At 42.4% G+C, this 144,179-nt stretch overlaps 1 long non-coding RNA gene across 1 annotated transcript in view; it reads right to left on the reverse strand.

Annotated features, from left to right (window-relative positions):
* Positions 1-3,043, reverse strand: part of LOC117075995 — a 17,824-nt gene extending 14,781 nt beyond the window's left edge. Inside the window, exons 1-2 of the long non-coding RNA XR_004434196.1 lie at positions 2,955-3,043; positions 2,627-2,628 (exon numbers count right to left, since the gene is read on the reverse strand). This is a non-coding gene — a long non-coding RNA (uncharacterized LOC117075995). The remainder of the gene's footprint in view (positions 1-2,626; positions 2,629-2,954) is intronic.
* Between the last annotated feature and the right edge of the window lie 141,136 nt (positions 3,044-144,179).

Genomic DNA, 144,179 nt, shown 5'->3' on the forward strand with positions numbered 1-144,179 from the left:
CCCAAATCATAAGCCAAAGCCACATTAATAAAAGCATAGCCCAAAAGATAATTTTATTTGAGATTTTGAAAAAATATTTTCTTACTGAGACATGATCAGACTCAAAATAGGCCCAATACTTACAAGACTCTTATACATGTATGTTGCATTCTAGGCTTAGTATTTTCCTCTCTCTTCTTATAACTCATCTTCATATATGGTCATATTGGATGGTCAGACATGTGTGAAACACTAAGAAGAAATACTTAAAATGAGAAAAATACAGAGTACAAAAACATCACAATGCAATTCACTTGGGTCCTATAAGATTCATGGGTTTATAATGTTTACAACAACAGCATAGCAATAGGGAGGTAAATGAGCACATAAAAATTCCTTCTTAAAATGAAAATTTTCCAGGGAATTGCTTTCACCCCAGGAGGGCTCATTTGCTCAGGTACAGTGGTTGGGGGAAGGGTAAGTCTGCAGAATGTCATTCAGGAGGGAGAGGCTGAGGCCAGCAGACTCTCATTTTCTCAGTGCAATACAGCACTCACCAATTATCAACAGTGCCATACCCTGAGAATGGATTCATTCAAATGGACTTGATCCTACTGCACACTACCACATGGGGCTGAAAGACCTTTAATGAAACTGCAAACTGGGCTGCTCTGTCACGATCCATCACTGTGAGTGCTAGCATTGGCTTACATGATCAGATTTTAAAAGTGATGCTTCTTTTTGTTTAATCAAGATATAAAACCTGCAACAACAGCACTAGAAGTCCATGGAACCCCACTTGAGAAACCCTGCTCTAAGAGTTACTATGAGGGTTAAATGGGTTAATGATATATTCAAAGCTCTCAGAAGATTATTTGGGCTGGGTCTAGCAGCTCATGCCTGTAATTCCAGCACTTCAGGAGGCTGAGGCAGAAGGATAGCTTGAGCCCAGGAGATTGAGATCTACCTGGACAATATAGCTGTCAGGCCTCTGAGCCCAAGTCTGCACGTATACATCCAGATGGAGTGAAGCAACTGAAGAATCACAAAAGAAATTAAAATGACCGGTTCCTCCCTTAACTGATAACATTTCTCCACTGTGATTCATTCCTGCCCCATCTTAACTGATCTATTGACTTTGTGAAATTCCTTCTCCTGGACAATAAGTCTCAGACGCTCCCTGACCCAGTACCCTGTGACCCCTGCCCCTGCCTGCGAGAGAAAAACCCCCTTTCTCTGTAATTTTCCACTCCCCACCAAATCCTATAAAACTGCCCCACCCCTATCTCCCTTGCTGACTCTCTTTTTGGACTCAGCCCACCTGCACCCAGGTGATTAAAAAGCTTTATTGCTCACGCAAAGCCTGTTTGGTGGTCTCTTCACATGGACACATGTGACATTTGGTGGTGAAGACCCAGGAAAGGGGGACTCCTTCAGGAGTCCTCACCATCACTCTGTGAGGAGATCCACCTATAACCTTGGGTCCTCAGACCAGCCAAGGAACATCTCACCAATTTCAAATCAGGTAAGCGGTCTTTTCACTCTCTTCTCCAGCCTCTTTCACCACCCTTCAATCTCTCTGTCCTTCCAATTCCAGTTCTTTCTCCTCTCTAGTAGAGAGAAAGGAGACACATTTTATCCATGTACCCAAAACTCTGGCGCCGTTCACGGACTCGGGAAAACAGTCTTCCCTTGGTGTTTAATCACTGTGGGGATGCCTGCCTGATTATTCACCCACATTTCATTGGTATCTGATCACTGCAGGGACACCTACCTTGGTCATTCACCCACATTCCCTTGGTGGCAAGTCAATTGCGGGAATGCCTGCTTTGGCTGCTCACCCACATTGCAGCCCAGGACTACTCATCCCCTGCCCCCACTTCTCCATGTCTCCACCTTTCTATGGGCAACCTTCTGCCTTCCATTCCCACTTCTCCCTTAGCCTGTGTTCTCAAGAACTTAAAACCTCTTCAACTCATGCCTGACCAAAAAATCTAAATGCCTTATTTTCTTCTGCAATACTGCTTGGCCCCAATACAAACTTGACAATGGTTCTAAATGGCCAGAAAATGGCACTTTCAATATCTCTATCCTAGAAGACCTAGATAATTTTTGTTGAAAATTGGGCAAATGGTCTGAGGTGCCTTACATCCAGGCCTTTTTTACACTTCACTCCCTCCCTAGTCTCTGCTCCCAATGTGCCTTGTCCCAGATTTTCCTTCTTTCTCTCTCGTCCCCTCCTTTGGTCTCCACTCCAAGCTCAGAGTCCTCTGAATCCTCCTTTTCCACTGACCCCTCTGACCTCTCCCTCCTCCCCTGGCCGCCCCTCGCCGGGTCCCAATTCTTCCGCAGCCTCTGTTCCCCAACCCTATAATGCTTCCATTACCTCCCCTCCTCACACCCAGTCTGGCTTACAGTATCATTCTGTGACTAGCTCTCCTCCACCTGCCCAACAATTTCCTCTTAGAGAGGTGGCTGGAGCTGAAGGCATAATCAGGGTGCATGTGCCTTTTTCTCTATTGGACCTCTCCCAGATCAGTCAGTGTTTAGGATCTTTCTCATCAGACCCCACTAAATATATACAGGAATTCCAATATCTAACTCTGTCCTACAATTTTACCTGGAGTGACTTAAATGCCATCCTAACTTCTACCCTCTCCCTAGATGAACGGGAAAGAGTTTTTTCTCTAGCCCAGTCTCACTCTTACAGCTGCTGGCTTCATGAGCCAGACCTCCAGGAAGGCATTAGAGCGGTTCCCCAAGAGGATCCCCAATGGAACTATCAGGCAGTTTCCCCAAGTATGGCTAGGTGAGATTACATGATTTCCTACCTAGTTGAAGGGCTTAAAAAGTCAGCTTACAAAGCTGTTAATATGACAAACTTAAAGAAACTACCCAAGGTAAAGACGAAAACCCAGTCCAGTTCATGGCTCATTTGGCGGCAACCCTGAGCTACTTATACCTCCCTCCACAACCCCTCCACAACCCCTTATTCTGTTCTGGATCTCAAACATTCATTCTTTGCTATTCCTTTTCGCACCCTTCATCCCAGCCTCTCTTTGCTTTCACCTGGACTGACCCTGACACCCATCAGTCCCAGCAGCTTTCCTGGGCTGTACTGCCACAAGGCTTCAGGGACAGCCCCAATTACTTCAGTCAAGCCCTGTCTCATGATTTACTTCTTTTCCATCCATCTGCTTCTCACCTTATTCAATATTTTGATAACCTTCTAGTTATCAAAACCCTGAGATGCTTTACAGCCCTAGACCCTGAAGGGTCAGAAGACTGTCTCATTCTAAATATGCATTTTATCACCCAGTCAGCTCCTGACATTAGAAAAAAGCTTCAAAAACTGGCATCCGGCCCTCAAACCACACAACACGAATTAATCAATCTCGCCTTCAAGGTGTACAATAATAGAGAGGAGGCAGCCAAATGACAACGCATCTCTGAGTTACAGCTACTTGCCTCTGCTGTAAGACAACCCTCAACCACATCTTCAGCATACAAAAACTTCAGAACATCCAAGCCACAGCTCCCAGGGGCTCCTTCAAAACCACCTCGTGTACCTTGCTTCAAATGCCAAAAGCCTGGCCACTGGACCTTGGAATGCCCACAGCCTGGGATTCCTCCTAGACTGTGCCCTGTGTGTGTGGGCCCCCACTGAATATCAGACTGTCTGACTCACATCGCCGCCACTCCTAAAGCTCCTGGAGCTCAAACCCAATGTTCCTTGGCTGACTCCTTCTCAGATCTCCTTGGCTTAGCAACTGAAGACTGATGCTGCCTGATCTCCTCAGAAGCTCCCTGGGCCACCACAGACACCGAGCTTTGGGTAACTCTTACAGCGGAGGGTAAGTCCATCCCCTTCTTAATCTATATGGAGGCTACCCACTCCACATTACCTTCTTTTCAAGGACCTGTTTCCCTTGCCTACATAACTGTTGTGGGTATTGGTGGCCAAGCTTCTAAACCTCTTAAAACTCCCCAACTCTGGTGTCAATGTGGACAACATCCTTTTATGCACTCTTTTTTAGTTATCCCCACCTGCCTAGTTCCCTTATTAGACCAAGATATTTTAACCAAGTTATCTGCTTCCCTGACTATTCCTGGACTATAGTCACAGCTCATTGCCACCTTTTTCCCCAGTTTAAAACCTCCTTCACATCTTCCCCTTGTATCTCCCCACCTTAATCCATGGTATGGGACAGCCCTATTCCCTCCTTGGTGACTGATCATGCACCCCTAATCATCCTATTAAAACCTAATCATGCTTACCCTGCTCAACCCCAATATCCCATTCCACAGCAGGCTTTAAAAGGAATAAAGCCTGTTGTCATTTGCCTGTTACAGCATGGTCTTTTAAAGCCTATTTAAATTCCCCCTTTTTTACCTTACAATTCCCCCATTTTACCTATCCCAAAACTGAACAAGTCTTACAGGTTAGTTCAAGATCTGTGCCTTATCAACCAAATTGTCTTGCCTATCCACCCCATGATGCCAAACCCATATACTCTCCTATCCTCAATACCTCCCTCCACAACCCCTCCACAACCCCTTATTCTGTTCTGGATCTCAAACATTCATTCTTTGCTATTCCTTTTCGCATCCTTCATCCCAGCCTCTCTTTGCTTTCACTTGGACTGACCCTGACACCCATCAGTCCCAGCAGCTTACCTGGGCTGTACTGCCGCAAGGCTTCAGGGACAGCCCCAATTACTTCAGTCAAGCCCTGTCTCATGATTTACTTCCTTTCCATCCATCTGCTTCTCACCTTATTCAATATTTTGATAACCTTCTAGTTTATAGCCCCTCCTACAAATCTTCCCAATAGGACATGCTCCTCCTCCTCCAACATTTGTTCTCAAAAGTACATCATACATCCCCCTCCAAAGCCCAAATTTCTTCCTCATCTGTTACCTATCTTGACATAATTCTTCATAAAAACACACATGCTCTCCCTGCTGATCGTGTCTGGCTAATCTCCCAAACCCCAGTCCCTTCTACAAAACAACTCCTTTCCTTCCTGTGCATGGTTGGATACTTCCACCTTTGGATACCTGGTTTTGCCATCCTAAATAAACTATTATATAAATTCACAAAAGGAAACCTATCTGACCCCATAGATCCTAAATCCTTTTCCCACTCCTTTTTCCGTTCCTTGAAGATAGCTCTAGAGACTGCTCCTAGACTAGCTCTCCCTAACTCATCTCAACCCTTTTCATTACATACAGCTGAAGTATAGGGCTGTGCAGTTAGAATTCTTACACAAGGACTGGGACTGTGCCCTATAGCCTTTTTGTCCAAACAACTTGACCTTACTGTTTTAGGCTGGCCATCATGCCTCTGTGCAGCAGCTGCTGCCACCCTAATACTTTTAGAGGCCCTCAAAATCACAAACTATGCTCAACTCACTCTCTACAGTTCTCATAACTTCCAAAATCTATTTTCTTCCTCACACCTGACACATATACTTTCTGCTCCCCGGCTCCTTCAGCTATAATCACTCTTTGTTGAGTCTCCCACAATTACCATTATCCCTGGCCTGGACTTCAATCCAGCCTCCCACATTATTCCTGATACCACACCTGACCCCCATGACTGTATCTCTCTGATCCACCTGACATTCATTCCATTTCCCCACATTTCTTTCTTTCCTGTTCCTCACCTTGATCACACTTGGTTTATTGATGGCAGTTCCACCAGGCCTAATCGCCACTCACCAGTAAAGGCAGGCTATGCTATAGTATCTTCCACATCTATCATTGAGGCTACCACTCTGTCCGCCTCCACTACCTCTCAGCAAGCTGAACTCATTGCCTTAACTTGGGCCCTCACTCTTGCAAAGGGACTACGCATCAATATTTATACCGACTGTAAATATGCTTTTCATATCCTGCACCACCATGCTGTTATATGGGCTGAAAGAGGTTTCCTCACTATGCAAGGGTCCTCCACCATTAATGCTTCTTTAATAAAAACTCTTCTCAAGGCTTCCTTACTTCCAAAAGAAGCTGGAGTCATTCACTGCAAGGGCCATCAAAAGGCATCAGATCCCATCGCTCAGGGCAGTGCTTATGCTGATAATGTAGCTACAAAAGCAGCTAGCGTTCCAACTTCTGCCCCCATGGCCAGTTTTTCTCCTTCTCATGGGTCACTCCCTCCTACTCTCCCACTGAAACTTCCACCTATCAATCTCTTCCCACACAAAGCAAATGGTTCTTGGACCAAGGAAAATATCTCCTTCCAGCCTCACAGGCCTGTTCTATTCTGTCATCATTTCATAACCTCTTCCATGTAGATTACAAGCTGCTAGCCTGCCTCTTAGAACCTCTCATTTCCTTTCCATTGTGGAAATCTATCCTTAAGGAAATCACTTCTCAGTGTTCCATCTGCTATTCTACTACTCCTCAGGAATTATTCAGGCCCCCTCCCTTCCCTACACATCAAGCTCGGGAATTCGCCTCTGCCCAGGACTGGCAAATTGACTTTACTTATATGCCCCAAGTCAGGAAACTGAAATACCTCTTGGTTTGGGAAGACACTTTCACTGGATATGTAGAGGCCTTTCCCACAGGATCTGAGAAGGCCTCTGTGGTCATTTCTTCCCTTCTGTCAGACATAATTCACTTTCTTCCTCAGCCCTAACCTCATTCCAGACACCAGCCCTCTAGGCAACTATCTTCTAGTCCTCCAGCAGGCTAGACAGGAAATTTTCCAGGCTGCTAATCTTCTCTTGCCTTCTCCAGATTCCCAGCCATATAAAGACACCCTAGCTAGATGATCAGTTCTTATTAAGAACCTGACCCCTCAAACTCTACAACCTCAATGGACCAGACCCTAGTTAGTCATCTATAGTACCCCAACTGCTGTCTGCCTGCAGGACCCTCCCCATTGGGTTCACTGTTCCAGAATAAATCTGTGTCCGTCAGACAGGCAGCCTGATCTCTCCTCTTCCTCCTGGAATTCGCAAGTACTCTCCCCTACTTCCCTTAAACTCACTTGCATTTCTGAAGAGCAGTAATAATCCTTATGAGCCTAACACATCCCTTCATCCTATTAGTTCTATTCGTCCTTGCCCTACTTTTTGCAGCAGGGCTTTACGTAGTCACCCTACTACTTGGACTGCACTGCAAAAACTTGTCATCCCTACTATCTTCTGTCTAGTCATACGCCTATTCACCATTCTCAACTACTCGTAAATGCCCTGCCCTTGTTTACACTGCCAGTTTACCCTTTTCCTCAAAATCATCATAACTGGTATCTCCTGGTTTTACCTCAAACCACCACCCTTAAGTCTTTCTTAAAGTGGATAGAAGATCTTCAGTGGCAAGGTACACTCCAATACTTTCACCCTGATAGACTCCTATTCTTTACTTTCATACTCACTCTTGTTCTTGTTTCTGCTCTTATGATACCCTCTACCTCTCCCCAGCTATCTCCACCACACTATCAATCTCACTCACTCTCTCCTAGCCATTTCTAATCCTTCTTTAACAAACAATTGCTGGCTTTGCATTTCTTTCCTCCAAAATTGCTGAGGCCTCGACTTACTCACTGATGAAAAATGGGGATCCTGTATATTTTTAAATTAACAGTGTTGTTTTTAATTAAATCAATCTGGCCTGGTATATGACAACATAAAAAAACTCAAGGACAGAGCCCAAAAACTCACCAACCAAGCAAATAACCATACTGAACCCCCTTGGGCACTCTTTAATTAGATGTCCTGGGTCCTCCCAATTCTTAGTCCTTTAATACCTGTTTTTCTCCTTCTCTTATTTGAACCTTGTGTCTTCCATGTAGTTTCTCAATTCATACAAAACTGCATCCAGGCCATCACCAATCATTCTATATAACAAATGCTCCTTCTAACAACCCCACAGTATCACCCCTTATCACAAAATCTTCCTTCAGCTTAATCTCTTCCACTCTAGCTTCCCAAGCCACCCCTAATCCTGCTCAAAGCAGTCCTGAGAAACATCACCCATTATCTCTCCATACCAACTCCCAAAACTTTTGCTGCCCCAACACTTCACCACTATCTTGTTTTTTCTTATTAATAAAAAAAGAAATGTCAGGCCTCTGAGCCCAAGTCTGCACATATACATCCAGATGTGTGAAGCAACTGAAGAATCACAAAAGAAGTGAAAATGATCAGTCCCTGCCTTAACTGCTGACATTTCTCCATTGTGATTCATTCCTGCCCCACCTTAACTGATCGATTAAATTTGTGAAATTCCTTCTCCTGGACAATAAGTCTCAGAAGCTCCCGCACCCAGTACCTTGTGACCCCCACCCCTGCCTGCAAGAGAAAAACCTCCTTTGACTGTAATTTTCCACTACCCATCCAATTCCTATAAAACTGCCCCACCCCTGTCTCCCTTGCTGACTCTCTTTTTGGACTCAGCCCACCTGCACCCAGGTGATTAAAAAGCTTTATTGCTCACACAAAGCCTGTTTGGTGGTCTCTTCACATGGACGTGCATGACAATAGCAAGAACCTATCTTTACAAAAAAAAAAAAAATTGCTAGTTATGGTGATGGCACACACCCGTAATCCCAGCTACTTGGGAGTCTGAGGTGGGAAGATCACTTCAACCCAAGAGTTGAGGTTGCAGTGAGCTATGATCATGCAACTGCACTCCAGCTTGGGTGACAGAGCAAGATCCTGTCTCAAAAAAAAAAAAAAAGTATTTTGTGCAGATTGGTAGCTATTACTATACCAGGAACAAAGGAATTTAAAATGGAAATGAGATTAGCATTACTACCAAAAATTATAATATAGCAAAGTCATTGTTTTAATCAAGGCATATACAAAGCTCTCTGGACACACTGAGAAGCAGCGCCTAAGTACTCTAGGTAGTTAGCTTTATTGGGTAGATGGCATTTGGCTTAAATGTAAAGAATGATGAGGCCCTTTCCAGGCAGACATTGGAGAGAGAGGGTGCTCTAGACAGAGAAATTGTCCTGGTGAGTAGTTTCATTATACGTACAACAGATGATCATTAGCAAAGGAAAAATAAGAAAATGTATACATTGTGTTTCTATTTAGTTTTCAGTTGACACAGGTAATTATTTCCACATACATTTTTGCCTTGATCAGAATTGTTGAAGTTTTAAAATATTTGCTAAGTCTTACTCCCTGATGTAAACTAGACAATTTGTAAAATCCAAACAAATTTTAGTTTACTAATGGCCACCTTCAGAGCAAAAGTATGTACTTAGTAACATTCGATTGGGGAAAAGACAAACAGAAACACAATAAAGTGGCACTTAAACTGGCATTTAATAATTTGCAGGGAACATGCAAACTGTATGGAAGTGATGCATTCTAATAATGTTTCAGGAAATTCATTACTGTATTACAATGTTCCTACTGAATTTTCAAAAACACTTTATAGCAAACAGACTTGATGCTATTTCAAGCACAACTTGTTGGGATTTGAAAGCAAATCTTCGTTCTTAAGAAGAATGAGAGAGATTTAAGGAGGTGTGGAAAGAATGTTGAACTGAATCCAAAATCTCTTTGTAAATGTATTTTGAAAGAAATAATTCCACATTGTTTTAAAATCACAGTTTCTAAAATGGGGAATAAGAATTGGCAAGTCTCAGTCTCATAAGATGCAGACTTGGCCAAAATAGTCTTTCCCTCTTTGAGGGTTTGGTTTTTTTTTAAAGAAACATTTTAAGTGAAAACTCTGCTGCTGGCTTTAGCTTGTGAGTTCTTTGGGTAGAATCCTTACTCCAGTTGAAGAACAAGAAAAGATTCACAGTAGAATTCACATCACAGAAGGTGGACCCCTAGGATGTGAGCTGAAACCAGAGTGTCCTCCTTCACTGCCATCTTCTCACCACCTGCAGTGGTAACACCCAGCCCTGCATCCGTAGCACCATGATGACCCTCATCCAAGACCAGAGACAGCACAGTCTCAGCAAGTCAAATTTCTCGTGCCATCCAAAGGACATCAGTGACATGGAGCACAGGAGGAAGGGCTAGTGATGCTTGAGTATAGTAATTATTTGACTTCTCACAGATTATTTTGTCCAAAACTCTAAGGACCCCATTGCAAAAAAAATACTGCACCAGGAAGAGTAGATAGAGGAAGAAAAGGGAATAAGTGTTGAGTGAGAAAGGACATGCCATGGAAGAGAAGGGAGCAGAGGCAAGAAGAGGGCTGAGGGGAAGGGGGAAAAGGGGACTGGGAATTCCGCTGGGTCAGAGGACCTTGCCAAGACCACCATTTGTTCGAAGCATGCTCTGCCCCTAGATGGTGCTGTGTAGTTAGCAAGTTCAGGAAATAACCTCACTTAGCACAGAATCCAAACTTTCCCTGTGGTGCCTTTATGTATCAGGGCTTGTTTGCATCAGTTCCTCACACAGCCCCAAATCAACTTGTGCATACTCCTGGCTGCTGTCCTGTGTCCTTTTTCTTCCCCTCCATTCTCCATGCTCTTTTTCATCTACTGCGTGCTATGCTAGGTGCTCCTTGTATCTTACCTCCTGCATGCTCACGAGAAACCTGTGGGATAGGCAGCCTTATCTACTTCAAAGATGAAAATAATGAGACCCAGATATATAGTGTGAGAAGCCCCAGCTCTCTGAATCTTAAATTCAACAGCTGGAGCCAAGGTTTGAATCTCGATAAGTGGGACTTGCAAAGTCCATGAGCCTGAGAGTGGGAAATCTGGTGCCTAACTCTCCATGGCCATCCCTGTGTGTCTTGGAGCCCGGTTGCCGTCATCTTTACTGGGCTCTAGTCAACGACCAGCCTGTTGACCTTCTGACCCCTCAGTCAATCAACAGTCTTGATTCATTGTGTGAAGACCACGTTGTGTACAGAGCCTTGCTTGAGCCCTGTGGCAGTGAAAGTCACAGGTGGCTTTCCTGAAGGGAGACAGGCTGCTGTGGGTTATTACTCCCCCAGGAGGAACCCAAGGTGAGTGTTTGGCTCACTGGTCATTGTAGTGACACAGCTGGGTGTGAGTAACCAGAGACAGGGAGGGAAGGGAGAAGGGAAAAAAGGAAGAACCAAAATAACTAAAATCATCATGACTGTCTTCTGTTCTGACCATGAAGATATTTTATTTTCCATGTAAAGTTACACCTCTCAGAGCATGTGGAAGCAACAGGCTAAGAATCCAAAAAATAAATCCTGTTCTCAAATAATTAGTTATCAGTAACTAAATTGTACAATACTCAAAATAAAAATTACCAGTCAATGTTATTTAGCTGGTAATAATAGTTTTTGAAAAATAAAACATGACATTTTGATTCTATGTTATAATTTATTTTAAATGGAGAGAAACTGAAAAGAAGAGTGGGAGAGATAAGGAGGACACAGAAGCAGAGGAATGACAGAGGAGAAGGAAAACAAAAAGGAACAAAAACAGGTTCCCTGCACCACCTGGGCACCTGTGTCTTTCCTCATGACCCTGTGGCCTTTATTCCTGCTTATTTTCCCTTGTGCCTCCCTGACTCTTCTCTCTATACATATATTTGAAAATAAATATAGAAATAAAATAGAATTCAAAGATGATTCCCTTCCCCTCCCACAGCATATTTCCAGCAATTTAATGATGTAGTAATTTTCACTGCATTGAAAAAAAAAGGATTAATCCATCAATTATCAATTCAGGCAACAAAATAAAATTGAGATAATTGTAGTCTGGATTAACCACTTTAAAAAAATTACAAAGCTGTCAAGTGAGCTTTCTGTAGTTGAGTAGATACAGAAAAGAGGAAAGAGTGTTGTGAAGCTGATAGTAGCGATAACAAGAAGATGCCTTTTTTTAAAAAAAGTCTTAATGTACCTGGCACTGCGTTTGGCAACTGGCAAGAATTAAGGGAAAAAGCAGAAAAGGATAATATATTATGAATATGTTTTCTTACCTTTAAGTCCTTCAGGACTCATCAAAACAAAGGACAACCTCATCTTCCACGAGAACAAGAAGAACCGCTTCTGTTACATCTGGTAAGTTCATCTGTTATGGGAGTAGGTACAGCGAAGTGTTCAGAGAAATAACCTTCTCTAGGCCTTTCTGTAAACTGGATTTTATTAATGGTCTTCACTTCATAAAGTAGAGCAGTGTGAGAGGCAGGCATCCAAGTGAGTTAGTATCTGACTGTCAGGACATGCATAGGCAAAAATCCTTGAGTCAAGCAGCTGTGACCCATGAAGAGGAGGCCCTCAAAATCCATTTGGTTAGAATGCTAAGACCAAGCAAGAAAACAGTTAACTTTACATGTCAGTGCTATTGCAATCTCAATGAGATTTTATCTGTGGAGTGAATGATTAGGGGAGACCAAATTTATTGTCATTCAGAGGAAGTATTTATAAACTTGGCAGAGCCACATGTGAGAGTAGAACAAAGGCTGCCAAAGAGGTTCATAAATTGAGATGAATGATCTGCAAGTATTTTCCATTGCCTACATATGGTTATATATACACTGTGTGGCTCAAGCTCAGGATTGAATTGCCTCGCACAAATGCTGATGCTGTCTTCTTTGTGGATATGGGATGGGGTGGGGAGCTTGAATCAGTGTCAGAGTTAGAATTGGGATGGAGAAGAAAGGGTGCCTTGAGGAAGAAGCTGCATAGTTGGGGAGGAATGGAAAAAAGTGGAAGACTGCAATGAGGAGAGGTTGCTGTGGGGGCTGAAGATCCTTCATGGTAAGTTGTACGAAGGGGAAGAAAAGCCACAAGGGTTAGATTAGAGGTAAAGATACAAGAGGAGATAGAATTGATGTGAGGAATGACACCAAGGAAATAAGAAGAGCAAAAGAAAAGGGAAAGAATTTAGTAGAGTGAAGAATACTCTTCGCCAATAAGGTAAGTGGGCCAAACCTGGCCCACAGCCTGATTTTGCTAATAAAGTTTTATTGGAACAGTGATGCTCATTTGTTTAGTAATTGTTTATAATTGTTTTCATGCAGCAGTGGCAGAGTTGTGCTAATTATAACAGAGACCATATCTCACAAAGCCTAAAATATTTACTATCTGGCCCTTTATGAGAAAACTTTGCTGAGCCCTGGTCTTGATTATGGAATGTACGCTCCTCTCTGCCACTCAAATGCTACTGCTCGGGTTTATTTGTATTAATGGCAAAGCCTGATTCTACTCTACATGGCATTTATTTGTATTTATTTTCTATAGGCTTTAAAGTTTCACCAGGTTACTCTTGGGAAAATGAAGTTACAAGGTATGCTATTATTTTAGTACATTCTCATGTTGCTATGAAGAAATACCTGAGACTGGGTAACTTATAAGGAAAGAGGTTTAATTGACTCACAGTTCCATATGGCTGAGGAGGCCTCAGAAAACTTACAATCATGGTGGAAGGTACCTTTCCACAGGGTGGCAGGGAAGAGAATGTGTGTCCAGTGAAGGGGGAAACACCTTATAAAACAATCAGATCTCATGAAAACTAACTACCACAAGAGTAGGATGAGGGAAACTGCCGCCATGATTCAATTATCTCCACCTGATGCCTCCCACAACATGTGATGATTATGGAAACTACAAGATGATTTGGGTGGGGAAACATCCAAACCATATCATTCCGCCCCTGGCCCCTCCTAAATCTCATGTCATCACAACTCAAAACATAATCATGCCCCTCTAACAGTCCCCCATAGTCTTAACTCATTCCAGCATTAACTGAAAAGTCCAACTTCAAAGTCTCATCTGAGACAAGGCAAGTCCCTTCAACCTACGAGCCTGTAAAATAAAAAAGTTAGTTACTTCCTAGATACAATGGGGGTACAGGCATTGGGTAAATATGCCCATTCCAAAGGGGAGAAATTGGTCAAAACAAAGGGACTACAGGCCCCATGCAAGTCTGAAATCCAATAGGGCAGTCATTAAATCTTAAAGTTCCAAAATGATCTCTTCTGATTCCATGTCTCACATCCAGGGCACACTGATGCAAGAGGTGGGCTCCCACAACCTTAGGCAGCTCTGCCACTGTGGCTTTGCAGGGTACAGTCCCCTGCCTGGCTGCTTTCACAGGCTGGCATTGAATGTCTGCGGCTTTTCTAGGCACATGATACAAGCTGTCAGTGGATCTACAATTCTGGGGTCTGGAGGATGGTGGCCCTCTTCTCACAGCTCCACTAGGCAGTGCCCCAGTGGGGACTTTGTATGGGGGCTCCAACTCCACATTTCCCTTCCACACTGCCCTAGCAGAAGCTCTCCATGAGGACTCCACCCATGCAGCAAACTTCTGCCTGGACATCTAGGCCTCTCCATACCTCCTCTGAAATCTAGGTGGAGGTTCCCAAACCTCAATTCTTGATTTCTGCACACCTGCAGGCCCAACACCACATTGAAGCTGCCAAGGCTTGGGGCTTGCACCCTCTGAAGCAATGGCTTGAGCTGTACGTTGGCCCTTTTTTAGCCATGGCTGGAGTGGCTGGGATGCAGGGCACCAAGTCCCAACACTGCACACAGCAGGGGGTCCTGGACTCAGCCCAGGAAACCATTTTTCCTTCCTAGGCCTTGGGGCCTGTAATGGGGGAGGCTGTCATGAAAGTCTCTGAAATGCCTTGGAGACATTTTCCCCATTGTCTTAGTGATTAACATCTGGTTCCTCATCACTTACACAAATTTCTGCAGCCAGCTTGCATTTCTCCCCAGAAAATGTGTTTTTCTCTTCTATCACATTGTCAGGCTGCAAATTTTCCAAATTTTTATGCCTTGCTTCCTCTCGAATGCTTTGCTGCTTAGAAATTTCTTTCACCAGATGCCCTAAATCATCTATCTCAAGTTCAAAGTCCTGCAGATCTCTGGGGAAGGGGCAAAATGCCACCAGTCTCTTTGCATAGCAAGAGTGACCTTTAATCCAGTTCCCAACAAGTTCCTCATCTCCATCTGAGACTGCCTCAGCCTGGACTTCATTGTCCATATCACTGTCAACATTTTGGTCAAAGGCATTCAACAAGTCTCTAGGAAGTTCCAAACTTTCCCACATCTTTCTGTCTTCTTCTGAGCCCTCCAAACTGTTCCAACTTCTGCCTGTTACCCAGTTCTAAAGTTGCTTCCATATTTTCAGGTATCTTTACAGCAGTACCCCACTACCCAGTAGCAATTTACTGTATTAGTCTGTTCTCATGCTGCTGTGAAGAAATACCTGAGACTGGGTAATTTGTAAAGGAAGGAGGCTTAATTGGCTTACAGTTCTGCATGACTGAGGAGGCCTCAGGAAACTTACAATCATGGCAGAAGGCACCTCTTCACAGTGTAGAAGGGGAGAGAATGAGTGTCTGGCAAAGGGGGAAGCCCCTTATAAAACCATCAGATCTTGTGAGAACTAAGTGACTATCATAAAAACAGGGTGGGGGAAACTGCCCCCATGATTCAATTAACTTCAGCTGGTCCCTCCCACGATACATGGAGATTATGGGAACTACAATTCAAGATGAGATTTGGGTGGGGACATGGAGAAACCATATCAGCCATAAATGACAGGAGCTGCACACGCACAGGGAGAATGCCATGTGGAGACTGGTGATGCTTTTAGAAGGCAAGGAACACTGAAGGTTAACAGTGTTCCAACAGTAACCATCAGAAGCTAAGGGAAAGGCATGGAACAGGTTCTTTGCCTCAGAGCCCTCAGAAGGAACCAACCCTGACACCACCCTGGACTCATACTTCTGGCCTTCAGACTTTGAGGCAATACATCTCTGTTGTTTAATCCACTCCATTTCTGATACTTTGTTACAGCAGCCCCAGGAAACTAACAAACACAGACACATAGTCCCAGGTAGAGTTTCTTTGCTGGCACTGACCATCTCACAATGGACCACCTTCTTTCCCATGTGGACACTTATATCCTTGACGTGTTCTTCAGCCCAGACATCACAAGCTCACAGATGTCTACAGAGCTTTGCCTTCTTCCTCTCAGAAAACCTCAACTTGACTGGCAAGCCTTCTAGTGCCTGGTCTTCAGCTCTGGGATTGCCTGTTTCCAACAGTTCTTCCTTCCACCAAACCCCAGAACAGTCACAAGTTTCCTTTTCTATGCTATCAAGCAGAACAAACAAACCATAAATGCTTTATCATTTTTCTACAAACTAATCTTTAGTTATTAGCCTACTCTGCAAATGCCCTATTGTACAGAGGCATGGTTGCCAACATGAGGGTCCTGGGTCCCCAGTGGGCTGGGAATTATAGCCACTGACCTACAGAACTGTATGCGCATCAAACTTTGTTTGACTTAGTGCATTTTTTAAAAGTCCTGTATTTCTACTACCATCAGATCATGATTTTTATCCTCAAATATTACAAATTCAGGTAATAGTTTACATATTGGTTTATGTAGCTGTTTGACATTTAAAAAGGAGGTCCTTATATGTAAGTGAAGCCTGTATTTTAATAAATTTTCCCCTTTAAAATTATTGATCCTCCCATATTTGTGGGATTAACATTCTAAACATGTATAGGGTATACTCTACTGGGTCCTAGGACAAGAAAGGAACAGACACACCCTGTGTTCTCAGTAGTTCTCAGTCTAGTGGGAAAGGCAGAGAAGAAAAGCAAGGATGAACTACAGAGAAGCCAGTACCATAGTAGAAGCATGTGGGTGAGAGAACAGCGGTGGATGCTTAGCACAAAATGGTGATGTGAGTAAAAAGAGTTGGAACAAGCTCTTAGAGTCATGTATGTTTGAGTTGTGAATGAATGAAAGCTAGTCTGGTAGTAGAGCAAGGGCTTTCCAGAAAGAAGAGTTCACATTTTGTGAACACCTGCTATATTCTGGAATCATGCTAAATGTATTCTGTACATTTGTGCCTTCACTGTGACCTTCTAAGACAGGTACTTTACCTTCTCAGACAAGTTATTTACAATTTTTAGTGTGCTAAAATATGCATAGCATAACATTTACAATTTTAATCACTTTTAAGTGTATGGTTCAGTGGCATTAAGTATATTGCCATTGTTGTACAAATAGTTCTACCATCTACCTCCAGAACTTTTTCATCTCCCCAACTGAAACAATGTTCCCATTAAACAATAACTCTGCATTTCTCGCTTCCCCCAGCCCTGACAACAACTTTTCTACTTTTGGTCTTTATGAATTTTACTACTCTAGGTGCCTTATTTACTTGGAATCACATAATAGTTGCCCTTTTGTGACTGGCTTCTTTAACTTTGCATAATATCTTCAAGGTTCATCTATGTTCTAGCATATGTTATAATTTCATTTTTTTTTTAAGGCAACTTGTGTTTGAATCATCCTGAAACCACCCACCCCCACCTGTCCCTGGCCCATGAAAAAATTGTCTTCCATTAGACCTGTCCCTGGTGCCTAAAGGGTTGGGGACCACTGCACTAATCCATCCATTGATGATCATTTGGTTGCTTCTACCTTTTGGCTATCATGAGTAATGCTTCTCTAAACATGAATGTACAAATATCCTTTCAAGTCTCTACTTTCAGTTCTTTTTTTGTTTATATCCAGAAGTGACATTATTGGATCATATAATAATTCTGATATTACTTAGGAAAATCTGAGCACAACTTTTTAATTCTTTGAGGAACCGCTATATTGTTGTTTACAGTAGCTTGCCATGTACATTCATACCAGCAACACACAAAAGTTTCTATTTCTCCACATCCTCGCAAACATCTGTTCTTTTCTTTTCTTTACTTTTTTTAAATAACAGCCATCCTAATGTGTGTGAAGAGGTATCTCATTATGGTGAGATAGGTACTGTTATCTGCACTTTTTTCAGATGAGGAAACAACAGTTTGGAAACTTGCCAAAAATTCTATGGCCAACTAAAGGCAGAATCAGGATTTAAACCAGAGTCCATCCTATCCAGCGCTGTGTTCTGAAGCACTACTGAGGCTGCCCATTAAGGAACTTGGGGAAAGTAGAGGGATGGATAGGCGGGGGTGTGAATAAAGATGGGGCTGTAAGAGTATGCACAGGCCAAATCATAAAGACCTTTGTGTTTTTTTCCTAGAGAAAGTTTCAGTTCTTATAAATAGTTTGCAAGCATAAAATGTATATAGTAATTATATTAATCCAAGGATAAAGAAAAGGAAACATGAGATGAGTCCCTAAAAACTCCATTTCTCAGAAATGTAATCAGAATAGCTGTAGGTTAAGGTCTAATGTAAGAAATAACTTATTTTTCCATCAAAGCACAACTGAAAATAACCAAGAATAATATGATGTTGGCTTCACATTTTTCCGTTTGTATTGAGCAAGGATATTTTGGGGCATCTTATGGAAAATATAACTTCAAGGGTTAAGAGAGCATTCATCAGGCATCTCAGCAAATTGTGAGCCAACATAGGAGGAATCTGTGCGTGTGCAAGGCTAAGTCTCCAGAACACAGTCCTGGCTGAGTGACCCAGAGGAAGGAAAGACCACACTGTGCAGTCTTGGGGTTCAGACTGTCCAGGCATGTCCAGACAGTGAGCATTGAGGGGTGAGGGAGGAAAAAGGGATCTCTACTTTTCAGGGGCTGAGGCAGAATCTTAGAGGATGGAACACATGGAAAGAAGATGCTGAGGTCCTGGAGCCCAAGGACAAGGAGGCTTCAACAGAGTGAGGCTGCTCCTGAGAACAGCAAGGGTGTGTGCTCTCACACTGACCTCCAACTGGCCACCCACTCCTGTCTCTGCCCAATGTCCCAGGGACTTTACCAGAGCCTGGAGGAGTGACCATGAGGAGGTTGTGCTTTATGGCCTAGTAATGGAAGATAACCAGGCTGGGCAGAGATCTGTTCACAAGTATAGCCCAGCAGTGGTGGTCAGAGACATACCAACAATGACATGGGAGACCATGGATGGTCAAGCTAAGCAGTACAGAGGCCTGCCATGCCCCAGGTGCTGATATACTAGTCCAGAAGGAGCAGTGGACATCACTGCCTATGAAAACCTGGGTTAAAAGTAGTACCTCTTCCCCACCAGGGACACAGCTGCTTTGGGTTTAGAGCCCTTACAGAGCTTGCCCTATATGTCTCTGCCTTTGGTCGGCTCTCATTTGTATTCTTTTCCTACAATAAAACTGTAACTGTAAGTAGAACTCCTGAGTTCAGTGAGTTGTTCTAGCAAATTATCAGACCTGAGAGGGTAGTGGGAACCCCTTAGTTTGAAACCAGCTGGTCAGAAGAGAGGGTGGTCTCGGGACCCCAGAGCCTGTGACTGGTGGACTGAGGAAGACCACTTCCTAGACCAGTATTGCTGCCAGTAATCTAGACCAGCACAGTGGCCGAACCCAATGTCCCTCACCAAGGTGGAAACCTTTGGCTGTAAGTGGAGAGAAGAAGTAGATGGGGGTAAAGAAATAAATAGGTTATATAATGAGGGAAATCTAATATTACATTAATATATTGAGAATGCTAGAGCAAGAGGCGGTACTGTCTCTTAGGTCAGTTATTCCAGGTGCCTGAAAAGGTGAAGCCATGTACTTGTGGAGACCACTCCTTTTTGTGGAGTCTGATGAGGCTGAATGGAAGCCTGCAAACCTGAGTGGCCTTGTTATGGGAGACATTTGGGTCATATGATATGATGATAGACTGGACTAGTTATTAATGACTGAATGAAACTCTAGTAATGTGTTCATATCTAGACTCTTATTTTTTAGGTGACACCCACCATACTGCAATACGGTAGAACACCAGCATTGTTATGAAGATTCTATTGGCTGATATTAATGGCCAAACGTATTGGGAAATTGAGTTAAGTCTCCTGTCCCTCCCCTACACTGGCTCCTCCAAATCTTAGGCATATATAAGAATCATGTCCAAAGGCTGGGAGTGCCCTGTATAGAGCAGAATTAACTTTACCGGCCTCTGTCCAGTTCCTGGGAGGTAACTAAATCCTTGGAATTTCCTGGGTGATTGGAGTGTCTGCCCATCCCCTTGAGTCTGAGTCACTTGTTATGCTTCAGTGACTGAAATTTATCTTTATCTGGATCTAGATGTTTTTTTGAGGGGGGGCAGTGCTGAAGGTGAAACTCTATTTCCAACCAACATGTCTAATGACTGATTAGGAGAGGAAGGAGCTGATGATTTGTTTTGGGTAGAAACAGGCACAGTGGATGTGCTCCTGTGGATGGGTGGGTGCATGGGGTCAGAGGGCCTGGGAGAGGGTTGGTTGGGGGAGGTGGAAAGGGAGAGGGCCAGCACCACAGTCTTTGTCATGTAAGAGTCAGCATCACTGGCCCTCTATGGAGGGCAGCCTCCTCTCTCTACATTGTCTTAGGCACTGGATTTAGGGCATCCCAGGGCCTCAAAGACTCAGGACCCTGTGGACGCAACCAGACATCAAATCAAGGATGAAGATGGTCAGAGCCCTTCCCCTTAGGGGCCTTCACCTCTTACTGAGGTCCAGGTGAGATAAGGCCAAGAAGAAAGCAGAGAGATAGAGGGTCTGTGAGATGGGTTCAAGCAGTAAGGGAGGGCAGAGCTGGCGGGAGGGCCTCCAGGCTGTTCTGTTCCCAACTGGTTGAGGCCTCCATCTCTCCACTCCTGAAGCAGCACTGCCAAAACTAGTCCCATGAACTTGATATCTGTGGGTCTCAGTTTCTCAGTTTATAAAAGGAGTGAGGTTGGTCTGTTTTGGCTCTAAGATTGTCTGATTTGGTCTCATACAACTCTAGCCACTCTGCCTTAAGAGTGGGGACCAGACTGAGCAGGTGGGGGCATAGGAGCACTTCCAATAAGCTGCAGGTGGGCTGGGGTGTCCTGTGGGCTTGTGGCCCCTGGACAGAACCAGGAGCATCAGACTAGGTTGGGAACTAGGGGAGCCCAATAACACATCTCCTGTGGGCTGAAGGCCCTTTGGTTTCTGGACACCTGGGGAGAGGGGAGCTTATGGCTACTGATCTTAAAACCTCTGGAGAAACCACAGGGTAACTGAAGAAGCATGGGACATGTTTTGTAAGGAAGGAATAAAATAGTTTGAGAAGTTTTTAATCTCTGGAAAGAAAGAGACTTAGGGAGGACCTCAATGGGGGTCTTTAAGCCCCCAAAGTGTAAAAACTGCTCCTCATCTGTCCCAGGGCAAAAATGAAAGGAAGTGGGCTAGCTTTGCTACTGGGGGGATTTGGGTCACCCATAGGAAGAGCTTAGATGCAAGGAAGAGGCAGTCGAGGAGAACTGATTGTGGGAGGTAAGGGTGTGGAAATAATTCTCAGAGAGCAGCACCTTTGTAATAATGGCAATAATAGCAGCCATCACTGACTGCACCCAGGTCTGTCTTGTGCTATGCTGCTGAATTATATGCTACTCTCTTGGTCCATGAGCACCTACTATGCTCCAGGAACTGTGCTAGACTCTGGGGTTATAATGATGAGCAAAACAGATCTACTTCCACAGTGCCGTGGGTGGAGTGGGGTGGGAGCTCAGGCTAATGGGTGAGTCAGAATAAATTATGCATGTAAATGTGTGCAAGAATGTACAAACACTATGAGAATGTGAAACAGGTGCATCTGATAGGCTCTGGGATGTTAGGAAGACTCATTTGCTACATATTAGGTTTTCTTATTCCTATTTCACTGAGGAGGAAATTGGGGCTCAGAGAAGTTAAGTCATTTGCCCAAGATTGTGTTAATGGGCAGAGGGAGCATTCATAGGTCTGTCTGATCCCAGAGACTTTTCTTCCAACCACCTGACTCTAGAGACCCAGTTCAGAGGCTATGGAAAGAATAAGACAGTCTGTTTTATCTTGGCGTGATTTGCAAGCCTTCCAGTCTTGACACTTTACTTTTCCTGCCCTGTCTTGGAGCAAAGACCTGTAAGCCCTCTCTCTGTGTTTCCTCAGACCATCAGCTCTCTCCCAGCCTGTCCCTTCCACACCTACAACACCCTGCCAGGAGCACACAGCCCCTTTCCCAGGCCCTGCGAGGACCAGCACACCTGGGGGCAGCTCTTCAGATAAAACTGGGACCAGCATACCCGGTCAACTCTCCAAGGGCCCAGTGTAGCCTGCAACCTTGCTGGTGCCAGGTCTGCTAAGGGCACAGCATGGCTTTGTGTGTGTGTTTGCACACATGTGTGTATAACCCACCTAAAGTGCTGTGTCATGAGAAAACCTGTGAATGCTGATGTGCATACATGTAAAGGTGCACATATATTCAAGCATTTTGTGGTCATCCACATTTGCGGCATGAGCATGTATTTGTGAGCAGGAGACTGAGCCCTCAGTCTGTGGGTCTGTGATGAGGGGATACAGGCAGGAGACTTGGGAGCCCATGGAAAGCAACATGAAGAGGGCAAATGGATCCTGTGGGGGAGAGAAGACCCTACCTCTCTTATGTGGGGCCTCAGGCTGTGCTTTGGGGTGTGCTTGGAGGGTTGGCTGTGAAATGGAGAGCCACCCTGGGAGTGTGAGCCATCATCATTGTGATGTTGGAGAACCCTGGAGGGTGCCCTTCCCAGGCCAAGTGAGAGCCCAGGACATAGGCCAGCCCTGATCTGCTGTTCTTTAGTTCCCAGGACTCTTAGGGCAGCTACTTATTGGATGCTGACCCTTTGTTATTTAATCCTAGGGACACCTGTGAGTTACAGGTTATTGTGCCAGCTGTACAGATGAGGAGACAGAGGCTCAGACAGGTTAATTAACTTGCCCAAGATCACACACATTAGTCAGTGACAAGGCAGGAATTTGAACCCAAATTTGTTGGTCCTAAAAGCCTGTGAATTTTCCAAATTCTGCTCCGTCGACATGCCAATACTCCTCGTTTTACAGCCAAAGCTGCAGAGGTGAAGGAAGTGTGCAGGGGCACCTGACTGCCCAGTGACACAGCAGGGGCTGCAAAACAGCCCCCTACTCTCCCCCTGCTTCCCCTTTTCCTTTTATTTCGTTCATCACATGTGGCTTCTGCTTCCTGCTCTGGGACGGACAACTGGGATGCCAGGGTTCTAAGCCTGGTGTTGACATGCTTGGCAGAGAGACCCCCATCCAAGTGAGCTATGGCAAGCTGGAACCTTGGCTCCCTCAAGGCTGTGAAGGGCACGGACAGGGGCAGGAGCTGATCTCTCAAACAGGCCTATGCTTAGGGAGCGGAAGAGGGAGGCACAGATGTACCCCAGGACCCTTGCCCCTACTCTGGAAGGGACCCTCGTACCTGAACTGTTACCTCTCCAGCAACAAGTAGGCCTAGAGAAGATGCCCGTAGTTGAGTCAAATGCCTGTGAGACTGGACGGGCCCTGTCTGGCCAGCAGGCCCTAGCAGGGTTATCTGGTGGGCATTAGGCCCTGGTGAACCAAGTGACACCTCCCATCCAGCTTGGCTGGTCACCAGGAGTCATTTTCTTTGCTAATTGGCACAGACCTGGAGCCTAGGATGAGCCTTTGGGGGCCTCAGGAGGCATGCTCCCCAAGAAAGTTAAGTCCCAGTGCCCAGCAGGAGGTACTGCTAGGGGATGAGTGTGGGTAGAAATGGCCGGCAAAGCTCAAAGGGAGATGTTCTAGTGCCACATCGTCCCACAGACATATAATGCAAACCACATGTGTGGTTTTAAATCTTTCATTAAAAAAAATATAGTCATATTAAAAAGTTAAAAAAAACCAGTAAGATTAATTCTACTTTTTAAACATTTATTTATTTAGAGATAAGGTCTCACTCTGTCACCCAGGCTGGAGTGCAGTGGCACGATCTCAACTCATTGCAACCTCCGCCTCCAGGGTTCAAGCAATTCTCCTGCCTCAGCCTCCCGAGTAGCTGAGTCTACAGGTGCACACACCACCATATCCAGCTAAGTTTTGTATTTTTTGGTAGAGATGGGGTTTCACCCTATTGGTCAGGCTGGTCTCGAACTCCTGGCCTCAACCAATCCGCCCCCTTCAGTCTCCCAAAGTGCTGGGATTACAGGCATGAGTCACCATGCCAGGTCTGGTTCCTACTGGACTTGCAGCATATTTCTGCTTGGACTGACTGTGTTTCAGGTGCTGAGTAGCCACATGTGGCAGTGGCTACAGTGCTGGGCAGTGCAGGCCCGGAGTGAGTCAGAACAGATAATCACCTCCCCTGCCTCCGCAGTCAGCTCCCAGGTGGACATTTGCTGTTTTGGCCTGGGAGGGTAGCAGCCCAGTCCTTGCTGATCTGCCCATGCTCCCTGTGGCTGCTGCAGGGATCTCTGGACTGCATGGGGGAAAAAGGTGGTTGAAGTGGGAGCTGGAAGGCCATAAAGTAGGGACAGGATGGAAAAGAAGCCAGATTGAGTCCCAAGTCTGGAGCAAGGAGGCCACTGGTGACATGATTATGCTCACAGCCAGTGGGAGAGTGGGTGTGGAACAGGGGTGTAGGACAGAGGAGGTCAAGACACTTGGGATCAGAGGCCCACAGGCCCATAGTGTCCCTCAGCACAATTTCTTTGGTCTTACTGATTTTGTCTAACCCCTGAGTGTCTGGCTTCCTTTCGCCCCCACTTTCAGTGTTGCTTTCATTTTGCAGCCAGCCTGGTTGTTTTCATTCCTTGTGTCTGAAGCTCCTGAAGGGAAGGTTTTCTTTTCAAAGTTTTGATTAATTCACAGCTTGAGCCCCGAGTTTGTTTGTTAGGAAACTATTGGCCTAACTTCGGGATAATACCTTCCCCGTACCTCTCCCCGAACCCTACCTTTGGGAGCTCTGGTGTGCTCCTCCCTGTCCTTGTCCAGGAATGAATGGGCTGAGCCTCCTGCTTTTTCCGAAGCTGTCCAGGCTCCTGGGAAGTGGAAAGAAGACCTGGGAGATAGACTCCAAAGCCCCAGGGCCAACTGGACTGGAGTCCCTTCTTTTCTCCTTATCTAGGTGGGAAGGGACTGATGTTCTTAGAGTCACGTGTGCGCCTCTCTCCTTGTCCTGCTATACCCTGTCCTGGGTTCCATGCCAACCCCCAGGGCACCCTGCCGTTTGAAAGTGATGGGCTGGAGAGTCTGGTCTGGCCTGACCTGTAGGGTGGAATCATATCACACACACACACTATACTAAACTATAATTATCTTCAGTTATTTACTTACAAATACTGTGCTCTCATATATGGCTCTGTAACTACACCTGATTTTTGCCTTACATCTCTTCCAAACAAGTATTTCCCATGTAAAAATGTTTTTAACAGTGCTTCTGAAGCTAACGTGTATCAGAAGCACCTGCAAGGCTTGCTACAACAGATTGCTGGGCCCACCTCAGAGATTCTGATTTGTAGGTGGGACCCATGACTTTGGCTTTCTGAGGCCCTGGGCCATGCCAAGGCAGCAGGTCCTTTCATCATACAGTGGACAGCAGCGCTTCAAAAAACACCACTGCCCTTACAAGAGCCATGATCTGTTCTAAACACTGAGAATAACAACTTCCAATCCTTATGAGAGTCCTATGAGGTAGGGATCCATATCATCCCTGTTTTATAGATGAGGAAATTGAGGGGGCAGAGAGACTAAGTAACTTGTCCAAGGCCACTCAGCTGGTTGAGCAGCAGAGCCAGGACTCATGTGTACCCGTAAGTTGCTATGTGTCCGCATTGGAATTCAGGCCTCCCTGGATCACATCTTTGCATGCTTGCCCAGGCAGACAGGTGAGCTATGAGCATCTGCTGCTCCAGCTCTGAGTCTGGCATGACCATAGGAAGCTATTCCCCAGGATCCTGTTCTGGCTCAACTTCTCTACACGTCCCAGCCAGTGCAATGGTAGGACGGGAGGCAGCCATGGGGCGCAGCCCAGGCAGAGCCAGCCGGGTGTATCAGCTGCTCAGCCAGGGAGCACACATTCAGAGGCTCACAGGGGCCAGACGAGATGAGAGGCTCTAGCTAGTATGAGGAAATCTGCCCCTTAAAATCACTCATCCTTTCAGCCCATTATTTGTTTTTCATATTTTGACAGATATGTGGATATATAAAATATTTCTCTTTTAACTCTACTGTTAAAAAAACAAAACATAGGCCGGGCGCGGTGGCTCAAGCCTGTAATCCCAGCACTTTGGGAGGCCGAGACGGGCGGATCACGAGGTCAGGAGATCGAGACCATCCTGCCTAATACGGTGAAACCCCGTTTCTACTAAAAAATACAAAAAACTAGCCGGGCGACGAGGCGGGCGCCTGTAGTCCCAGCTACTCGGGAGGCTGAGACAGGAGAATGGCGTGAACCCGGGAGGCGGAGCTTGCAGTGAGCTGAGAGCCGGCCACTGCACTCCAGCCTGGGCGGCAGAGCAAGACTCCGTCTCAAAAAAAAAAAAAAAAAAAAAAAAAACAAAACAAAACATAAAAGCATATTGTATAGGGCAGTCAATACTTCATCTCCATTTGAGACAGTATTAGGGAATGTAAAATAAAGAAAATGGAACCTACCAGAGTGAACTGTTTTAGGATTTAAGACTATAATCTATGTAAGATATAGATACACACACACTTATTTCCCCTAGGAACACTGGTGCAATATTCACTAATTCAGTGTTCACTGCAGCTTTATAGAACAAAACTACTGCAAATAATGAGAACTGACTGTATATAATCTTTGGCTCCATTGGGCTCAGAAATAGCCGACTAACAACATCTGGTTTCCTTAGATGGACCCATCAGCTCAATAGTCACAAAATTGCCACACTCTGGGAATGCCAAATGTTGAGCCCAGGCTTCTCTAGACTTTTCTATTAAAAATAAAAAACAGAATAAGCTTTTCTAATTTTTTAAAAGGATAGACCTTTAAAATAATTATAGATTCATAACAAAATTGAGGGGAAAGTACAGAGTTACCACACATCCCTTCATCCTCCCTCATACACAGCCTCCCCCCTACCATTAACAACATCCCACATCAGAGTTGTACATTTGTTACAATTGATGGCCTTATATGGACATAATTATTACCCCAAAGTCCATAGTTTGCATTAGGGTTAGTTCTTTGTGTTGTACATTCTATGAGTTTTGGCAAATGTGTAATGACATATATACACATTTACAGTTTCACATAGAATAGTTTCATGGCCCCAAAAATTTCCTGTGCTCCCTTCTAAACACCTAGCAACCGTGGATCTTTTTACTTTCTTCATAGTTTTGCCTTTTCCAAAATGTTGTATAATCAGAAGCATATGTGACCTTTTCAGACTGGCTTCTTTCATTTAGCAGTATACACTTAGGGTTCCTCCATTTTATGGCTTGATAGCTCATTCCTTTTTAGTGCTGAATAATATTCCATTGTATGGATGTACCACAGTTTGCTTATCCATTTGCCTACTGAAGGACATCTTAGTTGTTTTAAGAGTTCTTTGTATATTTTGAACAACAGTGCTTTATCACATATGTGTTTTGCAAAGATTTTCTCCCAGTCTGTAGTTTGTCTTTTTATTATCTTAACAATGTCTTTCACAGAGAAATGCTAATAAAGTCTAATTTATCAACTTTTTCTTTCATGGATACTGCTTTTTGAGATGCCAAACCCAACGTCACCTAAACTTTTTTCTGTGTTCATTTCTGGGAGGTTTATACTTTTACGTTTTACATGTAGGTCTATAGTCCATTTTGAGATGCTTTTTGTGAAAGACATAGAGTCTATGCCTAGATTCTTTTTTTTTTTTTTTTTGGCATGTGGATGCCCAGTTGTTCCAGCATTATTTGTTGACTTTTTCCCATTTAATTGCCTTTCCTCCTTTGTCAAAGATCAGTTGACTACATTGTATGGGTCTGCTTCTGGGAGCACTATTCTGTTCTGTTGACCTGTTTGTCTATTATTTCACCATTGCCATACTCAATTACCGTAGCTTTACAGGAAGTATTGAAGTTGGGTAGGGTCATCCTCTGACTTCATTCTTCTCCTTCAATATTGTGCTGGCTATTCTGGGTCTTTTCCCTCTCAGATAAACTTTCAAATGTTTGTTAATATTCATAACTAACATACTGGGATTTTTATTTGGATTGTGTTGAATCTATAGCTCTAGCTGGGAAGAACTGACATTTTAACAATATTGAGTCTTTGTGTGTGTGTGTGTGTGTGTGTTTTGAGATGGAGTCTCGCTCTGTCGCCCAGGCTGGAGTGCAGTGGCACCATCTCGGCTCACTGCAAGCTCCGCCTCCTGGGTTCACGCCATTCTCCTGCCTCAGTCTCCCGAGTAGCTGTGACTACAGGCGCCCACCACCACACCTGGCTAATTTTTTGTATTTTTAGTAGAGAAAGTGTTTCACTGTGTTAGCCAGGATGCTCTCGATCTCCTGATTTCGTGATCCCCCCACCTCGGCATGTGCTGGGATTATAGACATGAGCCACCACGCCTGGCCTAATATTGAGTCTTTCTATTCATGAACCTGTAATGTCTCTGCACTTACTTAGATGTTCAGTTTATTTCATCTGACTTTTGTGGTTTTCCTCATACAGATCTAACATATGTTGTTAGATTTGCACCTAAATATTTCTCTTTTTTGGTGTTAATATCAATGGTATTATGTTTTTAATTTCAAATTGTGATTGTTCACTATTGGTATATAAGAAAGCAGTGAACTTTTGAACATTAATCTTGTATCCTGCAACCTTGCTATAATCACTTATTAGTTCCACAGGTTTTTAAAATTTGTGATCTGCAACTAAAGACAGTTTTGTTTCTTTTTTCTCCTTATTATCTGTATGCCATGTATTTCCTTTTTTTTTTTTTTGTCTTATTACGTTAGCTAGAATTTCAATACAATGTTGAATAGGAGTTGTGATAGAGGATATCCTTGCCTTATTCCTGATCTTAGCAGGAAAGCATATTTTTTTTGTTTGTTTTTTGAGACTGAGTCTCACTCAGGCATATAGTTTCTTATCATTAAATATGATGTTAGCTGTAGGATTTTTATAGATTTTCTCCATCTAGTTGAGGAAGTTTCCCCCATTCCTAATTTGCTGAGAGGTTTTATTAGAATGGGTGTTGGATTTTGTCATAAGCTTGTCTGTATCTGTTGATATGATCATGCAATTTTTCTTGTTTACCTTTTAGATGTGACAGATTACATTAATCCATCCTTATGTCAGTTTTTGAATTGTGAACTAGCCTTGCACACTTGGACTAAAACTCACTTGGTTATGGTGTATAACTTTTTAATGCATTGTTGGATTCAACTTCCTAATATTTTGTTGATTTTTGCATCTGTGTGTTCATGAGAGATATTGGTCTGTAGTTTTTTCTTTCTTTTATATCTTTGTTTGTTTTTGGTATTAGGGTAATGTTGTCCTCATACAATTAGTTAGAAAGTATTCCCTCTACTTCTATTTGCCAGAAGAAATTGTAGAGAATTCGTATTTTTTTTCCTTGAATGATTGTGGTTGCATTCACCAATGAATTCATCTGGACCTGGGGCTTTCTGTTTTGAAACATTATCAGTTACTATTATCAGTTATCCATTCAATTTTTAAAATAAGTATAGACTTGTTTTAATTATTACAATAAATACAGACCTGTTGGATAATCTGTTTCTTCTTGTGTGAGTTTTGATAGATTGTGTCTTTCAAGGAACTGATCCATTTCATGTAGGTTGTCAAATTTGTGGGCATAAAGGTGTTCATAATATTTCTTTATTATCCTTAAAATCTCCATGGGCTCCATAGTGATGGCCTCTCTTTCATTTCCAGTATTAGTATATCAGTTTTACTTATCTTTTCAAAGAATGGCTTTTGGTTTTGTTGATCATTTCTATTAATTTGCTGTCTTAATTATTTTCTGCTCTAATTTTTACTGTTTTTTTTTTTTTTAATTCTGCTTACTTTAGATTTAATTTGCTCTTCTTTTTCTGGTTTCCTAAGGTGAATGCTTAGCTTAGACTATTGATTTTAGGTCTTCCTTCTTTTCTACTACGTGCATTCAATGCTATAAGTTTCCCTTTAAGCACTGTTTTCACTGTATGCTACAAATTTTAATAAATTAGATTTTTATTTTCATTTAGTTCAAAATATTTTCAAAATTTCTCTTGAGACTTATTCTTTGACCCATATGTTATTTAGAGTTGTGTTATTTAATCTTCAAATATTTTGAGGAGATGTTCTAGCTATCTTTCTGTTGTTTATTTCTAGTTTAATCCCATTATAATCTGAGATAATCTTCTATATGATTTCTAGGCTTCTAAACTTGTTATGGTGAATTTTATGGCACATAATAATTTGATCTTCCTTGTGAATGTTCCATGTGAACTCGAGAAGAATGTGTATTTTAGTGTTGTGGGATACAGTAATCTATAAGTGTTGATTAGACCCAGTTGGTTGATGGTGCTGTTTAGTTCAACTATGTTCTTATTGATTTTCTGCCTGCTGGTTCTGTCAAGTACTGATAGAGGAGTGTTGGAAGTCCCCAACTATAATAACAGATTCATTTATTTCTCCTTGCAGTTCTATCAATTTTTGCCACACATATTTTGGTGCTTTTTATTAATTGCTTGCTTACATATTAAATATTGTTATGACTTCTTGGAGAACTGACCCCACTACCTGCCCCCTCCCAATTCATATGTTGAACCCCTAATGTGACTATATGTGGAAATAGAGTCTTTAGACTCTATAATCGGGTTAAATCAGGTCATAAGAGTAGGGTCCCTGTTTCACTAGGATTAGTATTCTTCGAAGAAGAGACACTAGGGATTGATCTCTCCTCCCCCCACACTTCCCCCAACAACCCCACATAAGCACATAGAAAAAGTCCATGTGTGAGTACAGCAAGAAGGTGGCTGTCTACAAGCCAGGAAGAGTCTTCACTGGGAACCAAATTACCTAGAAACATAATCTTGGATGTTACAGGAAAAAGAACTGTGAGAAAAAAATTTGTGTTATTTAAGTCACCCAGTTTATCTTATATTGTTATGGCAGCCCAAGCAGATTAATATCCCTTTATACCTACATAATGCCCCTCTTTATTCTTGATAATTATCTTTGCTCTAAAGTATGCTGTGTGTAAAATCAATGTAACTATTCCATTTTTCTTTTTGATTATTGCTAGCCTGTTATACTATTCTCCATTCCTTTATTTTTATTTTATCTGTGTCTTTATATTCAAAATGGGTTTCTTGTGGAGATATTACTGTATCTTGTTTTCTTGTTTATTCTGACAGTCTCTGTCTTTTAATTGGTGTATCTATACCATTAATATTTAAAATGATTATTGATATGGTTGAATTACTATTTACCACATTTGTTACTGTTTTTTATTATTGCTCTTGTTCTTCATTTCATTTTTTGTCCTCACTCTTTTTCTGCCTTCTCTCTTTTTAACTGAGGACTTTATATGATTCCATATTTTCTCCTCTCTTAGTATCAAGTACATATTTTTAAGCTTTTTTCAGTGGTTGCTCCAGAGTGTACAGTATAATCCATGTCCATGTCCAAATAACACTATAACACCTCATGGGTAGTGCAAGTATTAGGTTGGTGCAAAAGTGATTGCAGTTTTTGCATTACTTTTAATGGCAAAAACTGCAATCACTTTTGCATCAACCTAACATCGTAGAGTATCTTTCCAGTCTCATATAATATTACTGTCATTTATTTCACTTATATACCAGGTATAATCACTGAAAGCATTGTTACTATTGTTCTTTGGAACAAAGGATTATCTGTTAAATCAATTAAGAATGAAAAATGAAAGCTTTTATTTTACTTTAATTTATTCCCTCTCTAATACTTTTTCCTTTTTAAATATAGATTTGAGTTTATGACTTATTATTTTCCTTCTCTCTGAAGAACTTTATTTAGCATTTTTTGCAAGGCAGGTGTATGGTGACAAATTTTTTCACTTTTTGTTTGTCTGAGAAAATCTTTATTTCTCCCTGCCTTTTTTTTCAAAACAGAGTGCAGTGGCAGGACCTCAGCTCACTGCAACCTCTGCCTCTTGGGTTCAAGCAATTCTCATGCCTCAGCTTCCCTAGTAGCTGGCATTACAGGTGTGTGTCACCACATTTGGCTACTTTTTTGCATTTTTAGTTGAGATGGGGTTTTGCAATGTTGGCCAGGCTGATCTCAAACTCCTGGCCTCAAGTGATCTGCCCACCTTGGCCTCCCAAAGTGCTGAGATTATAAGCCTGAGCCACTGTGCCTGGCCTCTTCCTGACTGTTGAGAGATAATTTATCTGGACACAGAATTCTTGTTTTGGGGTGGATTTCTTTCAACACTTAAAGTTTTTCACTTCACTCTCTTCTTGTTGCACAGTTTCTGAGGAGAAGTTCAGTGTATTCTCATCCATGCACCTCTATAGGCAATGAAACTTTTCTCCCTCTGGCTTCTTTAAAAACTTTTTCTTTGCCTTTGGTTTTTCTTCTGTTTAATATGACATCCCTAGGTGTAGATTTTTTGGGGCATTTATACTTTTAGGTTTTCTCTGCGCTTTCTGTATCTGTGATTTGGTGTCTGACATTAACCTTGAGAAATTCTGTCATTATTGCTTTAAATATTTCCTCTGTTCTTTTCTCTCTTTTTTCTCCTTCTTGCATTCCCATGATGTGCATCTTTTGTAATTGCCACATATTTCTTGAATATTGTATTTTTTCATTAACTTTTCTTTTTGCATTTCCATGTTGGAAATTTCTATTGACATTTCTTCAGGTTCATTGATTCTTTACTTGGCCATGTCTAGTCTACGAATGAGCCCAACAAAAACATTCTGCATTTCTTTTTTTTTTTTTTTTTGAGACAGAATTTCACTCTTGTTGCCCAGGCTGGAGTGCAATGGCGTGATCTCAGCTCACCACAACCTCCACCTCCTGGGTTCAAGTGATTCTCCTGCCTCAGCCTCTTGAGTAGCTGGGATTACAGGCATGTGCCACCACGTCCAGCTAATTTTGTATTTTTAATAGAGACAGGGTTTCTCCATGTTGGTCAGGTTGGTCTCAAACTCACAACCTCAGGTGATCCGCCCACCTTGGCCTCCCAAAATGCTGGGAGGCATTCTTCATTTCTGTTACAGTGTTTTTCAGCTAGTTTAAATTGTCTCTTAGAATTTCCATCCCTGCTTATATAACCCATCTGTTCTTGAATGCTGTCTACTTTTTTCATTACTGCCCTTTGCATATTACTCATCATTATTTAAAACTGTAGTCCGATAATTCTAACATCCTTGTCGTATCTGAGTCTAGTTCTGATGCTCACCTTATCTCTCCAAACTGTGTCTTTTAGTATGCCTTGTACTTTTCTGTTGAAAGCTGGACATAATGTACCGGGAAAAGGAAATGAGGTAAATAGGGAGATGGTGGTGAGGTATGAGCGGAAGGGAAGCATCCTATAGTCATATGATTAAGTCGCAGTCTCTAAATGAGCCCGTCTGCCTGGGCTATCAACTTCACAGTGTTTTTGAGTCCTACTTTCTACCCACTCCCATCCTTTAGGAGAGACAGGAAGGCTAGATGGTGCTGGAACTGGATAATTTCCTTCCCCAAGTCCATTACACTCTGATAAAACATCATTAAGTTAGGCTCTGGTGAAATAGTTTGTTTTTGTTTTTTGTTTTAGTTTTGAGGGCAGACCTTGCTAAGACATAGTTTTCTGGGAGTGTTTCAAAATGGCTACTTCTTCTTATCTTCCTCCCCATCTCACAGAAGTACAAGGGGATTCTTCTTCTTTGATCTTCACTGTGAGAATATGGTAGAGCTTCTGGAGATAAAACTCACAAAAGTATGCCCCATCCCTATTATGACTAGGTATCCCTGGAGTTTTGTTTTTGTTTTTGTTTTTTGTCTCACCCTTATGCCCAGGCTAGAGTGCAGTGGTGTGATCTTGACTTACTGCAACCCCTGCCTCCCCGGTTTAAGAGATTCTCTTGCCTCAGTCTCCTGAGTAGCTAGCATTACAGGTGTGTACCACCACGCCTATCTAATTTTTTGTACTTTTAGTAGAGGTGGGGTTTCACCATGTTGACCAGGTTGGTCTCGAACTCCTGACCTCAGGTGATCCACCCACCTCCCAAAGTGCTGGGATTACAGGCATGAGCCACCACACCCAGTCCCCTGGAGGTTTTAACTCTAAATTTGTTCACACTGAAACTCCAGCAATTGGTTAATTACAGTTTAGGTTATTCTATCCCAGTACTGGTTCCCATGTAGGCTTCTACTCAGGATTTTCTGCTCTGGTAAGTTGTGATTGTCTCTGTCTGCCTGTCTGGCTTTCCAATTTTGGGGGTGGTGGTTTACCCTGTGACCCCAGTTTTCTGGTGGATCTAAAAAAAAAGTTGTTGGTTTCTAGTTTGTTCAGCTTTTTTCTTGTGTAAACCTAAGTGACAACGTCCAAGCTCCTCAAATGCTGGACTGGAAACCAGAAGTTCCAGCATTCTATTTTCAGGTTTTCCTGTGGACTTTCTCCAAAGTCCTCTGCATTTAGGACAAGGTCAAAACCTGAGATAGGTAAAGGAATCAGGGGGTTCTTTGATGATTTTACTGTGATAGGCAATTATCTTTCTGGGGTGAAAGTGTATGTCTGAGATCAAGTCAAGGAAGAGAAGGCCTCTGAGAACCACCCTCCACTTCCTTGTGAAGAAGGCCTCTTCACTCCACCTCCAACGTCCACCTGCTGAGGCTTTGCAGGATAAAAATGGTGAGTGTTGAGGTTACTTTCATTGCTATTCCAGGCAACAAGCCATATTGATATTCAAGGAAATGCTCAGTTCATGCTCTGTTCAGAATCCTCCAAAGCAAAGAAGCTTCTTGGTCTATACCTAAGTATGCAGAGTGCTTCCCCTTGAGTCAGACAAGAGATCCGAATGATTTTAGGAAGAACCCTGTGCTGCTGTCCCTGCTGTAAGGAGCAAACTTCAAACTGTCTTGGGCCTCACTATAGTCTGAGTCCCCTCTACATGAGGTGTGGCATTGCAATGAAGAATACAGCCTAATATCCCTGTCCTGGCACAGTCAGAGGAGGAAGATTGTATTACAGGCTTTTTCATTCTCCCTTTCTGGACTCCATGGAGGCATCCATAGGACTTGAAGGCTAAGTCTAGTTCCTGGGACCTACACACCTAGGCACTCAGTAGAAGGATTTCCCTGGGATTATGAGTTCCTATGAGCCTTTGAAAGGAAGCCTCAGCAGCTTTCCAAAACTAGGCTCTTGCCTTGTCAGGGAGCTCAGAAGGAGCTCAGAATGGGAAGAGGAATGGCATCTCTCTGGTTGAAACATGTTCACCCTAGATGGAACCTATTTTCCCTGAAAAGGTAAGTTTTTATCAGAAGGAGAAGAGGGGCAAGGGCCCTGAGTCTGCTAGGGATTTGGCTCAGATTTCACTTTCAGGGCTCCAGGATGTTTCCAGGTCACATGTAGGGTAGGCAGAGGGTTGAGACCTGGGGCCAGGAAGCAGATGCCTTCTGTGCATCCCTAGAGAGCAAGATCCTTTAGTCCCAGGCTCAGCAAAATTCTCACTTTCTCCCTCCAGATCTCATTTTCCCAGCAGACCCCACTGACAATTTATAGAAAGCTATAGCCTCTCTCTGCAGAGCAAAGTGCATGAACACATTTTTCATGCAGTTTCAAGGAACTCACAGACCTTATCACTCTTATCCATGGACCTTGCTCTATACCAAGGAAGCTGGCCCAGGATTTTGAAGCTCAAGGCCTGAGGCATAATGGAGATGGATAGTCCCCTGGGCACTTTGTCACCTGAAGAGCTAGGGCTCATGGATGCGCTTCAAGCTCCATCGCCATGCCCTAGATGTACTCATAGCCCAGTCCCTTCTAAAAACTGCAGTAGAGTTTGGAGGCGCAGCCATGTGCTTGCAGCAGCTGAAAAGTCCTGGCTTAATTCTCTCAGTCCATCAGCAACTCAGTCCACTCCCCATATGCCAGGACATAGTCACACACATAGCAAGCCACCAGCATGTTGGTGCCAGCATCCATCAGTAAAGCACTAGCATGGAGCAGAGCATGTGTGGGTGGCACAGGGTCTCTCTGGTTTTTGCCTATGGCTCCCTGGGCCCAAAAGAGGGTGCTCATTTGAATGTTAAGCACAACCACACAGAATCCCACTTAAAAAAGATCTCAGCACTGATCTTAATGCCCTACTCTGTCCCCAACACTTGGGGAAGACTAGAGAGTCCAAGGAAAACAATGGTACTTAGCTCAGCCCAGGCACACTTACTTCTTCTAGGTCTGCCCATAGTGAGTAGGATTTGGCAGTAAAGTAAGTTCTGTATCACTTGATGGAGCAAAGTGTCTACGTGCTCCTCACTCTCCCAATCCTGCCCTGAAAGAAAAAAATCCCATGAATTAAAAAGTGGCCAGGGGGCCGGGCGCGGTGGCTCAAGCCTGTAATCCCAGCACTTTGGGAGGCCGAGACGGGCGGATCACGAGGTCAAGAGATCGAGACCATCCTGGCTAACACAGTGAAACCCCGTCTCTACTAAAAATACAAAAACTAGCCGGGCGAGGTGGCGGGCGCCTGTAGTCCCAGCTACTCGGGAGGCTGAGGCAGGAGAATGGCGTGAAACCCGGGAGGCGGAGCTTGCAGTGAGCTGAGATCCGGCCACTGCACTCCAGTCCGGGCGACAGAGCGAGACTCTGCCTCAAAAAAAAAAAAAAAAAAAGTGGCCAGGGAGGAGCAGGAGTGGCCGAGGACAAGTACATCCCAACTAGCATCCTCTCTTCCTGCCAGGCAGAGTGCTCTTTGCTCTACCTCTTGCCCTGCTTATCCAGCATCAGCAGCACAAGCAGGGTACCAAGGCTGGCACCCACCCCAGAGCTTTAGTGGTTAGAGGTATTTCAGGGCTCTGAGTTCCACTCCAGAAGAGACACAAGGTGCTGGAATGGGAGAGTGGCTCTCTGGGCAGGGTGACAAGGAAGAAGGAACCATGGAATGTATGGGGCACAGTGTGACAGAGCTGAAGGGGCCTTAGAGAGGGCATGTGAACCAATTCCAAGTGGGGAAACTGAGGCTCAGAGGGGATGGACTGGTAGATGGCATGTTAGGTGAGTGCTAGGGTTAACCTTATGTCTACTTGAAACTTTGACAGTCTTACTAATGATGTGAGCTTTTTATTTTGTAAATGCTACCTCCTTTTCTCACCCTATCCCTGTCCCCTAAGGAAGAGTAGGTCTGTCAGCCTGCACACTTGGTCCTGAATCTCCTGAGAACTTGGCCTTCTACCACCCAGAAGACCCATCAGCATGGGGCCCCTATTACTCTCCAGCACAAGCTGCACGCCCCAGTGAATTTACACCTGCCCTTGCTCACTTTCCTCACAAGCAGCCTCCAGAGGGGATTGGGGTGGGTGGGCAGTGAAGGCTGCTTTTCAGAGAAGGCAGGTGATAGGGTTTGACTCTGTGTCCCCATCCAAATCTCATCTCGAATTGTAATCCCCATGTGTCAAGAGAGGGGCCTGGTGAAGGTGATTGGAGCATGGGGGCGGTTTCCCCCATGCTGTTCTTGTGATGGTGAGTGAGTTCTTTCATGGTTTAAAAGCTCTTCCCTCCCTTCCCCCACATCCTGTAAAGAAGGTGCTTGTTTTTCTTTTACCTTCCACCATGATTGTAAGTTTCTGAGGCCTCCCCAGCCACACAGAACTGTAAGTCAATTAAACCTTTTCCCTTTATAAATTACCCAGTTTGAGATAGTTCTTTATAGAAGTGTGAAAACGGACTATAATACAGCATTCAGCTGGGGCATCAGCCTGGAGGCTCTGCCCACATCTGTGTCCAGGAAAATGCATTCAGCTAGGGGTGGGGAAGGCTCCCTGTGTGGGTCTGCAGTGATGGTGAGCGCTTCCATCCAGCGCAGGGAATTCCAAACGGGCCAGGCTGGGGTAGCTCTGAGCCTGGAGGCTTTGCTGCCACCATGGGTAGAGAAGGGACAGCGGTGTATATGTGAATATGGAGGTCCCTCAAAGGTTCCTGTCTCCTGAAGGTTCAAGGCTGGCTTCTGCACAGCGAGGGGCACTGGCACGTACGCACCTGTGGGACTCACAACTGGAAAAATGCATGAACAGATGTACACCGCGTCCCGGTTCCAGCCCTGCAGGGCTCCATCCTTCCTGGTGCCTGCTTTGCTACCTTGCTGCCAATTTGTTCCGGCTTCCAGTGTGGCTGCAGCTCCTGGATAACGTCATCCAGATCCATGGATTGCCAAGCCTGGCCGGCAGCCGCGGGAACGCCTCCTACCAGCCCTCCCCTGGCCCACAGGCCGCTTGGGAGTGCGGGCTGCCACTGCCGCCAGCTACCTGGAACGCCCGGAGAGAGTGACGGCGCGCGGAAACCCGGGATGCCGCACCCGCACCCGCACCCGTCCAGGTCCCTGCCGGGCCGCTCCTGGAGCAGGGAGGTGGCTTCTCCCTTCTCATCCAGTCCCTTCGCACCCAGACTGGGTCGCTCCCCCCTCCACCCCGGCAGCCTGGGACGCAGGCAGTGGCGGGCTCTTCCTGCATATTCTTGCTCCCTGCTTCCAGTCCCTGGACCCCTGGGAAAGGCTCTGTAGGAGAGGGTCCTGCTGCATCTCAAAGGCCCTCCCTCCTGGGAGCCTGACAAGCACCCCTCTCCGACTCCAACACGCACTTGATGGAGAGATGACATTTGATGATGATGTGTGTGTGAGTGTGTGAAAAGTGTGCGTGCCCGTGTGCGTAGGTGGGTGGGTGGGGGGTATTGTGCCTGACAGGTCACTGAATATTTCCAGGCATGGGAGTATTTAAACACCCTTTAGGCCAGGATTTTGAGCAGGACAGAGTTTGAGTCACTAAATAATTCTTAAAGCCTCCCCCTCCCCTAACCCATCCTGAGAGCCTGACTGACGGCAGGTCCTAGGCAAGCAGGTTTCCCTGAGCCTCACACTTTGCTGGGCATTAGAGGCAAGGAGGTAGGGCAGCCCCTGTGCTTGCCCTTGTGGAGGGGAGATAAAGGCCTGGCATAACTATAGGGCCAAAGTACAATGAGCTGGTGATGGTGGTGGTGGTGGTGGGATGTGTGTGTGTGTGCATGCACATGCATGCATGTTAGAGGTTGGGAGAATAGGTGTCCTGAGGAAGAGTTTCTGTGGGGAGAGGAGACATGAAGAGAGGCCAGGCCAAGTTAGGGGGACTTTCTTTGCTAGCTGGACTCTCTGATCACTCTGTCACCTCCTAAGCAGGGCTCTGTAGGCTGTCAGCCTTCTTGGCCACAGCCAGCCTCAGTTGTCCACTCTCTTGTCTGCCTCAAGGACCTCATTGGTCACCACCTCCTTAGAGGGAAGCCTTCTTAAGAGACCAGATCTCTCACTGCTCCAACCAGAAAAGTACCTTCAGAGAAGAGGCCCTTTTCTGTTTCCCCAAGTTGTCCCTTTGGTGTATTTGGGAACCACTCAAACTCAAGAGTCCTTTCGTTATTGCTGTCCAGAATCCAGATCTGTCCAACAGAACTTCTGTGATGATGCTGTGTATCTTATAGGTATGGGATGAGGCCTAGGTATTGGGAATTTTAAAAGCTCCCCAGATGACTCTAATGTGCAGCCGGGTTTGAGAACCACTAGCTTGACATGTAACCTGTGCATAATGACTCATTCCTCTTAGAGGGCCCTGCCCAGCCTTCCTCCCTGCCACACACTTGAGCCTTGCCTGTTGTAGGTCATCTGCACTGGTGAGAGGGCAGTCCCTGCCTTCGAGGTGGAAAGAGACGTTGTGCAGTGTGGACACCTGCTTCCAGTCTATGACACACAGGAGGAGGTGGGCAAGGGAGCCCAGTTGAGCCTGCAGGCCCTCTGGGCAGACACAGAACCTGAGCTTGTGGCCTGACCCCTCCCCTGGAGAGGGCTGAGTGCAGTGCTCTATCGCCCTCGGGGACCAAGCCACACATGTGAAGGGTGTGTAGGAGATAAGGAGGCAAGGATCTGAAGTGGTCTCATTTGGGACCTGATGCTATGCAGGGTGATTCTGTGGCCCGGACCAGGTGGCTCCCTGCTAGCCTGAGCACCATGCCTTCAGCTTCGATGTGGGTATCTTACCTCATCTGTGCTAAGCTCCTCGGTGCCCAAGTTCTCCATGAGCAGCCTTGGGGAGGCGGAAGGACCTAAAATACAAGACAAACCATTCCCGTCACTGTTGTGCGACGCTCCTCACAGAGCAAGGGGACAGACCCCACAGACACGCTGGGAAAGGGCACAGGCACACAGGCAGACAGAGGCCAATGGGGCACAACCGGGCTGCAAGTATTTTTTGAGTGAGTCTGAGGGGTTGGAGGCCATACTGGTGGTTGTCATGGATGCATTGGCAAAGGAGTTAAGGAGGAGAAGTGATGCCATCCCCGACCCTCAGTATGTGGCTTGGTGACACTTTCCTGCCTCTCATTAGTTCCCACCACCACCCTTCACATTCCTCATATCTCCATGTTTCCCATCCCTGGACAAAACAGGCAGAGAGCAAACACTGGCTGTGCCTTGAGAAATGGCTGCATTTGGGGACAGGGCAGGATATTGACCTACCCAAACCCCAGTGACAGCAACCTTTTGCAGTGTGGGGAGAGTTTAGGATTCCGCACCCCTCCCTGTGTTCTACCAGGAGCCGGTCTTGCTGATGCTCGGGTAGTGGACATTCCCTTGGTAACACTGAGGGTTGCTGCCTCCCAGCCCAATCTCTCCCCCAGCAAGTGGAAATTTCTAAAGGAAAGATCAGAAACTCTTGGAGACCTGTAACCTCAGAGACCCAGTGATCCAAACAACCAGGGAATGTGGACAAGGGTGCGGGGCAGGGCAGAGGGCTCTGGGGTTGGAGGAAGGTGGGACAGGTGGTAAGGCTCAGAAGCTGTCCGTAGCATGTGCTCCACCTTTCTTTGCCTTTGCCAAGCCTGACTAGAGATTTTTCCAGGATAGTCTAGGTGTACCCAACAAAGCATCCTCAGAGAGGTCACAGAAGAGAAACAACGCCAGTGGTGAAATGCAAACAAGGCACAAACTGGCACCACTGCCACCTGGGTTTGGGTTGCTGCTGGTTGAGTAGGTGCTAGGGAGGGGACTCTGGGAAGGCTTTTGGGTGAGGGGTGGGTGGGGGCATGAAGACAGCAGGAAGAGACTGAGAACTTTGGCATCAGCAGAACCTGGACCTATTGCAATAAGTTTTGGGTGAATGCTGTGGGTCATGTGGTCAGGAGTATTAGAGTGTGTAGGGCCTCCTGGGTGCTCATCTCCTTACTGGGAATTTCGCAGAGGAAGAGACAGAAGGAAGGAAGCTTTTCTTTCAGGTGTGTCTCACTAGCCCTGTTTTGGGCAAGGTGGGTATGATTCACCCTCATTCAGCCTTCAGACAACAAAGTCACCAGAAGTGAAGTCGTTTCCCTGAAGTCAGCCAGGCTGTGTGTGGAAAAGTGAAAGCCTGGAGCCGTGGCTCCTGGTGCCGGGTCTGAAACGGATTCTCCTGGCTTTCCTCCCCTCCACACTGCAAGATGCCTCCCACAGCTCAGGGGCTACCTCAGGCCTGGTTTCCAGGGTGTGCGTGTGTGTGTGATGTGATTTCCCAGCATTTGTGATAGGCGGCATGCATACATGCACCCATATGTGCATGTGTGTGTAGGTGACCCATGTTATTTTGTGCAAGTATGACTGCAAGTGTGCAACTTCAATACATATGTGCATGTGTTAGCACAAGTTTCTCCCATTCCCTCTTCATAACTCAGGATCTCACATTCATTCCTTTTCCTTGGGATAAAGAGGCAAGTCCCCTCCTCAAGGAAGCCTGTGTTCCTCCTGCTTGTTGGCTCTGCATCCCTCCCAGAGCCTCCAGGTTCCTCTCCTCTTATCTCCTCTTTTTTCCTTATTTTCAGTCTTTCTTTTTCCACTGGCTTCTTCTCCCACCTATAAGCATACTCAGGCTCTCCTAGCATTTAAAAACACTCACCCTTCCTTACCCTGCTTCTCTCTGGATCTCACTCCCAACCTCCTACCCACCACATTCCCTTTCCCGTTGACTTTCTCAGGGCAGCCTATATTTGAAACCTCTACTTCCCGACACCAACATCTATCTCTTAGCTGCTTGCCATCTGCCCTTACTCCACATCCCCATCCTTTAAAATGGATTTTCCCAAGACCATACTGGACTGCAGAGCTGCCAGCTGCTGGTGGTGGCTTTTTCTCACTGCCTCCCTTCCTCTCACCACCGAGAGACTTCTCTCCGTTTTACCTATGAGATTTCCCCAACTCTGACCCTATCTGTCTTTATCCTCTCTGCTACTGGCTTCACCTTCTTACCCTTGTATACCTTGTCTCCAACTCATACCATCTTTCTAAACCCAGCAGCCTGGAGCAGGTCACAAACCTTCTTAAAAGCTGACAACAGTGCCCTCAAGTCACCCAGCATACAAGCTCTGCCTAGAATTGGAAAGCATCTATGGTTTTAATCCCTGTGCTCCTAGTATGCCTGTAACACTTAGCTCATCGTAATGGTTCATGTCTTCCTTATTAGAAAGTAATTCTATGAGGGTAGCAACTCTATCTTGTTCGCTGAGTTCATTGCTGTACCCCCAAGAGCCTAGCACTACAATGCTTGGCACATAAGCACCCAATATTTATTGACTCCATGAATGAACAAGCAAACAAATGAAGAAATGAATGAATGAATGAACGAATGAATGAATGAATGAAGTTGGCCATCTCTGTGTGAGGAGTTATTGCTCTTCACGGGGGTGGTCTCCGTGTCACTTTCCCTACTCGCAAGTGAGAGGCAAACCCCTTTTTAGCCCCCCAGCTTTTAGCTAATAGCTCTTGTTTGCTCCATCACAGACTCTGCTTCTTTGCAGCTCCAGCAGAGCAGGGTGTTCCTCAATGCTGAAGGCTCTAGGGTGGGCCAGAGTGCACCTTCCCCCAGGCATGAGCCTGAAAGGGAAGAGGAGCCCTGGGACAAGAAGAGCAGAGGTCAGATGGCCTGGGGTGGCCCCATTCACAGTCACCATGTCCTGGCTCAGGAAGCTTTTGACTTTCCCCTTAACTGTAGTGGATAGCAAATTCTGTCCCATTCCCCATGTAGCTGGTGGATCCCAAGGAGTCCTAGTTGTTCTGAGTCTCTGGCAGAGAGGCAGAGGCTCAGGTCTATTCAGGTGAGGCCCTGGCAGTGGGGCTCTGAGGCAGGCTGTGTGTAGGTCTGGCCAATATGGTTGCAGACTTAGCTTAGGTATAAGGATAGGTTGGTCCTGGGGTCAGGCACTTGGACAAACTATTTCACCAATCAAAGACTGTGTTTTTCAGCTCCTATTTATGTGACTACACCTCTGACAATTTTGTCTCAAATCATACTTTTAAAATAATTGCTACCACCAGAATGGGAAGAGGATTCTGCACACAGACTGAGCACTCATGAGATTGTTGACTAAGGACGGGAATGGAGGTGCCAGCTTGCGGTGGGTTTGAAAATTCAATCCTGTCTCAATCTCAGAAAGACTGAGATATGGCCTCCTGGGTGGAACCAGGGGCTCCTGGAATGGTTTTGACTTTGGTGGCCATATTTAGAAATTAGGAGACACCTTTCTCTTTCCTCTCAGGGCCAGTGGGAGCAGAGGCAGGGAGGAGGAAATTGCAATGGTAGCGGGAGGAATTTAGCTGGGTATGAGGCAGCACTGCCCAACCATGGCAGGGCAGGAGACTTAGGGAGAGACACCAAAGGTCCTGTGGCTCAGCACAAACAGTGTAAGGGCTGCACTGGGTGGAGGACACCCAGAGGTTGGCTGAACCCATGACAAAGGCAGCTTTGAAGGTCTGGAGTGGGATGCTGTCTTAGTCTGTTTGGGCTGCTGTAACAAAATACATTAGACTGGGTGAACAACAGAAACTTACTGCTCATAGTTCTGAAGGCTGGGAAGTCCAAGATCAAGGTGCTGGTAGATTCAGTATCTGGTGAGGGTGCTCTATTTTCATCTTGCTGTGGTGTGCCCACATGACTGAAGAGGCCAGGGAGCTTGCTTGAGCCTCTTTGATAAGGGCACTAATCCCATTCTTGATGGTGGGGCTCTCATGACCTAACCATTTCCTGAAAGCCTGACTTTGTAATGCCATCACACTGTTTGTTAGGTCCCAACACATGAATTTTGGGAGACATTAACATTCAGACCATAGTAGATGCCAGTGCCTCTCCTGCCATAGGGCCGGGTTTGTCGGGGTAAAAGGAAGAGGGCTGCTCAAGGGAGTGCAGAAGCCTCTGGCTTTGGGGTCTTACCTGGCTTCACCGTTGGCTCTCAGGGTGGGATTCAGCAGATCATATAGGTGCTCTGGGTTTCCATTTTCCAGCAAGGACTGGGGTGGAGGCTTAGCCCTGTCTTATGACTTCCTAGAAAGTGGGAGCCTTGGTGAGACAAGGGGGCAAAATAAAGACATTGAAAAGGAAACTGAAAGGTGTCCAGACCCTTAAGTAGCCACTAGTGTGTAAGAGGCCAAGGTGTGCTCAGCCAGTCACAGAAAACCCTGCCTGAGATCTCGTTCCCCTCCCCATCCATCAGTGACACTTGGGCTTGAGGCCCAGATCCTGGATGCCTGATTATAAACCTGATCCTGACTCTGGTTTCTGAGATCCTTCTTGCCTTATGTGTCTCAGGCTTTCCAGCTGTAAAATGGGAATTTTCTAGGGTGTTCATATGCTTCTCAGCTCCTCAGTCAAAGACAGTGGAGAACATAAAAAAATTGCAGCACTATTCACAATAGCAAAGATACGGAAGCAGCCTACATGTCCATCAATGAATGACTGGATAAAGAAAACATGACGCGTTGTGTGTGTGTGTGTGTGTGTGTGTACACCGTAGAATACTACTCAGCCATAAAAAGAAAGAAATCATGTCTTTCACAGCAACATAGAGGTACTGGAGGCCATTATTTTAAGTGGAACAACTCAGAAACAGAAAGTCAAATATCACGTGTTCTCACTTGTAAGTGGGAGCTGAATAAATTGTACACCTGGACGTAGAGAATAGAGTAGTCAACACTGGAGACTTGGAAGGGTGGGAGGTGGGTGAGAGATGAGAAATTGCTTAATGGGTACAATGTACACCATCTATTCAGGTGATAGCTAAGCTAAAAGCCCACACTTTGCAACTACACAATATATCCATGTAACAAAACTGCACTTTTACCCCCTAAATCTGTTTTCATAAAGACAATTGAGAAAGAGCGGGCCTTACAGGCAAAGAAAGCCTTGGGTCCAAGAAGGAAAAGAGATAGGGAGGAAGGAGGGGCCGAGTCAGGCACTCACATCTGGGTCGTTGGTAAGGGCCACGGTGTGGTTGCCAAAGGAGAGCCTCATTGAACTGTCTCCACTCGGTACTGAGCCAGGCCACATTTGTGACTCCCTCCTTCAGGTTTTCCTGGACTGCGGACATTTTTTAGGGGAGGTCCTGGCCCAAAGAAGAGAAACAAAAATAGAAGAGACCTGTACTTTCCCACATGGCAGAATCCCTGAATCACCCCCTGCTTCTAGCACACTTGCCCTAACCTTAACGCAGGCACTTCAGAATCACTTTGTTTCCTAAAACCTCTGAAGGGAAATTTACAAGCCTCTCTGAGTCACCTGTGCTGGCATTAAATAACCCCCAATTAAGTTTCTCTTGTTTTTTCTGTGATCTCCATCACTGCAAGACCATTTGCTCATTCATTCATTCTGCACGTGTTGAACACCTACTCTGCGTTTGCACTGTGCTGTATAGTGGAGATATAAGTAAAGCAGAAAAACACTGCCTTTAAGGCACAGCAGCAGGCAGGCAGACAGACAGATGAGGAAACATGCAATGGCATCCCCTTTAACGAGGTGAAGGCTGGGAATGCTGGCCTCAATGCTGGACAGGGGGAGGCAGTGCCACATGGGGCCTATAGGTGGCAGCAGAAGCCCACCACAGCCTGCTGGGGCCCTGGGACACCTGGGGGCAGGTACTCAGTCCGGGGATAGCCGGTAAGGTGGTCGGATTAAACTGGATTGGGCAAGGAGAGAAGTCAGCATCGCCAGAGCACCTGTGCACCTTGTCCTTAGAAAGATGAGGTTGGGCCCAGTCCCAGTTCCTCAGCTTTTTGTCCAGATACCATCCTCTCACCTTTGGGAAGCAGAGTTGAAAAAGAGACCTGGAAAACTCCCAGCATACTGAGCTGTTCTCAGTGCATGTCAAACACTGCACACCCCCCATGCATCCCCTACAGCAACTCAGCAAACTAGCTGAGTTATCCCCATTTTATAGATGTGGAAACTGAGGCTCAATGGAATGAAGGTGGCTCAGAATTGATGAAGGGCCTGACATATTTCCATAAAGACCTCCTGGGCTTCACCGACATGGAGATTATTTAAAGAAGCCCGGAGGAAGTTGTCTTCAGCTGTTGTTCAAGAGGCCCCAGGATCCCAGGCAAACTTAGCTTTGCCAAGTAGCCTTTCCCCATGCCTATGGGGACTTTCCCTTCCTTCTCGGCTGTGGGTCCTCCTTCAGTTCTACTACTTTTTCTTTCTCATACCCTGCACATTCTATTTACTGTCTCACCATTATGCCCCACAATATGAACACGACTTTCTTGCCTGTCAGCATAAGGTTATAATCAAAATGACTTGGCATAATTATACAGCAGTTTAATATTCAGAAAGTATTTTCAGCCGGGTATGGTGGCTCATGCCTGTAATCCCAGGACTTTGGGAGTCTGAGGTGGGAGGATTGCTTGAGGGCAGGAGTTCGAGACCAGCCTGGACAACATAGCGAGACTCTCTCTCTACAAAAAATAAAAAATTAGCTGGGCGTGGTGGCATGTGCTTACAGTCCCAGCTACTTGGGAGGCTGAGGCAGGAGGATCACTTGATCCCAGGAGATCAAGGCTGTAGTGAGCCGTTATTGTGCCGCTGCACTCCAGTCTAGGTGCCAGAGCGAGGCCATGTCTCAGAACAAAAAAACCAAAACAGAAAGTATTTTCACAATTAAGATCTTATTTGATTCTCACCCTTCCCATGAGGCAGGTAATTTCATTATTCTCCTCTTATGGAAGGTCAGAGAAGGCTTTACCCCAAAGATGATGCATTCCCCACTATTTACTCCAAACAGCCTTTTGCCCAGAAACTTTACTTTTGCCAATTCCCCTTTCAGAAAATCACTTCCTTCTCCAATTCCTGTTTTCCTCCCAGGTCTTTAACCCTTCAAAGCCCTGCATGTGCACCTCATCTAGGAAGCTTGCCTCAAGGATTCCTGTCCACACTGGCCTCCCCTTTCCCTTTGCTCCTGCTCTGTTTTTTCCTGGGGCCCCACAGCTGGCACTACAAAGCCTGAGGCTTGTGGAGGTGGTGCCATATGGTGTGGAGAACGTAGTAGTGGGCAGGAGGGCACATGTGAATCCAGGTACCTCCTCTTACTATCTGTGGGATTCTGACCAACTTAACCTGTCTGGGCCTCTTCTAAGCACCTCTATGAAAATGGGCTTAACATTTGCACCTACCTCAGAGGGTCTCTGTGCAGATTAAATGAGCTGCCTGCTGCTCAGTCAATGTAAATTGAGTGTGCATAAGGCAATGAGTGCACCCTGAGAATGCGTTCATGGAAGCAGATCTCAAAAAGCACCCTACATCATGCTCTGCATGTGACAGCTGATAGATTTCTATAACTGTGTTTCAAAAGCCTGACTCCCCTTCCACCCCGGCCCAATTTTCTTCTGACTCTTTTCTTTTGGAAGAGAACAAGGAAGGGCATTTTCCATCTCCCTATACCTTTACAAGGAGGTGGGACTGCCCTGGGCCTGTGCTGACCCACCCCCTCACCCTACCCCCAGCCTAACAGTTTTTCCCCGGGGACCTGAGGCAGGGAAAAGAGGCTTTGGAAACAATAGGTCAGGTGTGTTTTCAGGCTCAGACTCTTACTTATGACCCAAGGTTTGCTGTTCAACTTCCCTGAGCCTCAGTATCCTCATCTGGAAAACAGGAATGTTGGATTGTTGGGAGGATGATTGGAGATCAGACATGAGAAAAGATCCGTGAAATCCAGAGCATTTTACAGGCTTAGCAACCATGACTACTATAAAACCTGCCTGTTTACTTACCTTCAGGTCTTCTTATCCTGTTTGCACTCCCCGTACTGAAATCCCCTTTCTCTCTGAGATCTTCTCCCAACCTTGCCTCCTTCCTTCCTCCAGTCTTAATGAATTGCTTGTTCCCATAGGACTTGGCACAGGATAGATAATTTTTCTTCTTCCTTTAGCCTGCCTTAATCCTTTCTTTTGCCTTTTTGCTGCCTTTTACATCTTAACATTTATGATAATCTGCCCTTAGTACTAATGACAGCAGAGTTCTTACAATGTTCGCGGCAGCACACTAAGGGCTTTACATACATTATCTCATTACATCTTCAAAGCAACCCGTGGAGCAGGTGCTGCCAATATCCTTGTTTTGGAAATAAATGAACTGAGACTTGAGCAGTTAAGGAACTTACCCATGGTTCCAGACCTCATTAGTTCTGCTAGTGGAATGACGTTTAAACCAAGAACACTGAACTCTACAAGCCTTACTTTTAACCACTGTATTGTGCTGCTTCCCTGGTAGAGCTAACTGTGCCCATGCCCTGCCTCCCTTTCCTTTCTTTGTTTCAAGAAATGGGCTTGTGAGATGTGGGCACTGACAAATCCAAAATCCATAGGGCAGGCTGGCAGGCTGGCGGCTCTCACAGGCAGGAGTGGATGCTACCATCCTGAGTGTGCCCTTTTTACTAGTGAAGCTGCAGACTCCTTGAGGGCAAGGGGCATGTCTCAAACATCTCTGAGTTTTCCCACAATGCCTAACAAGGAGTGCCTAGCAGGGCCTCAAGATAGGAATCAAGACACAGCTGTTAGGCCTCCCTGCCACTGATCTATTTGCTGTGTGGCGTTGGCACTTGACCTTTTGGAATGGGATCCTCCTTGTCTGTTTGGTCATGAGGATTGGATGACATCACATATCCAAAAACTGGGGATGTTAGGAAGGTGGGAACCCTTGAACCCCTGCCACCCCCTCTCTGCCTAAGTTATTATCTGAAAGCACCAGTGTCTGCACTGGGACAGAAGGTGCAGGGGCCGCAGAGCTCCAGCAGGAGTCCCCAGCAAGGAGTCTCCTCCACCACCCCCTGCCTCCCCTCAGTCTGGGGCTCGCTCCCTGTGATCCACTCAAGCCTTGCGGCCCCAGAGTCTTTTTCCTTTTATACATTTAACATGGGGAGGTTGCAGTTTTCCTCTGCCTTCATTTACTACCCTGGGGCAGATGGCAGGGCAGTCGGTAATAAGTCCTATCCTTGATACCTAGCTAGGTGAGTGAAGGGTGACTGGGTTTTCAGATCAGGACCAGGGAGCTGGAGGAAGGAGGGCTGTGGGAGAGGAACACTGTCCCCAGCCCTGTCTCAGCCTGGCTCTGGGCTGCCAGAGGGGCAGAGGCTGATGAGGAACAGCACTGCCTAGGGATAGTCAGGGCTGGGACAGACATTTAACTTAGGTTTCCAGCTCCCCCAGCCCCGACCCTGCCTTCTAACTCCTTGAAACTCCATCCTTGGTATTAACCTTGGCTTTGCTCCTGACTGGCTTCCTCCACATTACATCCTGATTACATCTAGAGCATGGGTGAACCCTCCAGGCTTGTTTCCTGACGGAGTCAGACCCAGGGCTCTCAATGCTGCCTCCCTCCAAGCTTCTGTTAGTAGTGGCTATTTATGGGAAAGTCTGCCACAGCCTGGCTGGGGAAGAGGCACCAGGTAACATTCTGAAAGTGGGGAGCTGGGAGTGAGATAGAGGGTGCTATATCTATCATCAGTTGACCTAGTAAGCGAGGGAGGAAAGGCAGCCCTCGGGGGCTTGGGGAGGCTTCTGCGGAAGAGTGAGGCAGGGCTGCTCGTCTTCCAGCTTCTCTTTTTGCTTGACCCCAATTCCCCTTTGGATCTCTTCTCTCTGCCACTTTCCCTTTTCCCTTCAGGTTTTCAACTAGTCTAGGGAAGCTCCCCCAACACACATCCATCCCATAAGTCTCAGAATGCATAATATTTTTTAAGCCTTGGGTGCCCTCTCCCAGCTTCACCCTGCTCCTTCTTCAGGGCCCACTTCTGATATCATTACCTCCTACCTTCCCCATGGGCAGGCCTGAGTCAGCCTGGCATTGACTGTTCTCTGCGGTGGACTCCCACAGTCCAGATACAAACTCTTTTTCAAAAACTCTGGCCTCAACTGTCCTTGAATCAGAGTTATTTCTGTATGTGTACATCTGCCTGTGGCCCAGCACAAAGTGAAGCTTAATATGTATTAAGCGACTGAACTAGTGAGCTGTGATGGGCAGCACAAAGAGTTCTGGGCTCATTGTCAGGGACCCAAGTTCTAGTCCTGGCTCTACTGTGAACTTGCTGTGTGACGCTGGACCTGTCCCTTCCCCACTCTGGGCCTCAATTTCCCAATCTGTATATTGAGGAGATGGCTAGATGGCTCCTAAGGTGACTTTCAGGTCAAGTACTCTAGTGCCCTGAGTTCTGTGCCTCCAGGATGGTGCCTTCTTCCAGGGAAGAAAATAGAAGCCCAAAGGGAATGGCGTATGCAAAAGCCATGTGGAAAGAGGGAGCGTGGTGAGAACAAGGGCCCGAGAGGGAGCCAGCCTGGCTAAAACAGACTGATGAGCAGATGTGAGGGGAGAGATGAGGCTGGGGAGGCAGGGGTCATGAGGGCTGAGGCCTAATGAGTGCTTACTATGTGCCAGGCACCACTCTAAGTGCTTAACACATTTATCTTTATTTTTTTCATCAATTTTTATTTTAAGTTCCTGGGTACATGTGCAGGATGTGCAGGGCTGTTACATAGGTAAATATGTGCCATGGTGGTTTGCTGCACGGATCAACCCATCATCTAGTTATTAAGCCTGGCATCCATTAGCTATTTTTCATGATGTTCTCCCTCCCTCCTTCACCCCCCTCACAGGCCCCAGTGTGGATGTTCCCCATCATGTGTTCACGTGTTCTCATCATTCGGCTCCCACTTGTAACTGACAACATGCTGTTTTTTGTTTTCTGTTCCTGCAATAGTTTGCTGGGGATAATGACTTTCAGCTCCATCCATGTCCTTGCAAAGGACATGCCCTCATTCCTTTTTATGGCTGCATAGTATTCCATGGTGTACATGTACCACATTTTCTTTATCCAGTCTATCATTGATGGGTGTTTGTATTGATTCCATGTCTTTGCTATCGTGAATAGTGCTGCAATGAACATATGTGTGCATGTATCTTTATAATAGAGTGATTTATATTCTTTTGGGTATATACCCAATAATGGGATTACCACAACTTTGTGAGATAGATACCATTATTAGCAACCAATATTATCATTTTACAGATAAGAAAACTGAGGTATGAGGGGATTCAGAAAGTAACTTGGCCAGTATCACGCTGGCAATAGTGGTAGAGCCTGGCTGTGAATTTAGGCCATGTGACCCAGAACTCACTACATAGTTGACTTGAGTGTTAAGTCATAAAGGCACTTAAGCCTCATATTAAATAGTTCTATGTTTACTCTAAAATCAGTGGGAAGCTATTGATAGGTTGTGCAGGGGATGATGTAATTAGAGGTGTTTGGCAAAGATAACTCTGACTGCAATATGGACTAGCAAAGGATCCAAATAGGCCTAGAACAGTCTAGCATAAACTAGTTGGGGTGCCACAGCATTTGAACTTGAAAGTTACAATGGAAGCTTGGACTGTGGTAAGTAGTTATGCCAGAGCTAGAGATTAGATTGAATTGGGAGAAATATAGGCAATAAAACTCACAGGACTTGATGATGAATGGAACATAAGGAGTGAAGGAGAGGGAAGTTTTTGGATGGCTGGTGATGCATAGGGAGTGGTGGAAGAGAAACAGGTTCCAGAAAACGAAGAGAGCTTGAGGAGATCATGAGTTTGAGAACCTGTGGAACATAAAGTTCTTATGAGATATTCCAGGGATGAGGTTAAATGGTAGATGGACATAGGGATCTTGATGGCAGATTCATGCATTATTTGCAATTGATAATGAATACTGTGGGTATGAATAAAATTAGCCAGGGAGAAAGCATAGTACAAGAAGGCCCAGGACTCCAAGCTTTAATAGGCCATGAGTGGAGAAAAATTCTGTGGAGGAGCTCAAAAGGGAGTGGCCAGAGAAAACCAGCAGGTGTCCCTGAAGCCACAGGAGAGTGAGGGGCAATGGTGGCTGTGGCTGCAAGGTCAAGTAAGACATGGACTAAATATAGACATGCAGCCCTTGATGCTGTTGGTAGTGGGTATTTTGGTGGAGCAGAGGGGTGGGAATCCAGACCGGGATGGATTGAGTCATTATTGGGGGCCAGGAGATGAAGACAGGTATTTTGAGAATTGGGGCTGTAAAGGAGGGGAAAGAAGGTGATAACTAGGGAGAAATGAGGACCAAGTGAGAGGATTTCCTCTTTCTCTCTTCTTCCTCTTCCTCCTATTTTGCCCCTTCTTTCTTTCCTTCCTTCCTTCCTTCTTTCCTTCCTTCCTTCCTTCCTTCCTTCCTTCCTTCCTTCCTTCCTTCCTTCTTTCATTCCTTGTTTCCTTCTCTTCCCTTCTTCCTTCTTTTCCTTCTGTTTTCTCTCTTCCTTTTTAATAATGGGAGGGCGTTGCATATATTTAAAGGCTTAGAAAGGACACAGTCAAGAGGAAAGGATAATCAATACAGTGAGATTCCCAAGAGGGTAGGAACGCAAAGAGTAGGATAAGCTGGGGAGCAGGCAGCCCCTCCACTGGAGCAGGTAAAGGAAGTCAGGATGTATGCAGGTGTCAGTAGTTTATATGCTTGCTATTAGAAGCTGAGGGACTTCCTGTCCAGTGGTTCTTATCTTATCTGACAAGTAGGAAACAAAGACCTCTGCTGAGAGCTGGAGATGAGAAGAAGTTTGCAGGCATGAGAAAAATGGAGAAGGTTTGAAATAATCACAGAAAGCAGGAAGGAGATGACAAGGGAAACCAAGAGGGTTTCTGGGAGGAATTAAGAGCATATATAATGGCTGGAGATCATGACTTTAGAGGAAGCCAGTCTGCCCTGTTCTCCGACTTCCTCTACCGCCACTAAGTGCTCAGCTACTTGGATACAGATGTGGAGACAAGTGTGACTGGCTTCATCCGGGGCTGAGGTTTTGCCAAAAGTGGTGATTAAGTATGAGGGACAAAGGAATTTAGAGTCTTGGTAAAAAAAAAAAAAAAAAAAAAAGTTATTGAATGGTGGACTATGGAATATAAGCTGGATACAAGAGAGAAGTCAAGATAGAACAGGATGGATGAGCTCAGAGCAAGCAGGGAGGACTACAGAGGGGAGAGAAGAAAGAACAATGATGGTAAGAAGAGTTGAACCATCTCACAGGAAGGCGAGGAGCTGGTGGAGCAAGAGTGGGATGTTGAGATCATCTTTTTGGAAGCAGAACAATTATGAGTGATGACCCTCCAGAGGAGGAGGACAAGGGAGTGAATGGTGGAAGTGGAGTAGGGGTGAAGGCCACTGGAAGGAATGCACTCAAGAAACTGGGGAGCTAGCATGCTGGCAGGTCAATGTCCATGTGCTGTCATCCAGGAGAATCGTAGAGAGGTGAGGGTAGAGGAAATATGTGAGTCCAGAGCCAACGTCTTTGATCAATGACATGGTAGGAACTGGAGGTCCAGTGATGACAGCAGTCTGTCAGGGAAGAGGACCCAAGGCAAAGAAGTACACGCCTGCAGGAGGAGCGTCTTCTCCCATTGTCCACGTCAGCCCTGGAAGACGTGAATCTCCATAACACAGGGAAACCAAGACGTTAGAGGGTAAATCTTGTGTTCTAACTCCCAACCGGTAAGTGGCAGAGGCAGCACATGAATCTCCCTGCCTCACAACCTGTGTCACATGTGGGTATAACTGCCCAGGTAGTCAGTGTGTGGCCCAGAATCTCATCTTGGCTCACCTCACCCCTCTGCTGGTGGACAGTCGGTTATGAATCCAGGGAGGGTGACGTATCTCCTTTCCACCAGTAGGCCTTGACAAGACTGTGACTTGCCATGGCCAGTGGGGTGACTGTATTTGGTGCCCCCATGACTGGAATGTCTACTGCAATCCTCAAGACAGGAAGCCTCCAGCCTCTTCCTTGCAGGGTGGCGTGAGAGCCTGGCTGTGCTGGCTGGGAGAGGGGACCCAGGAGGTATAACTCCTCCATGTACACATTTCCAGCCAGTCTCCTGTTTTCAGTGCAGGCTTCAGCTCTACCAGACACATGCAAGTCCCAAGACTTGGTCCTAGGGGTGAGATCATCATATCTCCTTCATATAACGCTTTGCCAGCTCTGCTCAGCAATGGTTTTCTCTTCCTTCTCTTTGTCCATGAGAGGTTATATTTTTCTTATTCCTTTGCTAAATAAGAAATATATTTCTTATTCCTTTATTCCCTAAGTCTTTTAAGGGACTTAGAGAGAAGACAGGCACAAATATGTCAAAGTGACTTTTTTTTTTTTTAACATTTTATGAAGATAATGTGTTGAAGGGACAGTTGTTAAGACCATATTGGGTTGACATTAGAGAAACTATAGAAAAACAAAATCTAAAAGGGTGGCAAAAATCAGGGCTGTTCATTATGTCCTGGCTCCATCAACAACCAAAAGCAAGCCCTGCTGCAGGATCCCCTCTCTGAGCCAAGCATGGGGCCATGTTGGACTCTGATGTCTTTTAAAATGGCAGGAGGCACTAAAGGTGAAGAAGGGCACACTAGCACTCCTCAGACTCAATGTCCCTCACCACCTGCAACCAAGCCTTGCCCTCAGGAAGCTGCTGACAGAGGGAGAAGGAGGCAGGGGTGTACTTGGTAGGGGTGCAGGAGCTAGGTGCCTGACTGCCACATGAGGCTTGAGGCGGGAAGGCCTGCCCTGGGGATGGCGGGTCCGCCTCTGCTGTTGCAGATGAAGTCTGGAGAGGAGCTAGGGAGAGTTATGCTGGCTGCCACGCCGGCTTCCCAAAACAAATCGCTCAGGGAAAGCGTTGGCTCTGCCACCAGAGGTGCTTAAAAGGGTGGGGTTGACGAAGAAGAAGAGACTGTAGTGTGTCGGAAGATGACAGCATTTAGAGTTGGAATGTGGGAGTTCAACTCTTGGCTCAAACTCTTCAGCTCTGTGGCCTTGGACACACTGCTTAACTCTCTAAGCCTGGGTTTCTCTTCTGTAAAATGGGAATAATGTGTTCCCCTCATACAGTTGCTGTGAGGGTGAAATGAGGCAACTCTGCACTTGACACACTGTAGACACTTGAAAGTCACCTGTTAAAATATCCAGACTGACTCTAGTCCAGGTTCCTCTGAATCTCCCTCATCCCCCACCCTCACTCCTATTCCTTTCCATAGTCATAGAAAGCCATCCCTCTACTATTGTCATGGACACACCAAAAGGGGTGGGACCTGTGAAAAGACCCTCCCCCTTCCTCTTCTCCTATCAGATGGTGCTCAGGCCCTCCTAGTTTCTCACATCTTGGGTACTTTTCAGAGATGCCAGAAGGAAGTGGGTTTAAGTGCCCCTTGGTACCCAGCTTTCTGAGCCCACCCAGAAAGGGAGATGAGAGCCCTTGAAGCAAGTAATATCTATCCCCTGTCAGAGTCTCCAATTTGCTCCATGCCTTCTCCCTATCTACTTACAGTCTGGCTGGGGCCACGTGAGGCAGAAGGCATCTTTTGCCCTGCAGAGACTCCCATCCCTTCTCAAGGCATGTGGCCAAGAACTGCAAAGCCCAGAGTCTCCCAGGCAGTAGTCTTGGGGCAAGAAGCATGGGACAGGCGGGCCCGCTCCGTTCTGACTGTCTTCCGCAGTGGGGCCTCTGCAGTGCTAGATCTTGGGGGCCCCTGGGTTGCAGTGGAAGATGACAAGGTCTGAAATGTGGTTACAGGGGCCCACAGCACCCGCAAGGTCACAGGGGCACATGACCATGAACACACATGTGGATTTTCACCCTTTTATCCTTATCTCCATATACTTGCTCATACACAGACAGGCCTAGAACCATCAGCCTCTTCCTACCCACAGCCATCATCAGAGAAAGGCATGTTCCAGGGGCTAGGAGAATGACTCTCTTTATAGATTAACGGTTGAGTTTGTGATTCCTCACTCAGAGGTGCAGAGAGACACACCCTGGCTGCTTGGGATTGAAATGCTCTCTCCAAATATCAACAGTATCACCTCTGTCATCCCCTGCTCTCACATGAGCTCACCATGGTAAGGATAAGTGGAGAGGTCCTGGAGGGACGTTCACAGGTAGAGATAGGGTTAGGCAAGTTGTCACATTCCCATGGTGGCCTGTCTTTTGCCAAAGCAGCACAGATCTGGCTCCATCCCATGGAATCCTGGTTTCTGTTATGGGTGTAACACCACGGGGCTTCACAACATGGTGGTGGGCCCCACAGTCCCTCTGGAAAGGAACATTTCCATCCCGGACCAAGCAGCTCTCAAGTAGGGCTATGTTTTCTTGTGTGCGTGTTGGGGGAGGGCAGATTTCCTGGGGTGTCCCTACTGCCAAGTTCTGCTCCTCCTACAGCAATTCCTACAGTACTTCCAACTCTCCAGCTACTGGGGCTCCCAAGGGTGTCTAATTAGCATCCCCTGGGCCACAGAGGTCTTCTTGATCTCCACCAGGGCTGACTCCCATGGTCCTGCCATCTCATAGAGGCATCACCGTGCAACGAGGGAGACAAGCCCTAGTGTCAGGAGCCCTAGGGGCCGGTATTAGACTTGCCACTCACTGGCTGTGTGCTTTGAGTTATTATCTTTCTGAAGCTCAGGTTCTCACCTGTCTAGAGGGGGAAACACATGCCCAACTCCTTGCGCTGCTATGCGGATAAAGTGAAATGACATATGAAAAGTGTTGAACTCATCCTGGGCTTCCACGCAGGAGGGTGGATGGCTGAGTCCACCGTTGATTATCTTGCATGTGAAGTGGGGCGTCAGTGCCTTACTACCCCAGCAGAGATCTGACTGTGAGGGAGGATGATATTTAAGCCTTTCCGGACAGGATAGCTTCTGGGGGTGGCTGGCCTCATCTTCCAGAGTGAGCTAGCTGGCTGGTAAGTTTCCTGGGAAAAGAGAAGGTATTTAATTGGTTTGCCCACCTTTGGTCCAGATCAGTGCTACTTAAAGTATGGACTGTGGCCATGCCTCTCTGTAAAATGTTTGTTTCTGGACAGCCATGAGATAAATACAGGAATTAAAATCCAGAAAATGTTTTAGAAATTTGGCATTGCTGAAACATCCAAGCGGCATCCAATATGGCCATACCCTTAGTTGTTTTTATAAAATTTTAGTTTTCTAGTGATTTTTTTTTTTTTTATACTTTAAGTTCTAGGGTACATGTGCATAACGTGCAGGTTTGTTACATATGTATGCTTGTGCCATGTTGGTGTGCTGCACCCATCAACTCGTCAGCACCCATCAATTCATCATTTATATCAGGTATAACTCCCAATGCAATCCCTCCCCCCTCCCCCCTCCCCATGATAGGCCCCGGTGTGTGATGTTCCCCTTCTAGTGATTCATTTTTATTGTATTTTTATTGATTAGGAACAGATTGGAGGTAAAACTTGGTGCTTTATATTGTTCAGTAGTGCTGGATGTAACCTGGGCCTCAGGGGGCTGGAAGAGGGGCTCACTGTGTACCCATCCCCCATCTCCCCAATAACTGCTCATTCTGGCACTTCCAGCAGCCAGGACAGGCGGACTTCCTCAGCCCAGATGGAGGGTTCTGTTCATAGGAGGCCAGGAGGACCAGGAGGACCAGGAATCCAATCTCTGGCCTGAGACAAGAGAGCAAGGAAGGGATGCAGCTAGGGCAGGCAGCAATGAGCTCAGGGGGCTGAGAAAGGTGACTTTGGAACACCTATTCACAAGCCCATCCTGTGCTTCCCTGTTGCCCAGGCTGGAGTACAGTGGCGTAACAATGGCTCACTGCCAGGCTGGACCTTTTGGGTTCAAGTGATCCTCCTGCCTCAGCCTTCTATGTAGCTGGGACTACAGGTATGTGCAACCATGCCTGGCTAATTTTTAAATTTTTTGTAGAGATGGGATCTCAGGTTCTTGTTATGTTGTCAGACTGGTCTTGAACTCCTGGGCTCAAGCAATCCTTCTGCCTCAGCCTCCCGAAATGCTAGAATTACAAACGTGAGCCAATGCACCAGCCCTTTCTTGTTCCTTGACTTCTGTGATGCTCAGGGCTGAGTGCTGTGTAGCCAGCAGGACCATTTTAGCCTAGGTTGTTAGCCCCTCCTTCAACATGGCTTGGAGTTACAACGTTTACCGGTGTTATCTTAAATACATTTTATATTAAATTGCTTTCTTTTAGAGGACAAACAGGGTATCACTTGGAAATAACAAACACTAAAGAATTTGTTAGTTGTCCAGCTCTGCCCCCTTCTTGGCTTTCTGCCCAGCTCCTCTCTTGAGCCTGTGGATCAGGCTCCCCACTGACGGCAAGTTCCTTGGGGAAGGTGGAGGCCATGTTCACTCATCTCTGTATCTCAGAGTGCTTGAAACAGTATCTTGCAGGCAGGGCGTGGTGGCTCAAGCCTGTAATCCCAGCACTTTGGGAGGCCGAGGCTGGCGGATCACGAGGTCAGGAGATCGAGACCATCCCGGCGAACACAGTGAAACCCCGTCTCTACTGAAAATACAAAAAAATTAGCTGGGTGTGGTGGCGGATGCCTGTAGTCCCAGCTTCTAGGGAGGCTGAGGCAGGAGAATGGCGTTAACCCTGGAGGCGGTGGAGCTTGCAGTGAGCGCAGATCGCACCACTGCACTCCAGACTGGGTGACAAAAAAAAAAAAAAGAAACAGTGTTTTGCATATGGCAAAACTTCAGAAAATGCTTGTTAAATATATAAAAGCAAATGAATAATAGCTTGTTGTAACAGAAATCCAGAAAGTGGAGCTAAGTCCAATGTGCCTTCACCCACCTATGATCCAAATCCACTATCTGATAGCAATGGCTGTGAACCCCCTCGTAAGCTATACGGAGACTCAGTGAAGAGCAGAAATGATCTAGGTCACCTACACCACCTCCCCTTCCCCACTCCTGGTGGAATTTCCTTCCTTCCTACTTAGGGTTGTTAACCTTGTTAGGCTAATTTGGAAGATACATTACATGCAAGGCTCAATAAGTTATTTAAAATTTCCACAGTATAACAGGGCAAGTAGCTCTGAGTAGACAATAATCCCAGCCAGTCATGGCAAGAGACGAGTGAAATGTGGCCTGGTTTGGATGTGTGTGTGTTGAGGGGTGGGACGGTTGGCTCTGAGCCCTGCTCCTCAGTGTCCTGGCTCACTGTGGGAAAGAGGCATGTGGGCACAGTCCAGAGTTAATGACAGTCCACTCGGTGGCCCTTCCCACCCCCTTGTCCTGCCTTGGGCTTTTGATTAAGATACGCAGTTGGATTTCAACTGAAACAAACCCCTAGCATGAGCAGCCTAAAGCCTTTCACCCATGTCTAAGCCACTCGCATTTCTCCCATCTGATCCTCTCATTTGCTTTGTGTGCCTGGTATGACATTAATGTCTGAGGGATGAGTCGCCATCGTCACAGGCACTCACTCCTCTTTAAAAAGAGAACTTGGAGAAATTTGAACAAGAAGTATGGGGTAATAAATACCTGTACTGGGCCAAGCATTGGGGTTTGGCACTGGGTATGCCGAGATGAGTTAGTCTGCTTTCTACCCTGCGTGTGTCCATGGCCAACTCATATGCTGTGACTGAGTGACAAATGGTGATGTGGGTGGAGAGGCTTCCCTAAGGAAATGGCATAGAGCAGTATTCTGAAGGTTGTTGTGGATTCTGCCCAGAGGAGCAGGAAAGGAGAACCTTGTAGGGAAGGGGCATGTCAGGATTGGTGAGGTATAGGCAGTTTTCCAGGAAATAGTGACCTACTGAGGATTACTGTTCAGCCAGAGACACGAGGTAGTGACCCGTCCACTGGCACTGCTGCTCAGTGTGGTCTGGGGCCCGATTATGCCAGACTCCACTGGAGTGCTTGTTAGAAAAGCAGATTCTAGATGTTGAGACCCTCTGCCACGGGCTTACTCCTATTCCCAGCCTCACCCCTGCTTGGCCAGGGACTAAGTGACATACTGGGGCTGTGGACCTGAGAAATGCCATTGGCTGTACAGAGCAGGACTCAACATCATCATGTCCTCCCCAAACTGCACAAATAAAACTCAAAGGACATGTATATCATGGTCACAAGTGCTCAGGACATGACTCTGGGACTCTTGCTTTAGCCCACTGGGCTTGTCACAGTAAGAAACTGAAGTCCTCTCCACCAGCCTGATGATCTGAAAGTTTGTGGTTAGCAAGGTATGGACCACTCATTCCCAGCCTCCTTCTTGGGAAACTTGACAAGTTAATCTAGAATATCTAGATCTCTGCTGTCTAACATGGCAGCCACTAGTTTACATGAGGCTATTTAAATAGAACATTGTCATCATCACAGAAAGTTCCACTGAATAGTGCTCAAGAGAAGAAAAATTCTATTCACAAATGTGTTACTCAGGAATTTGACAGTGGTTCTCCTGTGTGTGCTGAAAAGATGGGACAAAGTCAAACCCAAGCGGCAAAGCTCAAGGTTTATGTGACAAATACCTCGACAGCCAGTCCATCTGGTTAGTCAGTTTGGTGGGGGAAAAGAAATTAAACAGGTTCGTAAACATCGTCTGTAGCAGTGATGACATTGCTAGCTTATTATAAAATTTCCTTTTCAACTCTTCAGTCATTTTACAAACATTTGTGGGGTACCTGTTATGTCTCAGTACCATGTCTAGACGCTGGGGATACAACGGTGACAAGATAGATGTGGCTTTTAGCCCTGTGGAGCTTATAGTCCTGTGTGGTCGAGTATTAGTCTCTCAGCTGAAACACGGAGCATTTCCAGAGTGGCTTCAAATTTCTCTTCCAGGATGTGTTTCCACCAACTGCCTGTGGCTGTCAATGAAAAGATATAGCAACATTTTAAAGATCCCAAGTTGGGTTTCATAGTGAGCAATTCACAACTGTACCCCCAAATGTCCTAGGCTTTCTCTATGAGGCTCTGTAACCCAGACCAAGCCAGAGCCATCTGGACACATTTAGATGAATGGAGGTGAGGGAAGAGTCCTGGCGGCAGCTTGGGAGGCCGTCCAGAGGGAACTCCTGGAGGCAGCTGGAGTAAACAAGTGCCGAGTGTCTGGTGAAATGGTTTGGCTGTAGAGGCTGATATACCCAGGCTCAAAGCTTTGAAAAGAGTAATAACAAACGGCTTTGATTTAATTACACACCACAGACTTTCTAACAGACTTTTGAGGAAGGCAGCATTTCTGAGATCCAAGTCTGGCAAGAATTTGCCATAGGTGATTTTTCAGGTTATTTTACAAACTAACATCTTTGTGAGACTCAGGAAATAAACAAGGCCTTTGAACTAAATGTGTGTGTGTGACTGCAACTTAATTTTCTAATTTCAAAATAACAGAGTAACAAAGTTTGTGCCTGATCATAATGTATGTCTCAAATCATAGCTAAAAGTCTTTTTGAGTGCTACTCATTTATTCTCAGAAAAATGTGTATAGAAGCATGTTGCAAAGTGTATTATGAGAAACACAGAGAGTCCTGGGTGATGGGCTCTTTCGGTTCATATTTCAGGAAACCATTTAAAGGACAGAGTAGCAAGGAATGCAATTGCTTATGTTGAGAGTGAGCCATTGTTTCCAAAATTTTCAATACACGTTACTCTTAAGGAACATATCTCGGGGACTTACTATGGGTTTAGCACTGATCTGGCTGCAAGGGAAATACAAAAGACAATAATAAAAACTTGGCTTGGTCTCCACAGCTTGCAGATTCTCAGGAGAGAGAGGCACAAGTCAGGCCGAGTGAGTGGGAGAGAATTATCTTTATGGAGGGGATCTGGGAAGTCTTTCAGAAGGAGAGGGCCATGGAGAAGTTCAGGCCCAGGGGCTTCACCTTGCACATTGGAAATTGCCCTTAACTTACTGTCAATAATAATTATGAGAATCTCCATTGAACTTATAAAATATTGAACATGTTTGTGCAACTTTAAGAATTTAGTTGGGGCAGGTAGATATTTTATTTTACAACAAAACTCAAAATTGCATTTGTTTCCATAATGAATTTGAAAAGTCCTTTTTAGGGTGAAATCTTTATCAAAAAAGTATATGCCACAGGCCTGCCCTCGGGAAGCAGGTGCAATAGTGACTCTATATGCTATAGAGCCAGAGATCTTTGAAGTCTGGCTTCACTACAGTGAGATATTAGGCAAGTTCCTGAATCTATGTGAGGCTCAGTGTACTTATCTAGAAAATAGTAGTCAGAATACCTATATTATGAAATCAGTTTATGGTGAGGCTTTAATGAGATACTTTGATGAATTTCATAGTATACTGCTGAGCATGTAGTAAGTGCTCGATTAATGTTGGCTCAAATAAGCCTGACCTCCTGATATCTCAATCTTATCCCATCTTAACTAGCCTACCTACCCTGTGGTCACTTACAACCTGGCACCAATCATGATAAAGCAGTGTTTTGGGTAGGGAATAATTGAGACGAAAGGATTCTCCCGGAGTTGGTTTAGGTAAAAGTCTAGAGAGGGTTGGTTTAAGTAAAACTCTGCATAAGGAAAGATCTTGTTAAAAGCACTCTGCAGACAGCTCCACTCCATGTGACAAGGCTGGGTTCCTGTCTTTCCTATCCACTCCCAAGCTGTGCTTATCTCAATTTAGCCCTTGCCACACCATGTTCAAATAGCCTAGCCTATTTACAGGTTGGTCTCCACTACTTGCTATAAGATCCTTAATAATTGGAACCCTCTCTTTTTAAGACAGCAGAGCCCAGTGCCTGGGAGGAAGCTGGTACTCAATAATACTTTGTAAATGGATAGATGGACAGATAGACTGGTTTCAAGTCTGAACCAAAGCCCTGTGGCCAGACATCATGATCTGGATTCTCTTTCAGTTCATTTAAGTGGCAGGTAGGAGGCAAACTAAGAATATTTATGCAGCAAATTACAAATCACTATCCTGGAAGAGTTAGTAGCATTTCCTTAAGTGGGCAAGCTTGTAAAACCCAGGAAATCCTAAGGCTGTGTTAACTTCTTTGTGTCCAGCTTATTGCTCTGGCCCATGGAGATTCTATATTTGGATGACCAAGAGAAATTACGATGTTCTCTGTGCTTGAGGAGGACAAGTCATCCTATCTGGCTCTCTTCCACTGTTTGTTAGACTTGAACAGGCAGGAAAGTAAGATGTTTGGGAAAGGGTAGCTCAGGTTGGGCATTGTGTCAGGGAGCAGGAAAAAGAATTTCCAGGGTTGGAGAAAGTCCTTAATTGATGATTCTTTAGACCAAGAAATGCCTTCGTGACCATATGTTTATGTCAGCCCATGCCAACACTTCCTGCTCTCTCTGCTTCAGGATGAACTCATCAGTGGCTGGTTATTCACTAATTCACGCTGTGTGGTAACCAGTTACCATCATTCACTTATTCAACAAATACAGGGGAATATTTATATGTAGTATAGCAGCACGAAAGGTACCATATTAAGGGTTAAGAGCTGCCCTACTTTTAAACAGTCCTCAAGGAGCTTATAGTCCAGTAATGCGGATTACTAGATACACATGATAAGTATAATAAAAGGTAGCAAATGAAAAGTTAAAAAGAGTCCAAGAACCATGGGAAACCAAGAGAATGAGATATCATTGCCACTGGAAAACAGTTATCAGTGGGGTTGAGAGGTTTTGGGAGTAAATGTTTTCAAATCTCAGAATGATCATTTACCAACTGGATGCCTCAGTTTCCTCACTTGTTGGATTTTTGTGAGTGTTAAATGAGAAAAGTGTACATGGAACTCTTAGCACAGAGCCCTAAGCATAGGTGGCTAGTGCTTCCCAGCTCAACTCCATAGGCCAGTGCACCTGCAGAGCTTTTAAAAATCACCTGTGTCCCAGTGGCAGTCAGGGTTACTTGGTTGTAAACATGAAACTTACTTCGGCTAACATTAAACGAGCAAGAAATGTATCAGGAAGACAGAGTGCTCACAGAAGGAAGGGAAAGCTGAGGAACCAGGCCTGGGAACGGACGAGGCAGGGTGGAGCTGGGCATTACCATGGGCAGAACGGACTTGGTGAGGCCTCGCCAGAGCAATCCACTCCAATAAATGTCCATTCTTGCTTTTCTTCATCCAGGGTTCTCATTCTGGGAGAGACTGGGTTATGGACTGAGTGTTTGTGTCCCCCACAAATTCATATGCTGAAATTGAATCCCCAGTGTGATGGCATTTGGACGTGGGGCCTTCGGGAGGTGATTAGGTCACGGGGCTTGTTCTCTTCTGCATATGAGTATACGATGAGAAGTTAGCAGTCTACCACCTGATAGAGGGCCCTCACCAGAACCTGACCATGCTGGAATCCTGATTTCAGACTTTCAGCCTCCAGAGCCTGCAATAAATCAATTTCTGTTCCTTATAAACCACCTGGGTGTGGGACTTTGTTGTAGCAGCCTGAACGAAAACAATGGCCTTGCTCGGTCTCATGCCCATACTTGTTGGGGTCCTACGGAGATATCTTCACTAACATCCCTTCCAAGCAGTGTGTGGTGCTGGGGTATTGTTTCCCAGGGAAAGAATGAGGTGATTTCACCTTAACTGGTAGAAAATGCTGAGCAGATTAAAAACAACAGTTGTTCACAGCAGAGCGCCTGTCCCACACCTACATAACGGGCATCCATTCATGGGGTATGGGCATGTATAATTTTCTAAAGCTTCACAAAAAATCAGAGATGCACCAAAAGTTGAGAATTATTGCAAAAGCATTAAATTGCCGAGGAGTATGATTAGCTCTTAAGACGAAGAGCGGAGATGGGTACAAAGCTGAATAACATGTATCTCCATATCTCGTCAGAAACTTGAAGTCCATTGTGATAGCCGGTATAGCAGGATTTTGCTAAGAGTGACTGGAACTTCTCTCCTCCTAGTGAGGGAGGTAAACAATACTCACATAGCTGCAGGGATATGTGTGAGGTTCTGAGGGAGCCTGGGCCTTTCCTCTAGATGACTATTTTGTTCTCCATGACATCCACTGCTCCAAGGGTGTTTCAAGGCACACAGCAAATGAGTGGTCCAAGAAAAGAGGATGCTACCAGTGACTTAAAAGAGGTAGCCCTCTCTGCATCAGGCGTTAGCACCCCATTGGCAGCTTCTTAGATTGCAAAGAGAAGACCCATAAGTCATTTCAGGGAACGCTGCTCTCCCTGGTTGCAGGGTCAGCCTCTTCCACAGAAGGATTGGGCATCTGCCAGGTGACCCGTGGGAGTAGCCTGCACTTTCTGAACTTTTCTGTGGAGCTGGGGAGGGTAAAGGGAGCAGCAGGCTTGGCAGTCCACCAAGCAATAGGGAATCATAGGATGTGCTTGAGCAGCTCTGGGAGGTTGCCCAGCCATGATGGATCTGGACCTGAGGGTCTTTGAAGGACCAAACATTGCTCCAGACATTTTTCTCTAGGTCCATTAATCCTGATGACAGGCTCCAAAATTGCAAAGGGATTGCCCTTTGCCAGATCACAAATATCTACAGTCTGACATTAAACAAACTGAGTTTGTCTTTATTGGGTATAATTGGCACCCAAATATAGATAAAGAAAAAAAGAGAGAGGCAGAGAGGGAACTTTTGGCTTTCTCTCCAGTTTAAAAATTATACTGTGACATCTATTGCTTTCATTATCCAAGAATGTCAGTTTGAAGCAGTCTTGCCTCTCTCTCTTTGCAGCCATCCCATCCCCTCTACAAAGCCTTCCCTACTGATCTAATCAACATTGAATCTTCTCTGTGTACCAGGAGAGACCCTAGACAAGACTGGAGCTGAGGAGAAGGGTGTCTTTGGGCATTGCCAGTCTCTCTTTCTATGGCCCCTCTATCTCCCCTTCGCCTGATGTTCCTTCTTAGTCTCCTTCCAACTCTCAATCAACTCACTTATTTGATAATGTATCTCAGAGCAGCTAATATTCTATGCTAAAGATTATAGGTACCTAAGTTAGGATTAAAAAATAATTTGATTACTATTTCCAGGATATTTACCTTTTTATCTCTAATTATTTTGGCTGGGGAGGTACATTAGTTAGAATACTGGTTTGGGGCTGGGTGTGGTAGCCCACGCCTGTAATCCCAGCATTTTGTGAGGCCAAGGTGGGTGGATCACCTGGGGTCAGGAGTTTGAGACCAGCCTGGCCAACAGGGTAAAACCCTGTCTCTACTAAAAATACAAAAATTAGCCAGGCTTGCTGGCGCGTGCCTGTAGTCCCAGCTACTCGGGAGGCTGAGGCAGGAGAATTGCTTGAACATGGGAGGCGGAGTTTGCAGTGAGGTTGCACTCCAGCCTGGGTGACAGAGCGAGACTCTGTCTCAAAAAAAAAAACAAAAAAACGAAAAATTTGGTTTTCTTATTTTAACAAAGGTCAAAGTGGTAGTGACTTAATCGAGGTGGAGATTTATTTCTTTCTCATATATAATTCAAAGATAGGCAATGAGGACTAATATGATAGTCCACGCTGTCCAGCACTCAGGATCTTTCTTATTGCTTTGCCATCCTAAGAATGCAACTTCCACCTCATTGTCCCAGAAGCTGCCTAAGCTCCAGCCACCACATCCATGCTGCAACCAGAAGGAAGGGGAGACGGGAACGGAAGGGCTGGCCTGTGCTTTTTTGTGGCCCTAACTGGAAATTGCCTTTTCTCACATTCAATTTTCTAGAACCTTGTCAAAAATTACAAGTAGATCCTTGTATCTGTATGAAATGAAGTCTTTCAATAGGTAGAATATGCCTAGACAACACTTCTGTAGGACAGAGGATATGAAGGACTGATGGGGGTAGCAACTCTCTTCTTGATGCCTTTCAACTCACACCCCTCAAGTGACCCACCCTGACCAAGGCCAGTGCTGTATCTTTACAAAGCATGCACCTCAACTTTCCTTCAAACGTGTCTGTCTCCTGCATGGGCAATCTCATGAAGACATGAAGGCACTCAGAGCCTAATTTACAGACCAAGGGATATGACTGGTGCTTTGTTACCCTGGTTTCCCACACCTAGATCCTCCTCTGAGTCCTGTTGTTTCTACTTCAGAAATATCTTCCACACCTGGCTGCTTCTCTCCCTCTGCACCACTATCGTCTAGCACAGGGTTTCGACATCTCAGCTCATTCTCCATTTATTGATTTCTTCAATGAGTAATTATTGAACACACACTCCAAAGCAAGTGATAACGTAGGTGCTAAAGATAGAAGGATGGTGCTTGTCCTTCAACTGCTCACATGTAACAGGGGAGATGAGACCAAAACAAAACACTCACCTCACCAGAGGGTCATGCACAGACTGCTGAAGCCTACTGTTTCTTCTCCAGGGCACCAATCTACCTGATTCTAATGCATTCTCTTCACTGCTCCAGAGTTATATTCCTTCTATTAAAATGCATGATTATTTCACCATTTTCTGTTTAAAATCAACTCCCACCTGCTTTCTCTACCCTTTATAATTAATATAAAGAAAGCAGGGGTGATGGTTTTAATAAATGATATGGCAGGAGCACCAACCAACCAACCAAAGGATAAGGTTGTGCCAGCGTGGCTGAACTGAACCAACCCTGCAGGGAAGACTACTCCTTTTTTGGCCCTAAACCTACTTCCCCCTCTGAACACTATATGCTCTGGCTGCTCTGAGCTGCTTTGTATTCTCCTAACATGCCAAGTTCTTTTATGACCTTGCATTTTGCCCATGCTGTTTCTTCTAATATGAATGTTCTTACTCCCTTAGTGGCATTCATATCCTCTGTCCTACAGAAGTGTTGTCTAGGCATATTCTAGCTATTATTCATTTGCTTTTATATATCTCTCTTCCAAGATGGTAGATAATACAATCATCTTTGTGTCTCTGGGGCCTGGCACAGCACTTAGCTTATCATAGGCACACAGTGAAAGGTTATTGAATGTCAAAGGAGTGAGTAAACTATAAGAAAATTCCTTCCTACTTTTGTGGTTTCCTGTATCACCTTCTCATCAGTAACTTCAATAATTCTCTACAAGTGTCTTTTTTGATTTTGTTTTTCTGTATTTTTCTAGCCTGGATGACCTTACCTGAAAGAAGAGGAAACAACCATCAACGTAGTATGAATCCAGGAGCTCTTAAAAGACATAATTACTTTAAAATAAAATTTGACCAACTGGTTACCTAGAAGCTTCCTGGCCAGAATAACCCACTCTGTATTTCAGGTTTTGACTGCTATTGGGATGCAAATCTGCCTTAAATATCCAACACCATAAACCGTTAGTATGAATACACCTTCATGGGAATGATGATTGGCAAGGAAGCTTTGCCAGAGTACTCATGGAGCCACACATAGGAGCCCACTCTGGGGACAGGCATGGGAATGAGGAGAAAAGTTGAGATGGGGAGAGGCAAGCGAGTTGGGGTTGGAGATACTCACGAAGCCAGAACCAGGTGACAGGAAGAAACGTAAGCTCATCAGATAGCCTTCCTCCTTTCCTACATCCTTCTAGGGTCTGAGCCTATGCCCAGCACTGCTTTTATTAAGGTCTTTAGAGCAGGAAAAGAAGAGTCGGCCACTGTCAACTTTTATTAATAAATGACCTAAAATCTCACCATGGCTTTCTTCCTAACTTTGGCAGTCTCCCTCCCTTAGTTATATAATATTTAAAATGGGAACCCCACAAGAATACTGTGTTTTCCCATAATAAGGTGTAAAAGAGATAATCTGGATTCCTTATGAATGGTTAGAGTCTTCTCCAAAGTGATGTTCAATGCTGTGCTAGGGATTACCATCCCCTCAGAGTGCCTGGCACAGGCAGGCATCAGCCTTGATTACTTCAGATAAGCCATCCGTAAGACCAATAAGCAAGAAAATGAGAAATGATACAGACTTGATGTGAGTTTTAAGAGGATGCACACACACACATCCCTTCAAGTAAAACTGAAGTCACTATGAAATTTTAATTTTGTATACTCATATTTAACTTATAAATCACAATTCTTCTTCTTTTTTTTTTTTGAGACAGAGTCTCGCTCTGTCACACAGACTGGAGTTCAGTGGTGAAATCTTGGCTCACTGCAGCCCCTGTCTGCCAGGTTCAAGTCATCCTCGTGCCTCAGCCTGCCGAGTAGCTGGAACTATAGACTTGCACCACTACTTTTTTATAATCTTTGTAATGATCATCTTACATGACTAAATATTCCATCTAGAAGATGCACTATAACTGAATCAGATATTCCTTTATAGTTGAACACTTAGACTCTCGAAAACATCTTTATAATTGTAATTAATCATACAAATTTTTTGACTTTACGCAATGAAAAATTTCAAACAGAGAAAACGTAATGATGAACCCCGAAAACTCATTACCTATATTTAATAATAATTAACATTTACAATTTTTGTACTTATTTTTGCTAAAGTGTTTAAAAATATATTACAGATATCATAATATGTCACCATTAAGTACTTCAGTTTGCATCTCTAAACAATAAGGGCATTTAATGCCAATATCAATGTCAGTTCTAACAAAATTAGTATTTATTCCTTAATATCACCTAATACCTGGCCAATATTAGAAGTACCTAGTTGTCTCTGCAAATGTCTTCTTACCAGTTTTGCTCAAACCTAAACTCAAACAAGGTCCATCCATTGCCTTTGTCATGGCTCTTGAGTCGCTTTTAACTGTCCCCAATCTTTTTCCCTTCCATTGACTTGAGGAAACTGGATCAGTTTTCAGTTAGAATTTTCTGCCTTCTGGATTGCTTCCTGGAACATTTTTAAACATGTTCTCCTAATCCTTGCATTTAAATTGATACTTGAATCTTAATCACATTTTTGGTAAAAGTACTTTATAGGGGACTGTATTTCATACTGCATCAGAATGCACCTAATATAAAGTTGTTCTACCAAATGTGATGATAAGATTACTTCACTAGGGACTTTAAATAGTGGCAGCCTGATCTGTCCATCCTAAAGTTGTATTTATTTTCCCTTTAGGTTAACAAATAATCAACTAAGGTAATGTTTTAGCATCCTGCAAATATCTAGCTACCATTCAATCTTTCCCCTATTGATTTTAGTGTCATTGCTGAATATCGCCTAAGTGAAATATCTCTTAAGGGATTGTAAAATGTCAGTTTCTATTTCTATCACGTCTATATTTATTTGATTAAATTTTATTGAGATTCTTTTTCTTTCTATGTTTACTAATGAGATTATTTTCAAAAGAAGAACTTTATTTTATTAGCTAGGGCTATTTAGTGACCCTGAATTTCAGGTAATATTGCTGTGTAGGAAACCACCTCAGACTTAATGGTGTAAAATAAGAATTTTATTATGTTTGTGGATTCTGTGGGTGAGGAATTCAGACAGGGCACAATGGGGATCTGTTCTGTGATGTCTGGGCCTCAGCTGGAAAGACTCAAGGGCTACAGTGACTCAACAACTGGACACTTGAATGATCTGGAGACTCCTTTATGCATAGTCTCTCTTGGGCCAGAATGATTTGAACACTGAGCTCAGCTGAGACTGCTAACCAGAGCTCCTACATGTGGACTATCCATGTGACTTGGGCTTCCTCACAGCATGGTGGCCTCAGGGGAAGTGGACCTTTTTATGTAGACGCTCAGAACTCCAGAATGAATATCCCAGCAGACATGACAGAAGCTGAATTGCCTTTCAGGACCGATCCTCAAAAATCACAAAGAATTGCTCTCATGATAGTCTGTTATTAGTTGAAACCATCACCAGCCTGCCCAGATTCAAGAGGAGGTGACACAGAGCCCACTTCTTGATGTTAGGGCAGAACAGTCACCCTGTGAAAGAGCATGTGGGATGGGGAGCACTGTGGCCGTCTCTAGAAGATGCAGTCTGCCACATCCTGAAAGGCAGTTCCTACATAACAGGAAAATAAATGTCTGATTCTCTCCATTTAGCTGTCAATATTCTGAGTAAGAAACCACTGAAGTAGAACCCTGAATTGTATCAGATTAGGGTGTTTCTCTGAGAGGTGAGTGTGAGGCTTTCTCACTTTTGACTAACATTAGTAACACATTGATTTTTAAAAAATATTTAATATGCTTCAATTTATTCTTTTTAATACACAGATTATCCCAACTTTGGCTCATGGGAGCCCTTGCAAGCTGGCTTCCTTGTCTTTTTGACAATATGTCATTAACCTTTGATAGCTTCATTGCTTTCTGGCATAATAAGATGAGTCAGGCTCATGTATATCCCCTGCTCTATTCCTGGAATTAGCCATTGCACCTAGGAAGTCCTTTCTATTGATATTTAGAATATTGATATTTAGAATGATATTTAGAAACCAAAACTGAACACTAAGGATGTTCATTAGTACATGGGAGGCTTGGCTTCCACAGCTTTTCAATGGACAGTGCAAAGACAAGTTCTTTCTCAAAAAATGTATGTATATATATGTATATGTGTGTGTCTTTACAATTTTAAATGTATGCTAATATTTATAATTCAAATTTAAATATTATAGGATTTTTACCTAATATATTTGATTTTATACTTGTATGTCTTTTCTTACATTAATTACAATATAAATCTTACACTATAAAGCTATCATAGATGACACAAATAGTTTCAAAATGACAATAATAACATTACTTCTAACAATGTCAAACAATATAAATTAATATTCCTTTGAAGTTTTTTATTGTTGTTACGCTTGTTTTTTTTTTTTCTGTCCTTCAGATAAATCACACTAAGCTTGTATAGTAGATGAACCATGTTCAAAGAATACGCAGATAAATTTTGCTTTCTCATGATGCCTTTATTTCATTCTTCTCATCCTTTAGGTAACCATTTTTATTAGATCTTGATTTAGGCTTCCAGCATTTCTTTTCACAAATATAAGAAACTATTATGTACCTGTATAAATGTGTGGATTTATACTCATACTTTCACCTCTCCTTACACAAAAATAGCATATTTTTGTTTTCCTGCATCTTGCTTTTTTCACCTAAGAATATATCCTGAAAAACACTCCACAAAATTTTTTCTCATCTTTTTTATGGTTGCACATACTCCACTGTGTAGGTTTACGATAGTTTAATCAGTTCCCTAATGATGGAGAGTCGGTTAATTCCAATCCTTTTATTACAAATGTTATTTTATATCAGGGCTACAGTCACTTTGGGATAGATTATCAGAACTAGGATTGCCATATCGAAGGTCCACGCTTGTGTAATTTTGCTTGATGTAGTCAGTTCTCTCTGTGAGGGCTCTGCTATTTTCTGCATTCCTAGGAGCAATGAAGGAAATGCTGATTCCTCATAGTCTTGTCATCAAAACCTGTTATCGGGGGGGCGGAGCAAGATGGCCGAATAGGAACAGCTCCAGTCTCCAACTCCCAGCGCGAGCAACACAGAAGACCGGTGATTTCTGCATTTTCAACTGAGGTACTGGGGTCATCTCTCTAGGGAGTGCCGGACAATCGGTGCTGGTCAGCTGCTGCAGCCTGACCAGCATGAGCTGAAGCAGGGCGAGGCATCGCCTCACCTGGAAGCGCAAGGGGGAAAGGAATCCCTTTTCCTAGCCAGGGGAACTGAGACACACAACACCTGGAAAATCGGGAAACTCCCACCCCAATACTGCGCTTTAAGGAAACAGGCACACCAGGAGAATATATCCCACATCTGGCTGGGAGGGTCCCACGCCCACGGAGCCTCCCTCACTGCTAACACAGCCGTCTGCGGCGATCTATCCGCAAGGCAGCAGCGAGGCTGGGGGAGGGGCGCCCGCCATTGCTGAGGCTTAAATAGGTAAACAAAGCCGCTGGGAAGCTCGAACTGGGTGGAGCTCACAGCAGCTCAAGGAAGCCTGCCTGTCTCTGTAGACTCTACCTCTGCAGACAGCGCACAGCTGCAGTCCAATAGGGGAAAGAGCGGGGGCCGGTGCAGACGCGAACGACTCTGTCTGACAGCTTTGGGGAGAGCCGTGGATCTCCTAACGCAGAGGTTGAGATCTGAGAACGGACAGACTGCCTGCTCAGGTGGGTCCCTGACCCCTGAGTAGCCTAGCTGGGAGACATCCCCCACTAGGGGCAGTCTGACACCCCACACCTCACAGGGTGGAGTCACCCCTGAGAGGAAACTTCCAAAGAAAGAATCAGACAGGTACACTCACTGTTCAGCAATATTCTATCTTCGGCAACCTCTGCTGCTGATACCCAGGCAAACAGGGTCTGGAGTGGACCTCAAGCAATCTCCAACAGACCAACAGACAGTCCTTCTGACTGTCAGACGGAAAACTATCAAACAGGAAGGACACCTATACCAAAACCCCATCAGTACGTCACCATCATCAAAGACCAGAGACAGATAAAACCACAAAGATGGGAAAGAAGCAGGGCAGAAAAGCTGGAAATTCAAAAAATAAGAGCGCATCTCCCCCTGCAAAGGAGCGCAGCCCATCGCCAGCAACGGATCAAAGCTGGTCAGAGAATGACTTTGACGAGATGAGAGAAGAAGGCTTCAGTCCATCAAACCTCTGAGAGCTAAAGGAGGAATCACGTACCCAGCGCAAAGAAACTAAAAATCTTGAAAAAAAAATGGAAGAATTGACAGCTAGACTAATTAATGCAGAGAAGATCATAAACGAAATGACAGAGATGAAAACCATGACACGAGAAATACGTGACAAATGCACAAGCTTCAGTAACCGACTCGATCAACTGGAATAAAGAGTATCAGCGATTGAGGATCAAATGAATGAAATGAAGCAAGAAGAGAAACCAAAAGAAAAAAGAAGAAAAAGAAATGAACAAAGCCTGCAAGAAGTATGGGATTATGTAAAAAGACCAAATCTACGTCTGATTGGGGTGCCTGAAAGTGAGGGGGAAAATGGAACCAAGTTGGAAAACACTCTTCAGGATATCATCCAGGAGAACTTCCCCAACCTAGTAGGGCAGGCCAACATCCAAATTCAGGAAATACAGAGAACGCCACAAAGATACTCCTCCAGAAGAGCAACTCCAAGACACATAATTGCCAGATTCACCAAAGTTGAAATGAAGGAAAAAATCTTAAGGGCAGCCAGAGAGAAAGGTCGGGTTACCCACAAAGGGAAGCCCATCAGAATAACAGCAGACCTCTCGGCAGAAACTCTACAAGCCAGAAGAGAGTGGGGGCCAATATTCAACGTTCTTAAAGAAAAGAATTTTCAACCCAGAATTTCATATCCAGCCAAACTAAGCTTCATCAGTGAAGGAGAAATAAAATCCTTTACAGATAAGCAAATGCTTAGAGATTTTGTCACCACCAGGCCTACCTTACAAGAGACCCTGAAGGAAGCCCTAAACATGGAAAGGAACAACGGTACCAGCCATTGCAAAAACATGCCAAAATGTAAAGACCATCGAGGCTAGGAAGAAACTGCATCAACTAACGAGCAAAATAACCAGTTAATATCATAATGACAGGATCAAGTTCACACATAACCATATTAACCTTAAATGTAAATGGACTAAATACTCCAATTAAAAGACACAGACTGGCAAACTGGATAAAGAGTCAAGACCCATCAGTCTGCTGTATTCAGGAGACCCATCTCACATGCAGAGACATACATAGGCTCAAAATAAAGGGATGGAGGAAGATCTACCAAGCAAATGGAGAACAAAAAAAAGCAGGGGTTGCAATCCTAGTCTCTGATAAAACAGACTTTAAACCATCAAAGATCAAAAGAGATAAAGAAGGCCATTACATAATGGTAAAGGGATCGATTCAACAGGAAGAGCTAACTCTCCTAAATATATATGCACCCAATACAGGAGCACCCAGATTCATAAAGCAAGTCCTTAGAGACCTACAAAGAGACTTAGACTCCCATACAATAATAATGGGAGACTTCAACACTCCACTGTCAACATTAGACAGATCAACGAGACAGAAAGTTAACAAGGATATCCAGGAATTGAACTCATCTCTGCACCAAGCGGACCTAATAGACATCTATAGAACTCTCCACCCCAAATCAACAGAATATACATTCTTCTCAGCACCACATCGCACTTATTCCAAAATTGACCACATAATTGGAAGTAAAGCACTCCTCAGCAAATGTCAAAGAACAGAAATTATAACAAACTGTCTCTCAGACCACAGTGCAATCAAGCTAGAACTCAGGACTAAGAAACTCAATCAAAACCGCTCAACTACATGGAAACTGAACAACCTGCTCCTGAATGACTACTGGGTACATAACGAAATGAAAGCAGAAATAAAGATGTTCTTTGAAACCAATGAGAACAAAGATACAACATACCAGAATCTCTGGGACACATTTAAAGCAGTGTGTAGAGGGAAATTTATAGCACTAAATGCCCACAAGAGAAAGCAGGAGAGATCTAAAATTGACACTCTAACATCACAATTAAAAGAACTAGAGAGGCAAGAGCAAACACATTCAAAAGCTAGCAGAAGGCAAGAAATAACTAAGATCAGAGCAGAACTGAAGGAGATAGAGACACAAAAAACCCTCCAAAAAATCAATGAATCCAGGAGTTGGTTTTTTGAAAAGATCAACAAAATTGACAGACCGCTAGCTAGACTAATAAAGAAGAAAAGAGAGAGGAATCAAATAGACGCAATAAAAAATGATAAAGGGGATATCACCACCGACCCCACAGAAATACAAACAACCACAGAGAATACTATAAATGCCTCTATGCAAATCAACTAGAAAATCTAGAAGAAATGGATAATTTCCTGGACACTTACACTCTCCCAAGACTAAACCAGGAAGAAGTTGAATCCCTGAATAGACCAATAGCAGGCTCTGAAATTGAGGCGACAATTAATAGCCTACCTACCAAAAAAAGTCCAGGACCAGATGGATTCACAGCTGAATTCTACCAGAGGTACAAGGAGGAGCTGGTACCATTCCTTCTGAAACTATTTCAATCAATAGAAAAAGAGGGAATCCTCCCTAACTCTTTTTATGAGGCCAACATCATCCTGATACCAAAGCCTGGCAGAGACACAACAAAAAAAGAGAATTTTAGACCAATATCCCTGATGAACATCGATGCAAAAATCCTCAATAAAATACTGGCAAACCGGATTCAGCAGCACATCAAAAAGCTTATCCACCATGATCAAGTGGGCTTCATCCCTGGGATGCAAGGCTGGTTCAACATTCGCAAATCAATAAACGTAATCCAGCATATAAACAGAACCAAAGACAAGAACCACATGATTATCTCAATAGATGCAGAAAAGGCTTTTGACAAAATTCAACAGCCCTTTATGCTAAAAACGCTCAATAAATTCGGTATTGATGGAACGTACCTCAAAATCATAAGAGCTATTTATGACAAACCCACAGCTAATATCATACTGAATGGGCAAAAACTGGAAAAATTCCCTTTGAAAACTGGCACAAGACAGGGACGCCCTCTCTCACCACTCCTATTCAACATAGTGTTGGAAGTTCTGGCTAGGGCAATCAGGCAAGAGAAAGAAATCAAGGGTATCCAGTTAGGAAAAGAAGAAGTCAAATTGTCCCTGTTTGCAGATGACATGATTGTATATTTAGAAAACCCCATTGTCTCAGCCCAAAATCTCCTTAAGCTGATAAGCAACTTCAGCAAAGTCTCAGGATACAAAATTAATGTGCAAAAATCACAAGCATTCTTATACACCAGTAACAGACAAGCAGAGAGCCAAATCAGGAATGAACTTCCATTCACAATTGCTTCAAAGAGAATAAAATACCTAGGAATCCAGCTTACAAGGGATGTAAAGGACCTCTTCAAGGAGAACTACAAACCACTGCTCAGTGAAATCAAAGAGGACACAAACAAATGGAAGAACATACCATGCTCATGGATAGGAAGAATCAATATCGTGAAAATGGCCATACTGCCCAAGGTGATTTATAGATTCAATGCCATCCCCATCAAGCTACCAATGACTTTCTTCACAGAATTGGAAAAAACTGCTTTAAAGTTCATATGGAACCAAAAAAGAGCCCGCATTGCCAAGACAATCCTAAGTCAAAAGGACAAAGCTGGAGGCGTCACGCTACCTGACTTCAAACTATACTACAAGGCTACAGTAACCAAAACAGCATGGTACTGGTACCACAACAGAGATATAGACCAATGGAACAGAACAGAGTCCTCAGAAATAATACCACACATCTACAGCCATCTGATCTTTGACAAACCTGAGAGAAACAAGAAATGGGGAAAGGATTCCCTATTTAATAAATGGTGCTGGGAAAATTGGCTAGCCATAAGTAGAAAGCTGAAACTGGATCCTTTCCTTACCCCTTATACGAAAATTAATTCAAGATGGATTAGAGACTTAAATGTTAGACCTAATACCATAAAAACCCTAGAAGAAAATCTAGGTAGTACCATTCAGGACATAGGCATGGGCAAGGACTTCATGTCTAAAACACCAAAAGCAACGGCAGCAAAAGCAAAAATTGACACTTGGGATCTAATTAAACTAAAGAGCTTTTGCACAGCTAAAGAAACTACCATTAGAGTGAACAGGCAACCTACAGATTGGGAGAAAATTTTTGCAACCTACTCATCTGACAAAGGGCTAATGTCCAGAATCTACAAAGAACTCAAACAAATATACAAGAAAAAAACAAACAACCCCATCAAAAAGTGGGGAAAGGATATGAACAGACATTTCTCAAAAGAAGACATCCATACAGCCAACAGACACATGAAAAAATGCTCATCATCACTGGCCATCAGAGAAATGCAAATCAAAACCACAATGAGATACCATCTCACACCAGTTAGAATGGCAATCATTAAGAAGTCAGGAAACAACAGGTGTTGGAGAGGATGTGGAGAAATAGGAACACTTTTACACTGTTGGTGGGATTGTAAACTAGTTCAACCATTGTGGAAAACAGTATGGCGATTCCTCAAGGATCTAGAACTAGATGTACCATATGACCCAGCCATCCCACTACTGGGTATATACCCAAAGGATTATAAATTACTCTACTACAAAGACACATGCACACGTATGTTTATTGCGGCACTATTCACAATAGCAAAGACTTGGAATCAACCCAAATGTCCATCTGTGACAGACTGGATTAAGAAAATGTGGCACATATACACCATGGAATACTATGCAGCCATCAAAAAGGATGAGTTTGCGTCCTTTGTAGGGACATGGATGCAGCTGGAAACCATCATTCTTAGCAAACTATCACAAGAAGAGAAACCAAACACCGCATGTTCTCACTCATAGGTGGGAACTGAACAATGAGATCACTTGGACTCGGGAAGGGGAACATCACACACTGGGGCCTATCATGGGGAGGGGGGAGGAGGGAGGGATTGCATTGGGGAGTTATACATGATATAAACGTCATGCACATGTACCCTAGAACTTAAAGTATAATAAAAATAAATAAATACATAAATAAATAAAATAAAATAATAAAATAAAATAAAATAAAATAAAATTTAAAAAACCTGTTATCAGACTTTGGGGCTTTTGCCAATCTGATAGGTGAGAAATGGTATCTTGGTGTACTATTGGTCTGCGTTTCTCTAATTATGAGTGTGCTTGAGCAACGTTAACATGTTTAAAGACCATTTTATGGTTTAAAGACTATGTTAATATGTTTAAAGACTATTTTAATATGTTTAAAGACCATTTTATGAGTCCTGCTTGTTCGTGTCTTTGGCTAATTCTATTAGGTTGTGGGTACTTTTTTCAATATCTGGGAATGCTGTTTTGCCATGCATTTTTTTCCTTTTGATGTTGTTGAATTTATCAATATTTCCTTTCATTAAAGACATAGATTTTTCTCATTCTCAGGTTATGGGAATTTGTGCATATTTCTCCACTATTTATACTGATGAGGAGTTTGACTATCCCCTTATAGATGAAAAAATGTTCCCTATTATAAATAATATGCTTATAAACATCATTGTTTGTAACGTTTTTCTTTAATCCTATTTTTCATATTGTTTCCTTAGGATAGAGGCCCATAATGGAATTTCTTGGTCAAAGGGTAAAAAACATTTTCAAGATCTTGATACATAATGCCAAATAATCAAAAAGTTTTAACACCATAGTAGGTTTAATGAACACATTCTAAGCCTTGAGTATTGACAAAATGTCAAATCTGCTTGTCAGTTTTCAGAGAGCATATTGTGTAATTACATAGAAATTCCCTGAGGGGCACATGTGAAACCAGAATGTCACTATACATTACCAGCCATGATTTAATCCTGAATTGTGGTTGACTCATTTCCCTTCATACTACTTTATTCTTGTGTGAAAGCCTCCCCAGTCACTTGGGGGTTCACCAAGTGTCCTCTGAGGGGCAAGGATTCTTCCTCTCTAGCTCCCTTGTACATGTCCGTTGTCCAAGTGTCCCTGGAGAGGCACCTTATCATTGCCACTGAGGAACTGAAAACAGAACCCAAACAAGCTGCTGCATTTAAAACTCTGTGAGATCTGGAGACAGAAGCAGCATAACAGGCAGTGCCACTCTAAAGGGAGAAGACATCCATCTTCACCTCACCTCCAACCACTTCCCAGCCTGAAGTGTTGGTCCTGAGGGGTCCACCACTTTAGACATGAGTGCCCAGTGCAGGAGCAGCCAGGCCCAGAAGGGCACTTGGGAATGAGTTTGGGGGACGAGAGGATCTGACCTAGGTATGTGGATGTGATAGGCCAGTGAAACTTGAGTTATTACTATGACTGTGACATTATTCATACCCATTACCCACAGACTGGCCTAGAAACATTTGGCTTCAGTATTTCATTCAACTGAGGTTTGTTTTCTGTTTGTTTTTAAGCACTTACAATGTCAGTTGCTGAATATAGACTTAGGTTGAACCAAATCTGCTTCCATATAAGTTACCCTTGGTGCTCCTAGCTCTGCCCTGACCTGACTGCTCCTCTGAAAAAGTTTTTGGTAAAAATCCCTGTATCAGTCAGATTCCTTTATTGCAAAATAACAGAGACCCATTTGAAACTGGATTAAGCAAAAGTGGGTATGTACTGGCTCATTTAACTGGAAGGTCAAGGAGCAGAGGCAGGGAGGGTTTCAGGTCCAGTTGGATCAAATAATATCTTCAGTTCTAACTCTCCCAACCCAACTCTTCATTTAGGTTTTCTCTGTATTAATTTTATTCTCAGGAAGGATCTTGCACCAAGATGATAAAAATGGCTCTTGACAGCTCAAGGACAGAGCCCTGGCTTCCTAGAATCTGTGTTTTTCTGAACTCTGATTGATCTTGCTTCAGATTATATGCCTACTCCTAACTACAGCAATTAGGTACTCTAATTGGCTCTTCTGGGCACATGTCCTCCTCATGGTGGTGCCCTGTGATTAACAGTCTGTTTGAAGCTTTGCAAACATTTTGACCTCTGTCCCTGCCTTAAATGTACCAGCTTTCCAGGACCCTGTCCTTGGTAAGCATGGATTCTGTAGACAAACTGCTTTGCCTTAAGTTTCAACTCCATTACTTCCTAGCTGTGTGACCTTGGGGAAGTTACTCTGAGTCTTAATTTTCTCATCTGCAAGAGTAGGATAATAATACTATCTACCTCATAGTGTTATTGTGGAGATTACCTGAGGAAACATGCATAGAACACTTAGTGTCTGACACACAGTGTTACATAAATGTTAACCATTATTATTATTACCATACCTCCAAGACCAGCAAAACTTGGCCCAAAACTTAAACTCCATGTGTTTGAAAGAAAATTCAAAACAAAACAAAAAAAAGCAGCATAGTTCATGCTACTATATAAGCCCTTAAATATGTCTTATTTAGAGAGAACATACTGGAGCCACTTTTATCAGCAGATCCATGAGGAATTTATCACTGGTGAACAGTTTAAGATTGTTAGATAAACTGTGTCCTAGTCAGAAAGTGGGGGTTTTATACTTCAGAAAGGATCCCTTCTTATTAAGCAAAGATGAATGGCATTTTCTGCATTTGCAAAAGTATAGATCAGCATTCTAAAAGACCTCGCACGCATCTAGCCCTCATCCTGATTAGTCACGGCAGTTAAAAATCTGAGGAAGACAAGCATCCTTTGTGGACTTTTACATTGCAGCTCTTTCTCTTGAAGTTTGGTACAACTGTATCAGCTTTGAAATATATAAATCCAATTAAAGTGTGTTTGGCTTTTTAGAAAGCAAAGGGGAGATTAGGCCCCTGAGAGCAGCTTTGTCATTTTATGCTTTTTTACCAAACCACTTGACTTTTTGCCACCTCCTTTCTGGAGGTTAAGTCATAGGTCAAGGTGGTAGCTGATGTACAATGCAGTTTAAAACCCCAGCTTGAGTTGGAAAGCAAGCTAATTTGGAAACAACCCACACAGACATAGGCACGTGCACCTAGTCAGAACCAATTTCTCGAAAGATGTGTTTCAGGAATGAGAAGTTCTTTTTTTTTTTTTTTTTTTTTGAGTTGGAGTCTCACTCTGTTGCCCAATCTGGAGGGCAGTGGTATGATCTCGGCTCACTGCAACCTCCATCTCCTGGGTTCCAGCGATTCTCCTGCCTTAGCCTCCTGAGTAACTGGGACTACAGGCACGTGCCACCATGCCCGGCTAATTTTTGTATTTTTAGTTGAGATGATGTATTAGTCTGTTTTCATGCTGCTGATAAAGACACACCTGAGACTGGGCCATTTACAAACGAAAGAGGTTTATTGGACTTACAGTTCCACATGGCTGGGGAGGCTTCACAATCATGGTGGGAGGCAAGGAGAAGCAAGGTCACATCTTATTTGGATGGTAGCAGGCAAAGAGAGATTGTGCAGAGAGACTCCTGTTTTTAAAACCATAAGATCTCAGCCAGGTGTGGTGGCTCACGCCTGTAATCCCAGCACTTTGGGAGGCTGAGGCGGGCAGATTGCCTGAGGTCAAGAGTTCAAGACCAGTCTGGCCAACATGGTGAAACCCCGTCTCTACTAAAAATACAAAAAAATTAGCTGGGCGTGGTGGCGGGCGCCTGTAATCCCAGCTACTGGGGAGGCTGAGGCGGGGGAATTGTTTGAACCAGGGAGGTGGAGGTTACAGTGAGCCGAGAAAGACACCACTGCACTCCAGCTCTGAGCAACAGAGTGAGACTCATCTCAAAAAAAAAAAAAAAAAAGACCATAAGATCTCATAAGACCCACTGACTATCACGAGAATAGCACAGGGAAGACTCGCCTCATGATTCAATCATCTCCCACCGGGCCCCTCCCACAACAAGTGAGAATTATGGGTGCTACAAGATGAGATTTGGGTGCCGACACAGAACCAAACCATGTCAGACAGGGTTTCACCATGTTGGCCAGGCTGGTCTCAAACTCCTGACCTCAGGGGATCTGCCTGCCTTGGCCTCCCAAAGTGCTGGGATTACAGGTGTGAGCCATCACACCTGGACAGAAATGAGTAGTTCTTGATAGGATTGGAGGTAACCAGCTCAGTGTAGCTGTTCATTTCTGTCTTCTGAAATAAAAGCATGAGAAATGCCCATATTCAAACCAGAAACTGAGTATGTTTCCTTTGGTAACATCCTCTACAACCAGACTTTCACACCCTGACCACACCACACATCTGTCCTTGAATTTCCATTAAGGCATATCAGTAACAATAACCTTACAAAAATTTTCTAAGGAAGTGCATTAGAAAATAAGTACTTATCACTTCCTGTGAGTCTATTGTGTGAGCAGCCTAATCTCAGCTGCCCGGTATCTTATGCTGCAATCAGTAACTGACCATGAAGAGAGAGGTGGAGGAGTCCTGACTGTCTGAGCCCTCAGCTGTTTGTCCTCTTGGCCTGGTCACCAGATGTGTGAGTGAGCAAGCCTCAAGGGGATTCTAGTCCCCAGCCCTTGAACCACAGCAGTCCATTCCGAGTTGGAGGAGAGATGCGCTGTCTCTTCCAATATCATGAACAAAATGAAGTCTGTTGTTATTTGAATGTTAAAATAACAAAAGTAACAAAATAACAAAATTTATTTTGTTCACAAATTGGTGGTGGTTTGCTACCTAGCAATAGATGGTAGGAACAATAAGGACAAAAATATCTGCTTTACTTATAATAAGATTGTTATGAAACAATGAGAGAATGTGTATAAAAATACTTTGTAAATTTTAAAGTGTTATACAAACAGAAATAGTTGTTACAAAAGGACTTGAGTAAAACCCAAGCATATCTATGTATATATGACAATTTCCCAGCTACATCCCACGTAGGAGAGTGATTACTAGAGCTGCAGACCCTGACTGGGGCTTCGCAGAGGCTCCTGATGTAGTGAAAAATGAAGATGGGTCAGAACAGATTCATAAAAATTATGGTATATTTTAAACATCATATAATGAACAAATTAATATTTTATTTTAAAAGTATAATTGAACAATACACAATATAGCCCAAGGATTTATTTTTAAAAAAATTCCAGTGATGCCCAGGTGGCACAGCTTAATGATCAGACACATACTTTTAAGGCTGTATGAGTAACATCTTGTTCCATCAGTTTCTCTGTGACTGTATAAGCTCACTTGAAAATAACATCCAAAGTCTACGTTTGAGATGAAAGTGAAAAGTTGTGAAAGTGAGTCCTGGCTTGTTGGGCCAGGCCTGTGATAGCACTGAACTGGATGCTCTGGTCTGCTGCACCCAGTTCCGATGCCTGATCCTCTGACATTGGGTGGCTGCATGATCCCCAGGAGGAGACCTTCTCTGAAGCAACACCTGCAGCCTTTCGGGTTCTGGACTTCCTCACCCACCCCCACACCCAAGAGAACTGCCCTGCGCTGCTCAGTGTCTAGGGAGCTAAAGAGTTTTTTCCCCTCTTGTCTTTTTCCTTTCCTAGCCTTACTGCTAGCAGGTCTCAGGAGTTCCATTAGGAGTCATTGTTTTCTCTGCTCAGCGCCTTTTAGTCTCTCCTACTGTAAATAACAACAGCAACTAGAACAATTAACATTTGTGCAGTGAATTGCAGTTTGTAGAGCACTTTCACAGACATTCTCTTAACTGAGCCTCACATCAAATAAGTCGTTATTATTCTAATGTAGTTGTTATTATGATTTCAAATTTATAAGAGAGGAACTAGGCTCTGAGAGGTGAAGGACCTTGTCTGAGATAGAATAACCCATCAGTGGAGAAGCCTGGAGAGAATGCAGGTGTTCTGAGTCTGACCTCATATTCCGTCCGTTCTGTCAATTGCGCTTCTGTGGGTAGACAGAATGGCACCTCTTCTTCATACACAAACAATTATGGTGATGATTGTTGTCATTGTTCACCAACTTGGGCTCACTCCGTGTACCTTCATTTTCTTTTCCATGGCAATAATTTTGTATTTCCAGAATAGGATTATGCAATGGAAACTTCCTGGGAATTAGATACTTTAAAACTCACTTTACCCATTAGTTTCTATTTTTTTTGTTTGAAATATAATAATAATCTAACATTTACTGTAATAATAATAATAAACAACAAAAGTTTATGGTGTTTAACAGTTTAGTATTTAGCAGTTTACAAGGTACTTTAATATACATTAATTCATTTGGTTTTCACAACTGCTCAGTAAAGTTAATTGAAATAGTATGCCTATTCTTTTTTAGAAGAATAAGAAGGTAAATGCCTAGTTCACATTCTCTCAACAAATAAAAGTTGTCCTATGATTTGTACTCAAGGTTTTGGCCTTCCTCTGCACGTTTTTCAGTACCTCCAGCATAGGGTAACTTGAATTGAGAGAGGGAGAGTTGAACTTGAATTCAGCCTCTAACCATTATTCTGTGTCCTAGGGCAGTGCTTCTGAAACTTGAGCACTCCCAGGAACCACCTGGAGAGCTAAATCCTGGGATGTGTCACCCAGATTCAGTCAGCTCAGGGTGAGGCCCGGGCGTTTGCATTTCTAACAAGCTTCTGGTTTATATTGTTATTTCCAGCCTGTGGAAATACACTTTGAGTAGTTCTGACAGAGAGAAGCTGATGCATCCCTCAAAGCCTCAGCAGCATCATCTCTAAGGGGGTTAATAGAGCTACCTGCCTCACAGGGTAATAATGAAATAATGTGCATAAAGGACTTTCTAAATGACCACAGGCCACTAACGTTATTATCCACTGCTTATGACGCAAAATGCAAAATACACTTGAAAGTTGAAAGATCACATCAAAAACTTTCTCACACAGCTCTCAGGGGTGCTACTCACATCATATTCTATGCACTGGTGCCCAGAGCTGTGCAGCACGATGGTATTGGCTAAATGAGAACCACAACACTCATCTCATTGTTATGAATTTCTAGTGTGGGATTCCACTCTGAATCCAATCCTCAGGGAGAAGGGGTCGATCAGCACAGCTGGTAGAGCCTCTGTGGTTGCCTCACTGTCCTAGGAGTGGGATTACACCTTCCTGCGTGGGAGAGGGGGGCACTCACAGGGATGGGCAGGAAGAGGCGAAAGAAAGCCACTCCGAGCTTTCCATCCTTATCCACTGACATTGTGAGCTTCCTTTTCACACGAGCCTTGGCCAAGCAGCCAAGTGCAGATTTTTTGTTTCTCTTGCTTTCTCTAGTTCAGGGCTTGCTGGGAGACTTGAGGGTGCCAACAAGTGGTCAATGAGAGGGAGAAGGAGCCACAGCAAAGGGCCCCTCAAACCACATGTTGGTTAATCAGCCTCTGAGTGAGAGAAAATGAACCCCACAGGGATCCATTTATTCTTGAGCTTTGGAGTCTGCAGTGCTGATTCTAAGTCCCAGCTCTGTCATTTACTAGTTCCATGGACTTATGCGAGTTGCTCTGCCCCCCTTGAACTAAAGTTTCTTTACTGTAAAAGAAGATGAATAATACCCCAAAACCCAGTGCCCTCAGTATTTGACAGCTCTTCTTATTATTATTAATGTTCATTCAACAAGGATTTACTGTACATGTTCTGTGTGCCAAGCAATATATTAGGCACTGGCCGTACAGAAATAATACAATATCGTGCCTGTCCTGGGGAAGTCTACAGTCCAGTGTGGGAGACAGCAATTAAGCACGACACAGGTCACAGGTGTTATTGTCAATACACGTACAAAGTATAGCACAAAGGAGGGAAATTGGCAGAGGGCAACAGGATTTCGCTCCTTTGGAACTCGTGGCCTTCTGATTTCTCATTTCTGTTCTTCCCTGTACCCTCCCATGTCTCAGGAGGCAAATCCAGAAATGCACAGTTTAAACAATAGCTCAGAATAATCATCCTAGGTCAATATTCCTGAGCATCCCTGATCTGCCACCTGACTGAGCCCTTGCCAGCTGAAAACAGCATCCATCAGTAATGAACTTACACTATCCTCTCAGCATCGCCCATCCATGCAAGGCATCTCATTCAGGTTTGGAAAGTTACAGCCTGACACAGCCCTGGAGGTTTGTTTGACTTTTTTTTTTTTCTTTTCAAATGTTTCGTTTCTTTCCTTTTAGGATCTGTGCCCTAGTTGTTCTGGGAAACTTGTGACCTCTCTGTGTTTTTAATTAGAAGATGTCATTTTTCCATGGCAACCTATCTTGATGTCCCAAATAGAGAAATTGTAAAATCAGTTTCCCTATGAAGGGCCAAGCAGTTGGAATGGGAGGCTGCCCAACGAGTGCTGGTGCCCAGGCCTGGTGGCTCCACCCTTGGGAAGGGTCCCCTTAGCAGAAGAACACCACCAGGGTCTCCTGCTAATGTAGACCTGCACCATAGTAGCCTCAGCTGAAACCCTCTTGGCTTGAGTCCATGACACCCAGTTCTTGATGGTTGTTTGGGAGAATTTGCACTTTCTGACTGGCATGGGAACAAACCATGTCAGCCATGAACTATGGTGTCTCCAGGGCCAATAGCCCATAGGTAATAACTTACGGAAGCCAGAAAAACATTGATGGGAAGCAGTTGAAACCAGCCCAAACTCCATGGTGACTGAATTTGAACTGACCTTCTCTCCCCAGCACCTCACCTCCTAAAGGAATGAGTAGCTTCAGGAAATGATGAAAGAAATAAAGAAATTACATCCACTCTTTGCAAGTTACCAATGAGGAAACAGTAGTTAAATCATTGGGCAAAAAGTGGTTGGTTTCAAAAATAATGCCCTATATTTTGTAATTCTGGTTTTTTTCTTTTATTTTTCAAACGATCATTTGCATTCAGAAAGGCAGACCGAATGATAAATAAAAGTCATCCTGACCACAGAGATTATATTGATGCATTTTTAAGTTAAGTGGTAAAATTATATGCTGAATCCTTCCACTACACTGATCAAAATGGAAGGGCATCATGTGAAAACACAAAGGAATCCCCTTATTCCCTGTGTACCCTGTCAAAAACCCACGAAGTGCTAGGCTCCAATAACGACAGCTAACTCTTGTTGACTGCTTAGTATTTCCAGGAATTGTTCAAGTGATTTATATCTATTCATTACACACTCATCACAATTGTAACAGCAGTAGTTTTCTCTGCTTATTACATGCCAAGAGCAGTTCTAACTACTTTCATGTGTAATTAATTTCATATCCACTATCGTCTTCCTAATTTGCAGACCAGGAAACAGGCATAGAGGGTTGGATAATGCTCTCAAGGTCATAATCTGGAGATGAAACCAGGCAGCATTTGCTCCACAGTCTGTGCCTGTAGCCTCTGTAAGTACTACTTCTTCCTTCTTCATGTAAGAAAGTTTCTGGAATTAGGGAAACATATTTGACATGCTGAGTGCATTCCCATCTCAAGACCTTTCGCTGGCCATTCCCTTTGCTGGAGCGCGCTTCCCTAAGTCTTGTCTTGCCTGGCTCCTTGTCATCATTCACGTCTTGGCTCACTCATACTTCTTGGAAATGTTTTCCCTGACCCCAAGCCAAAGCAGCCCTCTCCACTGCAAGCCCCAGCCTCTTCAGCCCATTTTTAAAAATTTTAGTTCCTTTGGAGAGATTTTCACTTCCAGAAATTGCTCCATTTCTTTATTTATTCTCCCTCCACTGACTAGAATGTAAGTTCCATGACTGGTGTATGTGTTCTACATCAGATAATGCCTGGCACAGAGTTCAGTGCTGTATTAGTCCATTTTCTCACTGCTGATAAAGACATACCCACGACTGGCAAGAAAAAGAAGTTTAGTTGGACTTACAGTTCCACATGGCTGGGGAGGCCTCAGAATCATGGCAGGAGGCCAAAGGCACTTCTTACACAGTGGTGGCAAGAGAAAATGAGGAAGATGCAAAAGCGGAAACCCCTGATAAAACCATCAGATCTCGTGAGACTTACTTACTACCATGAGTACAGTATGGGGGAAACTGCCCCTGTGATTCAAATTATCTCCCACTTGGTCCCTCCCACAACACGTAGGAACTATGGGATTACAATTCAAGATGAGATTTGGGTGAGTACATAGAGCCTAAGCATATCTGGTGCTTGATAAACACTTGTTGAATGAACAAATGGAGTCTATTAGTAATGAGTTTTGTCTTGAGGTCCAGTTATAATGATGATGACACAGCGGCAGCACCAATAGTACTAATTGGTGCTAACTACTAAGTGTTTATTATAAACTACATATTGTGCTAAATATGTGAAGTAGACACTATTGTTGCCCCCATTTTGCACAGGAGGAAACTAAGACTTAGAGCAGGTACATGATGCTGGTGTCATCAGGTAGCCAAGAAAACCTCAAGAACATATGTATATGCCTAAAGTGAAGAGAATGAATTTACTGTTATTGAAGCAAAGGCTGTAGGCAGTCCCTGCACACCACAGTGAGGCTGTGTGCCTCCTGGGGCTTCCATTTTCCTCTCAGAGGTAAGCTCGTGGAAGCAACTAGCAACCCAGACTGTGGGGCAGTTGGAACTCAATAAATATGTCTTTCCCTCCTCCATTACTTGATGTAAGTCATCCAGTATTTATCCCCTCAAAATGTCCTGTGATCTCTGAATGTTTGAAATCCATAGCCTCAAATTATGCCCCAAACTATAGGTCACCTGTGGCCAGATGGCTCAGTCTTTGGTATCATTAGAGAAAGGATGACTGAAAAGTAAGAGGGAAAAGCAAAACAGACCAGGACAAAGATTTCAAGGAGGGAAATAGAAACACAGTGTGTGGGAGGAGAGGATATTGCACAAGAAGGCAATAGCAGGAAGAGCCTCAGCTGAAGAAGAAACAGTGCTGTCCACATAGGTCATGGAGGACTCCATGTGGAAGGGAGCACCTGGGAAGGGCATGGCATTAGCTGGCTGACATTACTGCAAGCCTGTAGGGCTCTTGTCCTGGATGGGACACTTAGGAGCAGATTGGGGACTTGGGTACAGTGCATCCAATGGAGCAGTGGCCCAGCTGCACCTGGCAGGAGAGCCCTGTCCTGGAGCATGAAGGAGCACAGGGGTGAGGAGGCTGCAGAGCCCTGGTCAGAAGCCGGGGTGCCCAGCGTTGGTGTCTGGTGCTGCCCCCATGGCCCCGATGCCACACTCAGCTGCTTTTCAGCTCAGGGAACACCTGTCAGGTCCCTCTATTTCAGGAGACTTTCTTGGGTGATGAAAGTGTGAAGTAAAAGCCAGCATTGGAGGTCGGTGGGCTAATCAGGTTTGAGGGTTTACTTATTTCACAGAATGACTGTGGTAAATGCACAGATTTCTGTTTTCTACAGGGAGGGAGATATGGAGAAAACTAAGCATCACTTGTGCAGCCCAGGTCCCTTCTCCCGTCAGGCACAGAACACTTGAGACAGCCTACATTCCCCTGAGGCACCACCGTGGGAGGGTGAATGGCACACATAGCCGAGGGTCTGTACAGGTCAGTGGTGACGAGCCTTCCCAAGGGCTCTGCCGCAGTGGGCTTCAGTCTGCACTTTAACAAGATCCCCATCTCAGGTAATCCTTGTGCACAATGAAGTCTGAGAAGCTCTGAGCTAAAGTATTACCACTCTTCAAAAGCATTTTTTGAAACCCCGGGTAGAAAACTCCCCAGATGGTCACTCACATACACAGAGAGACTCTCCATGTGCTTGATAACCACCATTCAGTCATGCTTGGGGTTCTCATGAAGGAGAATACATCTAATTCTGCTCAGGCTAAACTTCAGTGTTCCCTGAAATTCTAATCTCGATCTTTCTCTCTTTACTTCTTCTTTTGAATTTAATTTAATGTTTAATTTTTGTAGGTCTCTAGCAGGACTATTCTCTTTACTTCTATCTCTATCTCTTTTGAGATGTTGGAGACTCTCTCACTCCAGGAGTTCCCAATCCTGGATAAGTTAAAGAGAGGTTAAGAGAATAGAGCAGCTAGAGGTGTAGGCTTTGGAATCAGAAAACCTGGGGTTTAGTTTTGGCTCTGTTCCCTCTTGGCTGTATGAAGGTAAGAAACTCTTATACTCTCCAGCCTTAGTCTTCTCACACATGGAATGAAGCTAGTAGGAATGCCTACTTCACGAGGTTAGAGTGAGAATTCAGTTAAAAAGGTACACAAAGTGCTGTCACGATGTGAGCATCCAACAGCTGCTGTTGCTGTCATGAAGATGGTGCAGGGCCTCGATGCTGCCACCTTGTTCTTTCATCTCAGGAGCATGTGCTGCCTTAGTCCTCTGTTGGTGACTCATCATGCGTCCCTGGAAACCCAATTTAACAATGAATTAATCTTCCAACAATGCACACTATGACGGGAGACATTTATTGGTTAATCTGGATGAAACACATTAATGAAATGTTATGGCCATCCCCGATGTAAAAGATTTTTTAAAGACTCATTTCAAATTGCTCATGTTGAGCCGATATAGAATTTTATTTTATATTTATTTACAAGAATATTTACTTTGTGGCAGTCACTGGGTGAGACACTGGGCTTGCAAAGGTGAGCAAGATATGGTCCTTGTTCTCAGGCAGAACACAGGGTAACGGGGAAACAGACACATAGACAAGGAACTGGAATAACAGAACATTTGTGTGGGTGGAAGCATGACAAGTTTACAGGGCAGACATAGGAGAGGGTCTAAGTCAGAACTGGGGAATAGGCAGGGAAGGGGGTTTTGAAGGCAGAACTAAGTTTTAAGGTAGGACAGATGAAAAGGAAAAGAAAGTGTGTCTGGAAAGGGAGAATAGAGGCATAAAGAAAGAAAGAAAGAGGAAAGAGAAAGAGAAAGAGAGAGAGAGAGAGAGAGTGTGTGTGTGGTGTGTGTGTATGTAGCTTGCAATAATGTGGTTTTGCTGGTTAGTGGATGAAAGACAGAAGTCACATCATAAAAGGGTTTAGATTTCACACGCGGGAGTTTAGTCTGTAGCCAGTGAGTGACTACTGAAAAATTTAAGCCAGGGGAGTTGTGGGGTGAAATTTGAGTTTTTGCAGGATCCTTCCAGGGACTGTGTGAGAAATGGAGAGTGGACTGGAGACAGCTATAGCAGAGAATGGAGAAAGAGAATGGGAGGGGAGAAACAGCAGAACAGAGGGATAGTCACAAGATAAAAATGAATCAGCCTCGGTGATCATTGGATATGGAGGTAAGAGAAAGTAAAGTGTTCAGGATGATTCTTGGTTTATAGAGAGGCCCAGCAAGCAGCTGACTGTGTGAGTGTGGCAGATTCTGATCTTTGCTTCCACAACAACTGTTATATTCTGAATGTTTGTGCCCCTCCCCCAAAATTATATGTTGATGTGTTATCCCCAAGGTAATGATATTAGAGGTGGGGCCTTTGAGGGTGATCCTGAGGGCAGAGGCTTCACTAATGGAATGAGTGCCCTTACAAAGATAGTGCAGAGAACCAGCTAGCCCCTTCCATCATGTGAGGGCACAGTGAGAAGATGTCCATCTATGAAGGAAGTAGGCCCTCACCAGACATCAAATCTGCAGGCACTATGAGCAACGAATTTCTGTTGCTTGTAAGCTACCCAGTCGGCGGTATTTTGTTATAGCAACCTGCATGGACCAAGACAACAATCATCTCCCATATGACACTTTCCTTCTGCTTGAACCCCAAAGTATTCCATTAAAAGCAGAGATCACTTTATATTAGAAGGGTATATACCCAACTCCAACGGATGAATTATGACTGGTCTAAATGAGCTGTGCTAATCTCATTCCTTTTGGCCACTTAATCAAATTGTGAGCAAGTGACTCATCTGTTTCAGCTAATGAAGCATAAAGAGGGACTTTTGCCCATTTCCCCTTCTACTTGCATGGAAGGGAGACATAACCTTCATATCCAACATATCTCCTTGCAACAGCCTACTTGTGACCATGAGCCAAGAGTGAGAGAACGAAGTCAGTACACTAGGATGGTGGAGCACAAAGGGAGAACCAGGTCCCTGATGGCATCTTTGAGCACCTGAATAAATGCTACCATCTGCTGCCTCGGAACTTCCTGTTAAGTAAGATAAAAATGGTCTGTTAGGTTAGGCATTTGCTTTTTAAAGGATGGGAAATATGAGGGTAATAAATAGCTCCAAAAGTAATGGCTCAGACACAATAGACACATCTCTTGTTCTCGAGTGACTGAGGCTGGATGTTACAGGTCACAGGTGGTGGAAAGCTCAGGGACACAGCCAATGGAGGCCCTGCTCTTCATAACACATGGCTCCCAAAGTTGTCTTGGGCCTAGAGTCACAGTTAGTTAGAGGGGGAGATGACGATAGAGCTACTCTTTTGGGAGGTTTTATGGGCCAAACATATGACTCCCACTCACATTCCATTGGAGAGAACTGGCCACATCTAACTTCAAGGCAAGCTGGGGAATGTATGGTAACCAGGAAACCATATTCCAGCTTCTACGAAAGGATGAATTTTGGTGAACAACTAGCAGTCTCTGTCACACAACTGTAAATTGAGTTTTATTTTTCTTATTTGCAGCTGAAAGAATTTCTCACTGATCTAATGGGTCTGGAGATAGGAGAGGCATTTTGGTGGGTTATCCAGAGTTTTTCTTTGACTGTGGTATCTACATTTTTCAAAACATATCATATGTGATAGGTAAAGCCAAGGGAGTGGATGACTTCACTTAGGAAGAATGTAGAGAGTGAGAAGAGATACAGAGATAGAGCCCTTTGAAGGTCACTGACCCATCCAGTGCAGAATCATTCCTCCTTATTGCTAGTGAAAAGAACAATTCAGACATCTCAGTGGCCTACAGGGACCTCCCTTGGGTTGAGTAGTCTCATGACTCAAATGTAAGAGTAACTCTATAGACCATGGTTGCCCAAATATTTCTGTTTTGTGTGGATTCTGAATATAAAATACAAACAGTGCTATATTTGCTTCTGTTTTCATTCTTTAAGATACTAACTTTGACAAATAGCTGAAAGAAGTCTTGAGCGTGTAGTGCGTTCAACTTCCTTCCTTTCCTAGTGAAGATATTATATGTGGACACCTAGCAACCCGGATCCTGAAATAATGTGGAAAATGCTCCAGGGGTTGTTCTGTTCTTTCCTTTTGCTTGTCCTCTCTCCTATAGCTTCATATTTGGAAATTTATTCAGGGAAATTTGGCCCCCGATATTTCACGTGGGTCCTTTTCTGTTTTCCCTAAGTGTCAGCTGGTCTGAGAAATAAAGCGAAAGAGTACGAAAGAGAGAAATTTTAAAGCTGGGTGTCCAGGGGAGACATCACATGTCAGCAGGTTCCGTGATGCCCCCTAAGCTGTAAAACCAGCAAGTTTTCATTAGCAATTTTCAAAGGGGAGGGAGTGCATGAATAGGTGTGGGTCACAGAGATCACATGCTTCAAGGGTGACAAAAGATCACAAGGCAGGAGGTCATGGCGAGATCACAAGGTCAGGGCAAAACTAGAATCACTAATGAACTTCCATGTCCAGCTGTGCACACATTGTCATTGATAAACAAGGTTCAAGAGCGGAGAACCTGTCTGATTAGAGTTTGCCAGGTTGGAATTTCCTAATCCTAGCAAGCCTGGGGGCACTGCAGGAGACTAGGGCGTGTTCCACCCCTATTTACATCTGCATAAGGCAGATACTCCCAGAGCAACCATTTCAGAGGCCTCCTCTGGGAAAGCATTCTTTTCCCAGAGCTGTTAATTATTAATATTCTTTACTGGGGAAATAATTCAGTGACATTTATCTTACCCATTTTTGGTAATAAGAAAAAAAGGCTCTGTTCTGCCCAGCCCACAGACAGCCAGACTTTAAGGTTATCTCCCTTGTTCCCTGAAAATCATTGTTATCCTGTTCTTAAGGTGCCCAGATTTCATATTGTCCAAACACACATGCCCTACAAACAATTTATGCACCTAACACAATCATCACAGGGTCCTGAAGCGTTTAACCCAATCATCACAAGGTCCTGAGGTGACATACATCCTCAGCTTACAAAGATGATGGGATTAAGAGATTAAAGTAAAGACAGGCATAGGAAATCACAAGAGTATTGATTGGGGAAGGGTACATGTCCATGAAATTTTCACAATTTATGTTCTTCTGCCATGGCTTCAGCCAGTTCCTCCTTTCGGGGTCCCTGACTTCCCGCAACAGAAACTCTGACTTTTCTGGGTTTAACTATATAAAGTCACAATAGAAGCAACAATAAAGGCATTTGCTGGAACTTTCTTCCACCAGAATCTACCTTGAGATTTGAATTTTCTTGAAAGGGCATCTCCATTAGACTGTGGTTTTTCCTGACAACTTAAGCCATTCTAAGGGGTAAATACAGATGACCCCACGATTTGAGTTGACACACCTTGTGGGCCTCATGATTTGTAGTGTATACAGTCATGGGTAGACGTCAGATGTCCTCCACCTGACTGGCCAACAATGTTCTCCAACACCCTCCCTTCAAAGCTCCCAATCACAGGAGCTAAGCAGGAAGAGAACACTCAACTGTGGGTTGGTCTGAAAACTTAGGGATGTAGGCACTAGTTTGGGATGGAGCCCTATCTATTTATAATTCAAATAAATTCCACCAGGGCAGAGACCATATATACATTTAATTGTACTCTCTCACTCTGCCATACTATATATTTAAAAGTAATCATAATAATCACCAGAGATGGAATTCTTACTTTAAACCAGGTACCATGCTATATGTTTTACCAGAGTTCCTCATTTAATCCTCATAAAACTTTATTAGATAGGTAGTACTATTTTCATCATTTTATAGATGATGAAACTGAGACTAAAGGAATTAAGTACCCACCTGAATAACAGAGTTTAAAAATAATCAAGCCAAGATCCGAGCCCAGCAGCTTAATTCTTACAATAAGGATCAAGGTAGGTTACCTTTACCTCAGATCACCTCCCCTTAATCCTTGTTGTAAAGGTTAAAGATCTATGTAGAGCAACTGAAGCCAAGCACAAGAAACAGCTACTATCTTTACATCATTGTTCCTTCTGAACAGATGCAAGTCATGTGATTTTCTTATAAGATCACATGGGTGGGCTGTCTTGCATTTTGTGTGATGATGAGAAACCTATGCAAAGATTTCCTTGTTAGAAAACGTAGGGGTTTTGTGACATGGTAACAACTAAAGGTTTGGTGAACAGGCAATATCTGAGGAACCTGGCCCAGGAAGCTGCCCACCCAACAGTAGACCTCCTGGCCTGCTAAGTTATAAAGCTTTTCTAATAATATTTATAGGAGTCCCTTGGATAATTAAATTAAATCAATTAGATGTTATTGTGATCATTTTTTCTTAATAAAGTCTATTTTTCCAACATAAAAGTAATATAAAGCTTGGAAAATACAGCAAAATAAAAAGAGGAAAAATCAACATAATTTTACTGCCTAAAAAATCCCATTGACATTTTTGTCTTCTAAGAGAAATTTTGTTCATTTTTTTATTTGTTTGCTTTGTTGATAGCTTGAGAGACCTTCAAATTCCCATGTACCTGAGTCATCAAAATTTCTAAATCTGGTCGGTCCTTAGCCCTAGAGTCCCAAGAGTGCCATAAGATAGATCCTAGCAGGGCAGTGGTCAGAGGGGCTGGTCTGAACAGGGTGACAGAGGCCCTGATATCTCAGGGAAAAGCACTCAGCATAAGCCAGGGTCGACCTCGTCCAGAAGGAAGTTTTCCTGGGCTCAGTTCCCACCCTCGTGGTCACATCACCGTGACACAGCAGGAAGCAGCCTCCCCAGAGCCCAGGTCTCTCACAGGAAAGTGTTGTCAGAGGCATGGGCCAGCAGTCCCTGCACATTGGGTTAGCAGCGGCATTCCAGTCTACAGGATTTGTTCACAGGCTGGAATGCTGGCCTCTGGGCTGGGCTGTGGCGCTTCCTCCACTTAGTCCTGATGCTTGCGGTGATACCTTGTGGTGGTGCCATAAATCAGCTCTGCTCTGCGCTTTCCCCGAGAGATTGCCAAATGAATTGCCCTCCATGCAGGCAGGGTGAGATACCTCCTTTCAGATGTCACGTACTAGATGGAAGTTTGTTCTTAGTAGAGGGGGTGAATAGCAATGTCAGGCTATGGTGTTGGAGTCTATTCAGTTTCCCACACTTGACCCACATGTCAGTCATGAGCTAAACCTCAGAGGCTGTCTCCTCAGTGTTAGTGGTTATTTTTCCTCAGCTAGAGGGAAGCGCAAATGAATGGGAACCCAGAAGCTGTCACGGCAGCTGCAGGTTTGCATACCCGGTGCTTGACATTAGGCAAACCACCTGATTTCTCGGGGTGCTCGGCTTCCTCAAAAGTTTATTCTCTTAATTGGACAATTTATTAGCTGACCTTCCTTGCATCTACCAATCCAAGAGCAATTGATGTTCACAATAATGATCCTTCAACACTACAAGACCCTAAGACACATGTGAGCACCCTATAATCTTAGGGCTGCATGCGTTTTATTTATTCACACTTGTTAAAACCTGGTGATCCCTGTGCGTCACTTATGGAGACTCTAGTAACCAGCATGGTGAACAGCCGTGATAGAACATGGAATGTTAAGCAAATTCCTCATTCTTTATTTTGAGGATGATGCCATGAAATGTGTAGCAAGAACACCAGCAGGGCTGAAGCAATACATACAGGAACATGGGCCTGTCGTGGGCACTCCTAGGAAGACAGCTGTAGGCATGGGACAAAGGCTTTAGGTTGTAGAACCCAGTGCTATGTGAGGCTCTTTTTGCCCCACAGACTTACAAAACTTCTGTGGCTGAAGAAGGCTCTCGCCAATTCACATTTCTGCTGCAGTCACTTTCCAGTTATCCTGTCACATGCTTGCCCTTTAATGTCCTGCTTCCTCTATCCAGTTGCATTTAGCCTGTGCTAAATGCACTTCTCCACAGGGCGTATGAAGTTGTGTTATAACGAGACCATGACTTAGTCACTGGGTGGGCTGTGAGTCAACCTAAAACTCCAACTACACATGAAGATAAATGTGATTTGGGAGATAGACATGTGTCTCAAAACCACTACGCCATAGACCTGGGCATGTTTTGGACTGTGACGTTTCATTCTTACTCTCACAGAGTTTTAAATGGAACTTTACCTGTGTTTTCTGAGTTACACCTGAGCTCCTGAGGTGACAACTCCACTTTCTAAAGAAACTGCCAGGCCATCCATGTTGCTAAGAGGTGGTTCAACCATAGTTCTATGGTTCTTGTCCCACCAACCACCTCTAGCCTATACATAGAAGAAGGCTGGAGTTTGATCAATGATGCTGAGAAGTAAAGATTTCCTTGAAGTGACTTATCAGTGTCCTGAGTTTTGCTTTTCCTGGGGGTTCAGGGAAAGTGCTTTCTTTCCCCTTTTTCAAACCAGTACAGAGATTCTGTTGCCCTGGTGCTGCTGGAAGACCACAGCAGAGCAGGATGGAAGAGTCCCTTAGAATTTGTAGAGCAAATACACCAGTGCCTGAATTGCCTCCAGAAAATTCTAAAGGAGAGAAGGCCACTAGTGCCGTTTATTAGAGTCAAAAGTGGACAAGGCACTGAGGTTGGGCGAGATACTCTTTCAACAGTGACTGAGCAAGGTTGCTTTCTCCTGGGGCTAGCACAGATACTGCAGAAGATAATTGGTCTTGAATTGTCTTGAGAGGATCCCGCCCATATGTCTGCCCAGCTGGGGCAAATTAACCCCAGCACAAACCACTTGGTGCTGGCAGTGGCTTGCCAGGAGACAGAGTTTGCCAGCCAGAGACTGCATGACCCATGTCAGAATAACAATTGCAGCATCTGTGGTCCCCACCAGAGCACGGTCTCAGAAGGACCCACAGTTGAGAGCAAGAGCCAGCATCTGGGCACCTTCCAGGCAGAGTGCACTCACGTCTAATTCCAGCAGCTCCAGTCCATAACAAAACACTTTGCCCATTTCCTTTAATTTTCCCCTCTTTTGATCCCAACCATGGAGGGAAAAGAAGCGATAGACAGAGAGCTAGAGGGCAGACAGAGAAAAACAGAAAGGAAAGTGAAGTCCTCCGCTATGCGGGTTGCCAAACTGAGGTCAAGCCTGATGGGGCAGAAAGAAAAAATAATCGTTTGAAGTGGGTACGTTGAAGTTTTGGTTTAGTTCGGATTTAATCCCTGAAAATGAAGAATGTTCACACATGAAACTGATCTGCAAAGCACAAGGATCTGCTGATGACGTCATCCACTGCAGGGGGATCTGACAGTCTATTTGATGGGTAGCAATGAAAGAAATGTAAAGTTTGCTTTCTGATTCAATCTCTTCAGTAAGCTGGACACATTACAATTTTGGAATCAGACTTCTGATTCTGGGAAGAGAATAAATGTATTTTCCTCCAACCCTCTTGCTTGGTCCAACTAAAAACCCTGGATATTATGTGTAAAACAACAACAAAAAAGACCCTAAAAGGGTGAGAGAAGAGGCAGACAGACTAGGGACCTTGTGATCCGAAAAATGACACAGAGGTGAGTTGCCTGGGCTTTCTTTCTGCCTCACATATCCCAGACTGCATGCTGGAGAAGCCAGCAACAGGGAAACACCAATGGTGCAGACATAAAAAATCCCAACAAAAGCCTGCTCTCTGTAGCCAAAGTACTAGGAAAAGAGCAACCTAGAAAGGTACAATAAAGCTTATAGTCAGAAACTGCTCTGTTCCAATCAAATAGCAGAGGAAAAACTGGTTCTCAACCCCACCAACACCAGCAAAGATGAAGTGGCGAGCCTAGGCTTCCACCCTCTCTAGGATGTAATGAAGTACCCCAGCTTCCCCACCTGCTGTTGGGGTGGTGCCTGAGAGGGCTAAATAGGGAGCTGGCACTTTCATCTCCAGCTATTACATTTAAAAAGAGGAAAAGTCTCAACTAAATAGTTTAAGTTCCTGCATCAAGAATCTAGAAAAAGAAAAGCAAAACAACCCAAAGAAAGTGAGGTGAAGGCAGGAAATAATAAAGATAAGAAGAGATATTAATGAAACTGAAAACAGAAAATCAATAGAGGTAGTCAACAAAATAAAGACCTAGTTCTTTGAAAAGAGGAATAAAATTGGCAAACCTCTAGCAGGACTGACAAAGAAAAAGAGAAGACACAGACTTCTAATATTAGGAGTAAAACAAGGGGCATCACTATAAACCTTGCACACAGGATGATAAACGAATATCACAAACAACTCTATCTCTACAGATGTACTCACAACTGAGGTGAAATGGACCAATTCCTCAAAAAGCACAAACCACCAAAACTCACTCAACATTAAATATATAACTACTAAGGAAGCCAATTCATAATTTGAAATTTTACAAAAAAATAATCTGCAGAACCAGATGGTTTTACCAGAGAGTTCTACCAACTGTTTAAAAAAGAATCAAATCACTTTTACAAAATGGCTTCCAGAAAATAGAAGAGGAGGAAATACCTCTTAATGTGTTTTATATAGTATTACTATGATACTAAAATCAGACACTGACAGCGCAAAAAAAAAAAAAAACCAGATCAATATACCACAGGAATTTTAGAGGCAAAAATCTTTAACCTCTAAAACTTTAAAAAATGTTAGCAAATAGAATTCAGCAATATATATATAAAAAATTATCCTCCATGACCAAGTAAGGTTTGTCTAAGGGATTCAAGGCTGGTTCATTATCTGAAACTCTATCAACATAATTCACCTTAATAAGCTAACGAAGAAGAATCACATGAGCATCTTAATTGATAGAGAAAAAGCATTCAACAATACTCAACACTTATTAATGATAAAAACTCTAAGAAAACTAGGCATAGAGAGGAACTTCTGTACTTTGATAAGGAGCACTTCCAAAAAAATCGATAGTTAACATTAATCTTAATGAAGAAAGAATGAATGTTTGCCCTCTATGATCCAGAGCAAGTCATGGTTGTCCTCTCTCATCGTTTTTATGCAACGTATTGCTGGAAGTTCTAGCCAATGAAAGGCAAGAAAAAGAAATAAAAGACATGCAGATCAGAAAAAAGAAAGAAAACTGTCCCTCTTGCAGATAACATGATTATCTAAGTGGAAAGTCTTAGGGAATCAACAAAGCAAACCTCCTGGAGCCAGTAAATGTGATCAGCAAGGTCACGGGTTACAAGATAAACATTAAAAAATTAACTGCATTTCTGTATACTCACAGTGAACATGTAGATATTGGAATTAAAAATACATTATCGTGTACAACCACTCAAGGAAATGGAATACTTAGGTGTAAGTCTACCAAAACATGTACAGGACTTGTGTGCTAAAAACTACAAAACACTGATGAAAGAAAGCAAAGAAGATTTAAATAAATGGAGAGACATACAGTGTTCATATTGAATGACTCAACTTAGTAAAGACGTGGGTTCTTCCAAAATTGATATACACATTTAATATAATTTATATCAAATTATCTGCCAGAATTTTTGTAGATATGTAGAGTATTATTCTAAAATTTATATTGAAATTCAAAGGAACTGGGATAGCTAAAACCATTTTCAAAAAGGATAAAATATAAGGAATCCATCTATGCAATTTTATGACTTATTATATAGCTGGCCTAATCAAGGCTGTGAAGTGTCGGTAGGAGATTAGACACATAGATCGACAGATGAGAAAATAAAACCCAGAAATAGACCCACACTAACATGTCCAACTGATTTTTGACAAAGTTGCAAAAGCAATCCAATAAAGAAAAGATAGCCTTTTAAACAATGCCAGGGCAATTAATCATCCACGGGCAAAATAATGAACTCTGACCTAAGTCTCACAACTTATACAAATGTAAGTTCAAAATGTATCAAGTTCTTAAATGTAAAACACAAAACTATGAAACTTTTATTTTTAAAAAGAGAAAATCTTTGGGATTTGGGACTGGGCCAAGTTCTTAAACTTGACACTAAAAACATCAACCATACAAAAAAATTGATTAAATGGGTTTTATCAATATTAGAAAACTTTTCTTTGCAAATTACTCTGTAGAGGGAATTAGTGATGAGCTGCAGACTGGGAAAAAGTATTTGCAAACCACATATCCAACAAAATACTAGTGTCTTAGAATATATAAGGAATTCTCAAAACTTAGAATATATAAAGAATTCTCAAAATTTAATAGTAAAAAACAAAAAATGCAATTAGAAAATAAGCAAGATACACGAACAGATATTTCACTGAAAAGGATATACAGATGACAAATAAGTACATGAAAAGTTGTTCAATATCATCAGTTATTAGAGAAATGAAAATTAAAACCACAATGAGATACCACCATACACCTATCAAAATGGCTAAAATAAAAAATAATGACAACATCAAATGATGATGAGGATATAGAGAAACTGGGTGGCTTAAACATTACTGGTGAATGTGTAAAATGGCACAGTTGCTCTGGAAAACAGTTTGGAAGTTTCTTAGAAAACTAAATAGGAGCCACCATACAGCCCAGCAATTGCAATCTGGGCATTTACTTCAGAGAGAAGAAAACTTACTGTCACAAAAAAGCATGTATACAAATCTTCATAGAAGCTTCATTCATAATAGTAAAAATCTGGAAACAGCCCAGATACCTTTCAACAGGTTAATGGTTAAACAAATTGTGGTACGTCCGTACCACAGACTACCACTCAATAATAAAAAAAGAAATGAATTATTAAGACATGCAACAAACTGGATGACTCTCCAGAGAATTTTGCTGAGTAAAAAGTGCCCAAACTGGTTACATACCACATGATTTCATTTATATAACATTCTTGAAATGACAAAATTACAGTAATGGAGAAAAGATGGGGTTGTTTCAGGGGTGAAGGAGTGGGTAGGGTGGGAAAGAAGTGAATGTGGCTATAAAAGGGCAACCTGAAGGAACCTTGTGGTGATGGAAATATTCTGTATCTTGAGTATATCAATGTCAATATCTTGGTTGTGATATTGTACTGTCATTTCCAGGATGTCACCATTGGGGAAAACTGGGTAAAGGGTACATGGGCTCTGTCTATATTATATCTTACATTATTATAAGTCTATAACTGTCTACATTATTTGCTACTAGTTGAAAATGAACTCAAAATAAAAAGTTTAGCTAAAATAAACTTGCAATCTCAGAATTTAAACACCTCTATCTGGGAAGTATATGAAAGACAACAGTGGCTTTTAGATTTTCTATATGAGGCCGTGTCTGGTGCCTCTTCTTGATACACCCATGATACCCTGTGCTTAGCTGTATCCCTGCTTTGATCTTATTTTCCTACAATTAGCAGTTTACATGTCTGTTTCCTCCACTGAGCCCTGTCTTTTTTAAGTGCATGGACTGTGTCTCAATCATCTTATACTTAGTATGTATTCATTTGTTTGTGGACATTGGGTCTGGCACATAGTAGGTGCTCAACAAATGTTGTGTTGCATGGGCAAGTTAATGAATGCCTACATGGCAGCACCAGGTGGCAGATTTCTGTCTGAGACTGACTTGTGTGCTGGCTTCTGGAAGACATCTAAGAACAAACAAAGAGGAGATTGAATACAATGGAGACGGTAACTGCTACTATACTCCTTAGACCCTGGAAAATGCTCGTCAGAGCATGAAGAATTTAGACATGTCAAATTGAACTGATTGCAAAGGTAAAATGTAAAGCAGGCAAAGATTCTCTCTGGGGTCTTTTGATTCCCTTTAATTTGCTCCATTTTTCTTCTTAAGCATTTTCACATTCATGCCCAGCTCCTATGCACAAATAAGTTTTCTAGTTTTGGAGCTTTCCTATGGCTATTCAAAATTTCCTACTAAGATGCTTCAGCCAAATAATGCCCCAAATTGCATCTTTCCTATCCCCATTATTAGACATTGAACTGTCTGGCCTTCACTTTTTCAGGTCCCAATTCTTTGACAGAAACAGTTTGAATTGAAATGTGATTATCTAATAAATGACAATATGTGTCTCTTTTTAACAACCCATAATAGTAAGTGTCATGCTATTCTTTAACCTGGAGCATGAAAACAGTGGGAATTTAAGACCCTCATGACAGGTCCAGTTAGTGGGCACAGTAAGTTTGACTTTGCTGTTTTAGCTCCAAGGGTGATTTCAATACAAAGTAAGCATTATAGCAGCATTGATGAATTTTTATAAGAAAAGTATTTTCCATTAAAAACTCTATTGAGACAGTTTCTTAAGCTATTATAAACATTTCATAATTCATTTTGTATTTTGAAAGTATTTTTATTAAAATTAAGTATTTCTATTTAAATACTTTATAAATATTTGATTTGCTAATTAGTTTTGGTTTATTTTTTCTGATTATAGCTTCTGTCATTTTTATTTTTTCATGATTTCTTCCTTATGTCAAATTTGCAGATGTAAATTTGTCTGACAGATGCAATTTTTCCCTTAGTTTTTCCCAGTAACAAATTCTGCTCCACAGAGTTTAGCCAACATCAGTTTTAGCCTCAGACATAGTAAGGACTTAATAAATGTTAGCTGTTACTAGCAAGCTGTCTTTGAAACGGTGTTCTTTACAAATTTAAGATATAATTAGATACCATAAAATATCAGTGTGTACAATTTAGTGGTTTTTAGTATATTCACAAAATTTTGTAATCATCACTACTACCTAATTCCAGAACAATTTATTCTCCTCGAAAGAAACTCCATACCCTTTAGTGGTCACTTTTCATTTCCTCCTCTCTCTAGCCCCTGGCAACCACTAACCTACTTTCTGTTTCAATGGATTTGCCATTCAGGACATTTAATATAAATAAAATCAGGATTGTGTGGCCTCTTGTTTCTGACTTTTTTTCATGTAGTATAATGTTTTTAAGGTCTATCTATGTATTAGTGCTTCATTCCTTTTTATGGCTGAATAATATTCTATTGTATGGATTTACTGCATTATATATTCATTGAATGGATATACAATTTTGTTCAACCCTTCGTCAAATAATAGACATTTGAGCTGTTTCCACTGTTTGGGTATAATGAATAATGTTGATATAAACATTTGTGTACAAGTTTTTGTGTTGACATGTTTTCCGTTTTCATGGGTATTTGCCTAGATGTGGAATTGCTGGATTAGATACCCACAAGCAATGTATGGGAGTTCCACTTTCTCTTCATGCTAATCAATATTTGGATTGTCTGTCTTTTTTGTTGTACCATCGTAGTGGATGTGAAGTGGTATGACATTGTGGTTTTAATTTATATTATTTTAATGACTGATAATGTTGGGTATCTTTTTATGAGTTTATTGACCATTTGCATACCTTCTTTGGATAAACTTCTATTCAAGTTCATTTCCTTAATTAGATTATTTGTGGAATCATAAATGTTTTTCACATATTCTAGAACAGGTCCCTTACTAGATATATGATTTGTAAATATATATATTTTTCTATTCTTTGGGTGTCTTTTACTTTCTTGATGGTGTCCTTTGAAGCACAAAAGTTTTTAATTTTTGATGAAACCCAATATAATTTTTTGTGTGTGTATGCTTGTGTTTTGGATGTCACGTCTAAGACCATTGTATAATCCAAAATCACAAAGATATGCCTATTTTTTTTTCCAAGAGATTTAGAGTTTTCACTCTTACATTTAGGTCTGTGATCCATTTCTAGTCAGTTTTTACATATGGTTTGAAGTAGGGATCCAACTTCATCCATTTGCATGTGAATATCCAGTTGTCAGAGCTTCATTAGTTGAAGATGATTCTTTCCACATTGAATTGTGTCTTTGCTGAAAATCAATTGACCATGAACATAGGATTTATTTCTAGACTATCAATTCTGTTACACTAATCTATTTATCCATTCTTATACCAGATCACTCTGTCTTAATTATTACCGCACTGTAGTAAGTTTTGAGATTGGGAAGTGTGAGTCCTCCAACTTTGTTCTTTTTCAAGATTGTTTTGGTTATTCTAGGTTCCTTCATATCCCTATAAATTTTAGGATCAGCTTGGTAATTCTTGCAAACCAAAAAAGGCAGCTAGGATTTCAATAGGGATTATGTTGAATCTGTATATCAGTGTGGGGAGTATTGCCATATCAACAATATTAAAACTTCTGACCATGAGCATGGGATGGCTTTCCATTTATTTAAGGCTTCTCTAATTTCTTTCAATTATGTTTTATAGTTTTCAGTGTATGAGTCTTGCACTTCTTCTGTTTCTTTGCTAATTAGGTAAAAACACTGATGAAATTTTGTTTCTACTTGATGCATGAGAACATTTTTCTCATATTTGTGAGGCAGAATAAGACAGACTGAGAGAGAGGCTAGAGCTATTGCAGTCAATCAACTGCTCAATTCTTGAGTGTCTTGGAGCGTCAAAGCAAAGTGAGAATATTTGGGGGCCACAAAGACAGAGTGCTAACTCACTTGATGAAAACTGTCCATCTTCCACAGTGAGATGGAGTAAGGCAAAGAAGGCCTCTGACATACCTCAAACTGCACCTCATGATAAATCCCTGGCCTCCCAGGTAAGAGACTGGTCCTTTCCACAGTAATCTCCCAGAGGAATGCCAATATTTCTGTGAACTTTTCTGTTCTGTAATCATCTGAATTCAGAGTCACTAATAATATGGGATAGGAATGTTTCTCCCAATTATTCCAGACCTGCCAAGCTGCAAAAGACCACTGATGCCAAAATTTCTCATTTAATCAACAAACAGTAATCCAGGAATGGCCTGTCTATCTCTCCCAGTGCTGTGGCAAAGGGGAAGAAAACAGCAATGGCTGGGAAAAAACCAACACTCAGGATTCTCTAGAGTCTGAAACAGTTGTGGAAAAATTCTGAGAAATTCCCCTGAAAAGAATGGGAAAGAATCCACATGAAAAATTTTATTGCTCATGACAAACTCCTGCTGCTCATATAATTTTTTTTATAAACTAAACTAACATTATAAAAATGCAATATATATATATATCTCACATGCACACACACACACACACACACACACACACACACACACCCTGACTTATCAACTAGGCTGCATTCATAATGTGCTTCTCAAAAGAAGATACTGATTTCACTCTAAACATCTCTAATCGCAAATGGAAACAGAATTTCAGCAATCAAGTCTTCAAAGACTTTCGTGTTTTGAGGTGGGCTTCCCATCCCTTCCTATTTCATTCAGGATACTTCTATCATCAGAAACTATAGCAGATACTCATATTTAATTTAATTTACAGATGTGCTACTCCTTAATTTACTAGAATATATTTGCTGCCACCCTTTTAAAGAGTGGTACTTCCTGAGGTGCCCAAGTTATTTTATATTTATTACATCATTTGTCTACTCAACATTCCTGACAGTAGATCAAAAAGAGGACAGACAAGGAAATAAGCAGGTTTATTCTCCCCATTATACAGATGAGGAAACTGAGATGGGGGAAGGACATGGTCTTCCATCCATCATCAATTCTTTCACTCATCAGTTACTTATGAAAGTTGTTTTCTATTATGCCTAGCCTCTAGATGCTAGGGTTACAGTAACTGTTCTGCTCCTTCTTCTCATGGAGTTCCTAGTCTCATAGGGGAGTCACATTGTTATTTTCAAAATACAAATCTGGGCTGGGCGCGGTGGCTCACGCCTTTAATCCCAGCACTTTGGGAGGCCGAGGCGGGCAGATCACGAGGTCAGGAGATTGAGAACATCCTGGCTAATACGGTGAAACCCTGTCTCTACTAAAAATACAAAAAAATTAGCTGTCCGTGGTGGTTAGTGCCTGTAGCCCCAGCTACTCAGGAGGCTGAGGCAGGAGAATGGCATGAACCCAGGAAGCACAGCTTGCAGTGAGCCGAGATCACGCCACTGCACTCCAGCTTGGGTGACAGAGCGAGACTGTCTCAAATAAAAATAAAAATAAACAAAATACAAATCTAATTGTGTCACATTTTTGCCTAAATTATGTCACAGATTTGCCACAGGTCTCAGAATAAAGATTAAAATTCTTATGATGGCTTATGAAGTTTACACAGTCTTACTTCTATATCTGCTTTCAGCCTCATATAAGTTCTGCCTGCACAGTCAACTAAAGGTTCAACTTTTTCACCCATTAGGTTTTTATGTTTTTGGTTTTTTGAGGAGATGTATTTATTTAATTTTGATTTCGATTTTTTTTCAAAGTTGTGAAGGCATGTAGTTCAAGGAGTTGATATTTTTAATAGTCTTATTATGAAAAATAGTGCTAGAAAAACTAGTTAGCCATATGCACTGGACCACTTTCTTACACCATGTTGAAAAATCAACTCAAGATGGATTAAACACTTAAATGTAAAACCTGAAACTGTAAAAACCCATGGAAGACAATCTAGGTAATACCATTCTGGACATAGGAACCAGCAAAGATTTCATAACAAAGACACCAAAAGCAATTGCAACAAAAGCAAAAGTTGACAAATGGGATCTAATTAAACTAAACAGCTTCTGCACAACAAAGGGAACTACTGACAGAGTGGACAGACAACTTACAGAATAGGCTTTTTTTTTTTTTTTTTTAAATGGAGTCTCACTCTGTTGCCCAGGCTGGAGTGCAGTGGTGCATCTCTGCTCACTGCAAGCTTCGCCCCCCTGGTTCAAGCAAATCCCCTGCCTCAGCCTCCCGAGTGGCTGGGGTTACAGGCGCATGCCACCACGCCTGGCTAATTGTTTTGTATTTTTAGTAGACACGGGGTTTCACCATGTTGGCCAGACTGGTCTCTAATTCCTGACCTCAGGCAAACCACCCGCCTCGGCCTCCCAAAGTACTGGGATTACAGGCATGAGTCATCATGCCCGGCCGCATTTTTTAAACTAGAAGTAATTTCAGAGATCATTTCTCCCTCTCCTGTAATCTCAGAGATATTGATACCTAAGTTCAAGGTCACATGCAAGTGGACGTCAGAGGGGGACTAAAACGTGGTTCTCCTCATTCCCTTTCCCATGCTCTTCAGAGTATGCCACACTGTAAACTAACTTGCAATTAAGATGAATATATGACTCTGCGTTTGCATTTTCTTAAGACGCCAGCAACTCACCAACAATAGACATTAAGACCTTGTTACCATAAACAAAAACAGCAATGTTTGTGGCTGCTGTTTAATACTCACACATGTCGGTCACCATGCCAGGCATCACGCATGTTCTGTGTCACCTTGGTTTCACAGTGACTCTGTGGAGTAGACATTATCATTAACCCTATTTCCACATAAGGAAATTGGGTCTTAGGAAGTTTAAGCTGTTTTCCTGAATGAACCCTACTAGGCATATCTGGGCAGATGTGTTGGAGCCAGGATTTGAACTCAACTCTATCTGGCTTTGAACACAACATTTTTCTTCTTTAATTGACATATTGATTCTGTATTTCTCATAACCATGATTTTCACCAGTTCTTGGAACCTGAAACTATCTGACTGCTGTTAGCCTCATAGATCTGTCATGAGAATCAAACAAATAAATACGAATGTAAACACTATGCCTTATAAGAGTGCCTGGCTTGTGGTAAGTGCCAGCAAATGTTAGCTGCCCTTATAATCCTCTGCAGCCTCCTTTTTCTTCTGCTGTAAACCCCTTACCTTCCTCATTACGGGCAAACTTAGCTCTTTTCTTGGTCTTACCTTTCTTTTCTTTGATTTTTCACATGAAACATTTCCACTGACTTTCTTACCATTGTCCACTTGGAGTTTAAACTTTATTCTCTCATGTCTTCCTTCTCCTTCTCCTCCTCCTTTTTCTCCTCATTCTCTTCCTCTTTCTTCTTTTCCTACCTCCCCCTCCTCCTCTTCTTCTTCCTTCATCTGCCTTCCATTTTTCATTGGCTACAAATGGCCCTTGAATGGTCCCATTTGGGCTCTGCTGTCCTGGGGTGTTCCTCATCTTATCTCTTCACATCAGTTTTTCAATTCACAACTCAAACCAGTCTCTTCCAGTAAATCCTTCCTGGGCTAGGTAAACATTCTTCACATCCACAGAAAGAAAAGAATTCAAGTGCCCTTCCCTCAGGGGAGGTTCACCCATTCTTCAACTGCCTTCTCAACCTTGAGAGATTTAACAGCTCTCAGTTTTCTAATCTGTAAAATAAGGGCACCTCACTACCTAGCCCTAAGTTTCTTGGCTTTCGTAAATGCTTTTGTTTTATTTCCAATGCTAGATCCTGCTCTCAGCTGGGAGCCTGGGGCTTCTGCACATCTCGCACAAACTGCCCAAGATTGCTGAGCCTTCTTGGGGCCCTTTCCTTTGGTTTTATTTCTCCTTGAAAAAGAAGTAAAATTAGTTAGCTTTAGAAACTGTTGGTAGAAGACAATGTGTTTATTACTATGAAGAAAATCATATCAAATTAAGATCATCTTTCATTCATCATTCTGGGAATATCCATTTTTGTGGGGGAAAAGTAACTAACACAAACACACACACACACACACACACACACACATTCACTCTCTGCAATGAAATTAGAAAAACAAACATATTGGCAAGAAGTGGATCTTTAGGGTTGACTTCTCTTCCTTTACTGTACCTCTTCCTTCTCTCCCCACCTCTAGATCAAGTAATTTCTCCTCTATTTTTAAAATTCTGTTATATCCTGTCTCCTTGAGCACCACTGATTTTTGAAATCTTCCACCCTCACTATCATTTCAAATACCTGTCCCCAAGAAAGGGTGACAAATGTAAGAAGGGGTTAATGGGAATATGAAGGAAGAGGATCACAGATTAGACCCAATATATTTCAAGCCTTTCACAGTCACTTACTATATGTTATTTGATTTAATAACAATAATAATTCTGCAAGGATTACTGTTATCCCAATTTTATAGCTGAGGAAATGGAGGCTTAGAGAGGTTAAATAAACTATCTATTGTTGCACAGTTGATTTAGTCAAGTTAGGCTTTAGCCAAGGTCTGCTTGACTCCAAAGCCTGTGCTTTCTTTTCCTTTGCTTTATTGATTATCCATGACTGCTAAACAAATTACTACCAAGACTTAGTTGCTTAAAACAACAAACATTTATTGTTGCACAATTTCTATGAGTCAGGAATTGGGTGTGACTTAGCTGGGTGCTTTGAACTCAGGGTTTCCCACAAGTCTTCAAACAAAGTGTTAGCTGATGCTGCCTCATCTATCTCACGGCTCAACTCAGGGAGGATCCTCTTCCAAGCTCATGCATGTGCTGTTGGCAGGCCTCAGCTTCTCATTGGCTGTGTGCTGAAGACATACATTTTTTGACATGTGAACCTCTTCATAGGGCACCTCACAACATGGCGGCTGGCTCCCCCCAGAGTGAGTAATTAAGAGAGGGAGAGAAGGCACCTAAGATGGAAGCCACAGTCTTTTTATAACCTGAAATTGAAAGTGACATCTGTCACTTCTGTTATATTCTGTTCCTTAGAAGTGAGTCAGTAAGTCCAGCCCACACTCAAGGGGAGGGGAGCACACAAAGGCATGAATACCAGGAGGTGGGAATCGCCTTGTAGAAATTATCTTTCTGAACTCATTTTTATGTTCTAACATATTCTCTGCCTTACAAAAACTGTATATATTTACACCATCCCTTAGGTAAAACTAAGCATTCTACTCGTGTTTAGCTCCTCACATGAACATTGCTTTACTAAAATTTTCAGGAAAGAATTTCAGGGAAGTTCACATGCACTTTGAACCAGACAGTTCAAAGTAAGTTTGAAAGATGTAGTTGTGCATATATTTCCCATTATACACTATATATTACATATTATATAATGTTATACATATTATATATAAAATATTGTTTTGGTGTGTGTGTCTATCAGTATATTATATATATATAAGTCTATATATGCAATATTAAAAAACAACATATAAGCTGCAATGTATAACATACAGTAATAAAATAATATGGATAAGTAGAATCTGGCACAATGTTCTTTGCACTTACACAAGTCTTATTTTGCAAAGATTTCTATAATGTTATGATTTGGATAAGACCCAAAAGAAGTATCTCAATGGCCACTTGACCATGCGTGCACATCTATCCCCTCACTAAGAGCATCTTATTAATGTCCACAATTAGCCAAGAACATTTACTTACCACATACTAGGAGCAGAGTCCTTTAGTGAAAAGATAGTAAATAAAACTTTTAGTAACTCCAAAGCATTGTAACCCAATTGATGAGGCTGAATTATATGAACCTCATTGAGCCTAATGGAAAACATGATATGGATAGATAGCAGAGTGCTTGAACAAGGCCTTGGGGATCCCAGAGACCTGGCTTCAAAAGTCTGCTCTACTGGCTGTGGATTTTTGGGTAAATATTCTTGTCTGAAAATAGGTATAGGGCACCTGATAGGGCAAAAATGATGAAAGACAGCACAGCCAAGTGGTTCAGATGCATGAATTCTGGCACCAGATGCTTGAGTTCAATTCCTGGCTCTGCTACTTACCATGGGCCAGTTCTTAACTTTTCTGCCTCAGCTTCCCCATCTGAAAAATGGAGATAATTATGGCACCTACCTCATAGGTCTATTGGGAGGATTAATTAAGTTAGTATGTGCAAAGCACTTAGAACAGTACTTGGCACTCAGTAAGCATTGTCAATAAAGAAAAATGAAGCCATTTGTGTAAAGCTGTTACCAGAATACCCAGCATAAATAAATTAATACATTATTCTCAATGGTTTAACCTTTAATTTCTTCATCTGTATAATGGGAATATTAATAATTGTCTTATAACATTCTTATGAAATAAAATAAAATAATATATATAAAGCACTAATAGTTTGTGGTCCAAATAAGGACTTAGTAACTGGTAGCTATTTTTATTTACGAATATTCACAAGCATTTATAGAGCTAGCAATAAGTGGGAGTTGAGAATCCCAAATAACCTAGTGCAAACGTCTCCCAAACCAGGAAGTAAATATCTCAGCTCCAAGTAAGCGCCTGGCCTTGAGATTACTACAAGATGTTCCTTTGCTCTCTTAGCCTGAGTTCCTTTGGGGCTATCTGTATCTGGGGAATTGTGAGTCTGAGAATGGGTTCTTCTGGTTTCTGCTTGGTATTTTAATTGGCATATTAAGTTTCTTATCTGCTTCTCTTCTCTGTTTTTAATAATACCCATTTGTGGTTGCAGGCTGAGTGCAGAAAGAACGTTTTAGAAATAGCTCATAGAGATAAAGGCCTTAGACACACTGAGGGCCAGTAGCCTGGGATCATCTAATTGCAAGCAGAGGGAGCTGGCTGCTGACTCCATGAGCTGTTTTTGGAGGGCTGCTTTCACCGGGTGAGGAGATGGGGAGGCTCGGGCACCCAAAGGACTGGCTGAAATTCTCCAGTTCTGCTTCTCAAGGCCAGCCACTGGGACTTTTCTCTTTTCCTGAGAGCCCCAGTCAAGAACTCTTCATGTCTTGGGCCTCTCCTTCAAGGCTGAGAATAACATTTAATAGGTAGCACCGGTTTGGGTAGAAAGGAATGCATTTCTCAAAAACATAATCATGTCTTTGGCCCTGCTAATGATAGCCACAAACCAAGGGGGAAGAAAAACATTTTTAAACCTAATTCTGGGAAGTAGATTGCCCCCTGACCTCCTCCCCAGGGCCAGAACACCAACTATCAGACTGAAGGCAAACATGCTGCAAAACAAGACAGTGGGGAGACACCACTTCATGACTAATTGGCTTTAGGAACATGGAATAAAGGAAAATATATAAACAACTATCTGAGCTTTGAAAAATAAATACTACTAAGGGCCATGGATTGCTCACATAATTTCACTTTTATTAGAAATACCAACCCCAGTGACTATCACTGTCCCACCCTAATGTCGAGTTCATTTGAGATCTAGCATTGTAAATGATAAATCTTCAACTATATTCAAAATTTCACTTGTTTTTGGTCCCTCTTTCCTTTTTTTTTTTTTTACCTAGTGGTTTCAGAGAAATCTCAGAGTTCACTTGGCAATAATTTGTGCATCTTAAATAAAGTAATTTTCATAAAAGTCCCAACTTTCAACATCTTTCAAATGGCGTTAGCTTGGCTTTAAACTTCTTAGTTAGAGAATCTCAGTAAGTTCCTGGTATCTGTTATCAACTCCCTGTGTAGGGATTAGTACTGTGTTTTCATGTGGGATATAAACATATCCGGATAATTCTCCTGAGCTTCACTTGTTGAAATTTGACATTTGTCGTATCACTTAATTATGGCTTAGCTCCCAGACAGCTTAGCTGGCACCTCTTTGACAGCTGCCTGCCGCTCCCCACAACACACAAGACTCAGTCCTGGTCCCAATCCTTCCCTTAGCTAAGGAAGCAAAGCTAATAACAGAATACAGACTAGGAACCCTCCATCTTGAAAGATGAGATAGTCTTTGTGTGGGTTAGGACTGTTAGCTACAGAGAGGTAAAAGCATCAGATATTTGCATTTTCTTACCTTGGCTCTGCAGGGCTTCCAACAATCTACTCCAACCCTTTCTCTTAGCCACTCCTCCCAGCCTACCATTTTGTCTTTCTTCACCGTCTGCTTGTCCCATTTGCTCCCTCAAAATGCATCTTTTCTAGGAAGCATTTCCTCTCCTCAGTGTTGTCCAAACAGAAGCTGTTGCCCTCAAACTTAAAGACCCCACAGCTGAATATAGAAATAGAGGACTGGAATTAGTAGAAAAGACCAGAGAAGAGAGAAAAGGAGAGAAAGTCCTTATCTGAGCTATTTGAGACTTGAAGGAAGCACACAGTGATCCTAGCAGTGAATTCCAGTTCATGTTAGAATCCTTGTTCCACTACCGTAGAGGGTTTTCTCTCTCTGTAAAGTCAAGCACTGGGTTGCATCCAGTAGGATGCTGGTAAATGTGTGAAAACTAGCTCTTCGGGGAAAGAAAAAGCACTGATTTGTAGCATTTGCTGATTTTCTTGGAATAAATGCTCCTTTCATGCTCAATTTCAAGATGCCAAAGTGAAATTACTAACAAGGACATGGGAAGAGATGCACACAAGCAGCTTTTGACAGCCAGTACTAGCCAGGTCCAGCATGGGGATGGTGGAGGCCATGGAAGGGTTTATAGAGCAAAAATTTCTTGAGTTTGAATGTAGAAAGATGAGTAGGTGTTGGTTGACTGGACAGAAAGGCAGCAAAAGAAGGCAAGAGGCAAGTATTTTTGGCAAAGGGTGAACAACTTTGGCTGCATTCTAAGCATATATGTGTGCAATGTGTATGCACACACTTGTGTGTGGCATGCATGGTAGTGGAGTGGACTGGGAAAAATACTCCCTCAAACAGGTCATCTGGGGCCATAGCAATGAGTCTTAATGGCCTACATGATTCCCAGGACTCAATATAATAGTCTCCTTTCAGGACTACTTGTTCCAAATCAGGATGAAGGTTTTCCAATTGAACTCCTTTCAAGAAAGAGTTGTTTCAAATAGAAACATACCTCATTTTATTATGCTTTGCTTTAGATACTGCATTTTTACAAGTTGAAGGTTTGTGGCAACTCTGCATCAAACAAGTCTATTGGAGCCATTTTTCTAACAGCACATGCTCAATTATGTATCTGTGACACATTTTGGTAATTCTTGCAATATTTCAAGCTTTTTAATTATTATAATATCTTTTATAATGATCTGTGATCAGTGACCTTTGACGTTACTTTTGTAATTGCTTTGAGGTGCCCATATAAGACAGAAAACTTAATTGATAAATGTGTGTGTTCTGACTGTTCTACCAACCAGTCATTCTCCCATTTCTCAGTGGACCCCCCTGTTCTCTGAGACAGAATAATATTAAAATTAGGCCAGTTAATAACCTTACAATGGCTTCTAAGTGTTCAAGTGAAAGAGTCATATGTCTCTCATTTTAAGTCAAAAACTAAAAGTGATTAAGCTTAGTGAGGAAATATGTTGAAAGTCAAAATAGGCGGAAAACTAGACCTCTTCCACCAAACAATCAAGTTGTGAATGCAAAGGGAAAGTTCTTGAAGGAAATTAAAAATGCCACTTCAGTGAACACATGATTAAGAAAGCAAAACAGCCTCATTTCTGATATGGAGAAAGTGTTAGTGGTCTGGATAGAAGACTAAACCAGCAACAACATTCCCTTAAGCCAAAGCCAAATCCAGAGCAAGCTGTAACTTTCTTCAATTCTGTAAAGACTGAGAGAGGTGAGGAAGTTGTATAAGAAAAGTCAGAAGTAGAAGAGGTTGATTCATGAGGTTTAAGGAAAGAAGCTGCTGCTATAACATGAAAGTGTAAAATGATTTAGGAGCAAGGGCTTATCTAAAGGCTACAGCAAGTGATCCAGAAGGTCTAGCTAAGACAATTAGTGAAGTTGCCTACACTAAACTACAGATTTTCAGTGTAGATGAAATAGCCTTATAGTGGAAGAAGATACCATCTAGGGCTTTCATAGCTAGAGAGGAGGTCAACTCCTAGCTTCAAAGGACAGGATCACTGTCTTGTTAGGGGCAGCAGCGGTGACTTCAAGTTGAAGCCAATGCTTATTTACCATTCCAAAAGTCCTGGGTCCCTTAAGAATTATGCTAAATATGCTCTACCTGTGCTCTAGAAATGGAGGAACAAAGCCTGGATGACAGCACATCTGTTTACAGCATGGTTTACTGAATATTTTCATCCCACTGTTGAGACCTACTGCTCAGAAAAAAGGATCTTTTCAAAATATTACTGCTGATTGTCAATGCACCTGGTTACCCAAGAGCTCTGATGGAGATGTACAAGCCAATTCATGTTGTTTTCACGCCTGTTAACACAGAATTCATTCTGTAGCCCATGGATCAAAAAATAAAGACGGCCTTCAAGACTTATTATTTAATAAATAAATTTTGTAAGGCTATAGCTGCCATAGATAGTAATTGCTCTGATGGAGATGAGCAAACTCAATTCAAAACCTTATGGAAAGGATTCACCATTATAGATGCCATGAAGTATATCAGACCTCTGAGCCCAAGTCAAGCCATCGTATTCCCTGTGACTTGCACCTATAAGCGCAGATAGCCTGAAGTAACTGAAGAACCACAAAAGAAGTGAAAATGCCCTGCCCCGCCTTAATTGATGACATGCCACCAGGAAAGAAGTGAAAATGGCCGGTCTTTGCCTTAAGGGATGACATTATCTTGTGAAATTCCTTTTCCTAGCTCATCCTGGCTCAAAAAGCTCCCCCACTGAGCACTTTGTGACTCCCACTCCTGCCCACTAGAGAACAAACCCCCTTTGACCGTAATTTTCCTTTACCTACCCAAATCCTATAAAACGGCCCCACTCTTATCTCCCTTCGCTGACTCTGTTTTCGGACTCAGCCCGCCTGCACCCAGGTGATTAAAAAAGCTTTATTGCTCACACAAAGCCTGTTTGGTGGTCTTTCCACATGGACGCACATAACAACGTACATTTGTGATTCATAAGAGGAGGTGAAAGTATCAACGTTAACAGGAGTTTGGAAGAAGTTGATTCCAACCTTCATGGTTGACTTTGAGGAATTCAAGACTTCAGTGGAGGAAGTAACTGCAGATGTGGTACAAATAGTAAGAGAACTAGAATGAAAGTAGAACCTGAAAATGAGACTGAATTGCTGCAATCTCATGATCAGACTTGAACAGATGAGCAATTGCTTGTTATGGATTAGCAAAGAAAGTGGTTTTTTGAGATGGAATCTACTCCTGGTGAAGATGCTGTGAACATCTTCAGTGACATCAAAAGGATTTATAATTTTACATAAACCTAGTTGATGAGGCAGTGGCAGGCTTTAAGAGGTCTAAGTCCAATTTTGAAAGAAGTTCTACTGTGGGTAAAATGTCATCAAATAACATTGCATAGTACAGAGGCATCTTTCACGAAAGGAAGAGTCAATAGATGGTGCAAACTTTATTGTTGTCTTCTTTTAAGAAATTGCCACAGCCATTCTAACCTTCAGCACCCACCACCCTGATTAGTCAACAGCTATTAACATAGAGGCAAGACCCTCCACCAGCAAAAAATTTGACTCCTCTTAGACATGATGCTATTGTACACTTAATAGACTACAGTACAGTGTAAACATAACTTTTAAATGCACTGAGAAACAAAAAAAATGTGTGGCTCACTTTATTGTGATATTTACTTTATTATGATGGTCTGGAACTGAACTTGCAGTATCTTCAAGGGATGTCTGTAATTCTTTGGTTGCAATGGTCTGTGAAATAGTCACTATTCTGGGAGCCAACATCAATACATTATTGTAACTGAGAGTGGCCACACAACAGAGAACAGCCAAGCAAGGAAGAGGGAATTTCAGACTGAAAATCTGTTAAAGGTCATGCTGTGATTTTGTCTGATAGGAAATGGGGAGAGTTTAAAGGGTAAGAGTGATGCATTGATTTGCGTCAAAACAAGAGCTCTGTGTAACAAGAACTATTTCAAAGTGGTCTAATTACCAACTGTCTCCATCACATTAGCTTGCCCTCTAAAGGCTGTATTTCCTTTGCTAAATACAAGGGCAATTCAAACTGTTGCTCTAAAGCAAGACGTTTATTATTCAGAATCTGAGCGTTGTAGGTCCCAGCTCTCTAAATAAAATACACAAATATTTATTGAGCATCTCAGACCATGATATCAAGTTGATCCTTACTTTGGGCACAGCATCCCAGGGCTCTAAAGGTCCACGGGTCACCTGCTCCCGCTGGTTTTTTCAGGAAGGCAAAGGGACGTCTTTAGAGGATTCTCATCAGCCCATTTCCCCTCTTGCTTCTTGACCTACAAGGCAGGCTCTGGGGCTTAAGGATTCTCTGATACTATTTATTTGGCTTTTCTCTTTCATGATGATTTTATTTTAGCTTTTGAAATTTAACTATTTTAATAATTTCTTACATAATTTAATTCTATTTAGAGATGTAATTTAACTGGAATGAGATATAAGAATAAAAATAACTACAACTAATTTAACCACTTTTTTAACAGGGACATACACTAGAGGCCTTTCGGTAATGGGTATTTTTAAAATGAGCCAGAAAAAGTCATAATAAATCAGAAGCACAAGTTAAGTGTCTCCTTCGAGGTCTCCTATTAAAAACAGGGTTTGCCTTTTTTTAAAACTGTGGGAAAAATGCTAATTTTCTTGCATAGGAAATTTTAACAGTCCAATTACAGAAAATAGTAAAAATAGTTTCCTAGTGGGAATACATTGAGGATATTGAAATAAAAACCCACTCATACCATCAAATATCAGCTAAAGTATATAGATAATTAGGATAGAAAAGTTCCAGTGAAAGGCAGAAATAAGAATTTAGAAATAGTTTATTATCTAAGTCCTTGTCTGGCCCTGGTGGCTAGCATGGTTCTTTCTATATTGTTTAAATGATGTTGTACCAGGATAAATATGAGATTAAGGTTAATTTACTACTGCTGCTACTGTTAACAGACTAATTTTATGATGCTATTGTTCCTTCAGTTACTAAGTATTTCCTCAGAAAATATCTAAGAGCCAAGGATGGCCACTATGAGCCCTTTCTTCCCTAGCACAGTGAAGGATATGTTGCTGTAAAGAAAAACCCTATTATAACAATTTATGTTAGGTAAACAAATTTTATGTTTTAACAAGATTGGTTCCAGTGGAGTTCTGAGCGTGTAGAAGGCAGCCCCTATCAGGATCGCAGGCTCTGAGGGCTGGCAGGTCAGCCTTATCATTTGTTCCCATCATCTTAAGCCAAGTCCCTCTGTGCAACAGAGGAATGAAGATGGAGAATGAAGTCATCCTCTAGAACTCCAAGCTCAGGAGCTGGGCTTTTTCCCATGCCAGCGGTGGCCCAGGGAGTATCTCTTCTATTCTCAATTGTCCTGAGGGCATGGAAGAGCTGAGTCTGGAGGGAGATTTCCTCTGGAACACAGCACTCAGTGAGACGGGACAGCACCATGCAGTGGGCTAAGCGGTGATGTCAGAAGTTAGCCTCTTAGCAGCTGAGTAAGTAGGGTGGGCTGTTTAGTGCCTCTGAATCTGTCTCCTCATCTGCAGAATGGAAATAATAATACTTAGCTTACACAGCTGTTTAAAGCATAAAGTGAAATAGGGATGTAAAGTGCCTGGCACAGAGAAGAACCCATTAATGGTGGTTCCGGTCGCAACTCAAAGCAGCCTCAGATCCTTTTTATTCAGAGTGGAGCCTCTTTCTTCCCTCTCAGCAACTTTCCTCCTTCACTGAAGAAGAGAAAGGAGTGGCCATCACTGCCTCCCCCAGCATCACCACAGGCAGTCCAACTATAAACTGAGTTTGAGACTGATGGAAAGGAATTTCCCATAGAGGGGGGCCAGCCAGAGCAACTTTCAGATTATTCCAGAGGAGCTGGCTACTCTGAGGCCAAAGGTCACTTGGTGTGACAGGAGCAGCTTTCAGTGGATTTGAGCTCTGCTCAGTAAAGAAGGGCCAGGTCCATGGCTTGAGAGGATGGGCAGCCCCACCTATTTGATTAAGTGGCAAAAGCATCCTGTAACATTCTCCCACTTGGCTGAGATGTAGAGGGCTTGGATTACTCAAGTTATCCAAGCCGATCTATGCTATATACAGTGTACATTGCTGTCTGTCTGCCTGCCCATGTTTGTTTTCAGTGTCTTAGCATATTGGCTCTGAGTGCATGCTGTGTGTTGTGTTTGGCAGGAGAAGGTGTTTTAATATCCTTGCTTGACTGGAACTATCTCAATGCTAGTGAATGCTATTGTTTTGAATAAGATAAAGTATAGCCCCAGGTTTCTGCATAATCACAGCACAGAATACTTCAACTTTAAATTTGAGTTATCTACCTTGATAAATACTAAAATAAATGCATCTGGAGTGTTCTCCTACAGGTTCCTGGAGCTCTGATCAACTCTTGGGCAAACCAAGCATGTCAAAATACACTGGATCCTTTGTCTGACCTGTAATCTGGGAAACTGAAATTGATAGCATACTCTTGTCCCTACCCTTAAGCTTGCTCTACACAAACCTGTAATCCAGCACCTTAAGTGGATGAGACCAGTGAAGATATAACAGTGATTCTAGTCAAAGTTTCTGTGACTTATATTCAATTCACAAAGGATGTGATCACCAACCAGAATGAATGAGGCTGAATTTATTCATTCACAAACATTTTGCTGTATTCCATTTGTGCCAATATTTTGTGAGCATGAGGGACACAAATATACATGACCCAATCCCTGCCTAAGGGATTATTCACAGGCTAGAGGAAGGGGCCTTGTTGAGAGTCCCAATGAGGGGATTTGTCAATTGGAAGTCAGGAAACACTTCATGGGAAAAGTGGCCCTTTTCCAGGGTCAGAAGTTCAAATCAAGAAGTATTTTCTGATTTCCAGTCCTCATAGAATTGACCACTCCCCTCGTAAGCTCAGAATTATCCTGGCAGCCAATGAGTATAAATCATACTGTGACAACTTTGCTGCCTTGATTATCAATGTAGACAGTTAGAATGACCCTAAATCCACTAGATAACTGAACAGCTCCTGATTTTATGACATGTGTTCATCTTTTAAGTCAGCAAAAGTAACTCTGTTTTGAAATTTGACAACCTCAGCATTTCTAGCCAATTCTGTTAAAGACCCATGTGGTCACACTCTAGAAACAGAAGCATTTGGGAAAAAGAAGTATCTGAAATTGTGCCCTTTATATATTACTCACCTCTTCTCAATAGTAAAAATTAAGGGGTTGATTTTTAAAAAGATTTGAGGTTAGGATGAGCTGCCTGATACCAAGGGTAAGGAGGGATGGAAGATCAGACATACCCATTCATTGACAATTAGTGTAATTTTAGGGGCACTTTATGTTTTCCCTAAATGTTTCTTACATGTCTACTACCAAGTGATGATACCTGAGCTTCTAGTGGTAGATTCTCATTTCTCTATTATAAAGTTTCATCCTAAATATAGCCATCCCTGCAGGTGTCTTTTATACTGCAGTACAAATAAATTTATCAGATTCTTTCCTCAGACTGCTGGCACCATGGCTAAAAAAGGGGTTGCTGCTAAGGTGAAAAGAGGGGAGGAAGAGTGAATTAAAGGCTGAGGCATCCCAACTTATTCTACTTGGAATTTGCTAAAGACCAGCCTTTATCACAGTTTAGAGGCACAGAAATTCACAAGTGAGAAATGGTGCCCAAGACGTGAGATTCTATAGCACTGCAAGACAGACAAGTTTGATGGTTTTGATAAGCAAGACTAAGACACCCCACCCTTTTTCCCCTGCCTCAGCTTGTAGTCATATGAGAGTTTCTGGTTTAGAACCAATCAGATTGCAGTAAGAGCCTGATGACATGGCAGGATGTCACCTGCCCCTATGGCACTCTGACAAAACAACTACAGTCACTGATCCTCAATAAGGATGTTCAGAGTCAGATTTCACCTTTTTCTAGAGAGGGTCTCTCTCTGTTGCCCAGGCTGAGTGCAGTGGCATGATCACAGCTCACTGCAGCCTCAGCCTCTCAGGCTCAAGTGATCCTCCCAGCTCAGCCTCCTGAGTACCTAGGACTACAGGTATGCACCACCATGACCAGCTAATATTTTATGTTTATTTTTTGTAGAGACAGGAGTCTTATTATGTTGCCCAGGCTGGTCTTAAATTCCTGGATGCAAACAATCCTCTCACCTCTGCCTCCCAAAGTTCTGGGATTTCAGGCATGAGCTACTGTGCCAGGTTTCACTTTTTTTTCTTTTCTTAAAGTTTTATTATAACTCTGTGTTCCTTGTTCTCAGTTCTTATTGTTGTGCAAAGCACCTCATTTCTCAGTCCCCATCCACAGGCCAGTGCAGACCTGCTAGGGAAGGGGGTGAGTCAGTGTCTCAAAGTCCCAGTACAATCACCAACGGAACCTTCCACTCCTACCTGGGCAGATATTTGTGCCTGCATGCTTTCATTCAAAAGCATGGATTGAACACTGTCTGTGCATTCAATCAAGTCCAGGATGCTGCCCTTGCCCGTGATAGATATCAGAACAATATCAGACACAGTCATAGGCTGTGCTTATAATTGTACTGGGAGACAAGTCATAAATCTATGAAAAGTTGAGTCAAAGTAGGAGGTAATGGGGGACTAACTATCCAAAAAGAACTATAGCAGGTCAGAAAAAGAGACCCCTGTAGGCTGGAGGGGTTAAGCGCCTTGCAGTAGGGATCAAGGTTTACCACATCGTGGATACTTAATAAATATTTGTTGAATAAGTGAGTGGATGGATGGATAGATGGAAGGATGATTAAATGATAAACAGATGATTTTTATGAAATGTTCCATGGAGGAGGTGATTTTGAAAATTCATTAGACTTTTGATATTATAGATGATGTCCTAGTTCATTTGGGCTTCTATAACAAACCACCACTGACTGAGTAGCTTATAAACAACAGAAATTTATTGCTCACAGTTTGGGAGGCTGAGAAGTCCAAGATCAAGACAGCAGCATATTCAATGTCTGGTGAGGGCCAATTTCCTGGTTCAGAGATGGCACCTTCTTGCTATGTCCTTACATAGTGGAAGGGGTTAGCTAGCTCTCTGGGGTGTCTTACAAGGTCACAAATCCCAATCATGAGGACTACACCTTCATGATCTAATCAATCACTCTCCAAAGGCCCCGCCTCCTAACACTATCACCTTGGGGGTTAGGATTTCAACACAGGAATTTTGGGGGAACACAAACTTTCAGGCCACTGTAGAGGAGAAGAGAGAGGGCAGATCAGAAAAAGTTCCTGTCTTCTTGTTCCTCAGGACATTCTGCAGAGCTGGGAAACTGGGAAATCACCAAGATATAGCAAGCATTCACATACCCAAGGCCAACCCTTAGCCCTGAGCAATGCCACAATTTTAACTTTGGTGGTAGAGACTCCCACCATTGGACAGACTAGAATCCAAAAAGAAGTGAGAGAAAGGAGAAGGGAAGCTTTTGGTTCTAAACACAACCTCAATGCCTTTGGGCACAAGCCTCTTCCACCAGTGACTTGTTCATCCATGTAGCAGGTTGACAGAAAGCCCAGATCACCAGAACTGCTTGTATCCACGGTTAACAATAAATGAACCAGAACCTACTTGTGTCAGTCACAAGTTGGGCACAAAAGTCAGTGTGAAAATGGGAATTCAATAGGTTCTAGTTTTTCCCATCCCTTTCTGGTGGGCCCTGCCAGCTTTGGGCTTCCAGTCTTAACCCTGACTTTTCCCCAAGCTGATCCACTTGATCCATAACCACAAGCTCTTAATACCAAGTGCTTAATACTTTTAGCATGGGCAACAGAATCAGACCTATAGTAAGACTCAGTAAGCTCATCCTGACATCTGCTTTTATGACCCATGGCAGGCAGCAAGAGGTATTCAAGCCGAAGGCAGGGACAACATTCGCTTTTATATTCCCAGCACTTAGCACAGTGCCTGACACAGAGTAGCTACCCAGAAAATACTTGTTGAATGAAGGAGGAGAACAGCTCTGGTTCCATAATGCAGTGCAGGTCAGGCCTCTGCCAGTGTTCCCCTGCCCTAAACCCTAGTTTAGATAACTGGACTTTGACATTGCTCTGATTTGAGAACCTACTATCAGGACTGGGATTCCTACTTTCTCTTGAATACCCAGGACTGAAATTTCCCTTAGGACCCAAATATATTATCTTTTTCCTGGATGGCAAGTTGTTTGCATTTCTCAGATGTTGATTTTCCCAGATTACCTTTGGCCTCTCTGTGTGCAGTCTCTCAAATACATGCTCATTTTTCCCTCTGTCCCCAACTCTCCTCTGTATTGGTTTCTATTCATGCTCCAAAGCTTACCTTGACCATCACCTCCTCTTGGAAGCCTACCCAGGTGTGGATGTGTATAATGCATAGTACACCATCGTATAATGTGTGCATATCTGTACTCATTAAGTTGCACTGCAATCACGAATCCACTTCTCTCTTCTCCACACTTGACTGTGAGCAAGGAGAGAAAAGGGATCATGTGTTCATCTTTGTATCCTCATCATGTACAATAGTGTCTAGCACACAGTGTTGCATAAAAGTTTTAAAAATGAGTGCATGAGTGAATGAATGAATGTCTTTACTCATCAGGATGACCCGAGCTGAGACTTGCTCGTGCTCTCTGCCCTGGATGTCAAATGCTGCCTCTCACCCTTGATTGTTTTCTTTTACTTCCTAGTTTTAAAAATATTAAGTAGGTCCTCTAATTGCCTGGCCTGGAGCTTGCAGGTCAAGTGCCTGAACCGCTCCCTCTCCCTCCCACTTACCACCTTCCTGCCACAAGTGCTTTGTCGTATGTCGTGAGTTATGTGCTACGGTGCCAGGGTAGAATGCCTTGTTTAGCATTTGCTACGGTAGGGTCCTATCAGATGCACATTTAACTTTTATAAATTCAACTATATGCCCTTACTGCTTATGATTTCAGAATTTAACAATACACATTCCTATGCAATTTGGCTCCTAAATATATGCCATCTATTTCGTTTGGAACATAGAAACACTCATTTGTTCCAAGAGTAAATGTAAAACCATTGGATTTATTTAAAGATGATAGACTTTTTCTGTACTTTTTGGACACTTTAAATGATTTTTCTAGGATAATTTTTATCTATAAAATATTTTTACTTTAGCTCTGATTTTCTTGTATGTTTTAAACATTTCCTCTGTGTAATTTAGTATATACTTCCTAAAGACAAGGATTCCTTATTAAACACAATCACAATACCATCATCACAAACACACCCAATATAATTCCTTAATATTATCAAATGTCCTTTAATGTTCTATACATGTTTCTTTTTATTTTTAAACTTTTTCTAAGTTGGAAGTTTGAAATGGCATCTAAATAAAGTCAGCACTGTCAATTAATATATCTCTTGAATTTCTTTTAATGTATGTTAAAAAATGCTCCTTTCCCATTCCTTTTTTTTTTAAATTGCACTTTGTTATTGTTGTAAAAGCACATTGTTTAACTTACAGTTTCCCATAGTCTATTGCATCTTCATGGTTTTTGTTAACGTGTTACTTTGTTCTCTGTGTATTCTTCAAATGGTAGTTAGATCTGGAAGCTTGATTAGATTAATATTTTTTAAAAAATTCTGTATAGAAGATGCTGTGTTTCCACCAGGAGGTTCAAGATGTCTGGTTGTCTCCTGTTTTTGATCATTGATGATTGTTGCCTAGATGCATTATTTCATTAGGTTTTGCAAATTGATGAAATTCTAATTCCATCATTTCTTCTTCAAGTATTAACAGAAATACTTGTAAAAGGCAAACTTTTCCTCATCTATTATTTATTTACCTTAAGCTACAGTTTTGTTTAGGAGTGGCAGAATAAATACTTTATTGTTTTCTTTTACTTCCCAGTTTTAAAAATATTAAGTAGGTCCTCTAATATCCTTTAGAGGGAATCAATGAAAAATAATTTTACCTATTATTACATATGCATGGATTTGACACATTTGATGTATTTTATTCTATTGTGGTTATGATCTGCATTGATGCTTTGATTGTTCCCCTTCACCCAAAGGGAGACTATTTAATTGGCTCCAAGCCATTTCTACTAGTAGTTGTTGATGGGTACTTTTGGATTTTGGTATGACAAGATTTTTCAGACTCATTTTGTACATTTCCTACCCCACACCTTGAATCAGCCATTTATTTATCCAAGAAGCCCTGGTTTCTTTTGGTTGGAAACAGTATTTAGAGATAATCATTTTGGCCCTAGGGGAGCTCATTGTTATTGAGCTGCTCATTGCCTCTAGGTCTTTTTGGTGAGCTAGCAAAAATCATGAATTTACCCAGACACCTTGATGTGATTTGGCTGTGCCTTCACCAAAATTTCAACTTGAACTGTATTTTCCAGAATTCCCAAGTGCTGTGGGAGGGACTCAGTAGGAGGTAATTGAATCAGGGGGCTGGTCGTTCCAGTGCTGTTATTGTGCTAGTGAATAAGTCTCACGAGATCTGATGGGTTTATCAGGTGTTTCCACTTTTGCTTCTTTCCCATTTTCTCTTGCCACTGCCATGTAAGAAGCGCTTTTTGCCTCCTGCCATGATTCTGAGGCCTCCCCAGCAATATGGAACTGTGAGTTCAATTAAACCCCTTTTTCTTCCCAGTCTTTGTTATGCCTTTCTCAGCAGTGTGGAAACAGACTAATACAGTAAATGGGTACTGGGAGTTGGGTGTTGCTAAAAAGATACCTGAAAATGTGGAAACGACTTTGGAACTGGGTAACAGGCAGAGGTTGGAACAGTCTGGAGGGCCCAGAAGAAGATAGGAAAATGAGAGAAAGTTTGGAACTTCCTAGAGACTTGTTGAATGGCTTTGACAAATGATATGAACAATAAGATCCAGGCTGAGGTGGTCTCAGATGGAGATGAGACACTTGTGGGAACTGGAGCAACGGTGACTCTTGTTATGTTTCAGCAGAGACTGGTGGCATTTTTCCCTGCCCTAGAGATTTGTGGAACTTTGAACTTGAGAGAGAGGATTTCAGGTATCTGGCAGAAGAAATTTATAAAAAGCAAAGCATTCAAGAGGTGACTTGGGTGCTGTTAAAGGCATTTCATTTTATAAGGGAAGTAGAGCATAAAAGTTTGAAAAATTTGCAGACTGACAATGTAATAGAAAAGAAAACCCCATTTTCTGAGAAGAAATTTAACTCTGCTGCAGAAATTTGCATAAGTAAAAAGGAGCTGAATGTTAATCCCCAAGACAATGGGGAAAATGTTTCCAGGGCATGTCAGAGGTCTTTGTGGCAGCCCTTCTCATCACAGGCCTGGAGGCATAGGCGGAAAAAATGGCTTTATGGGTGGAGCCCAGGGTTCCCATGCTGTGTGCAGCCTAGGGACTTTGTCCCTGCATCCCAGCTGCTCCAGCTGTGACTAATAGGGGCCAAGGTACAGCTCAGGCTGTGGCTTTAGAGGGTGCAAACCCCAAGCCTTGGCAGCTTCCACGTGGTGTTGAGCCTGCAGGTGCACAGAAATCAAGAATTGAGGTTTGGGAACCTCTACCTAGATTTCAGAAGATATATGGAAACACCTGGATAACCAGGCGGAAGTTTGCTATAGGGGCAGGGTGCTCATGAAGAACCTCTGCTAGGGCAGTGTGGAAGGGAAATGTGAGGTCAGAGCCCCCACACAGAGTTCCTACTGGGGTACTGCCTAGTGGAGCTGTGAAAAGAGGGCCACCATCCTCCAGACCCCAGAATAGCAAGTCCACTGACAGCTTGCACCATGCACCTGGAAAACCCATACACACTCAATGCCAGCCCATGATGGCAGCCAGGAGGGAGGCTGTATCCTGCAAACCCACAGGGGCGGAGCTGCCCAAGACCATGGGAATCCACCTCTTGGCTCAGCGTGACCCAGATGCAAGACATGGAGTCAAACAGATCATTTTGGAACTTTAAGATTTGACTGCCCTGCTGGATTTCGGACTTGCATGGGGCCTGTAGCCCCTTTGTTTTGGCTAATTTCTCCCATTTTGAATGGCTGTTTTTACCCAATGCCTGTACCCCATTGTATCTAAGAAGTAACTAACTTGCTATTGATTTTACGGGCTCATAGGCAGAAGGGACTTGTTTTGTCTCAGATGAGACATTGGACTGTGAACTTCTGAGTTAATGCTGAAATGAGTTAAGACTTTGTGGGGACTGTCGGGAAGGCATGACTAGTTTTGAAATGTGAGGACATGAGATTTGGGAGGGGCCAGGGCAGAATGATATGGTTTGGTTTTGCCCCCACCAAAATCTCAGCTTGAATTGTATCTTCCAGAATTCCCACATGTTGTGGAAGGGACCCAGTAGGAGGTAATTGAATCATGGGGGCCAGTCTTTCCTGTGCTATTCTCATGACAGTGAATAAGTCTCATGAGATCTGATGGGTTTATCAGGGGTTTCCACTTTTACATATTTCTCATTTTCTCTTTCCACCACCATAGAAGAAGTACCTTTCCCCTCCACCATGATTCTGAGGCCTCCCCAGCCCTGTGGAACTGTAAGTCCAATAAAACCTTTTTTTCTTCCCAGTCTCAGATATGCCTTTATCAACAGCATGAAAATGGGCTAATACATACTTCCAGTTCAACTTCGAGACTACAAGGTTTCTACTCATTCTTATTGCTCTTTCCTCTTGCATTTCTCCCACAGCAAAAATCTTTTTCTCAATGATACCACATTATTGTTAATTTGCTTTATCCCTCATTATGAACATAGTCTCAGTATAACAATATTACCATCATAGCTTACTGAAAATAATCTAATTTTTAAAGTTTTTTATTAGTTTCTTTTTTGCTTTGGGGTATAGGCACATGACTGTGCTTTAACGTCACCTGGAATATGGTTTCTTTCTGTGTATTTATGTGCCCAAATAGAGGCACATCATTAGACATTGCTTTTGAAAATTTAATTCATGCTTATAATATTTTAAATATTTACAAGGTTTCAAACTTAAGTTTACACAGAACATAACTTCAAAAAAGTCTAACTTCTCTATCCATTCCTTATTCCCATCCAGTAACCAAAATTTAAAAAATGTTATGGTTTATACTTCAAAGCATTAAATATAAACATATATGTATGTGTGTGTATATGTATTTCACCTTCGTGAAAGGTGAAATATTATACATACTTTTCTTCACTGTGCCTTTCTTTACTTAACAATATATTCTGGCGATCACTCCAAAGTAGTATGGTAGTATATGGAGAGTCCTCATTCCTTTATACAGGTGCCTAGGGTTCCACTTATGGTCATAGTATGGTTTATTCAACCAGTTCTTTAGCAATGGATATTCGGGTTGTTTTCAGTCTTTGCTATTACTAATAGTGTTATAATGAATTGCTTTGTGGATACATCTTTTCATAGTTTTATAGTGGTATCTTTGGGACAGATAACTACAAGCAGATTGTAAAGACAAAGGGTAAATGCATAAATAATTTTACTTGATGATGTCAACTATCCTCCATAGGGGTTCAACCTCTTGTAGATACACTAGAAATTTATGAGTGCCCACTTCCCATAGAATTGCCAACAGAATTTGTTATTAAACTTGAATTTTTGCCAATCTGATAGCATGGTTAAATTTAAATTTTCTTATTATGTTTAGGGTTGAGCATCTCCTCATAATTTAAGAGTTATTTATACTATTTTGGTCAATGGTCTAGATTTCTGGCTCATTGTTCTATATGATTGTTGGATTTTTTCTTCTGCATTTGTATAAACTCTTTATATTATTATAAATATAAGTTGCAAATATTTTTCCTATTTTACCTTATCTTTTTTTTACTTATGATGTATTTTGCATATAAAATTTAAATTTTTAAAGTATCACAATTTCCATCTTTTTCCTTAATCAGATTTAGATTAAGTTTTCACTGCTTTTAGATTATAGAGGAATCCAGCTATGTGTTCTTTTGGTCCTTTTATTTGTATGATGCATTTGGAATTTATCTTGGTGTACAATGTGAGGGATTCCATTCAATTTTATTTTTTCCATGTGGCTATCTAATTATTCTAACACCATTTTTTAAAAAGTTGACCTTTTCTCCCACTTATTTGAGATGCTGCCCTGATTTTATTGTAAATATCCATATGCAATTGAATCTATTTTGAGATTTTTTTCATTTGTTCTATTAGTTTGTCTGTCTATTCACACACTAACATCAAACTATTTTAATTATAAAGGCTTTCCATTACATTTTAATGTCAAGTATGGCAAGACCAACTCAATACTCTTCTTTTCCATGCTTATTTATTTTCCCACTGAACTTTATAATCAAATTGTCTATGTTCAGAAAACAATCTGGTTGCATTTTATTAGGATTGCATTGTATGTATACATGAACTTAGAACTGATATCTTTACAAATTTGAGTCTCTCTAGACAAGAACATGGTATGTCTTTACTGTTCAGGTCTGCTTTTATATCATTCAGGAGAAGTTTATAGTTTTTCTCTTATAGGTTTTGGGCATTTCTTGTTGCTTTTATGCCAAAGTATTTTATATTCTTATTTGTTATCATAAATGCGTTCTCCTCTTTCATTATGCCTTTGGTTTTTGTATATATATATAATTAGCTTTTGATTTCATGTTAGTTTTTTAACTTTCTTCTTACTAAATTATTTTATTATTTTAATAGCTTTCCGTTGATTCTTTTATATTTTCCAAATATATAATCATGTTACCTAAAATTAAAGCTACTTTTACTTATTTCTTTCCAATTCTTAAACCTCTAATTGCTTTCTCTTATTTACATTGATTACAACCTCTAATGTAATATTAAATAGTCAAGGGCTTACAACGTAGCTAACATCAATGTCAGAAATGACTCTTCTATATTTAAAACAAACTCTGTCTCCAAGTGACACCTCTGGCAGTAAGGTGCTCTCAAAGAGCACTATGCAGTTTCAGACAGATAAGCCAGAAGCAGAATGCTCATATCAAAGCAGAGAGATGGCTGCCTAGCCTAGCCACAGGCCACCAAACACTGAAGTTGTTCTTAGGTTTATTATTCAGTAGTTGTGGGTAACTTGCAAAAATGAAGGGAGCAAACCTCTTTAGCTGGATCAATTTGCATTAGGTCAAATCTCTGTAATAAATGACATATTCTATATCAATCAAGTGCTATTATTTCTCTGATCAAACATTAATTTATATACGCATTGGTACTAAAAATGGGTATTACTGTAACAAAACTTAAAGGTATGAGTCAGGGATCTCCAGAACACAGGATTCAGAGGATATAAATATATAAGAGGAAATTCGTTATGGGAATTGGCCCATGTGATTGTGGAGGCCAAGAAGTCCTATGATATGGCATCTTCAAGCTGTAGAACCAGAAAAGTCAGTGGTGTAATTCATTCTGAATCCAAAGGCCTAAGAACCAGGTAAGATAATTATGTAACTCTCCATTCGAGGCCAAAGGCCTGAGGACCAGAGAGTAGTGGGAATGCTGGTGCAAGCCCCACAATCTGAAGGCCCAAGAACCTAAACCTCTCTCACATCTCAAGGCAGAAGACGGTTATTCCAGCTCTAAAAGAGAGAGTGAATTTTTCCCTCTTCTGTAATTTTTTCTATCTATGACCTCAACATATTGAATAATGCCTGCCCACATTGGGAGCTCAGATCTTCTTTACTCAGTCCGTTGATTGAAATGCTAATCTGTTCTGGAAATAACCTCACAGATATACACAGAAGCAATGTTTTACCAGCTATCTAGGTATCCCTTAACCCAGTCAAGTTGACACAAAATAAATCATCACAAGGCAGCCCCTTGTCAACTTGGCACCCACATCTACTTAAAGCGTATTCAATCTCCAGATAAGATAATAACATAACATTAATCACTTCACCTAACATGTTACAACTATTTTTCATACAGCCAAAAATGCACTAATTCCTTACCTAGAAGAGGAAGTTGTCCTTGAGTGGTGTTTAGTCTTCTCCTGATATCCTGTAGCTTAAATGCTAAAATATAAAATTAACAATGCTTAAATACTGATACAAAGTCATATGTCTTATGTTACATCATATGGAAATAAGACAGTAAAGAAAAGAAAGATATTTGCCTAACATATGTATATATACACACAAAATGTATTTCTAACAAAATTAAGTGGAAATATTCATGACAATTGCAATCCTCGTTTCTGTAACTGGTCAAGTGGTTGTAGCTGGTATTTGTAACTACCTTCATCTACTACCCATTTTGTATTTTCTTTACCTCCAGCAAGCACCTCAGTTGGGTATGATTCTTCACCTGGTGGGGTAACATAAACCTTCAATTACTGAGAGTCTGAGCTATTCATAGTCCTGCCTGGATTAGGCTGTCATAGTTTTCCATTGACCTTAATCACAGGGCATGGTAATACTAAGAGATACCCTAAAGGTTCTCCTCTATTCTAGAATACTCCTCCTTAACTCCATTGTGGAAAAGTAGTCCAGTTACCCCTGGGTAGTCCAGAGTAATAACCCCAGCCAAAACCATAACTTCCCTCTTGGGTTGTTTACTCAGAGGAATGAAGAGCCCAAAGTGGCCAGGCGGCAGTCTTAACTTCCAGTTTAATGGAATCATTGTTCTGTCTACTGGTGGAAGCATTCCTCGCTCTGAAGCTATGACTTCTGGGACAGAAGAGCATAAGGTTGTAGGAACAGGAAGTAAAAGTTTTGCTAGTGGTTCACTAGTGGTAATAGTAACTGGTGCCACTCCCACTTCCATCCCTTGATCATGAATCTGTGAGTTCTGGCTATCAGAGAAATAGTACCATATATTGGATGTTGATTCAGATCATATACAGCTTCTGGAGAACCTTGCTCCAGCCCTGCAAAATATTGCCGCCTCACTGGCACTGTAACTGAGTCTTCAAAAGGCCATTTCTTTATTATATCAAGCCACTTGCTTCAGGATTCTGGGAACATAGTAACACCAGTAAATTCCATGAGCATGTGCCCACTGCTGCACTTCTTTAGCTGTGAAGTGAGCTTCTTGATCAAAAGCAATGCTGTGTAGAATAACATGACGGTGGATGAGGCATTCTGTAAGTCCATGGATGATAGTTTTGGCAGAATCATTGCAATCAGGGAAGACAAATCTATATTCATTTTAAGTGTCTATTGCAGTAAGGACAAAACACTACCCCTTCCATGATAGAAACAGTCCAAAGTAATCAACCAATCTTTGAATTGTCTGCCAACAAAAATTCAACACTGTTTAAAATATGACAAAATCCAGCACTCAACAATATAATTGTATCTAGCATCTACTCTAAAGTTGCTAAAATACAAAAAAAATGAAATAAAATGACCCACGACTAGGTCAAAAATCAACTAGTAGACACAGAATTAGAAAAAAACAGTGTTGATGAAATTAACAAGAAAGACACTAAAACAATCATTATAAACATGCACTTTGCTATGGACTGAAGGAATAAAGATTTCACCTGTTTAATATGCAGATAATTTTCTGATTTTTAAAATCCATTTAAGAGACAATGGATGATTTAAAACAAAATCAATAATGTATTGGTCCTGGAGCTTCTGTTCCAAGATGGCAGAATGGGAACAGCGCCAGTCTGCAGTTCCCAGCGTGACTGATGCAGAAGACAGGTGACTTCTGCATTTCCAATTGAGGCACCTGGTCCATCTCACTGGGGCTGGTGGGACAGTGGGTGCATCCCACAGAGGGCAAGCCAAAGCAGGGTGGGATGTCGCCTCACCCAGGAAGGGCAAGGGATAGGGGGATTTCCCTTTCCTAGTCAAGGGAAACCGTGACAGACTGTACCTGGGAAAACTGGACACTCCGCCCAAGTACTGTGCTTTGCCTATGGTCTTAGCAACTGGTAGACCAGCAGATTCTCTCCCATGCCTGGCTGGGTGGGTCCCATGCCCACGGAGCCTTGCTCACTGCTAGCCTAGCAGTCTGAGATCGACCTGTGAGGCTGCAACTGGGAGGAGAGACAGGCGTCTGCCATTGCTGAGGTTTAAGTAGGTAAACAAAGCGACTGAGAAGCTTGAACTGGACAGAGCCCACTGCAGCTCAGCAAGACCTACTGCCTCTACAGACTCCACCTCTGTGGTTGGAGCATAGCTGAACAGAAGGCAGCAGAAACTTCTGCAGACTTAAACTTCCCTGTCTGACAGCTCTGAAGAGAGCAGTGGTTCTCCCAGCATGACATTTGAGCTCTGAAAACGGACAGACTGCCTCCTCAAGTGAGTTCCTGAACCCCATGTAGCCTAACTGGGAGACACCTCACAGTAGGGGCCAACAGACACCTCATATAGGTGGGTGCCCCTCTGGGACAAAGCTTCCAGAGGAAAGATCAGGCAGCAATATTTGCTGTTCTGCCGCCTCCACTGGTGATACCCAGGCAAACAGGGTCTAGAGTGAACCTCCAGCAAATGCCAACAGACAAGGAGCTGAGGGACCTGACTGTTAGAAGGAAAACTAACAAACAGAAAGGAATCGCATCTATATCAACAAAAAGGACATCCACACCAAAACCCCGTCTGTAGGTCACCAACATCAAAGACCAAAGTAGATAAAATCACAAAGATGGGGAGAAACCAGAGCAGAAAAGCTGAAAATTCTAAAAACCAGAGCATGCCTTTTCTCCTCCAAAGGATCGCAGCTCCTCACCAGCAAAGGAACAATGCTGGATGGAGAATGACTTTGAAGAGTTGACAGAAGTAGGCTTCAGAAGGCCGGTAATAACAAAATTCTCCGAGCTAAAGGAGCATGTTCTAACCCATTGCAAGGAAGCTAAAAACCTTGAAAAAAGGGTAGACAAATGGCTAACTGAAAAAACAACGTAGAGAAGACCTTAAAAGATCTGATGAAGCTGAAAACCATGGCATGAGAACTTCGTGATGCATACACAAGCTTCAATAGCTGACTCAATCAAGTGGAAGAAAGGATATCAGTGATTGAAGATCAAATTAATGAAATAAAGCAAGAAGACAAGTTCAGAGAAAAAAGAGTAAAAAGAAATGAACAAAGCCTCCAAGAATATAGGACTATGTGAAAAGACCAAATCTATGTTTGATTGGTATACCTGAAAGTGACAGGGAGAATGGAACCAAGTTGGAAAACACTTTTCAGGATGTTATCCAGGAGAACATCCCCAACCTATCCATGCAGTCCAACATTCAAATTCAGGAAATACAGAGAACACCATAAAGATACTCCTCGAGAAGAGCAACCTCAAGCAAGACACATTATTGTCAGATTCACCAAAGTTGAAATGAAGGAAAAAATGTTAAGGGCAGCCAGAGAGAAAGGTCGGGTTACCCACAAAGGGAAGCCAATCAGACTAACAGTGGATCTCTCTGCAGAAACCCTACAAGCCAGAAGAGAGTGGGGGCCAATATTCAACATTCTTAAAGAAAATAATTTTCAACCAAGAATTTCATATACAGCCAAACTAAGTTTCATAAGTGAAGAAGAAATAAAATCCTTTGCAGACAGGCAAGTGTTGAGAAATTTTGTCACCACCAGACCTGCCTTACAAGAGCTCAGGAAGGAAGCACTAAACATGGAAAGGAACAACTGGTACCAGCCATAGCACAAACATGCCAAATTGTAAAGACCATCAACACTATAAAGAAACTGTATCAATTAATGGACAAAATAACCAGCTAACATCATAATGACTGGAACAAATTCACACATAACAATATTAACCTTAAATGTAAATGGGCTAAATGCCCCAATTAAAAGACATGGACTGGCAAATTGGGTAAAGGGTCAAGACCCATCAGTGTGCTGTATTCAGGAGACCCATCCAACATGCAGAGACACACATAGGCTCAAAATAAAGGGAAGATCTACCAAGCAAGTGGAAAACAAAAAAAAATAGGGATTGTAATCTCAGTTTCTGATAAAACAGGTTTTTAAACCAACAAAGATCAAAAGAGACAAAGAGGGCCATTACATAATGGTAAAGGGATCAATTCAACAAGAAGAGTTAACTATCCTAAATATATATCCACTCAATACAGGAGCACCCAGATTCATAAAGCAAGTCCTGAGAGACCTACAAAAAGACTTAGACTCCACACAATAATAATGGGAGGTTTTAACATCCCACTGTCAATATTAGATCAAACAGACAGAAGGTTAACAAGGATATCCAGGACTTGAACTCAGCTCTGGACCAAGCAGACCTAATAGACATCTACAGAACTCTCTATCCCAAATCAACAGAATATACATTCCTCTCAGCACTATATAACACATATTCTAAAATTGACCACGTAATTGGAAGTAAAGCCACTCCTCAGCAAATGTAAAAGAACAGAAATTACAACAAACTGTCTCTCAGACCACATAGCAATCAAATTAGAACTCAGGATTGGCCGGGCGCGGTGGCTCAAGCCTGTAATCCCAGCACTTTGGGAGGCCGAGACGGGCGGATCACAAGGTCAGGAGATCGAGACCATCCTGGCTAACATGGTGAAACCCCGTCTCTACTAAAAAATACAAAAAACTAGCCGGGCGAGGTGGCGGGCGCCTGTAGTCCCAGCTACTCGGGAGGCTGAGGCAGGAGAATGGCGGGAACCCGGGAGGCGGAGCTTGCAGTGAGCTGAGATCCGGCCACTGCACTCCAGCCTGGGCGACAGAGCAAGACTCCGTTTCAAAAAAAAAAAAAAAAAAAAAAAGAACTCAGGATTAAGAAACTCACTCAAAACTGCGCAACTACACAAAAACCGAACACCTGCTCCTGATTGACTACTGAGTAAATAATGAAATTAAGGCAGAAATAAAGATGTTCTTTGAAACCAATGAGAACAAAGACATAACATACCAGAATCTCTGGAACACATTTAAAACAGTGGGTAGAGGGAAATTTATAGCGCTAAATGCCCACAAGAGGAAGCAGTAAAGATCTAAAGTTGAACCCTAATATCACAATTTAAAAAACTAGAGATGCAAGAGCAAAGAAATTCAAAAGCTAGCAGAAGGCAAGAAATAACTAAGATCAGAGCAGAACTGAAGGAGATAGAGACACAAAAAACCCTTCAAAAAATCAATGAATCCAGGAGCTGGTCTTTTGAAAAAATGAACAAAACTGATAGACTGCTAGCAAGACTCATAAAGAAGAAAACAGAATAATCAAATAGTCACAATAAAAAATGATAAAGGGGATATCACCACTGATCCCACAGAAATACAAACTACCATCAGGGAATACTATAAAAACAAAATGGATATATTCCTGGACACATACACACTTCCAAGACTAAACCAGGAAGAAGTTGAATCTGTGAAGGGACCAATAACAGGCTCTGAAATCAAGGCAATAATTAATAACCTACCAACCAAAAAAGGTCCAGGACCAGATTGATTCACAGCCAAATTCTGCCAGAGGTACAAAGAGAGCTGGTACCCTTCCTTCTGAGACTATTCCAATCAATAGAGAAAGAGGGAATCTTCCCTAACTCATTTTATGAGGCCAACATTATCCTGATACCAAAGTCTGGCAAAGACACAACAAAAAAAGAGAATTTTAAACCAATATCCCCAAAGAACATTGATGTGAAAATCCTCAAAAAATACTGGCAAACCAAATCCAGCAGCATATCAAAAAGCTTATCCACCATGTTCAAGTCAGCTTCATCCCTGGGATGCAAGGCTGTTTCAACATTTGCAAATCAATAAAAGTAATCCATCACATAGACAGAACCAATGACAAAAACCACACGATTATCTCAATAGATGCAGAAAAGGCCTTCGACAAATTCAACAACCCTTCATGCTAAAAACTCTCAATAAACTAGGTATTGATGGAACACACCTCAAAATAATAAGAATGATTTATGACAAACCCACAGCCAATATCATACTGAATGTGCAAAAACTGGAAGCATTCCCTTTGAAAACTGGCACAACACAAGGATGACCTCTCTCACTATTTCTATTCAACATAGTGTTGGAAGTTCTGGTCAGGGCAATCAGGCAAGAGAAAGAAATAAAGGGTATTCAATTAGGAAAAGAGGAAGTCAAATTGTCCCTGTTTGCAGATGACATGATTGTCTATTTAGAAAACCCCATCATCTCAGCCCAAAATCTCCTTAAGCTGATAAGCAACTTCAGCAAAGTCTGAGGATACAAAATCAATGTGCAAAACTCACAAGCATTCCTATATATCAATAACAGACAAACAGAGAACCAAATCATGAGTGAACTCCCATTCACAATTGCTACAAAGGAGATTAACATACCTAGGACCCCAACTTACAAGGGATGTGAAGGACCTCTTCAACAAGAACTGCAAACCACTGCTCAATGAAATAAAAGAGGACACAAACAAATGGAAGAATTTTCCATGCTCATGGATAGGAATAATTAATATCATGAAAATGGCCATACTGCCCAGGTAATTTATAGATTCAATGCCATCCCCATCAAGCTACCAATGACTTTCTTTACAGAATTGGAAAAATTACTTTAAAGTTCATATGGAACCAAACAAGAGCCTGCATTGCCAAGACAATCCTAAGCAAAAAGAACAAATCCCATTACCTGACTTCAAACTATTCTACAAGGCCACAGTAACCAAAACAGGACAGTACTGGTACCCAAACAGATATGTAGACTAATAGAACATAACAGAGGCCTCAGAAATAACACCACACATCTACAACCATCTAATCTTTGACAACTCTGACAAAAACATGAAATGGGGAAAGGATTCCCTATTTAAGAAGTGGTGCTGGGAAAACTGGCTATCCATATGTAGAAAGCTAAACCTGGATCCCTTCCTTACACCTTATACAAAAATTGATTCAAGATGGATTAAAGACTTAACTGTTAGTCCTAACACCATAAAAACCCTAGAAGAAAATCTAGGCAATACCATTCAGGACATAGGCATCGGCAAGGACTTAATGACCAAAACACCAAAAGCAATGGCAACAAAAGCCAAAATAGATAAATGGGATCTACTTAAACTAAAGAGCTTCTGCATGGCAAAAGAAACTACCATCAGAGTGAACAGGCAACCTATAGAATGGGAGAAAATGTTTGCAATCTACCCATCTGACAAAGAGCTAATATGCAGAGTCTACAAAGAAACTAAACAAATTTACAAGAAGAAAACAAACAATCCCATAAAAAAGTTGGCAAAGGATCTGAACAGACATTTCTCAAAAGAAGACATTTATACAGCCAACAGACACATGAAAAAATGCTCATCATCACTGGTCATCAGAGAAATGCAAATCGAAACCACAATGAGCTATCATCTCACGCCAGTTAGAATGGCAATCATTAAAGAGTCAGGAAATAATAGACGCTGAAGCAGATGTGGAGAAATAGGAACGCTTTTACACTGTTTGTAGGAGTGTAAATTAGTTCAACCATTGTGGAAGACAGTGTGGCAATTCCTCAAGCATCTAGAACCATTTCTGGTCAATGGTATTTCTACCATTTGACCCAGAGATCTCATTACTGTGTATATACCCAAAGGATTATAAATCATGCTACTGTAAAGACACATGCACACATATGTCTATTGTGGCACTATTCACAATAGCAAACAATTGGAACCAACCCAAATGTCCATCAATGATAGACTGCATTAAGAAAATGTGGCACATATACACCATGGAATACTATGCAGCCATAAAAAGGATGAGCTCATGTCCTTTGCAGGGACATAGATGAAACTGGAAACCATCATTCTCAGCAAACTATCACAAGGACAGAAAACCAAACACCTTATATTCTCACTCACAGGTGGGAATTGAACGGTAAGAACACTTGGATACAGGGCAGGTAACATCATACACCAGGGCCTGTCAGGGGTGGGAAGCTGGAGGAGGGATAGCATTAGGAGAAATACCTAATAAAAATGACGAGTTGATGGGTACAACAAACCAACATGGCACATGTATACCTATGTAACGAACCTGCACATTGCACACATGTTTCCTAAAACTTAAAGTATAATAAAAATGTCAATAATGTATTGTAATGCTTATAAAGTATGTAAAAATAAAAAGTAGGACAACAATAGCATAAAGAAAAGAGGTAAAAGGGAAGTAAATAATGGTAATATACATGAAGGGTATAACATTGTTAAATAATTTTTTAAATATAATATACATGACTGTTATAACACTATTAAATAATGTACATGAAGGGTATAATACGGTTTGACTAAAATAAGCCACAAATGTGTATGGTAAACCCTAGAGCAACCAGTAAAGTAATGAAACCAATAGGTATAGCTAAAACCTGTACCTTTCCAATAGTGGAAAAAACATAAATCATAAACAAAAACTTAATCAAATTTTAAAATAAAGGGCTGGTGGGGAAAATAGAAAATGAATTACAAGATGTTACGTTATTACTATATCACTAATTATTTTAAATGTAACTGATCTAAGCACTCCAATTAAAATGGAGAGATTGTCAGATTTGACTTTAAAAAAGAAAAATTCAACTATCCATCGTCCATGAAATACTTACTGTAGTATAAACACACTTATAAATTTAAAGTAAAAGAATGAGAAAAAGTATACTATACAAACAATAAAAAATAAAGAGTGTGAAGTGAATGTAAGAATGTCAGAAAAAGGAATTGTTTCAGGTATAAAGAGGAACATTTCATAATGATAAAGCGATTAATTGATCAAGCAAACATGCAATCTTAAATATATATGCACCTGATAACAATTTTTTAAAGTAAGAACTGATAAAACTGAAAGTCGAAATAGACATCCATAATCTTAATTGGAAATTTCAATATTCTTCTCTCAGTTATTTCTAGAACAAGTAGACAAAAGAATCACTAAGGATACAGAAGACTTGACCAATATTATTGGTCAACCAATCTAATCAACATTTATAGAACACATCACCCAACTAGAGCAGAATAGACATTATATTCAAGTACGCATAGAATATTCAGCTAGATTATACGCTGTACACTTAAATAGGTCTTAATAAATTCAAGAGAACTGGAATTATACAAAGTACATTCTTTACTGGAGCAGAATCAAACCAGAAATTAATAACAGAAAGTTAGCTGGGAAATCCCCAAACATTGGGAAATTAAACCATAGAAGTAAAAATAAACCATGGGCCAAATGAGAAATCACAAGGGAAATTAGAAAATATTTTGAACTGAGTGAAAATGAAAACTCAACATATCAAAATTTCTGGGATTCAGCTAAATCAATGCTTAGAGGGTAATTTACAACATTACATGATTATATGAGTGGGGAAAGGGTCTTAAATCAATTATCTAAACTTCTACCTTAAAAAGCAAGAAAAATAAAATTAAATTAAATTTGAAGTAAATTGAAGGACACTGATAATGTAAATGCAGAAACCAATAAAATAAAAAGTGGACAAGTAATAACAGAAAAAGCTATGAAACCAAAAGTTGGTTATTTGAACACATCAGTAAAATTGATAAGCCTGTAGTTTAAGTTAACAAATTCATTATGACTTGCCTGAGACTTTCTCAGTGTTAATACCAAACATTTCACATTTCAGGAAGCCTCTCAGTCCTGGGTAAACTGGGAGCATTGGTCACTTTACTGTAGTCAGATTTATCAGAAAAGAGAAAAAGAAAGTACAAATTACTAATTTCAAGAATGAAAGAGAGATATCAATATATATCTGAAAGAGAGATATCAATATATATCCTAAAGACTTTGAAAGGATTATAAAAGAATATTACAAATAACTTGATACCAATAAATTTGACAACTTAGATGGACTGTAAAAATTTATTGAAAGAAAAAACACAATATCAAAGCTTACTCAAGAAGACAGATAATTTGAATAGCTCATTATATAAAAATAGTAACAAAAAATTTAAAAATAAATTTATAGTTCAAAGCTTTTTCACAAAGAAGTTTCTAGGTCCAGATGATTTCACTGATAAAGTCTGCCAAACATTTTAAAAAGTATTAAAACTGGCCAGAAGCAGTGGCTCACAACTGTCATCCCAGCACTTCAGGAGGCCGAGGCGGACTGATCACCTCAGGTCAGGAGTTTGAGACCAGCATGGCCAACACGGTGAAAACCCATCTCTACTAAAAATACAAAAATTAGCTGGGCATGGTGGCGGGTGCCTGTATCCCAGCTACTCGGGAGGCTGAGACAAGAGAGTTGCTTGAACCTGGGAGGCAGAGGTTGCAGTGAGCCGAGATTACACCATTGCACTCCAGCTTGGGCAACAAGAGTAAAACTCCATCTAAAAAAAAAAAGCATTAAAACCACTTCTACAGAAATGATCCCATAAAAAAAGAGAAAAGAATTTCTAACTCACTTTCTGAGGCTAGCATTACTCTGATACTAAAAGGAGACAAAGACATTACAAAAGAATAAAACTATATAGATCAATAGATTGCTTGAATATAGATGTCAAAATTCTTAACAAAAATTTTAGCAAATCCAATCCAGCAATGTATAAAATAGATAAGAAATTAAGACCAAGTTAGTTCTATCCCAGCAATGTCAGCTTGACTTAGCATTCAGAAATCATTAGTGTAACTCTCATCATATTAACAGACCAAAATAGAAAAAACTCTATCATTATCTCAATAGATGCAGAAAAAGCATTTGATAAAATTCCACACCCCTTCATGATAAAAGTTTTTAGCAGCATAGGAATAAAAGGGATTGTCCTCAATCTGATAAAAGGCATATAGGAAAAGCCTGCAGCCTATAATACACCTAACAATGATAACAGAAAAATATTGAATGCTTTCCTACTAAGAAAAAAGAAATGCTGCCCTAACACTTATTTCTATTTGACTGTGCTACACAATGATACATTACTAATATTCTGATCCTTTGGAATATAAGCTTGTGTGAGTATGACCCCAGACACGAATAGTTAGAACATTTAAGCCTAAATTGAGACTCCCTGACTTAATTCTCCCTTGGCTAACCAGGAAAAGACAATTCAGGTCTTCCTATGTGTAATAGGTTGTACTTTCTGAAAGCAGCTACTGAGGCAGTATTTGGGGAGCTAACACCTATCAAAGGAAGGGAGAGAAAGCAGAATTGGGCAGAGGGAGAACTCAAGCCACACTGTAGACCCAACAAATCTTGGTCAACCCGATGAAGAACTCTGGAGCAAATATGGTCCAGCAGAGCACACCAGACCAGGGTGACTGAAATAACAGAGCTTTCATATTCCCACCTCACTTAATGAGCAGCTGAGGGTTGTCCTAGGAAGGGCATGACCTTTAGCAGGGAAACTCTGCTGCTGAGGCAGCCCTGAGTTGCTGACACCTAGAGACTGCCTGATGACTACATCATGTGGCTGAGAAGTTCTTCCCTCAAAGGGGGGATCTCTCTTGAAGTGGGGTGCTCCTCTGCATCCACAGCATTGTATACCCTCTTAGAATGCTTCCTCATGGCACTGCAATGTTACTAAATTTTCCCCTACTCCTCCCAAGAGTTCATTTTTTTAAAGCTTATAACATATTATTTCAATGGACATACTGATACTTAAAAAAGTAAAGTCTAGAAAGCATTGTCTTAAACAAAGGACTAATATCCAGAATCTACAAGGAACTCAAACAAATGATCAGGAAACAAACAACCCCATCAAAAACGGACTAAGGATATGAATAGACAGTTCTCAAAAGAAGATATACAAGTGGTTAACAAGTATATGAAAAAATCCTCAACATCGCTAATGATCAGCGAAATGCAAATCAAAACCACAATGTGATACCACCTTACTTCTGCAAGAGTGGCCATAATTTAAAAATCAAAAACTAATAGATGTTGGCATGGATGTGGTGAAAAGGGAACACCTTTCTACTGTTGGTGGGAATGTAAACTAATGCAACTACTATGGAAAACAGGTCAGGTTTCTTAAAGACCTGAAAGAACTATCATTTGATCCTACAATCCACTACTAGGTGTGTACCCAGAGGAAAAGAAGTCATTATATGAAAAAGATACTTGCACATCCATGTTTATAGCAGCACAATTGCAAAAATATGGAACCCACCCAAGTGCCCATCAATCAACGAGTGGATAAATAAATTGTGATATATATATACACACACACACACATATATATATACATACACACACACACACATACACACACACACACACACACACACACACACCATGGAATACTACTCAGCCATAAAAAGGAATGAAATAATGGCATTTGCAGAAACCTGGATGGAGACCATTATTCTAAGTGAAGGAACTCAGGAATGGAAAACCAAATATCGTATGTTCTCACTCATAAGTGGGAGCTAAGCTATGAGAATGCAAAGGCGTAAGAATGACACAATGAAATTTAGGGACTCAGGGGAAAGGGTGGGAGGCTGGTGAGGGATAAAATACTTCACATTGGATACAGTATACACTGCTCAGGTGACGGGTGCACCAAGATCTCAGAAATCACCACTAAAAAACTTGCTCATGTAACTAAACACCACCTGTTCCTCCAAAACTTATTGAAATTAAAAAAAGGAACTGTTGTCTTATGAAACTTGCTTTAATGATTTGACACAAAAACTATTTAACATAATATCGATGTTTTACTTGTAACTAGGTGCTACAAAGAATAGTAAACTCAGTTATCATTATCTTCCACTTACTCATCTAAAGTGCATGGTACACTCCTTCTATACAACAGGCACTCTAGTAACTATTGAAGATACGAAAACAAATACAATATGGTAAGAATGAGCAAA

This window comes from Trachypithecus francoisi, unplaced genomic scaffold, assembly GCF_009764315.1.
Source record: "Trachypithecus francoisi isolate TF-2019V2 unplaced genomic scaffold, Tfra_2.0 Lachesis_group5, whole genome shotgun sequence".
NCBI lineage: Eukaryota > Metazoa > Chordata > Mammalia > Primates > Cercopithecidae > Trachypithecus > Trachypithecus francoisi.